At 43.3% G+C, this 144,179-nt stretch overlaps 1 protein-coding gene and 1 pseudogene across 5 annotated transcripts; one reads left to right on the top strand and one right to left on the bottom strand.

The window, feature by feature from the left end:
- Positions 1–44,459: 44,459 nt before the first annotated feature.
- LOC149307152 (neuronal acetylcholine receptor subunit alpha-7) lies at positions 44,460–114,127 on the bottom strand. Of its 5 annotated transcripts, XM_089537530.1 has the most exons (10): positions 113,660–114,126; positions 107,111–107,250; positions 72,628–72,672; positions 67,275–67,384; positions 57,427–57,506; positions 56,155–56,322; positions 53,120–53,314; positions 49,770–49,856; positions 49,342–49,451; positions 44,460–45,202 (listed from the first exon to the last, which is right to left on the bottom strand). In XM_089537530.1, exons 1-10 carry the CDS (start codon positions 113,712–113,714, stop codon positions 44,684–44,686), a joined length of 1,509 nt encoding a protein of 502 aa, XP_089393656.1. In that variant the 5' UTR covers positions 113,715–114,126; the 3' UTR covers positions 44,460–44,683. The 5 variants fall into 5 exon arrangements, with proteins under 5 accessions (XP_089393656.1, XP_089393660.1, XP_089393661.1 ...); XM_089537534.1 differs by lacking the exon at positions 56,155–56,322 and having other exon boundaries at positions 113,660–114,127; XM_089537535.1 differs by lacking the exons at positions 107,111–107,250; positions 113,660–114,126 and adding an exon at positions 93,462–93,550.
- Positions 114,128–128,373: 14,246 nt separating this feature from the next.
- LOC149307153 (galactosylgalactosylxylosylprotein 3-beta-glucuronosyltransferase 3-like) lies at positions 128,374–129,566 on the top strand (annotated as a pseudogene).
- The last annotated feature ends 14,613 nt before the right edge of the window (positions 129,567–144,179 follow it).

Raw genomic sequence — 144,179 nt, forward strand, 5'->3', positions numbered from 1 at the left:
CTATTCTAATTAGTATGAAATGACATCCAAGGTTGATAATGTTAGTAGTTCGGTGTTTTTGGTTATTAGCAGAGACAGCAAAATATGCCTGAAATACATCCCTTCCAGCTCCCTCTTCTCTAAAGCCATTAGGAGGTCTAGCTCCGTCTGAAGGAGCTGCAGAATATTAAAGGTTTTTTGCTTTAGACTGGAAAGAAAGCAAGATGCAGAGAGAGGGGGAGAATTATCTCCTTTCTGATCACTCTCTTTGCTTTCAGAAGCAGTGAAGCAACCACATTTAGGGAATGCACAACTAGCAGAAGATTAGGCTTATTATCTGCTGCTCACAAACAACATCATTTTTTTTTGGTAAAAAACGGGCTGCCAAGAAGTCGGATTAGATCCTTGCTTCCTTGGCTGATAGTGAATAATCTTCTTAGCAATATCTTGCAAAGGGTTGTTTCTTTTTTTAAACAATGCATGCTCCATGAAGACTTTATGACCTCTTTCTGCAGAAATCGACCAAGCTGAGCCTTCTGCACTGTCCTGGGCATGTAAATGCTGTGATTTCATATCTGGGGAACAGGATTTATCCACTGAACCTTCCTCTGTGACCTTACAAAAGAGAAGAGCTGAGAAAAGGGATCAAACACTGAACACATGCCTGGATGAGCTCAGCAGCTTCCAGCCTAGAGATGCAAATCTTCATTTGTTTCACTCTTGCATGCAGAAACAAATACTTTCAAAAGTTTTCTCTTGTTTGGTTGAAAGTAGGAGTTCTTCTGCACTTTCCGTGATTTTGTGGAGGGGGACATGGGTGACTTTTTTTGTCTGATGCCCTCCATTCTGAGCAAAATCTTGGTTTTGTGTAAAACGAAAAAAGGACCATTGTGCACAGAAAATGGTTGTTTTGTGAAAATCTTGTCGTCCCCCCCCCCAAAAAAAACCCAATAATCCATCAGTTTTTAATGCAAAAGCTGGCCATTTTCTCAAAGGTTGAGATCCTCCTGCAAAAAGACAGAGTATTACTTTTACCCTCATGGAACTATCCAAGGATTGTGTGATGCCACCTCATTATTGAAACGAAATATCGCACAACTGAATGTGCAGCCAAACATGCATATGCAATGCAAAGCACATGTGTATGCACAATGCACTGTACATGATGTGCATCTGCATGTACAATGCACTGGTGCCCTACAAATAACTCCTTTCCCACAACTTTAAGCTGAATATGGACATCCTACATGAAACTAAAATGTCCAACTGCATCCATAGGGGAACTTGCATATGCATTAAGCCAATAACAGGTACAGGTGCCTATCTACCTGTTTCTAGTTCAGCAGAGAATTCCTTCTTCTGATTTTCCTTTTCTTCATGATCAGAGCAACGTATGAAACAAGGTCACAGTGTCCAATAGATAATGTTGGCTAGCCACTTCTGAAAGGATAAACAAAGAGCAAATGCATCACCAAACCACAGGACAAAGGAGAATCCAAATTTGCACATAACATGCATGTGCTAATGTACAGCGCAAGGTGCTATTTGAGAAATAATGACCTCAATTTTCCATAATTGCTGTAATTTTAATGGAAAAGCAATGCACCTTGCTAGAGCAGGAGAAGCTGCAATCCTTCTGCTGTCTGTGGGCTAAGTGTCAATGAGCTGCTCCAAGACCTCTGTTCTGCCCTCTCTTCTTAAGTTTCTCCTTAAACTGGACTTTATTCCAACAATCTTACAAACATATTCCATCATGAAGGAAGTTTTCAAAAAGAGGACTTTTCTCCAGGGTGACTTCAAACTGACCTCTGTCTTCTGCAAAGAAGGGTAGGGAACCATCATGTGGTGATAAGACTGAACATCTTTTTAAGCCTAGAGACAGGACTGAATTTGGAATTGTGGAGGTTTGACTATTAACCTCCCCAATTTGAGAGGAGGGGGATCCACATCTACAATACAGTCAGCCTTCCTTATCCACAGATTTTTACATCCACAGATTCAAGCATCCATGGCTTGAAAATATTTTTTTAAAAAAGCATAAATTCCAAATAGCAAACCTTGATTTTCCATGTTATGTAAGAGACACCATTTTGTTATGGCATTGGTTCGAATGGGACTTGAGTATCCACAGATTTTGTTATTCATGGGGGAGGGAGGTCCTGGAACCAAACCCCAGTGGATAACAAGGGCCATTGTACAAACTGAACCCAGGATATATACCTAAGGATTCCTGTTCCTAAACTGCCTGCGAATTTTCCCCATTTGGCATGCTTGTTCCCAGGCTTGTCTTGTGTCAGCAGTGGAGAAGAAAATGTACCAAGTTTTCTCTTGAGATCTCATGGGAAGGACTGCTTCTCATCCTACAGATGGTAGAGCATGTGCCGGTAACCCCAAGGCACCCCCTTTCCACAACAGAGGTTGCAATGGGGGTCTTCTTGGTACAGGAGATGGTGGATGGAGATAAGAGGTGCAAGTAGCGATCCAGTCTTCCAGATGTTGCTGCGGAGTTTCCTTAGACACTTTTGGACCCACGCTAAGGCCCCTTTGAGCCTGGATTAGACCAGGGAACACAGGATCACAGGAACACACTGATCTTTCTGATCCCGGTCTAAGGATATTGGCCTGCATCATTTGAACAGGACGACCCGAAGTTGGGGGAAACACAGGCCTATTGGCCCATGCATATAGCCCCATAGAAGCTCCAAGGGCACTGAGAATGTTGCAATAGCATTATCTTCATGAAAATAATAAGAGAAATGAGATGGTTTCAGATGCTTTTAGGATTCCATTCCCCAGACCTTCTGGCACCACCGTTGCCCCATTCTGAACACTTGACACCTTGTAGAGAGAAATCTTCTAGAGAAGATGGTAGATGCTGCTACAACCAACTCCTTCCTTCTTCACCCCTTGGACCCAGCTACTAACTGGAGGGAAGGACTGATAAGATGGTTTTGTTTTGTTGTGTTTCATGGTGAGGACTGTGGAGATGAGATGCCCTGTTCCCTATGACATGACTGGAGTCGAACATGCCTTCCCAATTCTTTGTTGTGCTCCGAATACCTATTTCCTAAGACCTTTTTTAATGGAAAGGGAAAGGAGTGAGGATTCAAAGGAAAGGAAGGCAGGGCAAAGCAAAGAAGGGAAACAAAGCATGTGTCCATACCTACAGAGTGACAGCCTGTTATTATGGCCACAATTTAATAAGGATCCCTGCCAGCAAGCCGAGGTCTTGCTTCAATCTTACATGTTCCTTTGGCTCTGTTGAACTCTCTAGCCTTCTTCTCTGTAGCAGCGTGAAGGTCAGATGAAGTGTCACAAAAGAGAGGGAGCGATGCTACTTCAGTGAGCGCTCAAAGGCTCAAACATATTCACACTGAAGTTGTTTCCGTCTCTGAGGGTTTTATTGTTCACAATAATGTGCAGCAGCAGCTTTGGGGGCACTGTAGCTGAATAACCAGCTAGGCTGAGGGTCCTCATATGAATACCATTCAAGGGAAAGGAGGATTGTATTTCCTATCTAATCAGTGTATAACAATCTACTGAACCCAGCTGGAATTCTGGGCATCAAGCACTGAATACTCCCCACATGTGGCTCATTATTCGCCACCTGCATAGGGGAAATAATCCTCTCTGAGCATCAGAGAGCGGCAGCAGAGCTGTGGGTAAGCACATGATGGAGAGCAAAATGCATTGAAGCCATTGAAACCCAAAACACAAGAGCAGGAGGTGTCGGCTTAGGCCAAAAATAATGATCAAACCAAAAAGCCATCACTGAATGGAAGGTAAGGGATCTTCCAGAAATGGAGCAGAAAACAGTAGGACGATATCTCACTCACAAATATTTAAGTCCAACAGGTGAGATAAGCAATATTTACCAGAGGGTTCCTTTGGAACAGAGCTGGAAATCGTATGTCCCTCCAGTTGGACTGCAACTTCCATCATTCCTAGCCAGCATGTTTGTTGTTATTGTGTGCCTGCAAGTCCTTCCTGACTTATGGTGACTCTGTCATGGCTTTTTCTTGACAAGATTTGTTCAGAGGAGGTTTGTCATTGCCTTCCCCTGAGGCTGAGAATGTGTGACTCACCCAAGATCACCCAGTGGGTTTCATGGCCTAGCGAGGAATCGAACCCTGGTCTCCAGAGTTATAGTCCAACACTCAAACCATTATGCCATGCTGGCTCTCCCCTAGCTAGCATAGCCAATGGTAAAAAGTTATGGAAGTTGCTCTCCAACAACATATGGAAGGCTACCCTATTTCCACCTCTGTTTTGTAAGCACAGGCCATACTCTAGCCTATTATATTGTTTCATTTATACAATAGCATTCATGGAGATAGAGCCACATAGTCCTGCAAGTGGCATCCATGTACATAAGGGTTGCTCACATACCATCTGGCTCTTATTGAATGAGGTACTGTGGGAAAGAAGGGAAGAAGGAGACAGATCAGATGATGAAAATGCAGGTGGTCTGGGCTCCATGGGGAAAGAAAAGGAGGATGCATGCCCTCTGTGAGCACACACTCATTTCTTTCTCTCTTTGAGCCAAAGCCAACTGCTGCTTCCTTGTCTTGCCCCCTCTCCCTACATTTCTGGGAGGCAAAAGAGGATACAGAACTGGGAAGAGTATTACGTAGAGCAGAGACACGCTTCAAACTTTCTGTCTCATCACTGGCTCTTCTCCAAGTGAAGTCCATCTGGCTCCATGCAGATGTGGGAATGCAGTGGTTCTCCAGCTGTTGCTGGAATGCAGCTCCCCAGCCTGGCTAGCTCTGAGATCGCCAAGAATCAGCAATCGCCATTTCTACATCATACCAATCCCCTCACATTTTACGGCAAGCAAAGTACTTACACAACTCCTGAAAGTATGCTGCAGTGGAACAAGCTCATTGTATCGATGGTAGGGCTTTAAAACCCTGCATGGCTTGGGTCCAGGTTACCTCCGACCCATACACTCAGGTCCTCCAGGGTCAGCAAAGATTAGGTTGGCAACTGTCATCCAAAGGCTTTGTCTTCAGCCACTCCAAGATTGTAGAACAACCTGCTAGAAGAGATTTGGCAGCTGAATGCACTGTTGTTGTTTGCTGCCCTTGAGCCCACCTCGACTCATGGCAACCCTGTGGATGAGACATCTGCAAGCCCCCCTATCCTCCACTGTTCTACTTAGCTTTTGTAGGTGACTTCCCTGACGGAGTCCATCCATCTGGCATGTGGTCTTCCTCTCTTTCTATTGCAGTGGTTCTCAACCTTTGGTCCTCTGGATACCTTGCATTTGATCTTCCAGAATCCCTTCCCATTAACTGTGTTTGCTTGGGCTTCTAGGAACTGAAGTCCGAAGCATCAGTAAGACCAAAGGTCCCGCTTTCCCAGCATTATTGTCTTTTCCAAGGATTCATCCCTTTTCATCATATGGCCAAAGTATGACAGCCTCAGTTTAATCATCTTGGCCTCCACGGAGATGCTGTCCGAATTTAAATCAGCATTAAAGACCCGTCTCTTCCAGCAGTCCTATCCAGCGGACTCTTACATTTTAAATTTTAAAAATGGATTTTAATAATATTCATGTGTCTTGTTTGTTCTCATAAACTGAGGTTTGTTTTTAACTGATGTTGTACATTTGTTGGTCTGTTGTTATTCCCTACCATGGAAAGAGGCAGGTAAGAATTATTATCATTGTTGTTGTTTCATTTCAGCATCCTCAACAACTGAGAAAGGGGGTTACACAGGATGCCTTTGTAAGTTCAGCTCAATTCATCTTTATTATGGTCATAGACCAGCACATGTCTTTGTAAGTCACTAATAGTATGCCAGCTAGCAACCCAGCTTTTTTCAGAACAAACCTACTTCCACCCAAAGTGAGGGAAAAGCCACAGAATAGCATGTCGACACAAAATGGTCCTGGAAATTGCTTCCCCAGCGCTTGCTAAAATGGGAAAGAGAAACCCACATGCCATGACGGCGATGGCCAGAATGGTGCTGTGGCACACAGCTGACAGACTGAATCATATACCTGTTCCTGAATCAACTTTAAGCAGTGTGAACCCGGAGGCATTAGCACACCTCTGCGCACGCTTGGAAGGAAAGTCATATAGGGAATGGCGACCTTCATGGAACAAACCCAATCCATCACTCCATAACTACTGAATGAATAATAATGCTTTCCAGTCACAGACCACTCTTTCTTACTCAAAGTTACATTCCAGATATGTTTTCTTGGTTACTTCCCCAACAACCCTAATAATCAAGTCTTTATGATTTACCCCATTTAGAGTTTTGACTCAGGTTCAAACAAAAGACATATAAAGGCAGGGATGGGGAAGGAAGGAAGCAATCCAGTGGTTCTTGGACTGCTATTCCCATCTTCTCCCATCTTGGTCTCTTCTCATTACGAATTACAGTCAGCCGTCCATATCCATGGGTTTTTTTATCCATGTATTCAAACATCCACAACTTGATATTTTTTAAAAGATATAAATTCCAAAAAGCAAACCTTGATTTGGCCATTTTATACAAGGGTCACCATTTCACTGTATTTGTATTTAATGGGACTTGAGCATCCACAGATTTTGGTGTCCATGGAGAAGTGCTGGAACCAAATGCCAGTGAATACCAAGGGCCCACTGTCCTTAATTGCTTCTCAGTATGATTTACTTACATTATTGTTTACAGATGTGTAAGATGTAGATGATGATGATGATGATGATGATGATGATGATGATGATGATGATGATTTGCCATATATATTTGCTGTGCCCTGGAGGGAGAGAAGTCTCACTGTTGGCTGGCAGTATATTATCATCATCATCATCATCATCATCATCATCATCATCATCATCATCACTTTATTTCTTACCTGCCTGTCCTTGCAGATTGATGTGGGGAACAGCAATAAAAAACACATCACACAACAACAGTTAAAAGGAGCATATAGAACCAATACATATTAAAATCCACCCATGAATACTTTAAAAACCATACTTTTTAAAATAATCTGGATAGGCCTGCTGGGAAAGACTTGTCTTTACTGCTGACTTAACCTCAGATAGCATCTTGAGCTCACAAGTCTTTTCCGGCAGATCATTCCTTAAAAACAGATAACGCTTTTGGGGAACTCCATCTTGCTTAGAAACAGTGATAATGCAGGACAAACTGTTGCCTGTCCACCATTACAGAAAGATTTGTGATATGTTCTACACTCCCCACCCTTTCCCATCCTGTAGTGAGATGAATATTAATAGAAAAGGTAAGGAAGCAGATTTTGCATAAGTGTGAGGAGAAATGTCCTAGTGGTTAGCAAGTGTTCAATAACAGAATAGACAGAAGGTTAGTTCTCCTTCACTGGAGCTTTTTAAGGAGAAGCTGGACCACCATCTGTCAGGGATGCTGCAGATGAAGATGATGGTGCTGAACGGGGAAAACAAGTAGATGACCTTCCGAAAAAAGTCCCTTCCAACTCAAAGATATTCCTCCAGCTCAAAAGCCTGTGCATGAGGTAGGTTCTTTTTGCAGAGGCATGGACAACAAGTCAGTTTATGAGGACATAAATACCTGGAAGGAGGCAAGCCTCTCTTTCTTTCTTTCTTTCTTTCTTTCTTTCTTTCTTTCTTTCTTTGGGGCTGGACAGACCGCCCTGAAAAGGCAGGCTGGAGCCACCTGTTTTCATTCCCGAGGGACGCCACAGCAGCCAAACTGCGCAGCGTCCCTCCGCACCAAAAAGAACCTGGAAAAAACGGGTTCTTTTAAGTCCGTGTGGCGGACATCACAAGTGTGCCATTGGCACACTGTGGTGCATCAGTGACTTAAGCAACATGCAGCGACGTCTATATGCTGCATGTCACTTACGTCATGATGGTGCCCCCCGTGTGGATGGGAGGCCGCCATCATGGCGCCGCTGTTATGTGCTAGGGTTCAGGAGCATGCGGTTGGTGCATGCTCCTGAACCCTAGAATCAGCGCCGGCACGCCGCTTCCCACCTGTTTGTCTCACGCCTATCCTTCCTTCCTTCCTTCCTTGGATTTGTCAGCTGCTTCTTTACCATGTGATGACATTGGACCATCAGCCTGGTGAATGTGAAGTCAAAGCCTTTCATGGCTGGCATCCATAGTTTTTTGTGGGTTTTTTGGGCTATGTGGCCAGGTTCTAAAAGAATTTATTCTTGATGTTTCGCTGGTGAAACATCAGGAATAAACTCTTCTAGAACATGGGCACATAGCCCGAAGAACCCACAAAAAGCCTGGTGAATGTTAAGCACTTCTCCAAGCAAAAGAATGACTCTCATTTTCAGCCATAGGAACCTTTTTCTCCAGACAATTTTCTGGTGGATTGATTATCCCACAGTACAAGCTACTTAGTCTTTGAATACCTTGGGAGTCGTAGACCAACCTGCCCATTACAGATGACATCAGAATAAATAGAGGCAGCACCGTATAATTTTTACTGACTGCCATTATTCTTTCATCACTTCCTAAATACCGGCATTAGTGCTTTGGTCCCTGCGTGAGAATTGCATTCAGCATAATGGTTGCGATTGCCAGTGCCCTGTTGCCTTTAGGCACTTAGGCGGCATAGATATGCAATAAATAAATAAATAAACAGATATAGAAAGAAAAGAAATCACAGAACGTGCTTTGCAAGTGCAGCGCTGCGCTGAGTAAAATGAGTCATAACTCGATTAGCAGAAACTAGGGATGTACACTCAATTCATAATAAACGAGGGGGAAAAATTGGACCAAACGGGGCCCATTTGTTCAATTTTCATTTGTTATGAAACAAATGTCAGGCATAATGAATTCTGTACCAAGGGGTTTCATTTTAGCAATCAATGTGGTTTAACCACGCAATCGTCAGCAGAAAAAAGATATTAGCAGTATCTCTGTGGTGGCATGAACTTTGTCTTAAGTAATGGGGGAAGGAGAGCCAGCATGTTGTAATGCTTGAGCATTGGATTATGGCTTTGGAGACCAGAGTTCAAATCTTGGCATGGTCATGGAAACCCAGTGAGTGACCTTTGGCAAGTTGCACTTTCTCAGATGCAGAGGAAAGCAAAGACAAAACTCCTTCTGAACAAATCTGGCAAAGAAAACCCTGTGATAGGTTCACCTTGTGGTTGCCATAAGCTCATTGATACTCATTTTCTCCACAGAAGGCAGAAAACTGGACATTATTCATCCTCACTTATTGTTTCCAGACAGCTGGAGAGGCTGCAAGATTGCTGGGTTTTGCGCACAAACCTGTAGTCTTGCACACTCAAGAAATCCAACATGGTTATATGGAAACAACTGGATTTTTATATTATTATTGTTGTTGCAACATGGGAGAGGTTGTGCAACTCCCACACAATTTTAATGCAACGGACCCATGCACATTTTTGCAGGGAACCATTTCCCCAAACAATTCAGGACGCGCCAAGGCTGGGTGAAAACTGCACACATGTTTTGCTGTTGTGTTCTTTTTCTCCCCTGGCTTTCCTAAATGAGGAGAACCCCATTTTCCGTGCAGAAAAGAGTCAGCAATGGCTGTTCTCCAAGTTATTCCAAAGGGATAAAGACAGATGAATTAGAAAGAGCTAGGGCTTTCAAATATTCCTTTGAAACCCTAAACAGCTCTCTCAAGACTTTGTGAAAAACAGGATCTGAAGGGACTGATTCATTAACTGAAGTCGCATCTCTTCACCAATATCTGGTCAGTGGTGAAGTTTGCCTTTGGCAATCGGTTCCAAGCAAACAGCTGCCTTCAAGGTCCTTTTTTTTTTGGTTTCTGACATCCAGCTCTCCTTGCAAGTAACCTCCATCTAACTAGCTAGTATTACTCTAGCTAAGGATTTTGTCATAGATTTAATATAGAAAAGATTATAGAGCTCATCTGACATGATGCTGGGCTACACGGCTGTCTTTGCCAAAAAATGTACATCATGCATGCTTCAAAACCAATTTGATCTCATTTATTAGTGCCATATGGCAGAACTGAAAAAATAATTGCCTCTGGCATTTCCTTACATATGAGTGGCCCTGTCAATAATCTCTCTTATTCACGGGTAACTTGTTCCCAAATTGCTGATCATATAGGTCATTGAGCATGAACAATCTGCTCCGAATTAGTACATGAAGACTGTGAGCACTAGGGAGACCGTCATGAAATGTTTGGTGTTGATATGCAGGAGCAGCATGATGTAGTGGTTTGAACGTTCAACTAGGACTCTGAAAACCAAGGTTTGAATCCCACTTGGGCATGTAAACCCACTGGGTCACTTTGGGCAAGTCGCACACTCTCAGCCTCAGAGGGTGGCAATGGCAAACCCTCTCTGAAGGAACTTGCCAAGAAAACCCCATGATAGGTTCTCTTTGGGGTCACCATAAGTCAGAAAAAATGACTTGAAGGCACACAACAATAACCAATGCAGGTGCAGAGCCAGTGTTGTGTAGTGGTCTGAGCATTGGACTAGGGCTATAGAAGACCAGGGTTCAAATCTATGCTCAGCCAGGGACTGGATGACCTTAGACTACTCACATTACCTCAGCCTTTGAGGAAGGCAAATTGTCTGGGCAAATCTACCCATGAAAACCCTGTGATAGGAGTGCCTTGGGGTCATCATGGATCAGAAATAACTTGAAGACACTAGCAACCACAACAGCAATAAAGCAAAATGCATAATACCATGCAATAAAACGACAATAAAGCAAAATACTATAATAAAGCTCCCATTTATTAGAGCAGGAATAAGCAACTGGTGTTTCCGTTTTTGTAGGTCTTTCAACCCTAACCCTATCCCTAACCCTAAACCCAAGCCACATGCTCTCAGCCTCAGGAAGGCAATGGCAAACCTCCTCTGAACAAACCTTACTGAGAAAACCCATGCCAGGGTCGCCACAAGTTAGAAACAATTTGAAGGCACACAGCAACAACAAAGCAGCTATGTAGCAACACACTGCAGAAAGCCCAGATACCTCCTTTTTCGTCTGCATCCAGTGTGTGTCCTATGAATGCATCAATTCTTCTGCAGAAGCAGTTGGAATTTTTCGTCTGGTGTGGAACATCTCTATTGAGGTCAAGGTTGTGGGATGCAGAGTTGTGCATGTGGTCTCATTATGTATGGGCATTGTATAGACAGATATTCAGTGTGTGTTGTGCAGGTGGATGCTCATTGTTCATGCAAATGGGGTTGCACATGAGCATGGACATTGGATTGTGCAGCATCACAATTCTCTCTCAAGGTAATGGGGTGCCACCACTCTCGGTTCGTTTTGAAACAGGTGAGTTTCACAACATTCAAAACAGCGGTCATGGAGACCAGGGTCGAATGTCTGAAATCTCCATAAATGGGGCTACACACCGATTGTGCCATGCAACACTTGTGATGTTGAGCAGCTGAGTGCACCCCTGAATGTCCATGTCCATTCAAATGTGCATGAATGTGCATGTGAATGCATCTGCATGCACAACTCTGTTCCTGAAAGTACTGAACTGAATGCAGACATTCCTCACTGGACACACACACAAAATATGCTTCACACACACACACATATATAATTGATATCTATGCTTCGCAAACTTGCAGCTGTAGCTTTCCTCTACAAAGAAATCAATGACTAGAATATTAGAAAAGAAAGCTAACCATGATAGATTTGGTCATAATGAACTCTCTGCATGTTTCAGGGACTATAGGCTACAAACTCCTGCAAGAAAACGCCTCCCTTGTTACAGAACTGTCTCGGTGTGTTGTGATAGATTTATTTTCCACATGCCATAAAGCCAGGCATTGTGATCAGTTAGAGAAGTACACAAGATGAGCTCATTGCCTGGAATTGGTCACTGGATATAAAATGACATGCTTGGGCGCTATCCTTATGCCTTGCAAATATGCCGTCCTTGCTTTCAGTGAAATGGAGCAATTATGGAAGAAGAAGAAAATGAGAGATTATAGCTCCACTTATTTTCATGCAAGTTGTGTTCGAGAAATCCCTTTGCAAGGCCACTGCAGTTTAAACTATGGAGAAACAATTCATAAACTGGCAAGAATGCTTCCCCCCACCTGCTCTTCTCTTTCTCTCTCTCATATTTAAACCATTCTACTGTCATGAATTACCCACATTTGCCTTTTATCACTACTTTCATTGTGCATCTCTTTAAAAAGCCAATTTTCGACGCGAGGAAAAGAAAACAGTTTTTTTTAAATTGCCAAGAAAGAAAAAAAAAAGGAACTTGCGCACAGAGAGAGAAAGAGAGAGACAATTACAGCAAGTAAAGGGCAGAGATAAATTCAGCATTATGAGCTCTTTAAATTTTCTGTGGCCATGTATTAAAATGTTGTGTGTCTGCAGGATTCTGGAAGCAGCATGGGCCATTGCTCCAAGCAAATATAGAAAAGTGGATGTAAAAGACCAGAGTGAAGGAGAAGAGCCATAACTGAGGGGCACACACCGTATGGAGCCAGCATGGTGTACTGGTTTGAGCATTGGACTATGACCCTGGAGACCAGGGTTCAAATCCTGGCTTGGCCATGTAAACCCACTGGGTAACCTTGGGCAAGTCAAATCTCTCAGCGTCAGAGGATGGCAATGGCAAACTCCCTCTGGAAAAAAAAAATACTTGCCAAGGAAGCCCCATGATATGTGGCCATGTTCTAGAAGATTTTCTTCCTGATGTTTCACCAGCAACTGTGGCTGGCATCTGTGGATGCCAGCCACAGATGCTGGCGAAAAGTCAGGAATAAAATCTTCTAGAACATGGCCACATAGCCCAAACAACCCACAAACAACTATGGATGTCGGCCATGAAAGCCTTCGACTTCACAAGCCCCATGATAGGTTGGCCTTAGGGTCACCATAAGTCTAAAACCACTTGAAGGCACACAGCAACAGGAACAGGAACAACAACACAGTACGGGGTACATTCTTTTGTGGATTTTGATGTTGTACTTTGCTGCGTGGCCAACACATCTACCCCTGAATATGTGTCCTAGAGTAGACCAACTGAGAACACTTTTCTAGGCATCTGTAGGTCTTCCAGCATGGTTCTATGGTCACCTTCCAGCAGAGTAGCACCAAGGGACCTATAGATGCCTTGAGAAATGTTCTCTCGGGTAAGAAATATAATGTCCGTGTAAATCAACCTCTTCCTTGACCCTTGCTGAAAACTGGATCCATGTCAGGCTCTCAGACAGGGCTACTGCAATTGTTGAAAATGAAAACATGCCTTCCAACTGGGACAGCACCGGATGACTCCAGGTCCATTGAACCAGAACAGTAGAAGCCATTGTTAACTCCATGATATGTCTCATCTCATTGCTCCTAATCTGGTCACAGTCACAACCAGACAGGAGTCCCGCTTTCCTCTCCAGCTTGCCCCTGACCCTCCTGTTTCTCAGAGGTGTGAGCTTGAGAGATATCTCAGTCCAATTTTGCCTTGGCAATAACTACTGTAAAGAGAGAAATAAGGTACTCTCTTGCCCCAGGCACTTTATTCAAGCAAAACTGGAGCAATTCCCAAATCCCTGGTTGCAGCTGTCTTCTTGATGTACAGGTTTTTATATTTTGCACTTCAATGGAGTAGCCGTGTGGCAGTTTGGGGACTGGAGGGATGCTGCTCAGTACATGTCTTTATTCCTCAAATGATGGGGAGGAATACCACAGCCTATCTTTCTTAAGCCGAAATGCTTTTAAGGGGTAAAAAGTTGAATATTCAGCTTGTGATCACAGATCTCAGATCTATTAAAGGTGTCACATTCTTCAAGGTGTGGAGTCCATAGCCCCATGCTAATTTTATCTTGTGTTTGAAAAGATCTGCTTGGCAATGTCCTCTCCAAAGATGGCAGAGGGGTTTTCAAAGCATGTTTATCGAAACACATATCATTTTGTTCCTGCACAGGCCTTTTCCCTACTACAAAAACCAGGGAGGCAACAGCTTCTGCTACTGAGCTATTAAATCCTCACCCCATTGCCCCTACAAAAAAATTATATGTGTATGCGTCTCGGGAAATGACAGCATCATAAAGTAATAAAATCAATAAATGAGACAATACACAATGTGCTGTCACAGTGCACAATGTACAACTGTGATTCACAGTGTACCATGTGCAATTGCAATTCACAATATATGATGCTCAACTGCAATGCACATTGCTTGACTGCAACATGCAATGCACAGTCGCAATGTCCAAAGCCAAGGCACAGAAGAACAAGCTATCTGCACAACTCCACTTTTGCCACAATGGCAAGATCCATCCTTTGCACAATGGTGACTTACTGGCCTCGCGTTCATCATGCCACTGTCTGCCATAGACTGCTGGTTGGGCAGAAGAGGTCATTCCAGCTAATGACTGGAAAGATCTTGGGATGGGATGGATGTTGTTGTCATGGGTACCACACCATTCCCAGTAAGGATGTTGTGTTTGCAGTTGACACAATGCAACAATCTGAGCTTGGAAAAGCAACCTATTTGGAATGCAGATCCAGAACACAGCAGGGCCAGAGGAGACTGGGAGTGGCAGTGCAAAAAGTCACCTTTCCAAGCTCTGCTTAGCAATGCCCAGGGGGATTCACACATTTCTGCCTAATCTAGAATCAAAGCACGACAGCTTGGAGGTCACGAAGGCAGCGGGGAACTTTCTTTTATAGATCCTCTTTGGGGATTTTTCTGTCTCCTGAAGTGTATGAGCTAATTTATCCACAGTCACTTGTCTTTTTCTTCTTCCCGTTCTCCTTCCACATCATCATTTCTTTGGCACATGAAATCCTTCCTGCAGATAGGAAACAGCTGGATTATTAAAAGGGAGATCAATATAAATTTTCTCTAGCGTGACACGGTGCCATTTGTGGACGTGTGATTTGTTTCTTTATTTCGCGGGTTTTATCTACTGCTGACGGTACACAGCGAGCGTTGTTTTGTTTGCGTCTTAGTAATTGTGGTCGGCGCTAATGGAACTATCCATATTCTTCACAGCATCCTTTTTTTAAAAAAAGAAAATAACCCTTATAGAATAATTTGAAAGCAAATTAATTGACGAAGTGTCCTGCTGCAGCATGTGCTGCTATTGCTACCAGCTTTGCTGGCTTTGAAAGAATATTCCACCGATTCACAGTGATGGTGAAAGCTGTCAAGGTTTTTTAATGCCAGCAAATGGAAACTCCATGTTGGAACAACATCAGTATATCACCTCTTGCTGTTGTGTGCCTTCAAGTCCTTTCTGACTTATGATACTCCTAAGGAGAACCTATCAAGAGTTGTTCAGAGGAGATTCCTCTGAGGCTGACAGTGTGTGACTTGTCCAAGGTGGGTTTCATGACCAAACCAGGAATCAAACCATGGTTTATTATTATTATTATTATTATTATTATTATTATTTGTAGTCCAACACTCAAACCACTACACCATGCTGGCTAGGGATGAGAAAGTATGTATGCTTCACTTTTTGTTGTATTTGGATTTTTAAAATACTGTGGGTCCATTGTTCATCTTGATTTTCTTGTTCTTATTTGTCTTCAGGTCAACCAGAAATTATGGTGATCCTATGAATGAGAGACTTTCCAGATTCGAGGCCATTACTTGTCTGCTTGTAATTTCCAAACTCATGGCTGCCTTGAATCAATCTCCCTGCAATATGGTCTTCTTCTTTTTTTCCTGCTGCTTTCCACTTTACCAAGTATTATAGCCTTTTCCAGTGAAATCGCATAATCTCATGATCTGTTCGAAGTACAAGCCTGAGTTTAGTCATCTTGACTTCTAGTGAGAGTTCAGACTTGGTTGACTTGAGGATCCATTTACTTGTCTTTTTACAAGTCCATGCTATCTATTGACATTGAACTTATCTCCAGCACTACATTTTGAACAAATTGATTTTCTTCCTCTCTGTTTTCTTCACTGTCTAGCTGTCTCTGCCAAACACAGAAATCAGAAATACTATGGCCTGGATGATTCTGACTTTGGTATTTGATGACACATTTTTACACTTGAGGATCACATCTAGCTTCTTCATGGCTTTCTTTCCAAGTCTTAGTCTTCATCTGGTTTTCTGAGTACAGTCTGCATTTTGGTGAATGAATGAACTAAGTATAGGAGATCTTTCTGATTTTAGGATTTGATGATACATCTTTACATTTGAGGATATTATCTAGTTCCTTCATGTCTGCCTTTCCAAGTCTTGGTCTTCATCTGATTTCTTGGCTACCGTCTCTATTTTGGTGAATGAATGAACTAGGTATAGGGAATCTTTAGCTATTTTAATGCCTATGTTACCCACTTTAAGACTGTGTAAATCATCTGTAGGGCCTCAAGGCACTAGATCCCATCCAATCTTATTTGTGTGGTACCTTCCTATCCAGCTTCAGGGCGCAATCCAGCTCCATGTCAAACTCAGGTAGGACTGATATCTTAATCCAACCCAAATATGTGACATCCCACATTGGACTAAAATATCCAACCCCTTCCGTATTTATACACAAATACGGAAACCAATTGGATTCTGGCCAAGGTTAAGCTGGCATCCCTTTCTTGTTTCGAGTTTATAGGTTATTCGGTTTTCAGACCACACTCTGATAAGTGAACAGACTTTTAAAAAGAGGCTTTCGAGATGTTTGAAACTGTGAAATTATGAGCCACGGGGGAACATCTCTAATAAAGCAAAATTAATAAGCACTCCATAAAGCAGTGGCTAGGATGCCTCCGCTCCCAAGTCAGACCCTCGAGGGCATCCAGAAACGATCAAATTACGCCAGTCTCAGGGTTGTTTATTACTAGGATGGTTTAAATATGCAGTATCTGTTTTAGCTGGTAAAATAGCGGGATTTGTGTTCTGGTTTGTGTTTTTTAATTCTCTTTGCCAATTTTATAGGAGTATGCAAGCAGAATTTTAACTAACTACCTGGAGTAATTTGTGGGAAGGAAAGTTTTGTCATTTTTGTCCTCTCCGGTTCTTTGGATGCTTACTTAGTCTGTTGGTTGTCCTTTTCTCCCCTCTGTACAGAATAACTTCAAATTAAAATGTCACAGAATTAATTCCTTAACAAGATATAAAGGCAGTAAGGAACCAATTTGCATCTGGCATCAAACAGAACAGTGGACTACTGAGCTGGATATGAAATGCAAAATATAGGGAAAATAATGTCCCCACAAGTAGAAGGTGTATAATTATGGGTAAAAGGAGACAACTTTAGCTATGAGTCTCATAAGGGAAGATTTCACAATGCCTTATAGAGGCATTGAGGTCTCAAGCCATTTAGGGCTTTCAGTAACTTCACAATCACTTTGAACTTCCCTTGATCTAGACACTATACTTCTATAGATGCAGCCTAAAATCACACTGGCCTTGTTAGCTGCTACATTGCACTGTTGACTCAAGACCACAAACTGAACATGAGTCAACAGTGCGATGCAGCAGCTAACAAGGCCAATGCGATTTTAGGCTGCATCAATAGAAGTATAGTGTCTAGATCAAAGGAAGTAATAGTGCCATTATATTCTGCTCTGGTTAGGCCCCACCTGGAATATTGTGTCCAGTTCTGGGCATCACAATTCAAAAAGGATGTGGAAAAACTGGAGCATGTCCAAATGCAGACGACCAAAATGGTGAAGGGCCTGGAAACTGTATATATGATACAGTTTCCTTTAAACAGAGGCTGGATGGCCATCTGTCAATTGAGAGTTCCTGCATGGCAGAATGGGGTTGGACTAGATGGCCCTTGTGGTCTCTTCCAACTCTATGATTCTATGAATTCAGACAAGAAATGTATTGATAGCCAGTGCAGTTCTTCTGAGACTGGCATGATGTGCTGTTTTTATAGTACTCCAGTCAGCAGCTGAACTGCTTCATTTTGCACTAGCTACAGCTTCTGAGTCTTCACATAGACTCAGCAGCCTCACATAGAGCACATTACAGTAGTCTAACCAGTAGTGTCCCAGTGAATGGATTCCTGTGGCTAGATCATCTCTGTCCAGGAAAGGCCATAGTTGAAGCTGGCACTAGTATTCCATGCCACAGAGTCTATTTGGGTCTCCAGTGACAAGGATGGATCTGGGAGAACTCCAAAACTGTGCACCCGTTCCTTCTATGATAGTTCAACTCTGTCCAAGAGAAGCTGTTTATCCAATTCCTGGGCCTGAAAATGACAGGTTCAGTGGACCTAGTGTTGGGTCAGATGGCCATTTTGGCTGTTTAGGATTGCTCTCAGATGTTTTGAGGAACTGAGCGAAGTAGTATAATACTGAAGATGCCAGCCACAGATTCTGGCAAAACGTCAGGAATACACTCTTCTAGAACATGGCCACAAAGTACGAAAAACCCACAAAAAATCTATAGTATAATACAGCTGGCCCTCCATATCTATGGATTCTTTCTCCACAGATTCAACCATCCACAGATTTAAAATATTATATATACAGTGGGCCCTTCCCATATGTGGGGGATCCGTTCTGGGACACCCCCGCGTAAGGGAAAATCCGTGTATGCTTGTGCCCTATATGAAACAATGGGGTGAGTGCATGCGGCGGTGGCGGCATGGTGGGTGTGCCACGGGCTCATGCACCATGGTTTATATTGTCACGCGCATGGGCGCACTGTGTGTGTGTGTGTGCGTGTGTGTGCATATATATAATATATATATATATATGCCAAAAAGCAAACCTTGATTTTGCCATTTTATATTGTTGTTGTTAACTGCCTTCAAGTTGACTTGACCCCGATTCATGGTGACCCTGTGAATGAGATATCTCCAAGACCCCTGCCCTCCACTGTTCTGCTTAGATCCTGCAAATCCATGCCTGTGTGACCTCTCTAATTGAGTCCACCCATCCATCCATCTGGTTCATGGTCTTCCTCTCTTTCTACTACCTTCTACCTTTCCTTGCATTATTGCCTTTTCTAGTGAGTCACGACTTCACAAGATGTGACCAAAGTACGACAGCCTCAGTGCAATCATCTTGGATTCCAAGGATATTTCAGACTTGATCTGTTCAAGGACCCATTAGTTTGTCCTTTTGGCTGTCTATGGGATCCTCAGCACTCTTCTCCAGCACTGCATAAGGGACACCATTTTACTATTTGTCATTACATTTAATAGGACTTAAGCATCCGCAGATTGTGATAGAGACAGAGTGTTCTGGAACCAAACCCCAGCGGATCCCAAGGGCCCACTGTACAGAATAGCAAACTCCTCTGAAGTTTGCCATTTCTTTCTCTGAAGACACCAGCCACAGATGCTGGTGAAACATTAGGAATAAACTCTTCTAGAACATGGCCGCATAGCCCGAAAAACCCACAAAAAGCTATGGATGCCGGCTATGAAAGCATTCGATTTCACATTTGCCATTTGTTCTCTTCCAAAGTTATTAGGGACTGTTGTTTTGTTTTATTGTATTGACACTCTAGTATTCACAACTGCATTCTACTGAGTGGAATGAGAACAGTAAGTGCATTTCTATGAGTGTCAACTCAGAATCAAGTCCCATTGCGCTCAGAGCGTTTTACTCCCTTGCAAGCGCACTCGGCTATTTCACAGCCGCCTTCTCTCATTGTATTCAGAGCGACCGCTCTACCTTGAGAGGTATATTGATGACTTTACAAAGTGTAAGAACAGTGACGGTGGTCAGAGTTCATCTCTATTTGTTAGGTTGAGTTATTGTCAGTCTCCAGTAAAGGAAAGTAACTCATTCATTTGGAGCTTCGCAGCCTGCGCATGCTTTGCCATTCACCCCATGGATTATATACTTTCCCCCCATTTTACACAATAAATGTTCCCACAGTGAACAATCAAAGGAGCCTGCGATACTATAAATAAAATCTTGTCTTTTGAAGTATTTATTGCAGATGACAAGCTAAGTAGCTGATTTAAATTCACACAAAAAAAACCCTAGTAACTAGTTTTATGATTTCTGCTCTCTCTCTCCCCGGTTCCCTTGTTTATATCTCCACGGACTGCAAAATTATTATTTCATCCGATGAAAGGAACCCTTGCTATTTAATTTTGTCATATGCAGACTTGTTTGTATCCAATATTCCTCTTCTTCCGGGGGAGTGTGGTATCTAGTACCTCCTGTAAAGTTATTTTCCTAACTGGAGTAAATAGGTTAATGGCTGAGATCATACTCCAGGGTTGCATAATGCCTGTGACAGTGTGCATTGGTTGTGGTATAACATACTTGTGCTGAATAACAACATGGCACATGGTAATGTGATCCCTGTAAACACATCTGAATGGGAATCAAAATCCCAGTGCTGCAGGGAATAGATCCATTTAATAGTCTTGGTTTTGTGCATCTCTAATCTTTGAATTCAATCTGGACTAATCTCTTGGCCAAGTTCCTTCTTGGTTTCGGACTCAGTTCAGGACTACTTGCCTCATTTGACCTGGGACTGTCTGGATTATGCTTCTGCTTTTATGGACAGTGGTATCACTTTGGGACTGGCTTGGATTTTCCAGTTCAGCTTCTGCAGATTACACGTGCATGCGCCTGTAAATTAAATTTTCCAATATCCTCCTATAGAAGCAGCTGTTGTGGAAGGGTCAGATTCAGTCCAAGATGGTGGAAGTGAGATTGAGCATGTAGTGCTGTTCTGCATGAATGTGTGTGCACATTATGCATTGAGACACACACACACACATAGATGCACATTGTTCACTGTTGCTGTTGTTATGTGCTTCAAGTCATCTCTGACTTATGGCAACCCTAAGGTGACCCTATCACAAGGTTTTCTGGGGCTGAGAGTGTGTGACTCATCCAAAGTCACCCAGTGGGTTTCCATAGCTGAGCTGGGATTTGAACCCTGGTCTCTAGAGTCATAGTCCATTGCTCAAACCATGACACCACACTGGCTCTCACAGCATTCATACAGTGTCTTAATTCACTAATAAGGTGACATTGCACAACTATCACATCACTAGATGTGGAAAATATATTCAAAAATATCCAAAACGTAGCCGAAAATCATGTTCATGTGCTGGGAAACACTGGTAGGAAGAATTCTGGACTAACAAGAATCGTCACACTGTGCACAATTCACATTAAAAAAGATCTCGAGTAGGGAGGGGGATTCTAATATAATTTGTTGTTTCATTCGAGAATGAAATTTAGGAAGAATAATATCCCTGCACTTAAGTCTATGACTGTAAAGTTGCTCCATTTTCTAGTAGTTGGATCCCAGCCCTTCGCTGCTCATTTCGTTTTCCGTTTCTCTCCTCTTCACTGTGCAAACCGTACCTACGTCTTAATTTTCTATCATACCTTTCCCCTTGGAGTACCCAAATTCTCCATAAACCTTAATTAAAGAGCCATAACATTTCATCAGCGATAACCCAAGGTTATTCCTACCCAAAATAATAAAATAAAGCCCTTGGGGCTGAGTGCTGAGTCAATGGAGAATGACCCCTTTATCTGCAAGGAGGTCACTGATATGGAGACTCAAGACTAATCATGAAGGTTGCATTTCCATATTCAAAGGTTTTCCATTAGTATATCTGCTGCCCAAAACCACTTACCAGTTATAACTCTAATTGGAACCGGTAAGGATTTTGGCTCAGAGTGAGATAGAAAAACCCACTTTGACTATCTCTATCCCTTAGAGAAATTTCAGAGTCCCAACCTTACCTACTAAAGCAACATTTTTGCCTTTTTGTGCTTGCAGAAGCTGTAGGGGGAAACATATTTTTGAGCTAAGCGAACCCAACGGTATTTAAACTATGCTTTCCTCCGCCAAGTTGGGCCTTTTCGGAAGTTTCCCCTTCCCGAAACGATGGCTTGGCACAAACTGTCTGGCTTTTATTCTTGCTGTGAAAAGGCTATGGGGCAGAAGCAAGGCTTTGTGCGTGAACAATGGGCTCCGATTGCACAAATGGACGCTGGCTGAGCTGTAATAAGGATTTCTCAGTCCGAAAAATGGAACAGACTTTCTCCAAAGGTGATGGACTTTTTCTTGTTAGCGATATTAAAGCAGAGGTAGGATGGACATTTTTCAGGGACATTTAGTAGTGGATTTCTCACAACAGTACAAAGGTTGATTTATTCATTTCCCCCTACTATCCCTTGTATCTACACCCCTTGCCCAAATTCATCTAAATACCATGAACCATGACATTGATGGCCTGTTTCCAGCTGAAACAGGGCTTTGGCACAATTCACATCTCACTTGCATTTCCTTCTCTTTCATGTGTCCTCTGCAACATTTTTCCCCCATTTACAAAATGCAATTCTTCAGCTCTCATTGTTGTAGGTTATTAAATGCAAGCAATATTGAATTATCTTCGACAAGATAAATAACACTATTATCCCTGGTATTTCCCCTTCCTAAATGTGCTTAGAGAACCTTTTAAACAAACACACGCAGAGACGCCAGTAATTTAAAGGAAAATAAACTCTACTCGACATTGATAAATAGAGAATAAGCAAAGAGGTGGGAAGAGGCAATGTCCTGGCTGGGTTTGCTAAGGATTTTCTCTTTTCAGTCTACCATAACCTTCTACCATTTGTTCCTTTGGTTGATCTGAAGCCTACACTATAAGTATTTCTGTAGCACCCGGGTTAATAAATATCACATCTCCGTTGCTTTTGAGACCCATAAAAAAGGTGTGAACTTCTGTCCACCAGCCATATTTATCTGTGCAGTGGGCCCTCCACATTCGCTGCGGTTATAGATGCAAGACTCCTGTGAAAATGGGAAAAATGCAAATAAAAAACCTAATTTGCGGGGGATCCATTCCGGACCCTCCCACAAATCCAGAAAAATTCTGATATTCCAGTCACCATTGATTTCAATGGCGGTGTGCTCCTGTGTACGCTGCTGCGCACACTCCTCAAGCGCACACACCATTTTGTCCCTCCTTGCCGGCCATCCACGAATGGACAAGACCGCAGATTCCAAGTCTGCGAATCGGGAGGGACTGTATTTTCACCTTTCTAGGAATTTTTAGTTCCTGCAGAACAACTCTATGGCCAACATCCACCATAGAGTTGTGGGGCTGGAGGACTTACAAATGCCTAGAGAAGTGTTCCATCTAGGAAGCCCTAGGTCCTCTAATGCAACCTCTGGTGAACGGTGGCCATAGAGTCACATTGAAGTACCTAGAGATTCCTAGGGAGAAGATATTAGTCAAATCCACGAATAATCAAATCCGCAAAGTCAAAGCCACAAATGTGGAGGGCCAACTATACTCTGAAGTTTCATTTCGACTCATCTATGAAATCTCCTGTTGCTCTTATGACACCGCATGGTCCTTTCACTACTTCAATTTCTCTCCATTGTGTTTTTTGGGAAATGTTTTGACATGTCTCTCTCTCCCTCCCTCTTTTCTATAATGCCTGACATACTGCAATAGCTTTGTGCCCAATGATTTTCCCAGCGCTACTGCCAATGTTGGAAGCTCTGGGGAAATGACATTTTCCTCTCACCAACCTAATCCTTCCCATGGGACTAGCAGTGCATAGTGGCTAAAAGGAACTAGGAAATGTGCACCTTAAGTCCAGTCAATCTGGCAGACCGTGGTTCTGAATGCATACACTGAGGCTGCTGCCACACTGCAGAATTAGTGCAGCTTGACACCACTTTAACTGCTGTGGCTCCATCCTATGGAATCCTGGGGACTGTAGTTTGTTGTGATGCCAGTGGTCTTTGGCAGAGAAGGCTAAATGTCTCACAAAATGACAAATTCCAAATCCGTCACATTGAGCCATGGTAGTTAAAGCAATATCAAATAGTAGTAATTCTGCAGGATCTTACCCAGGATCACACAGTATATATATACCCACTCTCTTCCAGGTCACCTCTTAAGCTTCTCTACTCCAAGCTAAACATACCCAGCTCCCTAAGTCTCTCCTCTTAAGGCATAGTTTCCAGACCCTTCGTCATTATGGTTGCCCTCCTCCAGCTTGTCAATATCCTTTTTGAATTGTGGTGCCTACCTTTCTGCTTCCCTCTCTAGTTATGTAACAGCAGCCCTGTGCTAAATGCAGACGTTCTTGTCTCCTTGTCCTGTTCTTCTCTTTCCAGTGCTAAGACAGAACATGGTTGTTTACAAAAGCCTTTTGGCACCTAAATGGTTTTACACAAATCCACATGCATGCATGGTTTTAGATCGACAATTTCAGTCTGTTTTCTTTCAGCTGGGTTAAATGGCTTATTGTAGCCACCAGCGTTTCACAGATGAATACTGGGACCCTGGTGGCCAAGCAACATTAGAGTGTGGTCAAGATGGCAAATGTCTTCATGAGAAAGGGCACACAAGCTAGGAAATCCTGCAGTGGCTTGCTTTTGCCTGAGCCTACTGGGAAGGGCAAGGTTTTGCCTGCTCCTCCTCTCTCCCTCAAAGAATTAATTGAATACAAAATAGTTTTTGTGGGGTTTTTTGGGCTATTTGCACTTTCAACTCTGCAGAATTGATGCACTTTAACTGCAATGACTCAGTGCTATGAAATTCTGAGATCTGCAATTTTGTGAGCTATTTAGCCTTCTCTGTCATTGAGTTCTGGTGCCACAACAAACTACAAGTCCCAGGATTCCATAGGATGGAGTCATGACAGTTGAAGCGGTATCAAACTGCATTAATTTTTCAATGTGGCAGCAGCCCTAGTTTCAGCAATTGAAGTAAACTAAGGACAAAGGGATAATGTGGGAGGAAGAGAAACTGGGACATTTTAAAAGCAGCTGAAAAAATAGGATGACGGAGGAGTAATCAGGATTTTCCTGCCAAATTGGAACAGTAGGAGGGGGCGGTTTAATATGTTTTTCAGACCATTTTTATTCCTTATCTTGCTTTAGATTAGTCAAGTATATTGTGTCATATATCCACCCTGCGATCTTTTTGGATAGATCCTTAGAACGAGGGTGGGAAGTAAATATTTAAACAAATAAATAAAGTTGAGCTTCTTCTTTGTCAAAAGCATATCCTAAAATAGATTTAAGCAAAACATTTTGGGAAGGTTTATGACATTAAAAAGGCAAAACCATGCGCTGCGAGAGAGGACAATACTTTGGGGGCTGCGATTTAAGGGAGAGCGGTACCAAGCGTCCCCAGAGAGGTTGGACGTGATATGTCACATCATTTAATGGCATATAAATCGGGCCTGTGGAAGAATTATGCGTAATACGGCATGGCTTTCAGCAATGCTGGTAACAAGTCAATTTCATATTGAATCCATTACTCCACTTTAACGTTTCTTCCCTACACTTAAAGTAGTCTGCTGTGCTGCACTGAGATTACTATGTCTATATTTAAGCTTCCTTGAATTTCTTGAAGCCAATAGAAGCTGGTGCCTCTATTGTGGATGGGGTGGCGAATCTGCTCCAGGTTTTAATTCTGATTTTAAATAACTGATCCAAGAAAACTGTCCCCCTAATAGATAGTACAGTCGCCCCTCCTAACTCTTGAATATGCATTCTTGAATATGGCCAGAGGGGCAATCTTCGCTATTTACAATGGTGTGTGCACCCAGACCACACGCACAGGGGCGCACCACATTCAAGCCTATGGGCGAGCCTCCATTTTCATGTGGAGGGTCTGGAACGGATCCCCCGCAAAAACGGAGGGCCAACTGTACCTGGAAAATCCACAAAACAAGGGCACTCAACACTGTATGTATTCAGGCTAAATCCAAGTGTGGATCCATTGTTCCAAAAGCAGCAAAAACAGCAACCATAGCAGTGGAAGGCCTACTAATCATGCTGGCATAGGATGATGGGATATGCAGTCCAAAATAATATTTCCAAATTCTGAAGGGGATCAGTGGTGAAAACCAACATGAGGACCCCTGGCAAATGGAAACCCACCTTAGCTAGTTTTGATGATTTTCCTAAGAGAAAAAAAATATGGCAACTGTGGCTAACAGAAAGGTAAGAATGGACTGGTGGTTGTTACTGAATTCCAACATTGTTCCTGATTGTGGTCATGTTCAGTTTTAAAAATGCTGTCTTCTGCATGGAAAATGCTATTTTTCATATTTATTAAATCCCTGATTAAAGCATTTTCTGCACAGAAAACAACATTTTCTCCATGGGAACTCATATCTCTGCATTAACATATTATTTTCTACACACACACACACACACACACACAAATGCCGTTTCTATGCAAAACAACCCTGGATGAATTTTTCACAGCATAAATCCTAAACTATGAGGATTCTCCTCAATCCAGGATTCCTCTCATCAGGGTTTCTCGATGCTCAAAAATCATGTTTTTTCAACCATTTTAAACATATATTTTCAAATATTATTTCCATCTGTACAGGATTATCATAAGCCCCCTGTGTTTTAAGAGAGTTAAGCATGTGCTGGAAATCTGCATCATCATAAAATGTCTTACAATTGTGTGAAGTTGAATTGCACCATTGCACAATGTTTGTATTCTCAGACAGGAAGCAGGCACATAGCAGTGTGACCATTATATATTGTCCCCATACACAATGTGTCCTGGTGCAAAATATGTTCTGTTGTACAACATTCTTGTTGCACAATGTATCCCAATGTACAACAGATCGTGTTGTGCAATGTGTCTTGTGCAACGTGTCCTGACGCAAGCCCCTATTGCACACCATGATATTTTGTTGCCCTATTGTGCATCACTGCAATTTGCCAACATGGTTGTGTATTGTGTAGTTCCATCGTTGTTAAGTTATGCATCATAGCCTCTGAGGCAGGATCTTGACCCACAGTGGATTTTTTTTAATGTAATAAAAATCATCTGGATTGTGTCCTATTATTCAAATGTGCTGCTCATGTATTATTTCTGATACATTGTTGTACTGACAGCTTCTCTCTCCAAAAGAGCGTGAACAATGTCTTCTGATCTTCTTAAATAGCAATTAATGAGACCAGTTCTTAGCCTGATATATGACAACAGCAATTAGGAGAAAGCAAAAAGAGGCAATATATTCATTGACTGCAAGGCTAGTTGGGCCACAGGGACATGAAATAATTGCCGGTGCTTCGGAGAAAAGAGTTGCATTATGCATCAGATGCTAGATAGGGAATAGCCATTACTTGAAACCGTATGAAATAACTGGACTTGATGTGCAATAACTGGACTGGAAATAGACTAAGATATTGTGGATAAAAAGCCCCTGTCTTGACTTTGATCCCCAAATATATAGAGCCATGTGTGTGTTTTGTGTGCCTTCAAGTCATTTACGACTTACGGCAAACCTAAGGCAACCCCATCATGGGGTTTTCTTGGCCAGATTTGTTCAGCACAGGTTTGCCATGGCCTTCCTCTGAGGCTGAGAGAGTGTGACTCGCGCAAGGTCTCCCAGTGGGTTTCCATGGCCGAACTGCGAATCAAACCCTGGTCTCCACACACAAAAACACAACATTTTAAAAAATACTTTGTTTTTGAGCTAATAAAATATGGGTGTCCCAGGCATCTCCAATTATGTCTGCAGGGATTCTCTCTATAATGTTAAACTTTTATGAATGCTAGGATTGAAATAAAGAGAATTGAAATAAAGGTTGGGGAAAGAAATTATTCTCTCCTTGTCGGTGAAGAGAAGCACTTGGGTAGACCATGCGCTTTGCATGCAGAATGTCCCACATCGAGTCACCAGCTTTTCCATAGAAACCAGTCCTACCTCAAGCCCAAGAAGTCCAACTGCGAAGTGACTCTCTACATCTGAAAGAACTTCCTAATATGTCATTGGAATCTCTTGTCATTTCCATCTATTATCATGGGTCCTATCCTCTGGTGCCACGTAAAACAATTTTGTTCGACCGTCTGCTTGTCAACCCTTCATATTTTTACACTTCTCGGTCATCTCTTCTCCAGGATAAACATTTATGGACTTCAATAAAAATGATCCTTAAGAACACCTGAGCCCTATATTTATTAGAACTGGCGAGAAGTATCTGTCTCCGCCAATTTGGCGTCATCAATATGCAGCTCAGGTCATTGATGGAGGGGACAGGAAGATTTTCTGATTCCCTCTACCTTTAAAGCTAAGCTTCTTTATTATAGTTGGAAATTGTGTTCATTAGATTGTTGAATCTCTTTAACTAGGAGGGAAGGCTTGTAAACCCACATGGCATTTCAGTCTGAAACAGACATCCTAAAGTGTCCAATGTCCGCTTCAGAAGCAAAAATGTTTGCATTTCCCTTTCTATGTGTTTTAAGAATTACATCAGATGCCTCAGTAGACTTATCTTGGAAAATTTTATTTACAATAAAGACTAGGTTGGCTGCGGTTACCCAGAGGGCCTTTTTGTCTCCCGCTTTCAAATTATGGATCGGCCTGTTGGAAGAGATCCAAAACATCACCAATCTTGACAGTTTTAAAAAGGCTACAGGCCAAAAAAAAAAAAAAAAGCTGCTTTGGGTCACCTTGGAGGTATGCTGTTTAAATAATGCATGCGTCCTAAGAGTCTGGAAGCCACACCAAAGCCATGATCCAGTCCTAAGGACTGGAGCACAGCTTTGGTGCAGCTTCTGGCCTCTTAAGATGCATGTGTCTTTTAAACAGCATACCTCTAAAGTGACCTGAACCAGCTTTATCTTGGCAATCTGTATGGGACCGAGACGGATCTTTTCCGAGAGTAACTCACTCGGTCACCCGCTGATACGGAACATGGGGAATTATTATGTGTTGTTTTAGGAGGGAGGGAATAATGGGATGTATTTTTTTTAGTATAATTTTATATTGTATTTTATCAGTGTTGTAAGCCTGTTGCAGAGGCAGGATAAAATAAATTATTATTATTATTATTATTATTATTATTATTATTATTATTATTGGTGCATCTGGGCAGACTGGATGTTGATGAACATTCCTTGACATCAGGTCAGCTATGCTTATCAGTAACCTTGCAACCTCAGCAGTTGCCAGTGAAGTGGCACAGGGCAGCGAACCACTGCCACATTTCAAAGCATCCAGGCCTTGGCTTAGCATTGAGAAGGCCCTCATCCATGGTCCAGTTCAGGTGGACAAGGTTCAGAAGACTTATACCATGTTATATAACCCCACTGTATATAATCCATGGATTTTGGTATCCACAGGGGATCCTGGAACCAAACCTCAGTGGTTACCAAAGGCCCACTGTATAGGAGAAAGCAAAAAAATGACAGTTTTGCCCATGTAGTGCATGTGATACAGACGTTTTCTTGGTTTAGACAAAACATTGTGTGTAAAATTACCTTCAGGGTATGCGTATAAGGTGTATACAAAACATAAATGAATATAAAGTTTAAATAATTTTACCATTTTATATAAGGGACACAATTTTACAACCCCATTGTATATCATGGGACTTGGGCATCTATGGATTTTGGTATCTACAGGAGATCCTGGAATCAAACCCTAGTAGGCCCGCTTCCTTCCTTCCTTCCTTCCTTCCTTCCTTCCTTCCTTCCTTCCTTTTTGTCACCTTATCATATATCCTTGTTGACTCATGTTTAGCTTGTAGTCTATTGAGATCTTAAATTAAGCAGGAGGTTTTTTTTATCTGGTGATTCATCTGCAGTGGCACATTCATTCCTACATGTCACTAAATGTGCAAGGAACATGAATGTGTGTGTTTTAATTGGCACGATTCTTGAAAACACAAAAATGACTCCGGTTAAAAGACTCCGGGGAACTTCCCTGTATCCCTATTTATCTATGAATCACGGCGTCTTTGAATTACTTCTGTCCATTGATGATTATAATGATAGTAAATTCTTTATCGCATTTCAACAGCTCTTTCACTCTTAGTACTGATGGAGAAACAGTGGAAAGGTTCATCAGCAAAATATCTGTCTCTATTTTCCAGTCCGCGCACGTGAATATTTTCTATTAAATTTGTGAATCAATTCATTGTGTGGGAAATAGATCCTCCGGGAAGAGAAGAAGTGAGCCTTTTATCACAAGAAATGATCTCCATGTGTACTTAAATCTTGATGTCTCTTTATGGAGAAATGCATTGCCAATACTATAATGGTTACCTTCGTTCCTGATGCAGGTGGCATTTTACTGCTTGGTCACATTTCATTTATAATGCCCACCTTCCCAGTTTCATCCAGCTTGTGTCTTTTCATCCTAGAAGGCAGTGTTGTGTAGTGCTTAGAGGGTTCAACTAGGACTTGGGAGATCTAGGTTGCAATGGCCATTCAGCCATCAAACTTACTGGACGTCCAGGGGCTCGGGATGCAAAGTCTCACTTATTTGGTTATTGCATGCAAGATTGTGTACTTTTAAGACTTTCTCCCTGCGCAACATGATAACATGTGCATTTTTTAAAATATACGCCAATAGTCTGTGCCAGCAACTACAATGCAGATGCATCCATGATTCTATGAAAAGGAAAAAGAATGTGATATGAATGAGGAAACGGCCTATAATGATTTCCACAAAAGAGTTTCAAGGTCTGTTCCATTGGAACTGAAACGGTCTCTTTCAGCTTGGAAAATGGGAAATGGGTAATGCAGATATTAATATGGACTGTGTTACGACTTCAGCGGTTCCTCCGCGATGAGAAGGTTACCCATCCGAAAGAGCAGATGGCTCAGTGCCGGTTTCCGATCGCCCCAGGGAAATGTTCCCCAACTGTTTATACAGAGAGAGGGGGAAATATCTAAAGTAAAGTTAATGAAACATGAAGAATTGACAGGAGTAATTAAAACCAGGGGAATATGAATGTGACCCCTGAAGGGCACAGTACACGAGCCGGTCCTCATATCCTTGTCAAAATACTTATGATGAGTGACAGACAGACCCAGCGGAAGGAAAGCAGCTAGGGAAGAGATTGGCATGTGCCGTTACCATCTAAATGATGAGACCAGTCTGGATAATCTTCTTAACCACCTTAAAAACATAGCAATGAACTTTTTATAAAACTCCAGAACCCAACTATCTCCTTCAGCTTTCCAAAAATAAATAAATGTGGACAGAGTTAATAATTTCTTTTCCAGACCTCCCCCCCCAAAAAACGAGTAGAAGATCAAAGAGATGCATGATACAGATATGATTGATATTAAGTAGATATGGAAAATATAGGTTATATGGTGTATATAAGTTGTGAAGTTGAAGGCTTTCATGGCCGGAATCCATAGTTTTTGGTGGGTTTTTCGGACTACGTGGCCATGTTCTGGAAGAGTTTATTCCTGATGTTTCGCCGGCGTCTGTGGCTGGCATCTTCAGAGAATGCTGACATGGAAGAGAGTTGGGTATATATGTATATACCCTTGCCAGCATTCTCTGAAGATGCCAGCCACAGATGCTGGTGAAAAGTCAGGAATAAACTCTTCCAGAGCATGGCCACATAGTCCAAAAAACCCACCAAAACCTATGTATGTATGTTTGTTCATAGAGGAAAGGGAGGTGGGAGGTATGGGGTATATATACATAGGAATTAGGAATTTCTGTTTATATGCATTATGTAAAGGGGTGTATGTGTAATTATATTTGTATGTAGGTAGATAGAGTGGTAGTTGGTTATGTTTATGTAGGCGTGTGCATTTGTGGGTATATGTAGGTATATGTGAGTATGTATCTAAGTAGTATGTATGTTTGATATGTGTATTTTAAATTTAAAAAACATTTTAATAAATTCTCTTCCCAAAAAGGGGGTCGGAAGCAGAAGCAGAAGCGGAAACGTACATGGCTCATCCATGGTCCCACCATTAGTCCCTCACTGTGGTGGATAGCGCTTTCCATGGTTTTGGGGACTCTTCTCCAAATTTCCAGCCAAATTTTAACTAACTGAAGGTGCTGAAGTGTGCCACCAGAATTGCTTTAGGACCTTGGATTTGTTGTTGTGTGTCTTCAAGTTACTTCTGACTTAAGGCGACTCTATCGTGGGGGTTTTGGGGGCTGAGAGTATGTGGCTCACCCAACGTCATTCAATGGGTTTCTATGGCTGAGTGAGATATCAAACCCTGGTCTCCAGGGTTGATGTCCAATGCTCAAACCACTACACCACACTGGCCCTTGGATAGCTCCTGTAAAATCCAGTCTAAAATCCAGATGGTGATGATGGTGGTGGTGGTGGTGGTGGTGATGATGATGATGATGATGATGATTTTATTCATTTCCATTTCATCTTTTTCTCTGAAATGAGACTCAAGGAGGCTGACAATTAGTGAAAAGCAATACAGATTAAAACTACACAAAGGTTTCAATAAAAGAATGCATATATAAACAATTTAAAGAACAATGAAACAGTAGTAGAGTCTCTCTTTTTTGTGGGGGGTTTTCGGGCGATGTGGCCATGTTCTAGAAGAGTTTATTCCTGACATTATTCTGCAGCTGGCATCTTCGGAGAACCCAAGGCCCAAAACACACTGCAGAAATACTCCAGTTTGAGGCCGCTTTAACTGCCTTGGCTCAGTGCTAGGGAATCCTGGGAATTGTAGCTTAATATAGTAGTGTGGTCCCAATGTTATTTGTATGAAAATACTTGGTGGACAAATTCTAAAGGGTTCATCTGCTGTCCAAATGTTAGCCATTGGTATCAGCACTATGGAGAGGTGCTTTATATTTTTACCCCAAACTTCACAGTACAGGTTTCCATCACCATCTAAACTGTCATCCATTAAATAAAAGGAAAGAAATGATCTTTGCCAATTAGTTGTACTGTGCATAGTAACAAATCCTAAGAGAGTCGTTCACGACCTTGTCTTGGTCTGCATGCATATATATATATATATATATATATATATGCACGTTTTCTTGAAGCTGCTTGTCAAACCTCTACTTTTGCTTTTTCTCGAGAAAAAGTAATTGAAGGCAAAATGACATTGCGCTCACCTCTTAGCACTGAGTTTTTTTTAAAAGAAAATACTAGAGACTCTTGCCTGATTCTGAGAAGTCTTTAAAGTTAAAAACAATCTGAATTATATTCTTTTTCCTGGAATGAAAGTGGGAGTTAGCAACTGGGAAATAAAAGGCAAGGGTAACTGAAGTGCTTGTGCGAGAGAAAATGGTAAGAGCAGCTCTCGAGTCTGTCGTATTTTGAGTAGGAAGAGGTTTTGAACGGAAAAAGTGGAAGAGAGGGTTTTTTCCCCTCAAGTCCATATTATTCATAAGCAAAATCAGGGTGCAGTGAGGATCAAATTCATAGGAAAAAACTCCACTTGGACTTAAAATGTGTGTAGACTGCACAGTTATTACAGTTCGATACCACTTTAGCCTCCACGAGTCCATTCTGCAAACCCCCAACATGCGCAGCTTGGCGAAGAATGTAGATTTCTCTCTTCCGTTGTTGTAGTTTTCACCTAGCAGTGGCGTCCTGCACAAAACTACAAATCCCAAAGACACTGGGACCATGACAGGTAAAGCAGTATCACGCTGATATCACTGTCTGGTATAGATGTCTGTTGTGCCTCAAAGAGTCAAGTGTCATTGAGGAAACCCATATATATTATTTCTGTATTATGTATTATTAATTATTAATTGTGTATTTTATTTTTCACTGTAACCTGCCTTGATCCATAGGGAGAGGCATGACATAAACATTATTATTATTATTATCATCATTATTATTATTATATCAATACAGGTGCAGTAGTGTAGTGGTTCGACTATGAGTCTGGAGACCAAGGTTCGAATCCCAGCTTGGCCATGTAAATCCACTGGGTGACCTTGGGCGAGTCACACTCTCTCAGCCTCAGAGGAAGGCAATGGCAAACCACCTCTGAAGAAACGTACCAGGAAAACCCAACGATAGCTTCCAACTGGGGTCACCATAAGTTGGGAACAACTTGAAGGCACACAACAACAACAACAGCAAGAGCAGCAACAAGGCAAAGTGCAGCACTGGCGGCCCACTTTTATGGCCTCTGAAGACCTTCACTAATCCACCAAAGCTCCCAAAATTGCCCACCAAAATTGAAAAATATTGCCATTTTATTTTCAAGTAGTGGAAATGCAGGAGATGATGGGCACCTTCCCCATCTAGGCGGCTCTTCCCAGGTGTGCTGAAATGGTGCCTTCTGGTTTTTGATGGCGTTTATCCTAATCGCGTTATTGTTTTAATCGCCACATACCTGCGCAGTCTTTCCAAACAGCGTCAGTCATTTTTGGAGATTTGATTCCATCACGCCTCTCCTTTTGTCTATGGCAACTTTATGTTCCGGCGGTAGTTTTCTAAGGAATCAAATTAGGACAGATTCAGACCCAAATCCTTTCCAAGCCTTCCCTATATATCCTTCCCCTCCCTGCTGCTCGGCTTTTTCATTGCTGGAGATAAAGCCGTGTTAAGGAGAAATGTGTTTCTCTGGCAGACACAATGAGGTTACCGATAAAAGCTTTGGGAAGATCATGAGCTTTAAAAGAACGGATCTGCCTTCAAAGGGGAAAACAAAAATCACAGACGGATGTGACTGTATTATCCAGTTCTCAGCTGCTATTTGGGTGGTGTGCGCTTGTATTTCTTAAAGGTAATTATTTTGAAGGGGATGGCGCTGAGACGCCGTATATTGACTTTGAGAAAGATTACACAGCTCCAATGAGCTCGATAGTTGAATCTCCCCATGTCCCTCTGCCCCAGAAGTTGTTTTTGTTTTGTATTTGTATTTCTCCTGAGAAAAAAGAAGAAATGTGTATATGCCTAGCCTACCCAAGTAACCTTTCCAAGTTGCATTCGTATTACAGTATTCCAATATTTCTATAAAATGTTATTTTTATGAAGAATGAATATGATGGCCCTGATCCTATCCTGGAAACATGGATTGCAAATTTACACTCAGGGACTTGCAAGATGATGGTGGCACAGGGCCGCCTCCTTTGCAGATTCCAGTGTTGCACAACTGAATGCGCAAGCAAAGGCACATGGACAGCTGCATGTGCAACACACATGGATGTCTTAGGCCTAGAAACAGTAAACGTCGGAAGAGACGGGATATAGTAGAGGGAAAGAGTACAGGTGAGTCAAGCCAGACCAGTTCATATGTAGGGAATCCCCAAATGTGGGGAGTTTGCTCAAGGTGAAGCTCCAGAGCAAGGTGTCATACATCATAATAGAATTCAAAGGTATAGCTGTGTTAGTCCGCAGAATCAGTGGTTACAGAGATCTTGTAGCACCTTTGATATTAACTGAAAGAGAGCATTTGGTAGCATACGCTTTCATAGACTTAAGTCTACTTCCTCAGATGCAGTTAGTGACCAAATGCATCTGAAGAAGTAAGGTTACGTCTATGAAAGTTCATACCACCAACTTCTTTCTTTCAGTTAGTCTCAAAGGTGTTACAAACCTAACATCAGTGACTCTGCCAAGATGGCTGAGCCTTCTGAGACCTGAAGTCCAAAACACTGGAGGACCGAAGTTTGGGAATCACTGCCTTACATGGAGATGGCCTTCCTCCAAGGAAGCCATCTCCATGTATTATTTATTTATTTATTTAAGTAATGGCCGTGATTCTCAAACTTCTTTGTATGGGGAGAATATGGCCCTCAGCTGCTGCCAGAAGGGCTGGCAGCCCTGTTGTAATAGAAGAAAATCCCACAGGACCATCTCAGTACAGATTTGGAGGAGAAAATAGAACACAAATCCCACAAATACTCTCCTGTGTTGCAAGTAAACTATTCAAAACTCATGAGGCCAACTGTGCTGATTTACATCTGGCAAGCTGGAGTGGTTTCAGCATTGGATTAGGACTCTGGAGATTAGGGTTCAAGTCTCTGCTCAGCCATGGAGACTCACTGGGTGACTTTGGGCAAGTCACACACTCTCAGCCCCAGAAAACCCCATTAGGGGTATTAGGGTCTCCATAAATTGGAAACACAACAACACCTTAAATTCACTCAGCCAAAGGCCATTCGGGTGCTGCTGACAATAGATCCAACTCTTCCTGCGGACCTTGTGTGATTCCTTCAGCTTCTGCTCTATCTGTTTAAGGTCTGTCTATCACCCTTGGTTTGAATTTGGAGTAATTTCTTTGGCAAACTCTTCTTGTCAATTTGGGACTCCTCCCAAGAGGATGAGAAACGGCAACTGGCTCTAGGTCTCCTACAGCTTTTCCAGACTGCAGAAACAAAGCAGTTTGACACCACTTTAACTGTCGTGGCTCCATCCGGTGGAATCCTGGGATTTCTAGTTTGGGGAGGTATCCAGCCTGGTCTATCAGCTCACCAAACTACAAATCCCAGGATTCAGCAAGAGTCAGTTGAAGTGGTGTCAAATGGCTATATTTCTGCAGTGCGGCTATACCCTTCATTTTCAAGTCAGAGGCCAGTACTTACTGCTTCTGTTCCATCTCTAACCCTCACATAAATTTAACCATGAGAGATCTCTATAAAGGCCCAAATACTACAGATTGCAAGTACAGGGAACAGAAAACCCCACCAATCTCGCCCCACCTGCACACCAAATCGGGGGGGAAACACATCCAAAATAAATAGTGAGTTTCTGTTGCTACGTAAACTCTTTAACCCTCAGACACATTTATTGCAGGCATGTGCGTTAAATGAGCTTTAACTGTTCTTTTTACTAGGCAGTTTCTAAAAAATCTGCATTTGCTATTTCCTGTTTTATGATTCACAGATGCCGGTAGTCCTTGCTCAAGTGATCCATCATGACTGCGCACCCTGTGAGAAGGCAACTAATAAAAGAACCTCGGTACGCAACCTTTGTGGTGGAATTTGGATGAATTGGTAGGATTTTATTGGGAGCCAAAATGGCATGGCGGTTAAAAGTGATGCATTAGATGCAATAAGAACTGGGTTCAGATCACCCACTTCAGTATGAAACTCAATAAGAGATCTTGAGCCAATTGCCACCTGGAATCCTCCTATTTCCAAACTTGGGAACTTGCACATCTATATGCCATGCCCAGATCAGGTTATTTGAAGGACCACATTCTCAGTTATGAACTTGCCTATTCTTTGATATCTGCAGGGAAGGCACTACTCTATGCCTCACCGTCCTCACAGATACCTCTGTTGGGAACATGGGAGATGTAGTGCCTTCTCAGTGGCTGCCTCCAAGCTCTGCAAATCCTTTTCCAGGGACATTAGAGAGCCATCCTCCTTCCTTTCCTCTTGCAAACTAGTAACGACATTTCTGTTTGGACAAGCATTTGAAGACTGAATTTATAAGGCCCATCTCATCCAAAAATGAGAAATAGTGTGGCATAGTGGTTTCAGTGTTGGACTATGACTCTGGAGATCAGGGTTCAATTCCCGGCTTGACCACAAAACCTACTCTGTGACCTTTTTGGGCATGTCACATACTCTCAGCCTCAGAGGAAAACAACAGCGAACCTCTTCTGGACCAATCTTGCCAAGAAAACTCTATGATAGCTTCACCTTGGGGTCTCCATAAGTCGGAAACAACTTGAAGGTAAACAACAACAACAACAACAACAACAACTGTATTCCTATGATAAACCCTATGATAGGGTCACCATAAGCCAGAAACAACTTGAAGGCACCCAACGAACAATAACAGCAACACCTCCACAATGTACTGAATCTTGCTCATTGACATACGGGGGGGGGGGGGGGAGAATGTTTAATGGTGTATATTTTGATTTGTCTTTAATTTTTTTAATCATTTAATTTCTTTTTAACTTTTGCATTTTGTCAATGTTTAACTATGTGTAGAGTTTTCCTTAATTTGTTGTAAGCCACTTTGCATCCCAAATGGGGAAAATTGGGATATTAAATTAAAAGCAAAGAAATAAAACCACCATCATCACCGCCGCGCATAATGGCAGCACATGCCCAACTCTAGTCCTACAACCTTGAATGGAGTACAGATATTTCACAACAGATTGAAAAGGCCAGACTACTCCCAAAGAGGAATTTACACACACATAAGACACAAACAGGGTTCTAGGTCTTTGCCATAGGCTGCTGCCACACTGCAGAATGAATTCAGTCTGACACCACTTTATCTGTCATGGCTCCATCCTATCAAATGCTAGGATTTGTAGTTTGTGGTGGTCCTAGAGCTCATTGCAAAACTACAAATCACAAAATTCCATAGCATTGAGCCAGTGACGTCAAACTGCATTAATCCTGCAATATAGATGCAGCCTAAGACTTTGCTCTGGCAAGAACTCTCTGCAGATTCAATACACTTTGAAGAGTCCTAAAGCTGTCAGCAGCATCCTGGTTGAATGGCAGGCACAAAGCCTTTGTCCTCCTTGATATATTTAATCTAATAGGGTCTTCTTTTTCTCCGTCTTCTTTTTTTCTTTCCAAGGAGATTTTCTTTTCCAACGAGATCTGTAAATAATGGCTCCTCGTAGCTGGCTGTCATTTCCATCTTCACAAATTTCCATGCCTTTGCTAACTCAGCAGGGGTGCGTGCCACAATTGGTTGGGAAATAACCAGCCGCCTGCATCCCCCTCACACTTCCCCCCCCCGAATGCGATAACTGAAATGTGTTAGCACGTCGCTTCATTTGGATTACCCTTCGGATGAAATATGGAGATGGTTTCAGTTATTTTATTTTATTTTAAATGCAGCCTTTGCTCTTCGGTCTCTTCTTCCATTCCTTGCAGAAATTTTATCGCTTTCTGTTTGACATAGCACCAAACAGAGTTGCAGGAATGTCTGGTTTCTTTTTAAAGATGGAAGGAGAGAGGGATCACGGCCTTCTTTTCTTCATTAGGTAGGATGAAGCAGCCACTTCAGATGTATTATAAGAAACCATTGAGTTGGACAAGAGCCTACGTTAGGTTTCCCTGCTGTAAATCTCTAGGTAGAGTGATGTATTAATTGTGTTATGCAAACTTTACATTGAAGGTAACTGCAGCTGAAGCCAAGACATTGAATTGCAACTGAACACATAACCAGATGCTCAGGCACATCTAACTGCCTGTGCATCCTGTGCAATGCACATTTGCATGCACCATAGCAATGCGTGCACCTCTCCACTTCCATAAACTTTAAATGAAGCACCTTCTCTGACTCCTGATGTCTTCTCAGGCATGTTTGGTGGCAACAAGGGAGAAGGTCTTCTTGGTGGCTGCTCCTAGACTTTCGAACTCTCTCCCTAGGCCTTGTCCTTGCTCTCCTACTCCACCAAGTGAAAACTTTCCTATTCCAACCATGAATTTAAATGTACCACTTGGTTCACTGGGAAATATGGAAAGAGCCAGCACATTGTCAAATATGCAACTAGTTGAACAATTTCAGTACTCAGCAGAAAGATGGTGTGGTGCAACCACCACTTAACTACATAGTTAAAGAGTAATTGAGGCAAGCAACATGTTTACAGCAAAATGCACCTTTTGTGACTGCTGCTGCTAAAAGAACGGAGAGGGATCATTGTCACATTTCCATGCAGAAGATATACATATAGTGGGCCCTGAGATATCCATTCCATGACCTGCCATGGATACCAAAATCCATGGATGCTCAAGTCCCATTATATACAATGGGGGTAGTACCGTGGGTCCTTGGTATCTGCTGGGATTTGGGATTTCCAAGTCTTCCTTTCCCCCATGGATACCAAAATCCATGGGTGCTGGAGTCTCATTAAATATAGTGGTATTATAAAATAGTGCCCTTAGTGTAAAAATAGTAAAATCGAGGTTTGTGTTTTGAAATTTATATTTGTCGTTGTTAATGTGCATGGCTGAACCTATGGATGCAGAATCTATGGATACAGGGGACTGACTATACACACACACACACACACACACACACACATATATATTGCAGCAGTTGACAATTTTCTGAGTGAAGTGTCTCAGCATGTAGAAACTTCTTGTCTTATCAAGGATGAGAAACTGTTTTAATTTACTTGACATTTCTGGCCTTTCTACAGTCTATCTTGGAGCTCTGGGCTTTTCAAGAGAGGTATCAGCATTAAACCCAGCATTAAAATGAGGTCCTTGTTCACACAAGCCATGCACTATTGCATTCACTTATTCCACTTGAGTTTTGGTCAGAATGGAAGAAGAACAAATTTGACGTGTCCTTCCTTTAAAGAGAAAGGATAGGTTTTTAAATGGTTTTCATGGCATGTTCATTCCCTCTTCCCTTCCGGAAGATAGTGAAATCGATCTTGCTATGGTCTGCAGAAAGGGGCTATAGATTATCTGTAGACTTGTGACAGTTCTTGGCGTCCATCATTTTGCAAATCAATTATGCAGTTTGTGATTCTGCAATAAAGGAAACTGATGGCCCATAAACGAAGCTGACAGTGGGATGGGAGGGAGACAGGGCAAATATTCAAACCACTCAAAAAGATGGGGGGGGGGGGTTGGAATAGTAAAAGCTTGGGAGCTGGGGAAGTCTACCGGCAGAGACTGGCCTCTAGAGAGCTGGAATCCTGTTGGTGTCTTACAAACTTATGGACCCCTACAGAATTGGTTGGATGATGATGATGATGATGATGATGATGATGATGATGATGATGATGATGATGACGATGATGATTAAGGTTGCTTTAGTATTAGTATTAGTACTGTGTGCTGCAATAGGGCTACCAGTCTCTTCTAACTCTGGATGGGGATCAACATCTCGGCACTATCTTCTCCTTCTTCACCTGAGGAGGCCTCCTCCAGGTAAGACATGATGCCATTCACCATTTTGGGGAAATTCTGGGATGGCTGCCAGTAGTCTCATGGTGTCAAGACCTCTGGAAGAAAGATTTGATCTGAACTCTGTTTATGCTCCCAACTAGAGTAGGCTCATGGGATCACCTATGTGTTGATCATTATCCAACAATATTATTCAATATTTCTACCTTAGGGTCCATCTGTTGTTGTTTGTTGTTGTTAACTGCCCTCGAGTTGATCTTGACCATGCTGACCCTGCAGAAGAGACATCTCCAAGACCTCCTGTACTCCATTGCTCTACCCAGCATCTACACTGTAAAAATAATGCAGTTTGACATCTTTTCAAGTGCTGTACCTCCATCCTATCAAATCTGGTGATTTGTACTTTTACAAGGTATGTAGTCTTCTCTGCCAAAGAGTGTTGTTGACTCACCAAGTCCCAAATCCCAGGACTCTGGAGGATGGGGCCGTGGCAGTTAACATGGTGTAAAACTGCATTATTTTTGCATTTTTGTAGATGCACCCTTAGTTGGGATGACCTGTAGTTTCATCACCTTTGGTTTATGAGAGGCCCCAGAAGTATCTTCCATAGCATTGACCTTAGACTCCTCATAAGGGGGAGCCAATGTTGCCTAGTCCCTCCATAGCTGAATTCTATGAGATGTAGCTTCATCTTTTAAAGAATGAGCTCAGAGGTTGGGGTCTGCCAAGAAGAAGAATAAAACAGGGCTTTTCTAGAGGTCTAGTCCATCGTTACCAGTCAGAGTACTTATAGCTGGCCTTTCTCAGCCTGCTGCTCTTCAGATCAGCCCACCACCACCACCATGGCCAATAGATATAGTAATGAGATTTGTAGTTCCAAACCAAAGTGTGGGAAGATGGCTTTCCTGGACAACAAGTCCCAGAATTGCCTAGCCAATATGGCTGGGTAAAGGATTCTGTGAGGTATAGTCCAAAGTTTTTAAGTTCTGTTGAGAAAATATCTTGAGGACATCAGTTTGGGGCTGACTTATAGAACGTGTTCTTTTGGCCAAAGCAGCTGCCAATTGACACTGCACTGGCATGCAAGCCAAGTAATTTCCCATTAGTAGTGCTGAAGGTTTGTTCTGCTGACCAGCAGATTCACACCTAACAGTCCTCAAATGGAAAGAGCTCCCAAGTCGACACGTTGCCAGGTGGCTTGGCAGTAAAGAGATGGCAGGTTACCCGTAGCTCCTAATTATGTGTGGCACAGCTGGGAGAATATTAGGATGGCATCTTCTCTATCCCAAATTCCTCCTGCAAAGGATGGCCAAGGTCAAGAACAGCACAAACATTCATCACTCTTCATCTCCAAAGTGACTCAGAATTTGGCAGTGCTTTGCAACCATGAGCCCTTGGCAACACAGATACAGAAATCTGCACTGTCCTCTTCAGAGCATCTGGCTGTTGCAAGTGCAATGGTATGAATATAAAGAAAAGGCTTATTTAATTGGATGTTAAATCTCTCCTCCTATGTTTTGTCAACACAACACTCCTGCAAGGTAGATCAGATTAAGATAAAATGTCTCCTCTAACGTCACAGAGAGAGACAGAGGGAGTGGTGACTTCTGATCCAGCTGGGTAGTAAACCCTGAGCTTTTTCTCCAAAAGTTGAATGCACCTAGCTTGGTAATGAAGCAAAATGGACTGCATCCATTTCCCATATCAAATGATCTGGGAATCAGGGCAATGTACTCAGTAGAGTCAATTGAAATGCAATGAAATATTACTGGAATGTCCATTGCCCAAACAACTGTACATGACAAATCCCCGTAGAGTTATTTCTTTCCTTCTGTGCTTTTACTTAAGTTCTTGGGGTGTCAAACAGTCTTGGACGTGCTTGTTCCTTTCCGTTTGATGAAGAGGAATTCAAAGACCCAGCTGAAGGTCTAAAGCAAAGCTTATTTACAGCAAAACATCCAAGCAAAAGTCAACCTCCTTTCACCAGCTAGGATGCACAGCACATACCCTTAGAAACACAATATGACATTTGCTGGATAAAGTTGGTGGCCCATCTAACCCTGCATTCTGTTCTCCGAATCCCCCATGCTCCCCAAACAATCAACATCAAAAGCATCCTGCCTCTGGACCAGAAAGTAATATATAGCTGTGATATCTCCTTCTGCATCCATCTTCATAGATGGATGGAGAAATCTCTAGAAACAGGTGATTTGCACTCTGGTCTTCCTTCATTTAACAGGTAGGATAAACCATCTGTGTGTGGCACAGTCAGAAGATGGATGTTACTAAGGATCAGATATTTGGAGGGAGGAAGAAACAGGGTTTTTACTTACTCTCTTCACAGCTTGGTGAAGTTACTGGTTGTCTAACAGCAGCTTAGCATGTGAAATGACCACATTCTGCAGTTTGGCTGTATCTTGTTGTTATTATTGTTTTGCTCCTGGCCTATGTCCACTCTTGTTTTCATGTTCTAATATCATCTCTAGCATCCTATTAGCATAATTGTTCTTGCTGTGTACCTTCAAGTTGTTTCCAACTTAGGGTAGCCCTAAGGTGAACCTATCACAGGATTTTCTTGGGCTGAGAGTGTGTGACTCATCCAAGGTCAGCCAAGGGGTTTCTGTAGCAGGGAATCAAACACTGATCTCCAGAGTCCTAGTCCTACACTCAAACCATTACACCATGCTGGCTCTCATTAGTGTCATACATGTGTGAAAATGTGGCTTACTCATATATATGCCTCTTTTTGGATGAAGTTCAAGGCAATATCCCCCCATCCTTTGTTTGTTTTCAATTGCCTTCAAGTCAACCCCAACTCGAGGCAACCCTGTGGTTGAGACAGCTTCAAGGCTCCCTATCCTCCACTGCTCTGCTTAGGTCCTATAAAGCCATCATTGTGGCCTCCCTGATTGAGTCCATTCTTCTGCCATGTGGTCTTCCTCTCTTTCTGCTTCCCTCTACCTTTCCTAACATTATTGTCTTTTCTAGTACATTGTGTCTTCTCATAATGTGTCCAAAGTACAACAGCCTCAGTTTGATCATCTCAGTTTCCAAGGGGATTTCAGGCTTGATCTGTTCAAAGACCCATTTGTTTTGGCCATCCACGGTACCCTTATCTCAAATGAGTTGATGCTCTTCCTATCTGCTTTTGTCCTCTGTACCCCATGTCAAACCTTCTCTGTACCACTTGCCAAACCTTCTCCTTCTCAGCTGCCAACCCCAGGAGACACTGTTGCTCCTGGTATGAAGGTGAAAGAATGAGGAGGCAATCCACAGGAGGAAGATGTAGCCAGCCTCTGCTTCAAAGGGAAGAGAAACAAGGATGTATTTTATCTGGGAACACACCCTCATTTCTTTTTCGCACAGAGCTGAGTCCAGCTGCATCTTCTTCCTTTGAATTATGTCCCATCTCTCCTTCCCTTCTCACCAGATGGACCAGAAATGGCAGCACTCCTAGGACCTAGCAATTGCCCAAGTGCAGGAGGACACCAAACTATATGGTCAGAGTGTTATGTTCTGACCACTTGACACATGATGTCAATCATTGGGCCCGGGACAGACAGTCCTGAAGTGGCATGCTGCCGGCGATACCAAGTTAGGGATCGTGCACTAACTGCATGATCCCTAACCCTAGCACGGCACAGCAGCATCATGGCAGCGTCCTGTCCACATGGGTGCCACCATCTTGATGTAAGGCACATGCAGCGTATACAAGTCGCTGTGCATCGCTTACATCACTGGCACACCAATAGCGCACTCGATTTTTCAAGATACTTTTTACAGTGGAGGGACAATGGTTTGGCTGCTGCGCTGTCCCTCCGGAGGGAAACAGGCGACGTCCAGTGCGGCCTTTTTCAGAGATATGAATTGGGCCATTGGCTAGGTTTACCTTAAAGTCCTAAAACAAATATGGCTGCATGTGTTCTCCCCCAGGGCTTTTAGTGGTTCCCAAGCATCCCAAAAGCTCAGATCAAAAACTTGGTGAGATGAAATTAATCCTTGATATGAAACAAAAAGAGTAAATTCACTGAGAACTGGAATTCTGGAAAGTGAATGAATAATGCAAAGAAGATGCAGATAGACTTAACTTAAATAATTTATTCCAAACACCAAATGTGGTCATCTCAAGGGGCAAGGATGCAGAATACATATGGCCCAGGCAGTTGTCCAGGCTATTAATTGTGATACTGTCCTTTTCTTAGACTCTCCCCTCCCCAACATGGTTTGCATCCCCACATCCTGTATAAGCAAAGTGCACCGAATAGACTATTGCTACGTAATATTATTTTTATTTTTTATTTTTTTGGATATAGCTCGCTGACATTTTTGCAGCTCAAGCAAAATCTTTCGAAACAGCCTCAACAAAATTGGGCGCCGACATTAAAATGCCAATCGTACAAATGATGGTGAAAACCGAAAAGGCCATCAAGCAGAGACGGTCCACAACGGAAGCGGCAAACTTCCACTCGTTGCAAATGGCTTCCGCCTCGTCTTGGTCTCTGAACCGATTGGCAATGTAACGGACTTCCTCCAAGATCTTTGCAAGGTCCGGGTCAGTTTCCGAAGGGTGTCCGCTGTGAAGGAGGTTGTCATCATCTGTGGGGGAACAAGTCATTCTTCCACAGATCACACCTGAATCGGTGGTTGGAGTACAATGCACACCTTCCAGGCCTCTGAATCCAATATAGAGCATATTTCCATTACTGGACTGTTGCCCGCTCACTGTGTTAATATCAACACTGGACATGCTACATCGGCGTTGCTTGTGTTGGCATGCAGGCCGTACTTTGTCCTCACCAGGTCTTTTCATCCGCAAGAACCAGGCACACCAGTTGAGAAGAATGATTCTGGTCTGGGAAACATGAGAGAACAGGTTATTTTACATTTCATAGGATTTCCTCTTTGAACATCATTCTCTCTTGAATGTCATTTGTCTTTTAAGCTCACTTTGGGAAGACAAGACCATTTGTCCAATTGCCTGGGAATGGGAAGAATATTCTCCATTATTTGTTTGCAGGTTGAAAGACTGTCAGGAAACCACACTGAGAAGAGTAATATGTCAGTGAGACATTTGCACAGTTTTCTACCTGTCTATGAATATGTCTTGATGTGTTGCAGAAGAACTGTCATGCAGAGAAAAACATGAATTTGCCTCCCACACGCAATATTTGTCTATGTCGAAAATAGGTTTCCTATGAAGAAAACAATCACTGCAACCCAACACTCCCCTAGTCCTGTGTAAAAATCCACATAAAGAGATATGCTACACCGGCATTACACAACCCCCATGCAGAACAGCAACATTGTGCAACATGTTCCAATGAGTGAGAGCCATTGTGCAATGCACCACCACAGTGTAAAATGCACAGTCTAGATGCATCTACACTGTATACTGGCTCTATAGTGTCATGGGCCCCTTTTATACAACTCTGGGATATGTAGCTTTGTGAGGCGCCAACACTCTTTGGCAGAGAAGGCTGAAGACCTGAGGCTTTTGAAATTAATTTTTCAACCTCTAATGAAGTTAAAGATGTTTAAGTACAGACGTTCTACCCACTGTCCATCCATCGATTGCTTTATTTCTATCCCTCCTTTTTGCAATTCCCCAAGAGGATTCCACCCATATTTATGCCTTGGCATCATGAACTGTTTTCCTCCTTTTCGAGATACAATTATTTTAAAACCACATTTGGAGTGGGTTATTTACATTTTGGCCATTCCAAACACTTTCAGTCTGGCTTTCCCTAATGAGAACTTTTCAAAAGTCTCTCAAATGCAGGAGATGTCTGACAGTCACAGAAGAACACTGACGGTAATTTGCAACAACAAAAAAACCCTCATGGGACTTACTTAATGCCAAAATCTTACAGAAACTCCAAATCCAATTTTGGAATATCCTCTGTTTATCCTCTGCAAGAATTCTGTGCTAGAAGCAATCTTATAATGAATGAAATCAGTGATTTCTCTCCAATGGAACGCTCAAGACCGGTTGCCAATGCCTCACTCTGATCTTAAGCACAAGTCCTGATAACATTTAGTAAAAGTTTGCAAAGATTCCTTTTTGTAGACAACAATTTCAACAACCCTCAACAACCAGAAGTCTTCTGACCCCCATGCTGATTTCATGGCTTTCCATCCAGAACAGGGAGGAAAACCTTCACAGAAACTTATTGTGTCGCAGTGGAAGTGGATGGTTTATGATAAAAACTACTGCAGCTTATTGTTGTTCTTGTGGTTGCCTAAGAGGGACGCCGCCGCAGACAAATAGAGAAGCACATATTGGAGGAAAGGCCACAAGTTTATTAGCATAACAAAAAGGTATATCAAATACATGAGGTAGGGTTGGCTCCAATGCATGAGGTCTGGATCTGCCATCCATCAGCCCAGTGCTGAGTGGATGAACCCCCAGTGCTTAGTTACGGCCAAGCTTCGGGATGGCAAGGGATATTCTTTTACGCTCCTGTTCCAACGATCGCCCAAGCAATTGATCACATCTCCGCAGATGTGTATCGCCCATAACTATCCCTTGCCAACGGGGGATGCTGTGTTGATGATGCTCCCGCAATGGCAACACCGCCTTGCTTGCAGCACCCCCGTGTCCAGATGGACTCCCGATCCAGTGCTATGCAGCCCTGGAAACCACGCCCAGCAGATCCAAGACCTATGCAACCGCCCCACAAAGTTGTGACAAAAGCCCAACCCATATAGGGAGGGTGGGTGGGTGAGCTCCTGTAACAATGGCGCCCGCCTTGGCGCCTCGTGGGCCTTTTATAGGCCCACCAGCCAATGGGAGGCCTGGAAGGGCAGCAAAGCCCGCCTCCCGGCTTTCCAGCCAATCCTGGGCGGTGCCATTTGATGACGCCGCCCAATCAGCGGGCACTTCCTCCCGTGATGTCTACTGGGACCTGTAGTCCCAGCAACGCGGGCGGAAGTCCCACCTGCAGGCGCTCCCTGGAGCCAATCGCTCCATGGCTGCTGGGAGCCGCTCACCGGGTGAGACGCGTTCCCGCCGCAGGGACGTCCCCCGGCGGCAACCGGGCCGGCCCGCCAAGGCGGGCAGCCTCATTTGTCTGTCTTCAAGTTACTTCCAACTTGCGACAACCCTAAGGCAAACCTATCATGGAGTTTTCTTGAGAAGTTTCTTCAGAGAGGGTTTTGCCATTGCCATCCTCTGAGGCTGAGAGGGTGTCACTTGCCCCAGCTCACCCAATAGGTCTACATGGCTGAGCTAGGATTCGAACCCTGATCTCCAGCTTCATAGTCCAACCTTCGAACCACTATGCCATATTGCAGCTGGTACCAAACATTAAAGGAACTATCCAAAGTGCAAAATCTATTTCAGGCAAAAGGGTTCCACACCTTTTGTTTCTTTAATGTCTGGACTGAAACCCGAAATGGAGTCACCGCCCCATTGATAATGGAGCCAGCTGGGTGATAAAAAATGTCAGACCGCTCTGCCCAAATTCAGCTGTGGCAGAATCAAAATGATGCCTACACTTGCAGAAAGAATCATAGAGAAAGTCTTCAGAGGGGGGAAAAGTCACTGTGAAGAAATCAAATACGAACAGACAAGAGAAACATTCACTGCAATTCACCTACATTCCTTTTTGGTATTATTATTATTATTATTATTTCAGAACTTGATCTTGAGCTTTATGCCACCCTCCATGGACATTGAATAATCCCTCCCTGCAGCTGTCCTGATGGCAGTCTTAGTAGTGCTAATGCCTCTCTGCCATGCCATCAGAGCAGCGCCAATGCTGGCTTTTTGATGGTCTCTGCCTTTAACCCTGGATGAAAGAGGGCAGCTGCAGGGGGAATCTGCATGATTTTGTCAGCCTTTGAGGTGTACGCATGTTGCGCGTTAGAGGCCCGCTACACGAAAGGGGAACTACATTCCTTTAAGCTTCTGATCTTAGAATGAGACATCAAGCAAAATTAAAGCACAATCATCATGGTTCTTCTTGAAGACTGCACTGTGCACAGAAAGACACAGGACTGGCCTGAAACCCTTCCATCAATTTTGCATTCCTGTCTCTGGTTGCGGTTGTGTGCCTTCAAGTCATTTCTGACTTATGGCAACCCTAAGGCAAACGTGTCTCTGGATTTTCTTGGCAGAATCTGTTCAAAGGGGGTTTGCCCTCGGCTTCATCTGAGGCGGCGATATGAATCAGTATTGCAGAAATAAAGTAATTTGATACCACTTTAATTGCCATGACTTTATCCTACAGAATCCTAGGATCTGGAGTTTGGCACCAGACCTCTCTGAAAGACCAAGCTGACTATCTCACCAAACCCATCCAGTGAAGGAAGATATATGTCTGACCCTCTTTGTATCACAGAACCTGTGGTCCTGTCTTGCCCCAAATGTTTTTGGACTTTCTTTGCTGTAGTAGACCCTTGGGAGGCTGGGTGGGTGTAGGACTGGTTGTTGTTCACCTTCTGCTTTGCCAGTTTGGTTGCTTAAGAGATCCAGTACTATCACTCGGCAGTGATACTGCAGGCCCTGCCCTGAATTCTGTTTGTGAAAATACATGGAAATTCATGCAGGGAGGAATATGCTCCTGCTATATAGGAGGCAGGAATTCGTGGTCTGATTCATCAGGATGGGTTTTTATGTTTGTATTGGTAATGAGGATGTTCGTATTTTTAAAGTCTCTTTGGAATGCAATTTATAATTGATTTGCTCTCTGCCTCTAGGGCCTTCATGGATGAAAAGGCAGAGTAAAACATTTTAGTAAATAAAATATACATTACCACAGCTGGGTCTGTGTGACAGTGTGTCATATAGAGGGCTTACAGTCAGTTAATTTGTACATGACAGAATCGTACGTGCTCGAAATGACAATCCCTTTGCCCAGATGAGTTTCCTTCTCTGCCTTGTTGCATTCATATCTGGGGGTAGCGGAGGGAACACAGAGAACTCTCCTGTGGCAGACGTCTGATCTTTAAGTTTGGAACAGAGAAAATGGGCTTCAAATTGGCTCTTACCCATTTGGGCATTTTCCCTCCGTCTGGATCATGGTGATGATATTGTAGGACGATGACGGTCACAACCACGGAGAGGCCGACAATAATCATAGTGCTGGCAAAATACTGTGCTGCAAAAGGTGAAGGGAGGACATTAGATGTGTGTGTGTGTGTGTGTGCGTGTGTCTATGCATGTGTGTGCACACACACATATAATTTCTACATTTCCACAAATCGAACCACAAATTGAACCCACATGCAGTATTGCAGCTGAACCAATAGTTCCACCCCATAAAGCTAATCTCTTGTTCTTTTCAAATTGGGTCTCAAATGATCTAGCCTGCGTCACACTACCTTAAGGCAGGTGCTCCCTGTTCTGTCCTATTAGGGCTAGGCTGCACACCTGAAAATAAACTCGCCTTCGAAAATGAAATATTGCAAGGACTCACCGATCAACGGCACCGAATCGGACGTCGCCGGCATAATTTCCGCTACCAGGAGCATAAAAACAGTGAGGGACAATAGAACGGTTATCCCTGAAAGACAAATTATGGGGTATGGTATCAGGGCTAAAGGGGCAAGCTCAGCGCTGAGTAAAAAGAGAGTGAAAATGTCATATAAAAAAAGCAGCATGTGTATAGTACTCTGCTCCCTTTGCATGGTGTAGACTGGGATGAACAGCTCTGTGCCACTGTGGTTTGCATCTGCCCCTTCCAAGAGAAATCGCAAGGACAAAAGCATAAAGATATCAAGAATATTTGTCATTTTTCTCAGCTTCCTTGAAAACAGGAGAGCAATAGGGATCGCAACCTATTCTGGAACAATGCTCTTGGAACCAGCATTGCTTCTGGAAGTCAGGTGGCTGCTGCACCCAGGAGTAACTTTGCTCCACTGTGGTTTGTGCACCAGCTGCACGCTTCCCTTTGGAGGACAGAACCAGTCACAGTGGTTTATGCTTTTGTCGCCTCCCAGTTAGACTACTCTAATATGCTCTGTATGGGGCTGCCCTTGAAAAGTGTTCAGAAGCTACAGCTTGTGCAAAATGCAGCAGTTTGAGGGGTGGAACATTTTAGCCCTAAGAAAGGCCTTTTTAAAAACCTGAAGTAAATGGGAGGTTGATTTCTGGGTTAGAAAACAAGGATTTCCTTGTGCCTAAATGGCCCAGTGGGTCAAAAGGGCCCAGGAGCAAAATTAATATAGCAACAAATATAGTAACATTCCGTTTAGGGCAGCAATTTCCAAACTTTGGTTCTCGGGGTGTCTTGGACTTTAATTCCCAGAAGCCATAGTCAGCTTGGTCAACAGTCAGGAATTCTGGGAGCTGAAGTCCAAAACATCTGGAGGACCAATGTTTGGGAGCCACAGCTTTAGGGCATTACTATTTTGGAGGACTGGGGCCCCAAGGATCACAGAAATGGCCTTGGAGTCTGCATCTACCCCATTGGCATTGTTTTTCCCCATCCTTCTTTGAAGCCAGTGATTCCCAAACTTTGGTTGCCCAGATGTTTTGGACTGCAGCTCCCAGAACTTCTGACAGTTGGCCAAGCTGGCTAGGGCTCCTGGGAGTTGAAGTCCAAAACATCTGGAGGACCAAAGTTTGGAACCACTCTTTTAAGCCATAATTGCACCCTGTAAAGAGCCAGCATGTTGTAGTGGTTTGAGCATTGGACTAGGACACTGGGAGACCTTGGGCAAGTCACACTCTCTCAGCCTCAAAGGATGGCCATGGCAAACCCCCCTCTGATGAAACCTGCCAATAAAATCCCATGATAGGCGAATGCCTTAGGGTCTCCATAAGTTAGAAATGACTTGGATACACAACAACAACAACAACAACAACAACGTTGGTTCTGGGGTATGATTCTTCATTTGGAGGTTTTAAAAAATTATTTGGAGAGGTCCAGGAAGAGCCCATTTATATAAAGGGGCAACATTAACACATGTGTGAAGCCACCTCAAAGTGGATAAGTGTGGGGTTGTTGTTTTCTTCCTCTCCTTTCCTGGCATCTCATAATGAAAAATAAAATAAAAGGTTTAAGAGCCACCTCCTCCAAGGTCCCATCCGTGCGGATTAAAAGATCAGGAATAAAAGAAAAAATCCTTGTCTTTCTCCTTTGCCATATGGTGTTGGAAAGGGCCCAGCCATTTTTAATATCTCATTTTGTGCAGGGCTGGAAACGGTGACCTCTGGCATGCCGTTTTTGCATCGCTCATCGCTTATGTGGAGAACCGTGCCAAACGGAAGAGCCAAAAAGGACTGTCTTTTGCAGCTGAGACCTTTTCAGATTATTGTCCCCATCCCCACCCCACTCATCCACACTTAAAGAAAGGTACATTTATACAATGGGAATCAACATAGAAAGAAGAGGATATTTCCATCATTAAATAATTGAATTTGGAAGACACCGGACAATTGCAGTTTCCATATTGCTGGGAAGGCGGCTCTGTATCTTTGCTAGATTTCACTCTGAACTTTGTAGGACATTTCTAAACTGCTGTATTTATTTAAGGAAAGGATCTTGTAGCACTTTTGAAACTGAGGGAAATGTAGGCTGCATCAACACCATGGGTCAATGCAATGGAATTCTGGGATCGGTAGTGTTGTGTGATATTTAGACTTCATTGTCAGAGAGCTCTGGTGCCACAACAAACTACACATCCCAGAATTTCATAGGATGGAGCCATGACAGTTAAAGCGGTGTTAAGCTGCATTAATTCTGCACCCATCAATTCCATCTCCAAAATCCCAAAGTAGGCAGGCTGCCTCATGGACATGGAAGCCAACAGATGCCACTGTCTTTTGAAATTTTGAAGAGTGGCAATATAAGAGGGGAGATTTTCTGAAGTATAAATTTGCCCTCCCCTCCCAGCTGATTTGGATTCAAGAATGGAAGGATTAGTGAATTTACGCAGCAACATGCCAGCCTTGATGCCAACATTCATCAGGACTGGTACCTTGTTAAATAAGTTCACTAATTTACTTATTAGCCATTTTAATAACATGCCAATCCTGATGCCAATATCCAAACTGAGCAATCTGCCACCGAAACAATGTGCACCTTATGATTTATAGCTATTTCATAAAATCTACCCAGTGACAGCATACAAAAATGTATAGAAAACCATAGGGATACAATGGTACAGGCTGAGTCTCCCTTATCTAAAATGCTTGGGACTAGAAGTGTTATATCCTGTCTACAGCAGGATATAACTGTAACTAATAAATCAATAAATAATATTACTTTAACTTATTTGTTTCAGGTACAACTCACCTTTGCAGCAAGAAGCCCAAGGAAAAGGACACAAGCCTTATCCCACTTCATGCTCAGAGCAACCTTATGAGGTAGGCTAAGAGGAAAGAGAGTTGACACCTGGCTGAAAGTGATCCCATTAACTTTGTTTAGAGTAAGGAGAATTTGAACCAAGATCTCTCCATATAGTCCAATGCTCCAACCACGACACCTGACACCTTGGCCTGAATTTTATTAGTTAGTCTCTACTATGGGAGGCACACTGAACCAACCATTGTCTGGTGAGTCAATACCTAGGTAGATCCCATTCAATGGGTCTATTCCAGTAGTCCATCCCATTGTGTCAGATAAGGTGGTTCATTCTGTCTCATGGAAAAGATGGACGAGTAAAGCCAGAAAGAGGCTATTTTTACTCACCACCTGATTTACCCATGTCCAAGTATTCTGTGATTTCCTGAGAAGTTCAACCTGTGCCTTTTCTCTACTATGCCAATGAAATGAAATATCATGCAAGGTAGTTTTGCTTAGAAGCAGATGCCAATGTTTACCAAGTGAGATCTTCTCTCCTGAGTCTGCCGGAAGAAGAAAAACAAGAAGGGCGAGAGCTGAGATCAGAACGCATGGAATAAGAAGGTTGAGACCATAATACAGAGTCCTCCGCCGCATTGTTACGGTGAAGGTCACATCTGGATAAGGCTCTTTGCAACAGTCATAGAAGGTTTCCGTCCTTTTCCCAGGAACGCCTGTGCAGGAAGGACACATTAACAAGGTAACCCATATGCACCTCAAACTTTTCTGATTTTTAAAGAAAGCTACCAGCAAATCTTTATGGCACTTCCTCCAGTCGATCTGCCTTGGTCCAGGCCTCGGAGGTGGAGAAGAACTGCTGGACCTGATCCCATTCCCCACCACCACTCCCCTCTCCTCTTGTGTCGTGTCTTCTTAGATTGTAAGCCTGAGGGCAGGGAACCGTCTAACTAAAAGGTTGTATTACAGCGCTGTGTAAATTTACAGCGCTTTATAAATAAAGGTTAATAATAATAATAATATCAGTTGGACTCTAACTTTGTGGCCACCAGGTGGGGCCATTTGCTTTATCAATAGGATAGGCAGAGGCTGGGAAAGTTACTTTCTTGGTTTTCATTTGCCCATAGTTACCCAACTAGCATAGTCAGTTTGGCCAGGTTCTAGATGTTGTAGCCAACAAAAGTAACTTTTTCAAACTCTGGTAACAAAGAAGCTTCTTTCCAGTTTTGATGATCATGTTGATGATGACAACAACAATGATGACGAGTTCTACTCTGGGGGAGAAACACGATATAAATCAAGGGATGGATGGATGGACAGATGGACGGATGGATGGATCTGTCTCCCCTAGACTGATAGTACTATATCAGAAAAGGATCTAAGGGTCTTTGTAGAGCATGAATCTAGACATGAATCCATTGTGTGATGCTAAAATAAATCCCAACGAAATTCTAAGTTGCATCAACAGCAGTATAGTATCCAAATCAAGGGAAGTAACAGTATGACTATTTTGATTGAGACAGACTTCCCATGCAGTTCTCCCACACTGTAGGAATAAAGCAGTTTGACGCCACTATAACTAGCATGGCTCCATTCTGTGGAATTCTTTGATTTGTATATTGGTGAGATATTCAGCCTGGTCTGTCAATTAGGTCTGGTGCTCCACCAAAACTACATTTTACTGATGCCACAGATACCACAGGGACATAGCCAGGATTTTGGGAAGGGGGGGGGGGTCCAGAATAAGTGCCACCATTATAATGGGGCTTGGGTGCAGCGGCGCATTAGCATGCACCATTCATTTTATCTAACGGAAGGGGGGTCCAGACCCCAAGAACCCCCCCCCCTTGGCTACGTCCCTGGATGCCAGCAGGTTACGTCCTACTATGAGGCAGAATGAGGTGGCTATCTCAGGTGACCAATATGAGGCGGTAGAAGCTAAGGATTTAAAATAGCTGTAAGTGAAAATTGAATCGTGCATGCAGCGCCATTCTGCATGCACCCTTGGCCTGAGTTAGATCCCAGTTAGCACTGATTTCAGGATAACCCCTAAACTGCTCAAATGTAGGAAAGGCACAGTCTCCTCTTTGCGCCCTATGCCCAAGAGAAAGAGAAAGGGAGCGTAAAGGAAATGCAGTTTCTTTTGGAAAACCCCAGCAGTATAAAAGCATAGAACATGTAAAACTCCTTAAAAGGTCTGGGGGTTGGTGAGATTTGCAACTGTATCTGAGGGATTTAGACATACAAGTGGGCCTTTCGTCTCTAAATCACCTAAGGGATTAGCCAAATCTCAGCTAATGCTCCTTTTAAAAAAAAAAACCACAACATTGCTCACATTATCAACCTTTAATTCTCATAAGGATGAATATGAATCCAGACCTTTGCATGATACAAGGGTTCCCAAAAAGGCTTAGCGCAATTTAACCAGTTTGATCCACGCTGTCCGTTTTCTTGGTGTTTGTCTCGCCCAACTTTCTCTGGCCTACTTCCTTCCCATAAGGGTCCAGAGAGTTGAGCATCATGGAAATGTTGAGAATTTGACAAAGATGGACCAAATTCATGGTAGACTGCATCTCTCTGGGGATCAGGAATGATTTCTAAGGGCTTCCAGAGCAAGAAATGGGAACCCAACGGCCTATGTATGGGTCAGAGTTTGTATAAGTTACGTTTTGTGGACAACAAATCAGACAAAAATGTCCAACTGCTCGCTTCCTTAGGGGAACTTATGCAAGCATAAGACACTGGCAGGATTCAAGCCGCAGTGTTATGGGTCCTAGCTGGGTTTGTTTATCACTAGGTTAGACTGGTATTACTAGCCACAGTACTTTCTAAAGTAGGTGGACTTCAGTTAAGAACATAAGAATCTTGGTGGAACCAACCACATGCCTATTCTAGCCCAGCATTATTTTTGGCACAGTACCCAACCAGTTCCTTATGGGAAACCGACTGGCTGGGCATGGTTGCAGCTGCAACCTCTCTTGCATTCCCTAAAAATGTATACCCAGAGGTTTTCAGCTTCTGTTGCTGAAGGGAGTACATAGTCCCATCCTCCATTTAAAAAATGTCCAATTTCCTTTTAAAGGAAAGGGGAATTCTGCCACCATTGTGTTTGGTGATGCGGTTCACTGGCACAATGCTGCCATCCAAGACAAGGGATTTGGAGCACAGCTGGTGCATTAATCCACATGGGGAGTGTTGCGCCATCAACACTGATGTGGTTATATACCACAGTGGTTCCCAGCCTTTAGTCCTCCAGATGATTTGGACTTCAGCTCCCATAATCCCTGACTGTTAGCTGGGACTTCTGGGAGATGAAGTCCAAAATACATTGGAGGATCAACAGTTAGGAACCAATGTTTTATAGCAGAATAGCCATGATTTGGTACAACAGCTAATGGCCATGGATGGGGATACACATTGACATGAAAAGTATTCTGTTGCAGTTTGCAATATCTGCCCCTTCAGATGCACATCTTTATCCATTCCATGTCTGAAAGTCGATCTCTCCTGCTGAACTGAAGCAACCATGTATAAGAAGAAAATCCGCCAAGCTTACCCACTAAATCCCACTCGCCATTCGAAATGTAGCCGGAGATTTCAGCTTCTTGCATTTGTAAATCCAGGGACCATCCACCGTAAGTCCAGGAGCCAAACTTCAATTTACACTTCTGGACATCAAAAGGAAACCAGCGCACATCTATGGAGCAAGAACTCTTGAATATTCCTAGGTGGGAGTTCAGGATGAAATATAGATGAGTAGCTACTTCTCAGCAATTCACTTTTATATATACATACGTATATATTATTCCTTAGAGGGAAACACTTCAACACTCTGACATTTAAAACAACTGATCTGTTTTGGAGGGTTTCTAACATGCTGAATGCAGAATCAGGTTATCAGCATTGCTGTTATTGTGTAGAGTATCGTTTGAAGATTTGTTGTTGTCACTTTTCACTCGACTTCTACGACTCTTTTTTATTTCATCAGGCACCGAGGTTTACAGCTTTTCCTGCAGGAGAATTATTTCATCTATCCCTAATGCTTATCCAGAGATATTTCCAAAAGCTAATCCCGCAGTTAATATCTCAGATCACTTGAGTCTGCAGGTATGGGACTGTCACATTGCATGATGATTTGCAGTTCGAGCTGATTCATGCTTTGAGGGAATTTAGCACATTGAAATGATCTTGCAAAAGGAAATGCCAGCCACACTCCATAAACCTCAGGCTCAGAACACGGATTCTGACAACTCATAATACTTGCCTTCGATACAAAAGCCAAGCATTATAGCCCTGCATTTTTCAATTTTTTAATCCAAGCCATGGAAGAACACCACATTTCCTTCATCTTATTTGTTGTTGAGTTAGGGCTGACTGACACTGCGGCAACAAAAATGGGGACGGAGGACAATATTTCTCCCTTGCTCCTTTCTTCATGCCTCTGGGCTGGAATCCTCTTGCTGACCTACACTTGCGTAACTAAGTGTTGCATAAGCATAAGTCCTATCTCTGCCCAAGGAGATATCCACTATCTATTTCTGCAATACCTTTCCCTCCAGCTGGTCAGTGATAGTAAGATGGCACCAAGATGCCACATCACTCCAATCCAAAAAGTCAGTATTTAGAGGGCACCAGAAGAGATCCTTTGTGCCATTGATAGTCTTGCTGAGGTTGCCCTTCCCAAGCAGAAGTAAGCCATGGCCAGAACCCTATTATAATGACTTCATCGGTGACGTTTTTATAACAAAGCTCCATCCATTTTAAAGAGGATTTCAGGCACAGTATCCCAGGGAATACAATTTCCCCAGAGGCCCTGACAAATTCTTACCTGGGGGAAGATACTGACAGTATCCAGAAGAGTTGACCAAAACATTGGTATGAAATGTGGCATCAAAGCGCTCGTCTGCACTAAAACAAGAACAAGGGAAAGCACAATTATCCAATCAGTTTTCAAACTTGGTTTGCTTTACAATAATTAAGGAAAATGCTTCCCCTTTGGGTCCCAAGCTGTGGTTACCATAACTGGTGTGCCATCATCTAGCAACATCTGGAGACCCGAATTTGGAAGTACCTTATATAAAATACATTGACTGCAATCCTATGGGTGACATATTTGTGTGTATCATGGAGTTACATATGTCTTGAAGGCACACCACAGCAGACATAGGAACAAAGCCATTGTCTTCTACTTACTGGACATGGGGTCCATATTTCAGCTTCCACCTTACGAACTGGGCCCCAGGCACTCTGTGCATATATGTGTATGTGTGTGGGTGTGCATTCACATTATGGATGATGGGGGGAAGAAAGAACCATTGGTTCTCACATAACGTGTGTGCATGTGCACATGGATTATGGATGGCAAAAAGAGAAAGAACAATGAGTTCACACACAATGCGCATGCATGCACACACAGAGAGAGGAGAACTGGGGCTCAGATCTTAAGCTGTGGGCTTAAATATGGTCTCCATGTCCATATGAATAAGGGATTTAGAGCAAAGCTTCATCTAGTGACCTTAGGGCACAGGAGGTAGAGGCTGGCTTCTTGTTAAAAAAATATATGAATAAACACAATTCTCCACTTCTTTGTTGCTTTCCATTTTATTTTGCCTTTCTGCTGAATTCACAGTTAAAGTAGCAGGGCCCTTTCAAGGGCTTCCTTTAAAAGCCTCTTGAAAGTTGGTTGTTCCGTTTCTTCCTTCCCAAAGCAACATAACACAAATGGTACGGAACCATTCTGCAGACGCGTGCCCAGGCAATCCCACAGAAAGGAAACCAGGATGGATTTATGAACAGTTTGCAAACAAAGCTAAGCACAAAATCCAAAAAGGAATAAAGTTCCCAGCTGTCGCTCTCTGATTTCTCAAGTTGCCAGCAGAAGGCTTCCAATATTGCATTTAATAAATTTGTCAATCTCGGAGCATGGCTTGCATTCGAAATCAGCAGCCAGGGAGAGTTAAACACTACAGCTGTCAAATGCTACAGCTGTGCCTGCAACCTTGAGGTGTATGTGGCCACAGAGGACTGGGAACAGAAAATGCTATTCGCTGGCTCTTGTCCCCTTGCCTTGCTTACATTTACAGGATGAGACAGGCTACACTTTACAATGGTAGCTTGGTAGGCAGTGATGGCTGGTGCTCACTGATGCTCTTTGGGAGGGAAGTTTGGGGTCACCAGAGGCAAAACCAACAACACAATGGCAGAGATCCTTCATCACAGGCTGCAATGCCAAACTTTATGATGACAGAGCAACACTGCTGACACACTACACAGTCATGTTAGAATCATAGAGTTGGAAGAGACCCCAAGGGCCATCCAATCCAACCCCATTCTACCATGCAGGAAAACACAATCAAATCCCTCCTGACACAGTGACTGTGTCCAGCCTCTGTTTAAAACCTCCAAAGAAGGAGACACCACCACATTCGGAGGCAGGATATTCCCTCATTGAACAAATCTTACTCTCAGGTTCTTCCTAATGTTGAGATGGAACCTCTTTTCCTGTAGCTTGAATCCATCGCTGTGCCCTAGTCTCTGGAGCATCAGAAAACAAGCTTGCTCCATCCTCAAGATGACATCCCTTCACATATTTAAACATGACTATCATGTCACCACTTCACCTTGTCTTCCCTAGGCTAACCATACCCAGCTCCATAACCCCCTCCTCATAGTGCATGCTTTCCAGACCTAGAGAACTTCAGCACTGTGCAACAAGAATCCAGCAAAGATGTCCTAATGCACATGATGCTCTGTTGCGCAACATGGTCTTCTACTAAACAACAGGTCACTACAAAAGATGGCAATATTTTTCCAACCAGGTGTCGGGCATCCATGACTTTCCAGTGCCTCCATTCTGGATTACTAGTGCCCCATGATCTGTTATGAACGTCTCCCTCCCCGGCGTCATTTTGCAAGAGTAGCCAATCCCACAAAGTGCTATCACTGCATATCGCAACCATTGCACAACAGTCGTGCTGCTTATCCTGTTTGTGCATGTGTCCCAATAGCGCAGCTGTCACAACACTCCCCTGCTGGCAACGTGAACATTGAGCAACAACACAGTTCTAAACTGCACAAACATAACTTGGTTTGCATTGTCATAAATTACCAAGAGAATGCCAACTAAAGATTGCTATTGCCCTTCCTCTTTTGAAAGTCTAATTACACCTTGGCTGGAATCCTGTTTTTGACGTAACATGCGTATAACTCAGAGTTATGTGTGAGGGTATGTCTTCTTTTGAATGGGATGCAAAAAGCCATTCGCTCGCTCTTAATCCAATACCTAATCGAAAATCTCCCTCCCAAGGTAGCTATTAAGTCCCAGTGGGAGCACTTCTGAAGCCATTATTATGTCTGGACAAAAATGTTATCTTCTGTGCAGCAATTGCTGTTTCCTGCACAGAGAATATGGCATTTGGGAGCAAAACAACCACATGCAAATTTTTCATAGAATAAAAGATTCTTGTCAGTCCAGGATTCTTTGCATCAGAGTTTCCCAACACTCAAGGAACACATTTTTGGGCAATTTTTTTTATCAAAAAGTCTTTCTTTTCTTATTCTGGTGTCTGTTCCATTAGTAGGAGTGAATTCAGGCTTGGGTCATTTCATCAGGCTTTCTTCAATAAGAGTACTTACTGATAAACTGATAAAGAAGCTGATCAAATGGCAAATGAAAAAAGTTGGCAATGGCTGAGAAGAAGCGAAGGGAACGTGCCAAGATGTCTTTTTAGAATGAAGCATATGTTTAGTTACAAGCCACCACTGCGCTTTCCCAGTCCGCCCTCAGAGTGTATTTAGTGAGGCTGAACTAAGCAAAAATCTTTTCTGCTATAAAGTATAGCCCTTCCTACATATCACCCAAGTTGAAAGGAAATTCTAAGTTCAAAAGCAGAATATGACCCTGACCATTTCTGTGGAGGAAAACAACTGAGTAGGGTTATTTCCCTCAAGTCTTGCCTGATACCTAAGGAAAGGTCCATAGTTCAGTGTGTGAGCAGAGGCTTTACAAATGGAAGGTCCTAGGTTTGATCTGCAGAATCTCCAGGTAAGAAGATTCTCCAGCATTTGCAAGTACAAAATCATTCCTCCACATGTGTGGGAACAATGATAGTAAAGATGATAACAATTACAATGGTCATAATGGCCTTACGTGTGCACAACATTGAATTGCCCAGTTTTACAATGTCAGTATTCTTCTAAGGGGTTCTGTCATGACACAACATATCCATGTGTCCATTTTGCAATGGTACACAGTGGAGTGACTGATGCACCACAACCTGGTGTCATGTACATCCATCAATGCTCTCTGGTGTACATCAGGACACCAACTAGGAACCACCAGAGCACAACAGAAGCACCTGATGGACATCAGAAGTGCCAAATGTACAACTTGCATCCAAAGTATCTAATGCTCATTGGAGCACTCTTGCCTTGATATGCCTCTTTGCAATTCACTAACAGGGTTTTGTTGCCCTTCTGCAACCAAGGTAAAGGTAAAGGTAGTCACTTGACATGAATGTCTAGTCGTAAGTGACTGTAGTGGAGTTACTAAGCCAAAGAGCCAGCATTGTCTCAGGATGTCTCTGGTGGTCATGTGGCCGGCATGACCGCACTGAATGCTGTTACCTTCCCACTGAAGTGGTACCTACTTATCTACTTGCAATTGCACATTTTGGAGCTGCTAGGTTCGCAGAAGCTGGGACTAGTGATGGGAGCTCACTCCATCATACGGCATCCAGGCCTTGAACTGCCAACCTTCTGATCATCAGAACTTACAAAACATATGGGCTCATCTACACTGGCCAGAATGCTCCAGGCTGGCCCCAGAGTATTCTGGGCCCCAAATTCCACCTGAATTTACCTCTTATCTTGTTCTCTTCTCCTACTGATGATAGGAGGCTACCTTCCCGTGCAGCCCCTGTTTGCTGCCTGGCATCGCAAATGAGGTCAAAATGAGGCACCCGGCCATGCTACTGATGCTAGGCACTTGGTTCTGACCTCACAGCACCTTGTGCCCACAGAGGTGGCACCAAACAATGAACAGAGACCACAAGTGAAAAAGACAGCCACCTCTCACCACTGAAACCTGCCAGCGCCCCCAAAACCAGCTGCAAAAGGTGAGTTTGTAAAATGCAATTGAGGGGGACGAAGCCCCAAACCAGAAAGCAAAGGTGTAAGTATCTCAGCTGCTCATGTGGATTTTGGAGTATTTCAGATTTCAGAATTCCAGTTAAGGGATACCCAACCTGCTTCAGCACCATCCCCACCTGTCTCCTAAAACCGGGACTCAAGGCAGTTTGCAATTTTTATAACGAAAAATACAAAGTGAACATTAACATGGAATCAAACTATACACAAGCTGTTCATTAAAACAATTCAAACCTACACTTTAAAAGGATAAAATGCCATTAAAAAGATAAAAGGCTATTAAAAACAGATCGCTTTAAAACCATAAAGCACCCTTTTGCCCATTCTTTCAAACCTTTCTGTTTTAAAAAGCCTGTCAGAATAAAAAGTATACTGACAGATATGGTCTGTCAGGTATCCTGGATCTGAGCTTTTACGGTCATAGCCAGCACTTTGAATTGTACCTGGAAACAAGCTGACAGCTGGCGGAGCTATTGTAACAGAGGAGTAATATACTCTGTGTAATCTTTGCTAAGATTAAGTAGAATGCACCTGTTCTGAGCATATGCTGACCTTCCTTGGACTTAGAAATTTGTAGAAACCCTTTGTTTGTATTTTTATCCTTCCAAGATTCATAAACGCAGAGGCCAAGCTTTCAGCTTGCGTGCTGAAGCCCTACACTAGGATCTGTCTCCTTGACAAGCAAATCCAGCTGGCACAACAATGGACTTTTTCATCCCAAATCATTGAACATGAAACGCAGCATGGAGACAGAGAGATGCTCTCTCAATATAGACAGCAAGCAAAGTGGGTTTGTCAGGGCTGAGAGAGGGAGCGCACAGGTGGTCGAGAGGATGAGGAAAGCAGCAACAATAAGCGGAGCGTCTCAGTTTCGCACAATGAAAACAGCATTAGGCATCACCACCAGCTGTAACATGAAACATCAAGAGGACCTGTGTGAGGAAGGAACAGCACAGCAGCTGAAGACACTGGCTACTTCAAGTAGGAATGAAACTACTACCAACATAAAGAGATGAAGGCAGACAATCTGGTTTCTTTGGACAGAGCAGGGATGTGTTTAATCAACAGACATATGGCAAAGAGAATTGAAGCCTCTCACAGGCACCAAGGCAACAGAGTGCTGCATTGCCTCTATGGCAGGAGAAGGCGTCTGACCTATTCAGGGAGTTGACCAAAGAAGCAGAAATGGAAAAGACAGATGCCATGTTTGTTTATCCTTCCAGCATGGATGGTGTATGTTGAGAATGGCAGAAGCCACAGGAGTTTGAAAGACTATAGTTCTTGCTCCAGGCTTGGCACAGTCCCTCCTGCGGAGCATCCAACTAACTCTGCCTCCGGTCTTGGAAACACGTTGCAGAGAAGATGTGGAGCATCTGCTCTTAAGCCGATTAAGCCCAAGTGGTGCAGAGAAGTTGAAATGGTCGGGTGGAACGGAGAATGAGGACAGGCAGAACTTTTCAATCTGTGATCCTGTTTTTACGCAGATGTAACTTCCTTGAAGGCTGCACTTCTTCTAGCTGAAGGGTGGCGGCACCCAGGACACGTCTCTGCAAATGGATCCCTCACTTGCACAAGGGTTAGTGAACAGTGGTGCTTTTGCTAAGCATGGGTACATAAGAAACCTATTAAGGATGGCCTGAATGGCATCAGAAGCCCCAACTAAAGTAGACCTGTTGAAGGTTGAATCCATATTTATGTCAATCTCATTGATTCAATGGGTCTACTCTAGTTGAGAGTACAGTAGGCCTTTGGGTTCTGCGGGGGTTTTATTCCATGACCCCCCCATAGATCTAATAATAATAATAATAATAATAATAATAATAATAATAATAATAAATACCCTGCCTTTTCCCAAGGGAATCAAGGTGGGTTTCAGAATGAAAATCCATGGGTCCTCAAGTCCCAATATATATAATTGACTAAACAGTGTCCTTATATAAAATGGCAAAATTAAGGATTGCTTCTTGGATTTTTAAAAAATGTTTTCAAGCCACGGATGCTTGAATCCATGGACACAGAACTTGTGGATATGGAAGGTTGCCTGTATCAACAGGATTCAGTGAAGCTCTTGTTGCATTATCACAAAAGCAGGAGGGAATATATTTATGTGCCACAAAAACTGAACAGCATTTCATTCCACTTTCAAGGGTTTTCACAGATTCGGGAAGGAATCTTTCCACTCAATCTTGGAAACTTAGGGCAGCCTTGGTTTTTTTGACTGAATCAGTCCATCTGTAATGAAACCCTTCTCTTCCCCTACTACCTTCTATTTTTCCTAGTGTTATTGTTATTTTTTCAGTGAATCATGCCATCTCATGATATGTCCAAAACACTGTACAGTGGTCTATCTGAGCACCAAATGCAAAAGTCTGCATGTATCTTCCCAGCTGAAGTCTGCTTCATGAACCTGGATTCAGATTTCCATGCAGTGTTTTTACGAACTGTGTTTTTACTTCTTACATACCACCCACTTCGTTCAATGAGTCCTACTTCTCAGTTAGTAGGCAGAAGACTGCAGTCCTAACCTGATCTCTCATTCCCAGAAAGTAAGGATGAATGAGAATTGTGAAGCAGCCTCCAACCAGCACCCGTGGCATTTGCTCTTTTACCAGAAGTGACATGTAAAATAACAGGCACTTTTGATCTTCAGCCATTCAAAGCCAGTTGGAAGGGGAAAAAATATTATAATAATCTTCAGTAAGGAATGAAGACTCCGTAGGAATCAAGAGCTGTGCTGCTATGGAAATTGAATTGCTAATGAGAAGCAAGAATCCATTTAAGCCTGTAGAGGCTACCAAAGGGGAAAAACAGGAGGAGAACCAAGCTCAAAGTGCATGTTGTTCTATATTTTTCACTCCAGCCCAGATGAGACCAAAGTTTTATTTTAAAAAAAAAAAAACACATCACAAAGCCAAAATGCCTGCCCAGAATGTATAATCCTTGCGAGAGGCTCTTCTCCATGCTCCAATATTATCAGAGGAACCCTTGGTGAGAAGAAGAGGCACGTCCTTTTTGGTGACCGTTCCCAAGCTTTGGACAAGTCTGTCACAGGAGACCTGACTTTCTCCCTCTCTTCTCATCCATTTACAATCGTGCAAAGATTTTTGATTTACACAAAACTTTTGCAACCCAAGCCCATTTGCTCCTGAACTTGGTAAAACCCACAACAGGTGTATTTCAGGTTAAATCTGTCATAACATGTGAACAAGAATGCACATGTTGCACGGGGAAAAGATGAAAAGCATGTGCATTTTCAGGGTTTAAAAAAAATACAGTCACAGATTGATGTGAAAACAGGGTGGAATGGATCTGAGTGAACACATGCCAAACTCTAAAGGCATCTACAATGCAGCATGACACTGTTTTAACTGCCATGGATCCATCCTACGGGAAACTGGGATTTGTAGTTTAGTGGGGCACCAGCATTCTTTGGCAGATAAGGCCTGTAGAACTACAAATCGCAGGATTCCATAGGATGATGCTGCCGTACTTAAAGTGGTGTCAAACCACATCATTTCTACAGTGTCGTTGGTCACAAAGATTCAGTCAGGAAGGATCTGTTTTGATGCAGAAGGTCTCAGGTTCAATCCTCATTTCAATTCAGATCACTCAGCTGGGCAATCTGCATTTCTGATCGTTTCTGAATCTTCACTGCAGAGCGAAAACAGGGTTGTGAGAAAACACACAAGTCAAGTATTTCTATAGTTTTTTGTGGGTTTTTCGGGCTATGTGGCCATGTTCTAGAAGGGTTTATTCCTGACGTTTCGCCAGCACCTGTGGATGGCATCGTCAAAGAATGCATTCTCTGCAGATGCCAGCCACAGATGCTGGCGAAACATCAGGAATAAACTGTTCTAGAACATGGCCACATAGCCTGAAAAACCCACAAAAAACTATGGATGCTGGCCATGAAAGCCTTTGAATTCTCACGTATCTTTTGCACTCTTGAAAACCAGAGTCCCCCTCTTTAGCAGCTAGCAATGGAGAGAAAGGAATGTGAAATGTTTGAGAGGTTGCATGCCTTCAGCTTGGCAGGTTGCAAGTCATGTGCTGCCCACCTTGCTTGCTTGCATTGTACATGTAACTACAACCCATCCTTTGAATTAGGCAGGAGTTGGTCAACATGTTCATTTGAGAATTTCGCCTTACATTTTGCAAACAACCGAGTGTCAATGGGGAGAAGGCTAGGGCAGGAGAACAAGCAAGTGAAAAACAAAATGACAAGTGACCTGGGAATATTTAAACATGCTGTCTGGCTTAATCCTTCTCTCTCAGACACAGTCAGCAGGCAACAGCTTCCATCCAGCACATAAATATCAGTCCCTGCAAATGGGTGCAGTTGGCCAGCCAGCTTGGCAAGATAAATGGACACGGACAGCTGTGAACACTGAACATCATTTCCAAAGGGCAGCGTGCCAGCAAAACAGCAGGAGGTGAGCAGACAACTTTGGAGAAGGGATGGCAGGAGCTCTTGAGCGTCTTAAAAACAAGAATGGCAGACTGTAGAATTATACAATCTTAGAGTTGAAAGGGAACATGAGAGTCATCTAGTTCGGTCCCCCAACTATTCAAGTAAAGCATTCCTGATCAAGGCCCATCCATCTTCTGTTTAAAGATCTCCAAAAAAGGACAGCCTTTGGGACTCTCCAAGGCACTCTGTTCCACTCTTGAACAACTACTACAGGCAAGAAGTCTTTCTTAATATTTACTCTGTCTGTGTATATGTATGTCTGCACCTTCAAGTTGCCCATCGATTTAGAGCAACCCCATGAATTTCATAGGTTTTTCTTAGGCAAGGAATAATTAGAGGTGATTCTTCCCATTCCTTCCTCTGAAATATCACCTAACAGCACCTTTTATTCCTTGGTGGTCTCCCGTTCAAGTACTAACCAGGGCTGACCCTGCTTAGGTTCTAACATCACACAAAAACTTTTTTTTTTTCTGGGCAGAAAATAGATTTTTTTGCTCAGAAACCCATGCCATTTTCTACATCGAATAATCCCTCTGCCACAGGGATTTTGCATGTTTGAATATGGGGAGAATACACTAGAGAAACAATACACATATTTATTTCGGTCAGTGACCAGTAAAAAGGGAGCAGAACAGGACAGATAAAATGCAATGCAATACATTAAAATTAAATGTGGAGTTAAGGACAGGATTAATATAAAATATTTGTGTTAACAATAATTTTTAAAAGCAATGTAAAATGATAATACCTTTAATATAAAGACAGCATCCTATGCCAACAAGCCATTGCTCCCACACAAAAACCACCTTAATCTCAGGATACTACCAAATAGTTATGGTAGTTTTCTGTTTGCTGTAGGAGAAAATGAATATTTCTCTATTTTAGCCCAGAAAAATATTCATTTTCTCCTACAGCAAACAGAAAACTACCACCATTATTTGTCACCATGTGCAAAAGCAGTACAGTTGAGGATTTATTTCATCCCTATCTATCTATCTATCTATCTATCTATCTATCTATCTATCTGTCTGCCATATATTTACATAAAGTGAGCCTACCTGTTATATAGAAGAATATCTGGCTTCCATATCTGTCCATCCGGAAAACGGACATTTTTCACCCCAGGATAGTCCGACATATTCCACTGTAAGTAGTAGTCTGTCCAATACTTGAAGATTAAAAAGAAAAGCAAATAAAAATAGGATCACCCGGATTTCATTTCAGCAATAGCTTGCTCTCCCAGCAGCATGTCCCAGTTTCCCCAAATGGAAGTATTACCTCGGTCTCTCAAAAAGCAACATTTCCCTTATAAACATAAACCCTTTACAGATGGTGGGCATTTAGCTACCTTAAGAAGTGGGGAGGGAAACAAATTGAAAAGCATTAAAATTGCATTTTTAGGTCACCCAGTTGCACACAACGGCCCGGAAAAGAAATTTCGGTGCGCCTGTGACTTATAGTTCATGCTGCCTCGAGCATAAAATTGGACGATTGCATTTTTTCCTTTATAAAGTCTACGCATTTCTCCCAATTACATTTCTCTTTAGAGCCATAACTTGGATAGTTCCTTTTAGCCGAAAATGATTAGACTGTAATAACCGATTAGAAGCACATTAGGTTGGGTGGCTAAAGGTCTCTCTGTTGATAAGAAACGTGAGCAAATTCTGCTTTCTGAAGGAACAAGGCCAGTCCAAGACTGGAAAAAGCGTCTAGTAATAGGAGGGGGAATATCATTCTGTTCACATAAACCCCTCATTAAAAATGAATTTTTCCAAGTGTTTGAAAGCCAGCAGGTGAGGAGTTCACATGTCCATGCAAACCACTTGAATAGTGAGTTTGCAGTGCATTTCTTCACTAAACGCATAGGCTGAGATCCTACCCTGAGGAAACGGAGCATAATTTTATGCTCACAAAGTTACATGACAGCTGCGCCACACTGCCTTGTTAGTGGATTGCAACACTCAGCAACCCAATGCACATCTGCATGCACAATGCCCATCTGCGTGCACAACCATGTGCAATCTGCAACCATGTGTAATGCACAACCATGCACACACAGGCATTTCATTTTCACAATCAATGTGGCTATTCTGCATCTGACATAAACATCCAATTGCTTCCATGGGGAACTCACACATACATAAGACACCAACAGGATATAACTGACTTATCGAAGAAATAATGTCGAAATAATTCAGTTTGAAACCACTTTAACTGCTATGGCTTCATCTTACAGTATCCTTAGATTTGTACTTTTGTGACACACCAACCCTCTTTTGCAGAGGAAGCTAAAGACCTTGTAAAGCTACAAATCCCAGGGCTCCATAGGATTGAGCTTCAAGTGGTGTCAAACTGCATTATTTCTACAGCATAGATGCATCCTCAGTCAAGCATCAATGAAGACTTGGCTCTAGACTTGGATTCCGAAGCTAGAGAGGTTCCCAAGAGCACCAAAGAACTGAATAGAAAAAGAGTGTCAAGAAGGTAGATTTGGAAAAGAGCTCTGGTATTTCACTGGGTGATTTGCGGCGGATTGACAAGGCTTTCTGGTTAGAGTCCCAATGAGCCAGTGTTGGAAACATCCTCATGGAAACAGATCTATATGCCTATCAAACGTATGAATATTCAAGGTGAGGTGGTTTTCTTCTCACAACAGGAGATGTGAAGAAGCTGCAACCCCTATGGAGGCAGCAAGCCTGATGAAATTTCTTTCCATCGCTGGGTATTCTGTGATGAAAAGCAGAGAGGGGAAGATTTCATGCTCACAAGATCTACTTTCTTTTGCTTAATAAGAGCCTGATGCAAAAGACACATGGGGGGTGGGGGCAGAATGCCTACCTTGGTTGTGCAAAGGTTTGGGCTTTCTCAGAGGTTAGGTGAGATCCCATGTGCAGCCAATACATGCACAAAGAGACCCTTCTTTCTTCCTGTTGACTTGGTGCATGGGAAAGTAATCCACCATTGCAAAGAGGGCAACTCAAGACTTTGGCACTCTTTGGGCAAACAGCTGGACAACTCTGGTGTCCAACATATGGTAATTCAACCCATTACTGATTGAGATCCTACACCAGGGTTGTGCAGCATAGATTTCATTTGTAGTTACACACTGAGGGTGCTATGCAACCCTCTTGTGGAATGGCGATGTTACACCAAATGTGCAACTGAACGTCTGGCCAAACTTTTATGGGCATCCACCTGTGCATGTATAATAGCATCGCATCCACAACTCGACGTGAATGCAGGCATTCCACATCAAACAAAAATGTCCAACCATTTCTATAAGGGAGCATAAGATTCAAGCATGCATAAGATTCAAGCAAGACTCTGACCATTATTTCTTTTAAAGCACAGATAATGCCATGTGTACTTTGGCCTTACAATGCTGTCAGGGCTTGTTGTTGTTGTTGTTGTTGTTGCATCCATGCTCACTGCAGCGTTGCAAACTGGCCTCCTTAAGGGAGTGAGACAAAGAACATGAGGCAAGCTGGCAATCCCATATTGATCTGAACTCCCCAGCCGGCCTCCTCGACAGGGTCAAGTGGAGAACACCTCGTGTGAGTTTTCCTTCATTTTTCCATCAATGCGCCAATCATTTGTTCTACCTTTGGAGAGTCACACTCTTCCAGGAAAATGATTGTTTCACTCGTCTCCATGTGCAGAAGCCTCATTATGGGCCACATTGACCTTTTGTGCAGCTCCTGCCTGACCATTAGCTATGCCTTTGCAACTCAGCATGCTGTTTACCACACTGTCAAGCCAGCCAGTGATCAAAGTCAGGCTCCTGCGTATCCTACGGCTCTACAGATGTCGCTTGCTGGAGGTAGACTTGTGTCAGAAGACCCAACGGTTATTCCTTTTCATTCCCAATGTTCTTCGCACCGATCACCACCGCCATTAATTAAACTGAGTCGGTTCTTTGCGCACTGCTATCACTGGTTGACAGTGGCAGCTGGCAGCTCCCAGGTCTGTGGGGCCATGAATCCGCTCCAGGGTTTAGTGCAAACTTTTTTTATTTTATTTTCCAAGACAAAACAAAAATACATGAACACACAACATACAAACAACTGAATACACAACATGCAAAAGCAAACAAACAGATACACACAATAAGACAATTTAAATCTTGCATGTCTAAAAAGACGCCAGTTCATTAGTTCATCTTCTTTTCTGTATATCTTCCTTTAAATTAAAGTTTGTATAATGTTTACCCTTCTTGTATCCACAGTTTTACTATAAATTTATAATATAACATGAATCATACCATAAATTGATGAAACATTAACTTCTCAATCTTAGTCTAATTCCCCAATTTATTCTTTAAGCTCTATCAACAGGTCGTTCACCCATTTCTTCTTTATATCTTTAAGTACTTTTTCCCATCCATCCATTTTAGTTTTCTTAAATTCCCTGTTTAACTTTTTTGACAGAATATCTATTTCTAACATGTCTATCAATTTAATAACCCATTCATCAATTTGTATATCTTTTTCACTTTTCAGTATCTGGCAGGTACCAATCTAGCTGAAGTTAACATATAAAAAAATTGAGACTCAAAAGGACAAGCCATATGGATTTGCCACCTCTTTGTGTATCATACTGTGTAGCATGGCTACGTTTTATGGCCCAGTTGGTTAGAAGGTTTTTGCTCTTTTCCATTTCCATCTGGGAGTCTCAAGGATCATCCCACAAGGAGACAAAGTATAAAGGGGGCTGTTTGTTTTCAGTCAGAAGCCAAAATTTTACCTAGACTTCTCAGAATTACTACCATTCTGAGTCCACCTTCTCTGCGGTTTTCCCTCTGATCTGGACTTCTGGTTTCTGCATTGAATGGTCCCCATCTTTTTAATATCTATCCCATTTAACCATTTAATTCATTACTTTTTGTGTGAGAGAGAGAGTGTGGTGAGTGCTTGTGTGTGTGTTGATGCCCCGTTTATAAATAACCTACCATTCATTTGGAAACTGCCTCTGGAGCTTTGTGGGTTTGGGCCTGTTTTACAAAAGCAAAGGATCTTAGCCAGACGTTACCCTGGCATTCTCATTGAACTAAATCAATTTCACCATTGAATGCAAGTTGCGGGTGCCTCCCCAGCACCCCCTGAAATTTCGGTAACAGAGCCTCACCCCTCTCATCTCTGAAGATAAAGGGATGCAAAAATATATCACTGAAAAAAATATCAGTCTTTCTGTACAGTCCCAACTGCAGATGGCCATGCCCCGCTCTTGCCAATTTCTGCCCAAAGACAGATGTTTGGGGAGCAGTGGTGTCACCCCTTTAGTGTGTCACCCAGTGTGGTCCATTTGCAACAAATGTGGCAACATGAACCCTTGGCTTGGCCAAGACTGGTGGTGTTGATGCTCTCGACTTCTCTTTAGAAAAGAATGGAAACCCATTTGAGAACAGGAGCGCTCCATGCATCCACTGAAGTGTCTGTAACTGAATGGATGGTTCAGCCTGTTTGCCAGGTTTTGAAGCTCAAGGGAGCTTAAAACATGACTTGGCAGATCAACAGAGAGAATGCTAAATCACTCGGAGTGGGGAAGACAAATATGCATACGTGTAGATCTTTCACTTGGAGAGCTCTGGATCAGGTCCAGCGTGGGAGATAAATAATCTTGAACAGCCCCATCCTTAATGGGTCCATTTTGTAGGTATTTCTTTTTTTAAAAGAACCAAGCATAGTCTCCTCAACACGCTATGATTTCTGGTCCGTCGGGGCTTGAATAATTGGTTTTAGAAACTTTGGCAGCTGTTGCCAACATCGACACCGATGACAAACTGAATTAGCATCCCTTTTCTCTGTGGGCTTTGATTTTTCCAGAGGAGATAGGCACTGAATGCTATTGACATGCTGAGATTGGTGCCCTCCGATCCAAAGAATGGCAACTGATCAGACGCCGAACAATAACCACTGCACAATAAATCTTTGCTCTGAAAATGGAAGCCATCTGGATTAAGATGCTCAGTGGTGACTGTATGACTGGGGATAAAAAAAGGGCAGACTGTGAGCTGCATGTAGCCCTTTGGACCCCAAAGTGTGTCCCTTGAAGCCCCCAGACATGAAAGGTTTTTTTAATGCATGCCAATTTTCAATACTTCTTTAAAAATCTGAAAACTGGCCAAATTCACCCAAAACCAAATATAAAGGTGGCAGTTTATGTCCTCCAGCTCCACCACAGCCCTCCACACACACATCCCCCCAAAAGTCTGAAAATCAGCCAAAATGACACCTAGAAACGTGTTATTCATGTGTCATTTCCAGCACTCCAAAGCATCCTAATGGAGCCCATGGGGAAGGGGAAAGTCCTGATTCTTCATAAGGACTGTTTATAATAATGTTCTTCTCTATTGAAAAAAAAACATGAACATAATCGCCTTTGCAAAGCATGCCTTGGAGCTCTAAAACTCACCATGTGAAGCCAAATGTTGGTGGTTAAGACTTGGTTCTTTTCATCCTGCCAAAGGAAAGGAGAGAAACAAATCAAGGCTGGCCCTTTTCTCCCCCGCTAAGTAGTTATAATGGCTATAATGAAGAGGCAGTATAATAGCAACCTCCTTGCTCTGGGTTCTTTAAAATAACTTCACACTCATAATCAAAGGATTTCCAGTAAACGCGTTATAGATTCTCTGTAATAACTTTTAATGGCCAGTTTTGGATATACGGCACTGGGCAACCTCAGTGACCGGTCCAACCATTTGGATGCCCAGAGTTGTGCAAGAGACTCTTTATTTCCTCTAGAGGAGATCTGGGGAATTTATTCTTTTCCTAGGACAATGAGAAAAAAATCAGGCAAGGACTGCAACTGATGCTGAAGGGAGCTGAAGCCAATGGAGGTCCATTTGGGAGTTGGCCGAGTCCAAAGTGGTTGGAGTTTGCAGGATTTGACAGCAAATCTTGTGGCTCTGGTGTCACAGGCTTCATCTACATTGTAGAAATAATGCAGTTTGACACCACTTTATGTGCTGTCGCTCCATCCTATGGAATCCTGGGATTTGTAGGATTTGTGGGACTGACAAAGGTCACTAGCCTTCTCTGCCCACAGGGATGTAGCCAGGATTTTAGGAAGGGGGGGGGGGGTGTCTAGACTAAGTGACAGCTCCAAAGGAGAAAGCTGCAAGCATGCACCCTATTGTTTGCATTATAATGGGATTTGGGCGCAGCGGCGCAGCAGCATGCACCATTCATTTTTCTAATGCAAGGGAGGGTCCGGTCCCCAAGAACCCCCCCCCCCTTGGCTACGTCCCTGCTGTCCAACCAAACTGCAAATCCCAGGATTCTGTAGCATTGAGCCATGACAGTTCCAGTTGTGTCAAGCTGCATTATTTTTCCAGGGTAGATGCACCCATAGAGAAGTGAATCCACTCTGGGTTTTGACATCAACTGTAAAGGCTCGATCCAAGGTCCTTAACTCTATCCTCAACAATGGCTCAGCACTTTGGACACCTCCTTTAAAGCCGAGAATGGTTTTACTAAACTGCAAACATGGAAACAACCAATGGTACTCTAATTTTGCCAACCCATCTGTCTTATCCCTCTATGCTGCCCCAACCTGCCATTTTTATTTCTTTATCACTGCATATAAAACATGACCATAATCAACAAGTTCTTCATTCCTTTTCTAGATCAGGTAGTAAGTGAACCCTTAGGTCAGGGCTGTGGACTCGGTGTCATTCCTAGTACTCTTGGACTGCAACTTCAACCATCCCTGACCATTGGTCATGATGGCTGGGGTTGATGGGATTCCATATTTGGAGGGTCACAGATTATCCACTTCCCTCATCCTTAGACTGAGACCATCTTCTCTCTCTCCAAATATTAGATCCGTGCCTATTAAATCCACACAACTCAGGAGAAACTAGGAATATCTGCAGATGTTCAATAGACACAAAAGTATAGAAGAATTATGTTTAGTGCTCATGCATCTTCATTCTGTCACACCCGATGGTTATAAGCACTAAGAGATAAAATTTTGCTTTGATACATTGTTATGGAACGATAGATCAGTCTAGTTCTGGTTGCTGGTCACTGGTCACCATTCCATCTTGTATTTATAATAGTCATACATTTTCTTCATGGAGATCTCAATATATATTTGAGTAACCATTTTAAAATGGATTTGCTTTCAAACTGTGATTTCTAAAATGCATTTCATATTTATTAACATCAAGTAACCTCAAGAATCAGTGTGATGCAGTGGTTTGAGCATTGGATTATGACTCTAGAGACCAGGGTTCGAATCCTTGCATGGCTATGGAAACCCACTGGGTGAATTTGGGCATTTGCCACTTTCTCAGCCACAGAGGATAGCCATGGCAAACCCCCTCTGAAAAACCATGCCAAGAAAACTCTGTGATAAGTTCGCCTTAGGGTCTCCATAAGTTGGAAATGACTTCAAGGTACACAGCAACAACAAATTGTGGTGGACCAAGCATGAAGTAGTGGTTTGAGCATTGAACTACAACTCTGGAGAGCAGGGTTCGATTCCCTGATTAGCCATGGAAAGCCATTGGGGGACCTTGAGTAAATCACATATTCTCAGTCCCAGAAAGAAACCCTGGTAGATTCGTCATAGGGTTGCCATACGTCAGAAACGACTTGAAGCCACACAACAACAACAACAAACTGTGGAGGAGTATTTGAGAAATGCAGAACCCAGAGGAAACTATGTTTCACTAATGGCTGGATGGTGTGGACTATACAAGTTTATGTTGGAATCCACAGATATCAAAATCCTTGAAATATTCCTGCATGGTGGGGGAGGGATATGTTGATGTCAAGCCATGAATTTGCAAGGAGGGCAGAATTTCCCATGAAATCCTCGCAATCTTTGGTCAATCCTGACCATGCTACCTACTAGTCAGGTCCAGTCTCCAGTCTCAAGAGCCTTACGGTCACCATAAATGGGAACCAGCATGAAGGCACACAAAAAACACAACAGTTAGCTGGATGCAGTGCCTATGCTCCTGTCTGAGTTGGGATTGTGTCCACCGAAGTTCATAGGCTCCATAGCCAAAGTCGATCCATCACCAGTAAACGCAGCAGCCTTTCAGCCAAATAGTTATTTAAGAAGCTTGGTAGGAATGGACTTGCTTCCTCCGCCCGGCTATCACCGTGGAGGCATTCATTAGTCATTATCAGTGTTGTTTCCTTGGAGGCTTTGTTAATAATGGCTTCATAAAGGTGTTGCTTGTTACTGCAGCGATTCAGCGCAATGCCTCATCAATGTTAATGGCAAGGCTATTACTTGCAAGCCATACAAACATTTGTGTAGTGCATCAGTCGAGTGACAGCCCATTTTTTTTAAAAGCAAGTAATGAAAGTCCTGCTTTGGGGGTGGTCATTAATCCATTATTAAGCTTTGAACATATCCACCTGCCTCCTGGAATGAACACTGAGATAGGAAAACCGCAGGCCAGAAGACAGAAAAGATGTACCAAAAGACTAATGCATCTAAATCCTTCATTGCAAGTGCATATGTGGGCTGAACCTGAGAGGGAGCATAAATGTGGGCTCACAGAGTTTCGTGACGTTTGAGCGTTGCTGCCTTGTTCATGAATTGCAACGTTGCACAACCAAGGTTGCAGAAATAATGCAGGTGGACACAGCTTTAACTGCCATGGCTCCATGACAAGGAATCCTGGGATCTGTAGCTTGGCACCACAGCTCTATGACAGAGAAGGCTCAATATCTCACAAAACTGCAGATCCTATAATTCCACAGCACTGAGCCATGGTAGTTAAAGTGATGTCAACCTTCATTATTTCGGCAGAGCAGATGGAGCTCAAAGGTGCAACCAAACACACATGGGCATCTACATGCACATTGTCCAATACTCTAACTGAATGCAGATATGTTACATCTGTCAAAAATGTCCAAACCACTTCCCAAGGGGAGCTGATCTCTTTGTAAAACACAGGAGCCTGGTCTTGAGTTCCTAATGAAGTAGAAATCATAAACTCATAGAAATCGGCCAGATTTCTACATTATATAAATAATGCAGTTTGATGCCACTTTAACTGCCATGGCTCCATCCTGCAAAATCCTGGGATTTGTTGTTTTGTGAAGCATCAGCACTCTTTGGCCAAGAAGGCGGAAGACCTTGTAAAAAAACAAACAAACCCAGGATTCCATAGGATGGAGGTAGAGCACTCAAAGTGGTGTCAGACTGCATTATTTCTGCAGTGTAGATGCACCCTGACATAAACAAATGCATAAAGTCCCTAATAAGGCAACTTGTTGGGGCTGGGGTTTACAATTATTCCAAATTGCTCCAGAGATATCAGCCATAAGAGGGAGATACAGATTGCGTGACTTGAGTACTACCTGGCCAGATACTCCTGGCTCAGGATTTGAGAGAGACAGAGAGAAAGAAAGAAAGAAAGAAAGAAAGAAAGAAAGAAAGAAATCCTTCTGAATCTGCACTAGCTCTTAACACGCTCTCTCCACAAATGTCAAGAACTGCACCAAAGGGGAAGAAAGGAAAAGAAAAAGCATGTACTTCCCCTTGTTCCTGAATTGCTAATTTGTACACTTTGGCAGAACCCACAACAGAGCGAGAGTGACAAGGAAGCAAGTTTAGGAAAATGCCCCTTTTCCCCCTGCTTGTATAAATCAGTATTTTTTAAAAAAGAAAAAGAAAAAGAAAATCAGAGGGCATGAAAGAGCATTTTTGTGGAAATAATTGTTCCCCCCTGGATTAAAGTGTCAAAGATGCTCATCCCGAAAACACATCTCCTGGGCAATTTTCACTCGGCCATAAAAACAATGCAGCCTGCTGACAACAATCAGGCTTCTGCCTGAGAGGGAATGCTTCTGCAGGCTTTTTCTCAGACTAGTTTGGTCCATTTCTCATCAAGGCAAAAGAAAGATTGGCATCCCTCTGCCTCCAGAACCTTTGCTCCTCACTGCTGCGTTTCGGAGAGCTTCATTTGGAAACAAAAGGACGGACTCAAAGTTCTTTGGCAGGTTTCCCCTGCCAGACAATGAATATGATGGGTATTTTTCTTTTCATTCCAAAATACCAGTCCTTCATATTTCCAGCAAATAAGATGACTCACGACTTTATAAATAAAATGAAATACAAAAAATCATGAATATTTGAGTGCTTGGTAAAGGAAGGGGGCTGACAGCGGCACACAAGGTCTGAATAGGGAGAAAGGCTCGTAAAACCGTCTTCTGTTGCAAAAAAAAAGGATGTTCAGTCTATGGGGGCCATCCTTCCAGTGATGAGCCTCTACATATTGATAATAACAATAACAATAATAATAATAATCATTTATTTATATTTTCCCGCCTCTCCCAAATGGACTGAGGCAGGATTTAAGAAGTTCCTCAAGCAGTCACAAAGTTTGTCTGATGGAATCTAACAGAACTTTTGTCCTACTGATACATCTTTGAGAATATAAGGTTCCTTCTAAAGCCTGATGACGCAATGGAAGAAGATTTTTTGGAGGCACCCTCCTCGTAGATCATGATCTATTGTTATAGCTATAATGGCTGGGACTCTGTTAGCTGCGATGCAATGGGTTAGAATTACAACCTTGTAAACTAGAATGCAAAGATATAGATGCGTTAGTCTGTAAAATCAGTATGTAGGGAGATCTTGTAGCACCGTTGAGACTAACTGAAAAAAAGAAGTTGGGAGCATGAGCTTTCATAGACTTAAGGCTGCTTCCTCAAATGCATTTGAGAATACTTCTTCCAAATCATAGAATCATAGAGTTGGAAGAGATCACAAGGGCCATCCACTCCAAATTCATCTGAGGAGGTCAACTTAAGTCTATGAAGGCTCATGCTGCTAACTTCTTTCTTTCAGTTAGTCTCAAAGGTGCTACAAGATCTCTCTACATCAGCGGTTCTCAATCTGTGGATATCGACCCCTTTGGGGGTCGAATTATCCTTTCACAGGGGTTGCCTAAGACCACTGGAAAACACATATTTCCGATGGTCTTAGGAACCGAGACACTGCAATTTTATGGCTGGGGGTCACTGCAACATGAGGAACTGTATTAATGGGTTGCGGCATTAGGAAGGTTGGGAACCACTGCTCTACAACTGTTCCCTATTCATCTTTCGCTGGACAGCAACACTGCGAGGAGCAGAAGTACATACCTTTACAAGATCTTGTCACAACTTGTTGCAACACCATCACTCCCTGGCAGGATGGGACTAGTCACATCAACCCATAGCACCTGGCTCACCATTGCTCAGTGCAGCTGCCTGGCTTTTAAGGTGGGTTTCTGGGGTTGGATCAGGAGACACAGGGGCTGTACAGACAGACAGACAGATGCTAAGGGATGGCACAATGTCTCCCCTTTCCTAGCTGGATCGGGCCTTTCCAGGGCACAAAAAGGAGCCACAAAAAGTGGCTCCTTTTTGCACCCTGGAAAGAGCATGACAGCTGCATTGCAGTGGCTATACGGTGCTCTTTTGGCATTGTATTGTTTAGACACAGCGGCAGAGGAGTGCCGCAATGCCGCTTGCCATGTGGAGCAGCACACGGCATCACGACACCCTGGGGGCAGAGTCGGGGCATGCATCATGTGGATGTGATGCCCCGACTTCGCCCCCAGGCTGGCCTTAATGGTTGCTATGCCTCTAGCACAGAATTTCAGCCGATATGAACAGCATGCTCTTAAGAATATAAGACCTGTGTTGGATCAAGCCAGAAGGCTACCTAGTTCAGCATTTCATTTCCACAATGGTCAATTATATGCCTGACTGTGAAGCTCAGAACCAGGACATGTAAATGACAGAAGCCTCTTACAGTTGTTTCCCCAGCAACTGGTACTGAGTGATATACTATCTTTGGTACTGAAGTAATATATCTCCATCATGAATTGTAACGTATAGGATTCATGGAGGATGTAACATCCTCCATGAATCCATGCAATGCCCTTTTAAAAGGCATCCCCATTAGTGGCCACCATCAGGACATCTTATGCGGGCAAATTCCATAGTCGAACAGCTAATTGTATGAAAAAAAAGCTGTCCTTTTTTTCCATCCCAAATCTCCCACTATTCAGCTTCATTGAATAAACTCATTGGGGTTTTAGCATTATAATAAATTGCATATTCTCCATCTGCTGAGGTGAGTGTTACATAGAGACAGCTAGGCATGAGGATAGCCTGTAGTATTGGGATGTCATTCTATTAAAAAATTGTAATGAATTACACAAGAAAAGGAAACTAGCAATCCGAAGAACAGAAACACCTGATGGACAAAGAATGGCAATGAACCGGAGGGAGTTTATGACCATTTTCTGAATTAAGGTTCTGAAACCTATTGCTTATTCCCAGTTAGAATGGAGTTGGAATGGAAAGGATTTTAGCTAGTGTTGGTTTCTCAAGTGAAAAATGGGTTTCCCAACTGTTAGAAAACCCCATTGGAAAGAATTCAGAGATGGCCATGCTAGTCTGTAATGTCAGTATGCAAAGAGATCTTGCATTGCATGCTGGAGAAATCAAGACTGGGATACTTTTACAATCCATTAAACGTACAGAAGCTGTCTACAGTTTTTACTCAGACCACATAAACCTATGCCAACCTTTTGGATTTTCTTCACAGGATTTATTTAGAAGAGGAGGCTGGCCAATAGCTGAGAGAGTGTGATTCTCCCACTATTACCCAGAAGGTTTCCATCATTGAGACTGAACAATCCCTGGCCACTCATTTATATCTGCAGTTGTGAATAAACAGCCATTAATAATAATTATTAGCGCAATGAGAATCAGAGATGGGGGAAATGGAAGGGCATTTCTATTGTACCAGCTCCCGGTTTCAGAAAAATATTGAGATTCTACCCAAATGGCCTTTGGTGCAAACATCCTCCTAGTCCCAAACACCACTGTCAGGATGGTTGTTCTGTGTTAGGTTAGCATGCTATTGAGGATGCATAATTCAGATTTCCCTGCAGGCACACAGAGTAACCTGGGAGGGAGAAGGTAAGGCTAAAACCCAAGGATAAAAATGGTTGTGCAGAAAGAAGGACTCATTATTCAGACAAAAACAAAACCGAACTGACAAACTCAAGAGGAAATGGAACATTGTGTGTCATCTCCCAGTCTTCCTGGAAGGCAGAATTTCAAAGGCGCGTTCTGCACAATCGGAAAAAAAAGTATACATATCTTTTCTCATGTTGAAATAAAATATGGGGGGAAAGATGGCCAGACCAGCAAAGTCCCTTATCTACTAGTTTTCACAGACAGGGAATGCTCCCTTATTGCTTTTACAACATTTACAACAATTAAAGCAGTTACAAGACGCTTTTTGGTTCCAAGGTTGACGCAGCAATTTGTAAAATGGTAATAAAACTGCCTAAGAAACAACTAAAAAGGAGAGGCGTTTCACACTATTTTGGTAGAGTTGGCTGCCGGCTCCCATGTCAGTGGGGTGGTGAATCCATTCCATTTCTTTGCATGAACCTGAAAGAAGCTGTCCCAAATGCTGGATCTATTTGAGGTATAGCGCTATGGATAGCTCATTTAAAGTGCAAATGGAACCCTAGAGTAGGTTTGCTGTCTCCATGGCATGGCAGCCACCAGCCTCTACTGGATTTTGACCCATTGTTTAAATATCAGCAGAAGATGTCAACATCTTGAGATTAGGAAATTCAAAGACAGGGTGTCAACACACAGAAGTCGCTGTGGCATCTGCCATCCATGAAAGAAGGAGCACAGTCTCCAAAGAAAATCTCCATGGAGGAGCAGGATTGTTGTCCTTCATAAATAGTTATCACTTGCCACCTAATCTTGACCCAAGCATGGGTTGAGATGACCATCATGGCACGGTCATGATGCCAAAGTATTGCCACTCTCTGATCCTCAAAGCAAAGGCTGGTTACGAATACAATAATACAGGGCTGAACACACATACTATCATCACATTTCTCATGATCCCTCTCGTGATGTAACAGAAAGCTGAGTGCCAACAGTTCAGTAGCCAAAGGAACAAGCATAGGATTCAATAGCAAACAGTCCAAGGTCCGCAGCCGTAAATCCAAACAAAGTCCACAAGGCACAAGATAACAGAGCCAAGCAGCGGTCCGGGGTCCAAAATTACAAAGCCAGAACTCACAGTAGAAGCAGGCTAAGAGATAGACCAAGTATATTTCCAGCAACCAAAAGGGAGAAAGGCCCGTGACTTATAAATCCCACTAAGGGCTTTATACCCCGTACATACATCTGGAGAAACAACGTAGGAGAACTGCTCACCCCAATTGGTTCAAAACCATTTATGGCCTTAAAAGTGGCTTTGAAATGGTAATCCAAATGCTCCAAGATGCAAAACAACTCCCAGGGTGAACCTTGCCATCTCTATACAGACGAAAGACCCATATAATTAAATGGGACCTACTTCTGGGGCTGTTGCCACGCAGCAGCATTAACGAAGTTTGACACTGCTTTAACTGTAATGGTGCAATGCTATGGAATTCTGGGAATTGTAGCTTATGGTGGCACCAGAGCTCTCTGACAGGGAAGGCTAAATATCTCACAAAACTATTCATCCCAGAGTTCCATAGCCTGGAGTCATAGCAGTTAAAGTGGTATCAAACTGCATTATTTCTGCAGTGTAGATGCAGCCCAGGTAACTGTGCATAACACAGCCTTGAGCACATGCAATATCCCATGTACATTCTTAAATAGCACTGTCTAAGAGGATGATGTGGCAGGCTTTCCTTAAATCCACTGAAAAACCTTTATGCTTCCAACTTTTGCACAGTCCAAATTCAAAGGAACTAGAAAGTGAAGCTGCACCATTTGGGTTGGGCAACTGTGAAATGTCTCCATAAAGGCAGCCCAAAATTCCACAAAACAAGAAAACCAAGAAACCCAAAAGTGGGTAGAAATTCTCTTCTGGTTTTGAAAAATGTACTGTATATTAATAGATAGATAGATAGATAGATAGATAGATAGATAGATAGATAGATAGTAAGCAGTGCACGGGACTCCTGTAAATGATTTCAAAGGTGAACAATCACTCCTGAAAGCTTCCTGTAAAAGCACTTCATTCTTCTTTTATTAGGAAAAGGAAAGGCTAAGGGAGTCCAACGAAGTTGGTGGCCACTAAAACAGCTTTCAGGGCCCATCTGCAACCCTGGAACTCTTTGCTCACCTCTGTTCTAAAAAGAGTCAGGGCAGCATCAGAAACATTCCCATTAATCTCTCAGGGAGGAAGAGATGTCTCAAATTCTTGTTTGTTTCTTTGCCCACAGGTGGAAAGCTATCCACTTTATATAATGCAAGCCGTAAATCACAGAAGAATTATAGGTGCAAGGGAGTACCAGCGAGAAATTATTGTTCAAGCCATTTAGCTGACTGGAGCACCTTTTAATTGACTCTCCTTTATTTTTATTTTCTGCTCTTCTCCGGGAGGAAAGCTAACCCCTTCTCCTCCATCCGTCATTGACCAAGTAATGACCCTCCGACTGCACAGGTTAAATGGATGCCCGTTTAATTGCAGGAACAGGTGAAGACCATATAATTAATGAAGGGATGGTCCTGGTGGCCAGGCTGCCATGGGAGGTTATATATTTCTAGATAACAGAACAGAATGCCAATTGCTCCCCGTCCCAACCGTATGGACCATAAAATACACTTTGGAGAGAAATTAGCAGCTGCACATTAAACAGTGAGTTCCTTCGCTGCACAAAAACAGCAAACACAGCTTCTTCACCCTTCCATGTTGCAAAAGAGCACTTAGTACTTTACATTTCTAAACCACTTCATAGCACTCTCTAAGTGGTTTACAATCTGTAAGACAATTGCCCCCAACAAGCTGATACTCATTTTACCGACCTACAAAAGGATGGAAAGCTGAGTCAACCCAGAGCCCTGTAGGATCGAACTCACAACATTATGACTGCAGGACTGGCATTTAACCATTGTGCCACCAAGCCAAAAGTAAAAATACAGTTCCAGACAACTCCCCCATGAGTTTCAAATCTTGCACATATTCAAGCCCCATGGGCTTGAATGGGGTATGCTCCCTATTGCGGTTAATGGTGGTCACTCCTCCGCAGATTTTCAAGTCTGCGGATTTCAAGTCCACAGACTTAAGTTTCATGACTGTAGTTTCATGCAGTGGTTTCCAGGTTAGTGGCATGAGAAATCCATTCCAGGTCATCAGCATAACTGATGTGGGATGAGCGTTATTGTGAAAAGTTTCCCCTTCATAATATCACTAGCCACCTAATCTTGACCCAAGTGTGGGTTGAGATGACCATCATGGCATAGTCATGATGCCAAAAAATTGCCACTCTCTGCTCCTCAAAGCCAAGGTTGGTTATAAATGCAATAATACAGGGCTGAAAACACATCCTATCATAACATTTCTCATTCCCAGAGGAATATCTCATAATGAGAGCAGCCTGAGACATTTCTCCTGAGAACTAAGATAAGGGCAAGATGCCGGTGCCGTGATGGCTCCATCTCTCCCCCTGAAGACAGCTATTGTTATTTACTCTGGCATTATCCTGCTTAAAACCAGGAGGTTAAGCAGTTTGTTATCGCTTATCTGATTTTTCCGCTGCACTTTCGGCTTAATTATTCTCTGCATCTTAAAAATATGCAAGGTTAAACTGTCGGTTCCTAGTGAAGAGATATCAGGCTTGTGTTGGGATGATGTCTAGCCAAGTGCCACATACCTAACAATAAAGTCAAAAACTGTCCCGATTGGGAAGGTGCAGTCCTAGTTAATCCTCTTTCATCCCACTTTTTCAGCTGCTTCTAAAATGTCCCAGTTTCACTCTCCTCAACCTAATCTCTCCCTTCATCCTCAGGGTACTTCAATTGCAACAAACTGAGTTCAAAAACACAGATGCATTTTGCATTCGGTGAACTCAGCAGGAGGAAGAGAGAGGAGGGTAGGAATCTGGTCTTCCCTTGTAGGCTCAGACAAAAGCAAACTGCTTCAGCCTCCTCTAGCTCTGGTCTTCTTCCTCGCTGATCACTTTTGCCATCTTGACCATACTCAGATTTTGCTTGGCCACCTGTGTCCTGGCTTTCACCTGTGAAACGTTGGAGGGTATGCAGTCCCTAGAGTTCCAGAACTCAGCCTGTCAAACGCTGTGGTGCAGTTTAGTTTTTGTTGACTATGCTGGTTGTATGCTGTAATAAATTCATTCATTCAATGTTTTTGTTGACAACGCATCACACTAGGAAAGTCCAAACTCACAGCCGGGTCTCAGCAAAGCTCATTTCCCACCTCCGCTTCCACTTGGTCTTTTCTTCTCCCCAAAGCAAAGATCAATAATTTGCTTGAGCAGCAACTGATCTGCTCTAATTAGCCCCATGCAGTAACTGTCATGGTGCCAAGGCAAAGAAGGAGAGATCGGTGCAGAACAGCTGCCGGTATAACTGTTGAACAATTCCAACTGATTTCCCACATCCTCTTTCTATCCCCACCAATGGTTTTGGCCTCCGATGGAAGGCAGCCCTCCATCCTCCCCTCCCTCCCTCCCTCCCTCCGAATGGCAAACAAACACAAGAGGATTCATGGCTTTGTCTTTGCAGGACTGCTTGAATTAATCTGTAAAGCTCATTTCTTGGCTTCCAATAATTGACAGGTTTTGTTCTGGATTGGTCAAGTTTTTTATTACGAAGCTTAGATGTACAGAAAGTTATCAGGATTTACAAGACATATGCAAACAAGGCTCTCTCCTAGCAGTGAAGTGTGGGAGGTGTGTGTATCTTTACTGAGAGTCCTTGTTCAGGGAGTTCTGCTGGTGAAATGGAATGGCTTTCCTGAACTCAGAGGACTTTGCAAAAGTAGCTGAATGTCAAAGCTACTCAACAAAATAGGGTTTGGGTAAGAACTTTTTCAAATGACTGGGAATGTATTCTCTACACTCTTTGAGAAATTTTAGTGTTTTGGAATTCTACATATGGGCTGTCCTATATGTTCCATGCAACTAATGTGATGCCTGTCTTGCAACATTTGGGTGCCAATCTTAAAGTCCTTGTAGTTGGAGTTGTGTGCATTCAAGTCATTTCTGACTCATGGTGACCCTAAGGCACATATATCATGGGGTTTTCTTGGCAAGATTTGTTCAGAGGGGGTTTGCTATTGCCTTCCTCTGAGGTTGAGAGAGTCTGGTTTGTGCAAGGTTATTCAATGGGTTTCCATGGTTGAGCAGGAATGGGAACCCCTGTCGCCTGGTTCCTAGTCCAAGACGCAAGACTATACCATGCTGTGCCTCCTTAAAGATATGTAAAACAGGTGGAAATGCATAACAGAAATACCACTATATAAGTATTTTACTCTTTTGTTCCTTCCTATATGCATAACTGAAAATTCCACTATCTTTTTGCATGATGAAAAGGGCCTGCTCCTTAGCCCTATCTGGCAACTACAACTTCTGTCACCTCCATCTCCCCTTCTTTTTCTGAACTCAACCTTTGTTGGGGTTTCTTCACCCACTTGGCCAAAATCAATAACTCATAGGGGTTACACTAGCAAAATCCAATCTAGACTATTAAAACCATGATCACTGCACACAAACATGCCAGAAACTCTCTAATCGTCTGCAGTTGGATAGACTCCATCAAGGAAACTACAATGGCTGCCTTGACTTTGCAAAAAGCAGGGTGACTTGGAAGTCTCTCATTTGACATTGACTGGGTGGCAATGAGCAACAACATGTTTTCTGCCTCACCATTTGCCCTCACATGGGAAAATGCACATAAGCAAGCAAAGATCCTTCTTGTGAGCCAGGTTTTTTGGGGGTTTTCTTCAGACAGTGGTTTTGCACATTTTCAAGGCTGCTTGCTTTGCATTCGTGCAAAGGCACAAAATTTAAAACTGCAACAACTGCAGACTTGTTGCACAGACTATTAAAAAGCAGTTGAACTCAGTGGGTTGCTTGCCTCTTTTTGATCAATCTGCATGTCAGTGTGTGTGTGTGTGTGTGTGTGTGTGTGTGTATGTGTATGTGTGTGTGTGTATATATTTCTGTGTGTGCAAGCTCAGCTAGTCTTGTTAAGAATCCAAAGATATAGCCATGTTAGTACATAGAGAGATCTTGTATCACCTTTGAGACTCACTGAAAGAAATGCAAATGCATCTGAGGAAGTAGACTGAAGTCTAGGAAAGCTCATGCTGCCAATTTCTTTCTTTCACTTAGTCTCAAAGGTGCTACAAGATCTCTCTACGTACTGCCAAAAATGCAATAAAACACAGTATAAAGGCAAGGCAAGAAGATGAGAACCTACTAAGCAGGTCAGCATGGCTCCCCATCATATCTGCATATTTGAAGCCTGCATTTGAATATGAAAAGCTGTGCTAGATTGTCTCAGGAATATGGTTGAATTTTTGCCTAGTGCACTGTGAGGTCCTATTCAGAAAATTTCAGAGAAACTTCACACAAGCAATGTCTGCAAGCCCTTGCGGTTATTGAACGTTGAAACAAATCTTGCATGTCCTCTCATAGCTTGCACCAGTCAATTAAATAAAAACAGGGAGCTGCTCTGCTACATCCTAATTAGATCGCTCTCTCTTTTTTCTAAACCCATGCAAGACAAATCATCTTTCTTATTAGCGAATAAAAATAGGAAGGCCATGTCTCCAGGAGCCCTCTTTACACTTCTCGCCGGTAAAACTGAAAGCGACAATGCAAAGCACCATTTATTTTTTGCAGTTTGAAGCCAGGGCATTTAAACTAATTATAACATAACATGGACATTCATAGCGTGTACTTTTGTTTTGTTTTTCCAGCTGGACATTTTGCAAGAGAGGGACATAGAAATAAACTCACCTTGAATGTGGAATTCTGTTAAGTTTTGATCTCATTGGGTTTCTCGAAATTCAGTGCGCGGGATATAAATTAAATAAATCAAAGGGATAGTTATTTGTGGGTTTTTCAGGCTATGTGGCCATGTTCTAGAAGAGTGTATTCCTGACGTTTCACCAGTATCTGTGGCTGGTATCTTGAAATGTCAGGAATAAACTCTTCTAGAACATGGCCACATGGCCCAAAACCCCCACAAAAACCTATGGATGCCGGCCATGAAAGCCTTTGACTTCACAAATCAAAGGAAGCTACCTTCTAAGATCCATCTACATGAGCAAAAGATGTGTATTTAGGATGGAATCCCATTAGTGTTTGATGTTAGTATAAAAGTTGCTCAAGGAGTTGGCTATTCCTTAGTAGTTACAGATGTGTTATCTGTCCCTAGTGTAGACAGTCATTTCACAAGTACACACTTAGCCCCAATCTCACTCTTTTGACCTGGTGTTTGGGAAGCAATGTGACAGCAGTGCAACAGGCTGTGATCAAGGTTGCACACTCAAGTGCACAGCTGTGACTTCCAGTGAATGTGCTGGCACATCTTTATATGGAGATAGATATGCATGTGTGTGTGTTGTGTGCCTTCAAGTCATTTTCGACATACGGCGACCCTAAGACAAACCTATCATGGGTTTTTCCTTGCAAGATTTATTCAGAGGAGGTTTGCCATTGCCTTCCCCTGAGGCTGAGAGAGTGTGACTTGCCCAAGGGCACCTAGTGAGCTGAGAATTGAAGCCTGATCTCCTGAGTATGCTCAAACCACTATGCCATGCTGGAGTAATATAGAATTCAGACACATAGATGTGTTAGTCGGGATATCAGTATTAGGGGATCTTGGATGAACTGAGTCTCCCTTATCCAGAATTCCAAAATCTAAAATATTTCAAAATTCAAAATTGTCAACCCTGGTTAGCACTTGGATGGGAAAGCATCAACAAATACCATGTGATGTAGGCTATATTTCAGAGGAAGGAGCGGACAAAACCACTTCTGAGTAGTCCTTGCCTATGGAATCTATGGGGTCGCCCTGAGTCAAAAGGCAACTTGAAGGCGCATATCTAACACCGGCTACAAATATTTCCAAGCAACAAAATCTGGGAGGTAGGGGACTCTGATGGTTCTTGTGCCTGCTCTCCATTCATCATCCCTCCTACAACCGGTTTGAGCTACGTTTAACTGGTGCCTTTTAGGAGCACACTTATCTCATCAAACTGAATATGTAGTTTGTTTCTTGGACAGAATGATGGAAAATTCCCGAGGCTTCGGAGCGGAGGAATGCTTGAGTGCTGTTCAACGTAGAGAGAACAAACCTATAAAAATATGGTGAAGCCGTTCTCGAGATATGTTCAGAGCATTAAGGGAAGTTGATTGATCAAGGGGCCAGAAGGAAGGTCCTCTAAAACTGGAGTGCGGAAATGGCTGAAGTCCATTTCGCTCTTCCACACATTTGCTCCATCCCCTTAAATTCCATTTGAACACTGACATCCACATTGTAATGCATTTTTGAAAGGAAGTGTGGGGAAACTCTTATGGGTCTGAGGGCCATTTTTCAGATCTTGGGGTCCTGTCAGGGCTGCTAATCGCCCTTCCTAAAAATGCCATAAAATAAACACCAAACAAGGGTCCTAAAGGGATCCACACACTTCCATGCCACCAACCTCTGAAGATGCCAGCCACAGATGCAGGCGAAATGTCAGGAATAAATTCTTCCAGAACATTGCCACATACCCCGAAAAACCCACAGAAAACTATGGATGCCAGACGTGAAAGACTTTAACTTGACATTAAACACCAAGATGTGACCAGAAGATTATTAAAACATATAATGGCTTCAATCCGATATGGCTCAGTGTTGCATAGTATATCAGCAAGTGGGCTGAGACTAGGCTGAGCCATATACAGACTGTGTCTTCCTTATCCAAAATTGAGAAATCCAAAATTGCCACATGGCTGAGATAGACACCTGTGCTTTTTGATGGATCAGTGTGTACGCAAACTTTGTTTCACGTACAAAATTACTGAAAATATTGTGTATAATGGCTATGTGTATAAGGAGAATGTGTAACATAATTGAATTTTATGTTTAGTATTGGATCCCATCTCCAAGATATCTCATTTTGTAAATGCAAGCATTCCATAATCTGAAAAACTCCAAAATTGAAAACACCTCTGGTCCCAACCATTTTGGAAAAAAGCTTTACTTGATGTTACAGTCAAGATGGAAAGGATATTATAAATATTTCAACCACAGCTGAAAAGAAAACGCTTAGCTGTGTGTCTGGAGATCCTGATAAAGGGAAGCCTGGGCAGATGAGGATCTCTGCAGTTTAGGACTTGTTCTGCTGGAAAAATGCGCATGAAGGTTGTTTTGTTTTGTACATAAAAAGAAATGGCATTTTCTGCAGGGAAATGTTATTTTTGATGTTTTCTGTGCAATAATAATAATAATAATAATAATAATGCAGAAAACCACTTTTCCACACTGAGAATTGTGTTTTCTGCACAAAAACCCCTTATGTGAATTTTGTTTGTTTGTTTATCTCAAATCCAAAACTATGAATGCTCTTTTTTCCCTCCCTACTTTCTGAGAGAGGGAAGACATGTTATTAAACAAATAAAACAGATTCCAACTGCCACTGCTGTGGACTCTGAGGGAGAGAAGAGCCTCCCTCCATTCCAACTGCCATCTTCTAGCGTGGAAAGAGAGAGGGGATTAGGGATTGGAAAGGGGCTAATTTTGGATTTTGAATTGTATTCTGTATATATTTTTATTCCTGTAACCCACTCGGGTTCCTTGTGATTGGGCAGGCTATAAATAAATAATTTATTATTTCTCACAAAACCACAGTTCGTAGAAATCCCTAGCGTTGAGGCAAGGGCGGTTAATGTAATCTCAAACTGGTTTATTTCTGCAGTGTGTTTTGGATCAACGACTACCATAATATGCTCGACTACAAATCGAGAAATTTATGATCCCAAAACTGCCGCTAAAATTTGGGGGAGACTTCCAGAAGGGTCAATAGCTCCAACAGGCCTCAGGAAGAAGAAAAGCCCTCCCTCTATCCACCACTTTGAGGGAGAGGAAGGCAGGCCTCGCCTGGAAGAAGGAAAGCCCTCCCTCTGTCCACCATTTTGAGGGGGAGGAAGGCAGGCCTCGCCTGGAAGAAGAAAAGCCCTCCCTCTGTCCACCACTTTGAGGGAGAGGAAGGCAGGCCTCGCCTGGAAGAAGGAAAGCCCTCCCTCTGTCCACCGTTTTGAGGGGGAGGAAGGCAGGCCTCGCCTGGAAGAAGGAAAGCCCTCCCTCTGTCCACCATTTTGAGGGGGAGGAAGGCAGGCCTCGCCTGGAAGAAGGAAAGCCCTCCCTCTGTCCACCGTTTTGAGGGGGAGGAAGGCAGGCCTCGCCTGGAAGAAGGAAAGCCCTCCCTCTGTCCACCGTTTTGAGGGGGAGGAAGGCAGGCCTCGCCTGGAAGAAGGAAAGCCCTCCCTCTGTCCACCGTTTTGAGGGGGAGGAAGGCAGGCCTCGCCTGGAAGAAGGAAAGCCCTCCCTCTGTCCACCGTTTTGAGGGGGAGGAAGGCAGGCCTCGCCTGGAAGAAGGAAAGCCCTCCCTCTGTCCACCGTTTTGAGGGGGAGGAAGGCAGGCCTCGCCTGGAAGAAGGAAAGCCCTCCCTCTGTCCACCGTTTTGAGGGGGAGGAAGGCAGGCCTCGCCTGGAAGAAGGAAAGCCCTCCCTCTGTCCACCGTTTTGAGGGGGAGGAAGGCAGGCCTCGCCTGGAAGAAGGAAAGCCCTCCCTCTGTCCACCGTTTTGAGGGGGAGGAAGGCAGGCCTCGCCTGGAAGAAGGAAAGCCCTCCCTCTGTCCACCGTTTTGAGGGGGAGGAAGGCAGGCCTCGCCTGGAAGAAGGAAAGCCCTCCCTCTGTCCACCGTTTTGAGGGGGAGGAAGGCAGGCCTCGCCTGGAAGAAGGAAAGCCCTCCCTCTGTCCACCGTTTTGAGGGGGAGGAAGGCAGGCCTCGCCTGGAAGAAGGAAAGCCCTCCCTCTGTCCACCGTTTTGAGGGGGAGGAAGGCAGGCCTCGCCTGGAAGAAGGAAAGCCCTCCCTCTGTCCACCGTTTTGAGGGGGAGGAAGGCAGGCCTCGCCTGGAAGAAGGAAAGCCCTCCCTCTGTCCACCGTTTTGAGGGGGAGGAAGGCAGGCCTCGCCTGGAAGAAGGAAAGCCCTCCCTCTGTCCACCGTTTTGAGGGGGAGGAAGGCAGGCCTCGCCTGGAAGAAGGAAAGCCCTCCCTCTGTCCACCGTTTTGAGGGGGAGGAAGGCAGGCCTCGCCTGGAAGAAGGAAAGCCCTCCCTCTGTCCACCGTTTTGAGGGGGAGGAAGGCAGGCCTCGCCTGGAAGAAGGAAAGCCCTCCCTCTGTCCACCGTTTTGAGGGGGAGGAAGGCAGGCCTCGCCTGGAAGAAGGAAAGCCCTCCCTCTGTCCACCATTTTGAGGGGGAGGAAGGCAGGCCTCGCCTGGAAGAAGAAAAGCCCTCCCTCTGTCCACCATTTTGAGGGGGAGGAAGGCAGGCCTCGCCTGGAAGAAGAAAAGCCCTCCCTCTGTCCACCATTTTGAGGGGGAGGAAGGCAGGCCTCGCCTGGAAGAAGGAAAGCCCTCCCTCTGTCCACCAACATATTATTTGTATAAGTATACAAATGTAAGTATACAAGTGTAAGTATTATTTGGTTCCTTTGGAAAAACCTCTCCATTTAAATCCACTTGTTTCTCTTTCTGCTCCATTTTGCAAGACTTGGCTTTCTATGGAAGAATCTCTCCATTTATATCCACTTGCTTCTCTTTTGCAAGACCTGGCTTCCCATGGAAAAACCTCTCCATTTTAATCCACTTGCTTCCTTTCTCAATTCGATGTTAAAACCTCTCCTCCATTACCTGGGAATCGGTTGGGAGAGGTCCAGAGAAGAAGGGATGGAAGTGGTATTTCCCCCTTTCCATCCTTCCTTATAGCCCCCAAATTTTACCCTCGACTTATCCATGGGTCATATCAAAACCCACAATTTTGACCCTGAAACCTTCTCTTGACTTATATAAGAATTCATCTTGTACACAAGTATATATGGTATTTCCTAGCATCAACTGAAGGTCACTGGGAACGATTTCTCTCCCAGCAAGGACTGGAGCTCAACACACACTCCATTCGTGAAAATAATATGTCAATATTTCCAGCTACGCACTTAGCAACCCACTGTGCTTTTCTACTTCTTTGCGTTGGAATACGTTTAGTTCAGCCCACACGCTTACATAAAATTAAGAATGACACCAGCAAAGGAGGCTTGAACCATGCAGACCTGAGGTGTGTAAAAATTACAAGCGGGACTGTAATTCTCTTGCATTAGCTGCTTAATGGTGACCGCAACTATTCTCTGACATGCAGATTTGCTGATTCTGTTGTTCTAGCGGAAAGATCTAGTGTTTAATAGGGGAGCTTTATGTTCTCACTCGGGTAGTCTATGGCAATCCATCACGCACCATCTATCTTCTAGAACTCTAGTCATTTTCGCAAGATGCCATCCAAAGTCCTTAATCAGGACTGACATTTCACTAAATGCTCATTTAACATGTGCGCACACACACACACACACACACACACTGTATGTGTGTGTGTGTATGTATTAATGCTCTACCTCTAGAATGCACTGAGCCTCTAAACCTACTTAGGAAATACAAAGAGCAACTGCAGAGTTTGTGTGTGTGCTGCAAATTACACTTTTACTATTATGAAGCAAAGAAAAACAATTTGGCAACTGGGAGAACAGCCTTGTGAAAACAGCCTTTTGTCTTGCATCTGTCAAAACAAAAAGGCGTCCCTTTGCAACGACTCCATGTTTCACACGAGAAATTAGTCTGATGGACTGAATAAAGCAATGTGTCTCCAGCAGCACCAACTATGTTTAACATCCTCCCATCAAAAGCAATCTTATTCTGCTGACTTTACTGTCGGCAGACTCTAGAGGCAAGGAAAGCAACCAGGGCCAGCTTGCTTGAGGAAAATGCGAAAATCCCGGAAGGAAAGAGATAACCAGGGGGTAGAGTTGGTCAGTTTTGCTTTCTTCCCTATTGAAATCTTTTCTGAATCTCATGGTCTTACCATTCTTTAGATTCAGAAAGGTGCAAACATTTGGGACGTGGCTTATGCAAAGGGATCTTGTAGTAGCACCTTTCAGACTATCTGACCAAAAGAAGATGAAGCATAAGCTTTTGGAGGCTTGGTCTCCCTCAGTGATTCCCAAATTTTGGTCCTCCTAGTGTTTTGGAGGAAACCCCAGACAGCTTGCTCAGTAGTCCCAGTCAATTTGGCTTTGTGTTCCCCTAAAGCCCAGTCAACTTGGCCAAAAGTCAGGATTAATGGGAGCTATATTTATTTATTTATTTATTTATTTATTTACTTACTTACTTACTTACTTACTTACTTACTTACTTATACCCTCCTCTTCAGCCCTAAAGGCTCTCAGAGCGGCTTACAATAATTATTTTAATTAGACGGTTCCCTGTCCTCAGGCTTACAATCTAAAAAGACACAACACAAAAGGAATGGTGGTGAGGAAGGGAATCAGATCTAGCAGTTCTTTGCTCCCTCTGAGTTCTGGACCAAGGCACATGGACTGCAGGAAGGGCTCTTCTTAATAGAGGCCGGGCCCAATGGCACTGTGTCTGTCCTTTGACTGCCTCCAAGGTCAGAAAATGACAGTTGGCAAGGAGGGAGGGCCATGTTCTAGTCTGATGGCATTGGGCCTGTCCTTTCACTCACTCCCAGGTCAGAAAATGACAGTTGACAAGGAGGGAGGGCCATCTTCTTCTGGTCCAATGGCATTTGCCCTGTCCTTTCACTCCTTCCCAGGTCAGACGATGACAGTTGGCAAGGAGGGAGGACTACCTTCTTCTGGTCCAATGGCATCTGCCCTGTCATTTAACTCCCTCCCAGGTCAGAAGATGACACTTGGCAAGGAGGGAGACCCATCTTCTTCTGGTCCAATGGCATTTGCCCTGTTCTTTCACTCACTCCCAGGTCAGAAAATGACAGTTGGCAAGGAGGGAGGACCATCTTCTTCTGGTCCAATGGCATTTGCCCTGTCCTTTCACTCCTTCCCAGGTCAGAAGTTGACATTTGGCAAGGAGGGAGGGCCATCTTCTTCTGGTCCAATGGCATTTGCCCTGTCTTTTCACTCCCTCCCAGGTCAGAAGTTGACAGTTGGCAAGGAGGGAGGACCATCTTCTTCTGGTCCAATGGTTTTTGTCCTGTTCTTTGACTGCCTCCCAGGTCAGACGTTAACAGTTGGCAAGGAGGGAGGGCCCTCTTTTTCTGGTTCAGTTGCATTTTCCCTGTCCTTTCTCTCCCTCCCAGGTCAGAAGTTGACAGTTGGCAAGGAGGGGGGGGGGCATCTTATTCTGGTCCAATGGCATTTTCCATGTCCTTTATCTCCCTCCCAGGTCAGAAGATGACAGTTGGCAAGGAGGGAGGGTCATTATCTTCTTCTAGTCCAATGGCATTTGCCCTGTCCTTTCACTCCCTCCCAGGTCAGAGGTTGACAGTTGGCAAGGAGGGGGGGCCATCTTCTGGTCCAATGGCATTTTCCCTGTCCTTTAACTCCCTCCCAGGTCAGAAGATGACAGTTGGCAAAGAGGGAGGGCCATCTTCTGGTCCAATGGCATTTGCCCTGTCCTTTGACTCCCTCCCAGGTCAGAAGATGACAGTTGGCAAGGAGGGAGGGCCATCTTCTTCTGGTCCAATGGCATTTGCCCTCGCCTTTGACTGCCTCCCAGGTCAGAAGTTGACAGTTGGCAAGGAGGGAGGGCCATCTTATTCTGGTCCGATGACATTCGGCCTCGTCAGTCACTCCCTCTCAGGTCAGAAGTTGACAGTTGGCAAGGACGGAGGGCAATCTGTTTCTGCTCCAATGGCATTTGCCCTGTGCTTTCACTCCCTCCCAGGTCAGAAAATGACAGTTGGAAAGGAGAGAGGGCCATCTTCTTCTGGTCCGATTGCATTTTCCCTGTCCTTTCTCTCCCTCCCAGGTCAGAAGATGACACTTGGCAAGGAGGGAGGGCCATCCTCTTCTGTTCCGATGGCGTTGGGCCTGTCCTTTCACTCCCAGGTCAGAAGATGACAGTTGGCAAGGAGGGAGGGCCATCTTGTTTTGGTCCGATGACATTGGGCCTCTCCTTTCACTCCCTCCCAGGTCAGAAGTTGACAGTTGGCAAGGAGGGAGCGCCATCTTCTTCTGTTCCAATGGCATTTTCCCTGCCCTTTCACTCCCTCCCAGGTCAGAAGATGACAGTTGGCAAGGAGGGAGGGCCATCTTCTTCTGGTCCAATGGCATTTGCCCTGTCATTTGACTGCCTCCCAGGTCAGAAGATGACTGTTGGCAAGGAGGGAGGGCCATCTTCTTCTGGTCCAATGCCATTTGCCCTGTCCTTTCTCTCCCTCCCAGGTCAGAAGATGACAGTTGGCAAGGAGAGAGGGCCATTTTCTTCTTGTCGAATGGCATTTGCCCTGTCCTTTGACTGCCTCCCAGGTCAGAAGATGACAGTTGGCAAGGAGGGTGGGCCGTCTTCTTCTGGTCCAATGGTTTTTGCCCTGTCCTTTGACTGCCTCCCAGGTCAGAAGTTGACAGTTGGCCAGGAGGGAGGGCCATCTTATTCTGGTCCTATGACATTGGGCCTCGTCATTCACTCCCTCCCAGGTCAGAAGTTGACAGTTGGCAAGGAGGGAGGGCCATCTTCTTATGGTCCAATGGCGTTTGCCCTGTCCTTTAACTCCCTCCCAGGTCAGCAGATGACAGTTGGCAAGCAGGGAGGGCCATCTTCTTATGGTCCAATGGTATTTGCCCTGTCCTTTCTCTCCCTCCCAGGTCAGAAGATGACAGTTGGCAAGGAGGGAGGGCCAACTTCTTCTGGTCCGATGGTGTTGGGCCTGTCCTTCAACTCCTTCCCAGGTCATAAAATGACAGTTGGCAAGGACGGAGGGCCATCTTCTTCTGGTCCAATGGCATTTGCCCTGTCCTTTCTCTCCCTCCCAGGTCAGAAGATGACAGTTGGCAAGGAGGGAGGGCCAACTTCTTCTGGTCCGATGGTGTTGGGCCTGTCCTTTCACGCCTTCCCAGGTCAGAAAATGACAGTTGGCAAGGACGGAGGGCCATCTTCTTCTGGTCCAATGGCATTTGCCCTGTCCTTTAACTCCCTCCCAGGTCAGAAGTTGACAGTTGGCAAGGAGGGAGGGCCATCTTCTGGTCCAATGGCATTTGCCCTGTCCTTTGACTCCCTACCAGGTCAGAAGATGGCAGTTGGCAAGGAGGGAGGGCCATCCTCTTCTGGTCCGATGGCGTTGGGCCTGTCCTTTCACTCCCAGGTCAGAAGATGACAGTTGGAAAGTAGGGAGGGCCATCTTCTTCTGGTCCAAAGGCATTTGCCCTGTGCTTTCACTCCCTACCAGGTCAGAAAATGACAGTTGGCATGGAGGGAGGGCATTCTTCTTCTGGTCAATGGCATTTGCCCTGTCCTTTCTCTCCCTCCTAGGTCAGAAGTTGACATTTGGCAAGGAGGGAGGGCATTCTTCTTCTGGTCCGATGGCGTTGGGCCTGTCCTTTTTTTCTTATAGTCCAAAACATCAGGTGACCAAATTTTGTGGCTCACTAGTCTACTTCTTCAGGTGTGTAGTGTTGCCCAGGAAGGACCTTTATATCCAGACAATATGAATAGCCATAGGAATGCAAAACTTTGGGGTAGAGGGATGAGGGGATAAGCTCAATTTTAAGGATGGTCACTGAGGGACAAATGCAGGAGGAAAGATATTGCCTAAGGTCAGGGTGGGTAGATGATGGTATGAATGGTGGAGGAAGTTTTGGCTTGGAACAGGATAGGAGATAATAATAATAATAATAATAATAATAATAATAACAACAACAATATAAAGATACAACAAACTGGCTAAGAGCAGGCTCAAGAGGCTGAGATATTAACCAGTATTATTTTATGTGTAACGTGCCAGGAAACCATTGACTTTGTTGATGGATTGGTGTTTGTTTCAATATTGTAATGTTGTTTCTTACAGATGTTGCAGGCCTCCACTTTCCAGAAATCTGTCTACACTGGTTAGGGGCTAATGGGATCTGCAGTCCAAAAATGTCTGGAGGACTCCATGATTTCCCCTGCTTGTTTGAAGACTACTCTGTGCCAGACAATGGTAATTTCATATTATACCTCTTGGCCATTTTGGACATAGAAATAACAAATGGGATTTAATTTTCATTTGTACGCTCACACACACACACACAAATCTATGACCTATAAAACTGATTACAACAATTCCATGTATCAAGATCCCATCCCATTAACTTCCTTAGTATCAGCCAACACATCATCTGTTTTATGCAAAATATTGATCCCCCAAGTACATTATAGCTTCCACATCCATATAAAAATAATAATTGAAATATCTGCAAAAGCTCGCTTCATCTGCTGTATCAAATCTGTTGCTAGTGAATATTTCATATTCCCCAGCTAGCACTATGTAATTCTTGGTTTGCTGTAGTTGGGTTTTTTAAAAATAATAATAATACAAAATGCCATAACACAAGAAAGCCAATTGAGATCAAAGTGTTGTTTTCTGAATGTCTTATCTTAAGCCCTTTTGTCTATATCAAATTGTTAGAACTAGACTAAATCCACTGAATCCATAATACTTTGCGTCAACATTTCTGCAATTCATTCAATGAGTCTAGTCTAGTTTAGCGAAATAAGCAAGGATGGGTAACAGTTAAGGGGGCAGAGGCCAATATTCCTTCCAAGACCTCCATGGACTGCATCCCACAAATACACACACAGAGCAAGCCAAATATCTCCATTTTCCTCTGCAGCCCTGCTCAAAACAGCAACAGTAAGTGACATCACATCACAGAGGAACTACAGAAGAAAACAGAGGTGTTTGAAGGCTGTATGAGATTCTGGGGTGTTTATGGAGGTGGAATGGGGTTAGCCTCAAAGGTGCTACTTCATCCCTTTGCAGACTGATTTTCAAGACTCACATGGCTAGGTCTTTGAATTCGACTCTCATTCATAGGGTCACTGAGAGTCAAAGTCCACTTGATGGCAGTTAACAACAATAAATAGAAACGTGTGAAGTTGAAGGCTTTCACGCCCAGCATCCATAGTATTATGTGGGTTTTTGGGGCTATGAGGCCATGTTCTAGAAAAGTTTATTCCTGATGTTTCACCAGCATCTGGCTGGAATCTTCAAACAATGGAAGAAAGTGGGATATATATACTGTTGGTTGGGAAGAAGCAATTTTTATGTTAATCTGTGTATTGTTCTGTTTGAATGGCAAGGCCTCAGGATATCTATTTAATTAATGATCCATTTTTTGTTGGGAATCCTCCTGACTGTGGATGGTTTTCCTTTACATTTACTGGGTCTTGATTTTGGTGTTTTTCAGGACTGGAAGCCAACCTTTGCTTACTTTTCCTGTTGAAGTTGTCCAGGTGTTTATGGATTTCAATGGCATAATCCTGGGCACAAAAATACTGTTAAAATCACTGAAATTCAGGACCATACCAACAACTATCAGGTCAGGATGCACAGGGAAGCCATTGAAATCCATAAATCCAAAAACAATAAATAGAATAATATACAGGGGTCTCTTCACATTCTCTGGGGTTAGGGGTGAAGGATTCCCATGAATGTAAGGGGAAATGCAAATAAAAAACACTGTTCTTGTCTCCAGGTCCTTCAATGGAACTCTGTGGTCAACATCTGCCAGAAGATAATCATAGAATCATGCTGGAGGACCTACAAATGCCTAGAGAAGTTTTTCCCCCTCTAGGAATGTCTAGGTTCTCCAGCACAACTCTATGGTCAACTTCCAGCAGAATTGCACTGGAGGACTTAGAGATTCCTAGAGAAAACCTATTAATCCAAACCTCAAATGATCAAATCCACAAAAGTCAAAGCTGCAAATGTGCATTCAAACTACATATACAGACAGGTTTCTGGCTAATATCTATTATGGCCTATAAGGTCTTCTTCAAAGTATGGAAAATATTGATGCCAACTAGTTCTGAGAGCAAAGGTTTGCTTTGAATACATTCTCCTGTTTATATCATTTGCATCTATTCGTGGAGTGTATTTACAATCCCTCTTGTTTTGGCTTTTTTGGCACCTCTGGTGCTCTCTCTATTGTGTTATTCCCTAGAGAAGGGGACAACAAACAGGCACATTGGGCAGATACAAAGTCAGTTGCACAACGTTGCTCTTTAGAAGAAGTTGCTGTAATAGAACCCCCATGCAAACATGTGAGTGTCGACTTGCATCACACAAACACAATGCAGGGTCCTGGCGAAAGTTGCTGTGCAAACAAAACTTTTGCAAAACCATCCTGAAGTGCCAAAGGGGGGTGAAAAAAGAAGTTTTCAGAAATGCAGCCAAACTCTTTTAATCTCACCCATCAGGAAGAAAACTCAAATCTTCTCTTCTCACATTTGGAAACAAAGGAAAGGTTTGCCTCCCCGGTTAGAAACACGGGTGTGGGTTTCTTCCAAAGATAAGTAAGTCTTCAGCTCCGTGGATATTAAGAAGGACTTCTTTCACTCTGAGCAACAAAGAAAGCAAATCCTAAACAGAAGAGGGGGGGAAACCCGCATGGGTGTGTGCGGATATTTCCCCTCCAATCTACCTGCAAAATGCAAACAATTAAATGAACAATGCCAGTCTGATGAGCTTCTCCTAAGACTACTACAGGCGAGACAGGCTGCTGAGTTTCGATAAGCGGCTTATGTATCTTCTGGGTGCCAGTTCAAATGTGCCTGCTAATTTAGTGTCATTTTGATTCACTTTCCCAGATTCATTTATCGCCACTTCTTTTGAAGAGGTTTGATTTTTTTAATAATAATAATTTAAAAAAAAAAACAACTCTGAGCTGTTCTCATTTACAAGAATGGATCGTATAGCTGTGCCCAATTTGCTGTGTCTCTGCCTTCGTAGACAAACCAATCTCAGCTGATGTTTGGAAGATAACAGTTAGGAACTGAGACGGAGGCCACCAGAGAATGCCCAAGATCTCCAGGTTGGACTAAAGAAAACTGGAGAACCTGGAACCCTGGAAAAGTAATGCAAGTCAGAACGGACAGTTATGGGTCAGATCTCAGCCTTCACGATCTTGCTAGACAGCAACACCCAGCATTTCTGCCCACTGGTGGCTCAGCCTACTGGGAGCTGAAATCCAATGACATCTGAAAGACCATATAGTTCCTATGGGTGCATGTCATCTGTCAACTTATGCATGTCTGTTGAATTATGGAAGCCCCACAAATTTCATAGGCTTTTCTTAGGTAAGGAACACTCAGAGGTGGTTCTGCCAGTTTCCTCCTCTGAAATGATGCCTGCAGCACCTGGTATTCATTGGCGGTCTCCCATCTAAGTAGCAACCAGGGCTGACCCTCCTTAGCTTCCAAGAACAGGTGGTATCTGCTGCTTCGTATGTGTGTGTCTGTGTGCCTTCAAGTAACCTGTCGACTTATGGCAACTCCATTAATTTCATAGGGTTTTCTTAGGCAAGAAAGACTCAGAATTTGAGGTGTCTTTAGAATACTTAAGCAGATCCTCATGCTTTATATTTAAGGGAAAGAAAAGTGCTGAATAAGTGAGTTCTCCAATGATCTGAATCCTATTTCCCTACTAAGTACAGTCACACCTCTGTTTTCACAAGGCAGCCGTTCCGGAACTCCTCACGAAAATGGAAAATTGCTGATACTGGAATCCCTATTGACTCCAATGGCGGCCCACTCCTGCGCACACTGCCGTGCATGCACCTTGGGCACATTCTCCATTGTGCCACCTTCTGTTTGCACCTCACGTATTTCTAAGGGATGCAGACTCCAAGTCCGTGAAAATGGAAGGGTGACTGTACAGTCGGCCCTCCCTATTTGTGTCTTTGACTTTGCAGATTTGATTATTTTTGGATTTAATACGTTCTGTCTAGGAATCACTAGGTCCTCCAGTATGACTCTGTCACCAATATTGGCCAAAAGCTTCACTGGAGGACCTAGAGATTCCTAGAGAGAATGTTTCCATAGGCATTTCTAGGCCCTCCAGCACAATTCTATGGTCAACATCCTGTGGATGTTGGACATAGAATTGCACTGGAGGACCTAGAGGTTCCTAGAGAGGTGTTCTCTTATTTTTTAAAAAAAAAGTTTGGAGCTGTTGTTTTTTTAATTGGTTTTTCCACTTTCAAAGGGGTCCTGTGTCCCTAACCCCATAAATTATGGAAGGTTCATTGTATTTAGGCCCTACCCTTGGTCTGAATGGAACAAGGATGTGGCTCAGGATAAGGCAGCTTCTAGTCAGGAAGAAACTATTCTAGAACATGGCCACATAGCCCAAAAAACTCACAAAAAAACCATGGATGCCAGCCATGAAAGCCTTCAACTTCAGATTGCATGCATGTTTTAAAAACTGCACCACACAATGTTTAAGGAAACCCTCACCCTGGTTAGTTTCTAAAAGCCTGATAGCACAAAAAATAAAAATGAAAACTGGTCGAGGGAAGAAGAGTCAGGTCAGGGCCATCCTAGCCTCCCTCCGGAAAGAGTTTAAGGCATGAAACCCATGTGGTGACCCTGACTGGGATCCCATTGGTGTCTTGCACATGCATGAATTTCACTCCAGATGCAGTTGAACAGTTTTGTCTGATGCGTGCTTTCAGTTCAAGGTTGTAGGAGTTGGATGTGTGGTGCCCTTGTGGCAGTATAAGTGTAGATGTGCATGTGCATTAGGTTGCAGATTGAGGCATGCATTCAATTGGCCATTGCTGTCATTGGTACAATCAATGCAGAGCTCCACATGCAAAAGTTTACTCGGTGCAACCCCAGTGTAGGAACTTGTAGCAAACAAATCATGACTAAGGGCCCAAACAGACAGGCCAAAATAAAGCTGCTTCGGGTCACTTTGGAGGTATGATGTTTAAATGACACACACATCTTAAGAGCCAGAAGCTGCACCAAAGCTGTACTCCAGTCCTTAGAACTGGAGCATGGCTTTGGTGCGCCTTTTGGCCTCTTAGGACACATGCATCATTTAAACAGCATACCTCCAAAGTGACCTGAAGCAGCTTTATTTTGGCCTGTCTGTTTGGGCCCTTGTTGCCCGTCTCTTGCCCTTTCTATTAAATGTTCATTTGTATACCAAAAAGACATGTTTGCAAAAATTCGGTTAGGGCCATGCAAAGAAGCAAAGCCTCCAAAGCAGTTTCCTGAAGCGTCTGAGAAAACAATTTCAGTGCTTAAAGAACAATTACAAAGCTGTAAATCACTGGAGGTAGCAGCCACAGTTCCCAAAATTGCTGAAAATACAGAGTAATAAATCGTTTTTCAGGGGAGCTCTACTGGAAGAGACATCTGAGAGGGGAGCCCAGGAGGGCGTTTGGACAGAAAGGACAAGAAAAGTAGAGCACAACTTGGAAAAGTTACTTTTGCAGCACAACGCTTAGCCATCGATGGTCGCTGCCCAGTTGCCACGCTGGCCAAGGGATTCACGGAGTTATAGTCCAAAAGGTAAGTCACCGGCCGTGCTAGATGGGGGATTCTTGGCATTGTAGTCCTAAAGATAAACCATTCACCATGTTGAGATTTTCTGGGAGTTGTCTAAAATGTCAGTCTCTGGCTGAGGGAGCTGGGGGAGTTGTAGTCCAAAAGATAAGCCAGAGGTCATACTAGATGGGGATTCTGGGAGTTGTAGTCCAACACATAAGCCAGTCATCATGGTGAGAGTTTCTGAGAGTTGTAGTCTAAAAAGTCAGCCTACATGTATTATATTATATATGAGCACTTCTACTAGGATCCTCTACACTAAGCTATGGGGAAAAAAACAAACCCCAACTAGGGAAGAATGGTTAAGAAAATTACACAAAGCCAGAGAAATTGATATTCTTATGGGTTTGATGAAAGAAAGTACTAAGGAAAGGATAGAAAAAGATTGCTATTCGGTTAAGATATGTGTGTGTGTGTGTGTGTGTGTGTATAATGTTAAATGATTATTAAATATCAATTTGAAGATTAATTTCCAAAAATGTCTGACAAATTCTGTTAAAGTAGGAAGCTAAGTAAATTTAACAACAAAGAAGATAAGGGTACTATCTGGGAAGTATAAGGGATATTTTGGTTTACAGTGACATCCAAACTTTGCTACGCGTGGATGGAGTCGTATATTTTTGTATTGTTTCTATGTAGATTCACGTATATATGCTGACCTGCAAAGCTTCACATTTATTTTAATGTCGTATTGTATGACTGTGTGCAATATATATATAGTCAGCCTACAGTCATAATGGCTGGGGAAGTTGGGGAGTTGTAGTGCAAAAGGTAATGCAGTCGCCATGGTGGCTGGAGGATTCTGGGTGTTGTAGTCAACCTAGGTACGCCAGAGATTATGCCAGCTGGGGGATTTGTGGAGTTGTAGTCCAAAAGTAAGCCAGCACCCATACTGGATGGGGGGTTTTGGGAGCCGTAATGCAAAAGGTAAGGGCAGAGGCCATGCTGGTGAAAGGGTTCTGGGAGTTATTATCTAAAAAGGAACTTTTCCAAGCTTTGAGGGTGAGAGGCATATAGCTTTGGAGGAACAGATTTAGGCGTTGACTCGTTCTAATCCCCTTTATCCCTGCTCTGACTTTACTGTAAATGGGTTCCTACTGTTCCACACAAGAACATCTTTTCTGTTGTTAACTCTGAGTAATTGTCAGTAAACTACACACATAAAGGATCTGAACACCTACCCTGGGTCCCAGCCCACCTACACAATGCTGTTAGCACAGTAAGATTGTGATGACTTTGCTGAGAAATTGGGAACTAAAAGCGATGAAAGAGTGATGGGGAAACTTTAAGACCAACTGATGAATCTTAGCATGACTTTTCATGGGATTACCAATACATTCCCTCAGATGCAGTGACAGAGGGCAATATTCAAGCTTCAGATATAAATGCGCCGTTCCATAGTTGTGGGCAGCAAAAAGGATAAACGTATACCATAAATCAGAGAAAGCGATTCCCCCATTGTTTAATGTATGAAATTCTCATCGTGGAAAATATCCAGCCAGGATCATGGGGACTGGAAAGTGAAGGTATAACTGCCTTCTTTAAGGTGATAAACCACAAATAAAAGAGAAAGGGGACCTCAAAACAATACAAGAACAAGTTAGAAGGTCTATGCCTTCTAACAAGTTAGAAGGTCCTTCTTCAGATGTTAATGGCTTCCACACCAGAAGGCTGGTGAATCTCCTTTGGATTTAAGCCTGAACTCTAAAGAAGGTAGCCAAGGAGCTGAAGCTATTTAAGGGGTAGAGTTCAGCATCTTGGAGAGCTCCCTTTAAGAATGGATTTGGAAACTTGTGGACGTGAAAGCCTCCAACTCAGTGGTTCCCCAACTTTGGTCCTCTAGATGTTTTGGACTTCAGCTCCCAGAAGTCCTGACTATTGACCAAGCTGGTTGGAGCTTCTGGGAGTTGAAGTCCAAAATATCTGGAGGACCAAAGAATCACTGCACCAGCTGAACAACCAACAATTTTGCACACAAACACACACACAAAGAGCCACATCTTTTTGTTGGGCAAAATAGCTATTTTCTGTGCCAGATTTTGATTGTTCATAATTGCTGTTTTCTGCACAAGACGTATTTTGCAAGATTTTTGTTGTGGCAGACTGCTATTTCCGGCATAGAAAAGACTAACACTAGACCAACACTCAACACACTATGCCATGCCAGCTCTCTGCTGTTATCATCTTGTGCCTTCAAGTCAACTCCAACTTATGGCAATGCTCTTCGGAGATGGTTTGCCATTGCTTTGTTCTGAGGCTGAGAGAGTGTGATGTCCCCAAGGCCACCCAGTAGGTTTCCATAGCCCAGAATGGATTCAAATCCATCATCCCAGTCCATCACTCGAAGGACCATGTCACACTACTTCGTCCTTTTTAAAGGCAGTGATTAAAACAGAGAGGATTTCTGGAGTCTGGCTGGCAAAGCACACATGAGAATGCTAAACTGAAAAGTACCAGCTGCATGCCCATGCTTCTTTCTGCCATGTAACCATTTGATGGGTATCCTTTTCAATGCCCAGCTCATCAACTAAGCCCAGTTACATATTAATCAGCTCATCAGGCAGTGATGGAATGCCACCAGGTGAACGCAAAAGGCGGCAGACAGAGGACAAATGGTGCCATCCTTTCTCTGCCAGCCAACATGGTTTCTGGAGCCAGCAATAGAGAGAGGAGAGGCCCTCCTTCTGCCAACCACCATGCAAGCACAGCTGGCTGGCAGAGGAAAATATTTAGTGAATCTGTCCTTCCTCCTCCAACCTTTGCATTAGGAAGGGAATTTTAATTTTAAATAACTTGCTAAAGGAACGTACTTCTGCGGCTGCTGCCACATTACAGAATTAATGCAATTTGACACTGATTCAACTGTCATGGCTCCATCCTATGGAATCCTGAGGATTTGTAGTTTGTTGTGGCACCAGAGCTCTCCGAGAGAGAAGGCTAAATAGCTCACAAAATTACAAATCCCAGAAACCCATAGCAATGAGCCATGGCAGTTAAAGCAAATGTCAAACTGTATTCTTTCTACAGTTTAGATGCATATTTTGTTTCCAACCTTCCCTTTCTCTATGACCTGGATGGAAGTGAAGGTGACAAGTTACCTCCTTTGCTTGCTAGTAAAAACCTCTTGCAAACTAGGAAACAGACAGGGCTTTTTACAAAGTTATATAACTTTGGTATTCCCAGGAACACTAACTTTAGGGCTTGAGAAAGTTCTGTGCTCAATCCAACATGCTCCTTTTCACTACTTATTGTGACACTATAAATGTTACCTTTCTGGCATGCAGCCATTCTGGGCTAGAATCTAGTTGAAGAGTTACACTGGGGTTACTGCTGGCTATGCTAACTGCTGCAGTATTGAGACATGTGATAATGGAGCTTCTCCCATTACCTGGGCAGCACAAATAGTCTTCTTTTCAAGTAACAAAAGGTTAAACAATGCGATAAGATTAAGTTATATTTTAATGGGATTCGGTGTCACAGAGGTGATGAGAGAGCAATTGCCCAGTGCAATGGTCAGTTGGGCAGAAGCACCTTTGAGATCCTTCTCAGCACAGTTTATAAAAAGTCTCAAGTGACCACAGTCTAAGAAAGTAGGGCAGTAGTAATGCTTTGGGTACCGAGATGTCTTTCTCATCATAGGAGCAACTCCAGACTCCTAGATACCCTCCATGAACATCAAAGACTACAAATCCCATTTGCATCGTGAGTTGCTAGGAAGTATTTAGCCAGCTTGCATCAGGGCTTATGGTTATTTTGGCAATCTCAGCTGAATTGATCTGTTCTTGAACTTGTACCGTGCCTGAAGGAGAGTGCCTTCAGGTCAAAGAGATCCATTTGCTACTGTAGATGTCTTACATAGAATAAAAGACTTCCTTTAAAAGTACTTCTCTCACATACTCCTTTCATGTGCTTTTAGCTCGGTTTTATCTCCACACCAGGCTTGGAGGGGAAGGAAAGTCCTTGCGGTTTCAAAGACAGAAAGTGCAAATGAGACCCCAAAATAACTTCCTATTGGGAAAGGAGAGGTCAAGTCAAATATGGTGGCAGCTGAGTTTGTTTAAATGGTCTCAAAGGGTCCCTTTTAGCCCAAGCAGAAGGCCTTTCAGAAGTTGGTATCCAAGATCTCCTTATACAGTTTTCCCATTCACCCATAGCACAACAAAACACATATACACCTCTTCCCCCCAATGACTTGAATGGCTATCAGAATGATCCAGCTTTTCAGAATGGCTCAGAAGCTACCAGTCACATCATTGCTGTCCCTGATGTCCCCTACTGTCACATCCATCTATGTAAATAGATCTTAAATGAGACATTGGCCCCAGAATCCTATAATGCCTGGAAGATCCTGGACGTTGTCATCCATAAAGGATCTTCCAACCGACACTGATGGCTACCCCAGATCTCATTCATATATAAGACATGATCAAGATGTTTTTTTTCCAGAAAGATACACCCAGAACTATACAAATAGAAAGACTTACCACATCCATGATTTGTCTGAGGCTGAGGCTGAATGAGACGGTAAGAGGCTGGGAATCATTGGCCACAGGTCTTTCCAACGGGTTGTAATTCTTCAGGAGTTCCTTGTAGAGTTTCCTCTGATACTCTCCTTGCAGGGAAACTGTGAGAAATAGAGGGATGGGGATAAAACTTTAACACACTCTTCTCTTGCTCAGCTTCATTCCACCTAGTTATGTAAAAAGTCAAGAGCAGTGGGTTCCATGTCACTAAAGTAGGAATGGTAAATCTCAGTTTTTCTGCATCCTGAAGGATGTCCAGAACAATGAAACGGTTTTTTGTCCCACAAACTCAAGACACTCAGGAGTTTTCCCTCCGCTATAGTGACAAGAAACCTTGCAGCTTTTCCATGAAAACTGGGCACCTTGCCCCAAAAGCCATACAGTTTTCTGGAAGCTACACAGCTTCGCCTGACAACTGTCCAGCCTTCCCTGAAAACTGTGCCATTTTCAGTATAGAAAGAGACTTGGAAACTTTCAAGCTGGCAAAAGCTGCAGCCACACTGCACTGTTTGTAGAAGGGTATAGCGTGCAATTTAATTTTGCATTTTGTCCACTTTTCCCAAATATATAGCAAAAAACAATTCAAGTCTCTGGGGTTGTTGTTTTTTTCTCAAAAAGCAGCGCAGTTTTCGGTACATAGTAAAAAGACTTCAAGTGTAGGTTTTCACTGCAACGCTGCAAAGTCTCTTGAACATTTATGTAATTTATACTGAGCCAGGGATAACCACAAAAAGTTTTCACAATCTGCAGGTACTTTCAACATGCTATTTTTTTTCCCTCACAAAACTTTCTCAAGGGACTGGGAACTCCAAACCTGACCCCAGTCAGGAAGTTGATGAATTTCCATTCCATCCCTATGCTGGAATAGTAAATCCGCTTTGGATTTTATGACAGACTTTAAAGAAGCTGAGCCTTTTGGAAAGACCAGGTTTGTCAAAGTACTTCCAAATATCCCTTGCCTAAGAGAACTGTATGAAATTCATGGGGTTGCCATAAGTCAACAGCAAATTTAAAGGCACATACACACACACACACAATGGATAACAGCAACAAATGGCTCTAAAGCCTATTGTTAGTCCTGATACAGTAGTAGCGCCATTGGATCAGTGTGATTTACCTACGTGTCAGCTCAGCCTTCCACAATTGATTCAGTGCTTCTGCTCCAGTTGGGACTAACAAAGAGGATTCTGGCCATGTCTTTTAATCATCCTAATGACCAATGGGAATGAATGCCTTGCTAGAAGTAACTTGCCAAGCTCTGAGCGGAATGACTCAGACACCTTTCCTGAAACAGCTGTTCTGCTGAATAATGTCACTGAGATCTGATGTCTCTCTGGGGCTAAGAGAGTAAGCTGGGAGCTGGAAAGTCCGGGGTCTAAGCATCACCTCTGCTCCGACACGTAATCACCATTTATTTAAAATATTTTTACATCACTCTTCGGGGAGAAGGCCTCGACAAAGTGGCATTGGAAACAAAAGCATAGTCAGAGCCTAGACATGGCAGCTGCCTTGAAGAATCCTGTGCAAAGCTGCTTTCAGCTCATAAGCCAACCATTGCTACAACTCCAGGCAGCTTTAAAGAAAGGCTGTTTTCTGAATGAACTGAAAGCATCAGGCACATGTCAACAGCACCAGGCCCACCACAAGAGAGGCCATGTTACTGTGCTAGGGATGGAACAGAAACCCAATAAATTTCCCGTTTGGGGTCAGATTTGGAGTTCCCAATCCCTCAAGAATCTTATGTGCAGCATGTCGAAAGTTCCTGCAAAGTGTGCACTATTTTTGTTCTGCCATATTGCTGTTTTCTATGTCTTAAAAATATACCAATCTTGCACAAAATACATGGTTGCCTTGGAGTCGCCTTTGGGGGGCAAATCCCACAATGTAATGTTGTGCTATTTCTTTTCTGTGCCAAAAACTGTGCCGTTTCCAGGGACGGCTTCACAGTTCTCAGGAGAAGCTTAGTGTGTTTTCTGAACACATGACACCGTTTTCTGGGCAAACAGTGCAGCCTTTGTGGAAAAGCTGTGCGACTTTCCATCATTGCATGGAAATAAATTCCCGAGTGTCTCAAAACTATGGGATGAAAAAAATCCCTGTTTCATTGTTCTCATCATCCATCAGGACTCAGAAAATGAAGATGAAAATGAAGAAGATATGAAGAAGTATGACAATTGTTGTCCTTGTTGCTGTTGAATTTGGGTACCATATTTTTTTCCAATGCAAAATAGACACAGATGTTATGGTTAATGGCTTATGAATAAGAGGTCTGCCAGAGATCCAGGCATCCACAACACAGATCAGGTCTTGGAAACTCAGGGCTGTGGCTTCCTTGGTTATGCACTTGCAATGTGGTCTTCCTCCGCCCGGCCCCCTTTACTGCCTTCAACTTTTGTTGTTGTTGCATGCTTTCAAATAATTTCTGACGTATTGGTGACCCTAAGGCTATTGTGGGTTTTTCTTGGCAAGATTTGTTTGTTAGGGGAAGTTTGCACAGACTTATTTAGGGCTAGTTCCTTTTCATGGCCATTCTAAGCTGGCATTTTCTTTGGAAAGGCAATGAGTGCTTTTTATTCAGAGTTGCACTAAGGATGAGTGTCTGGTGAGCAGTGACTTTAAAGAGATGAAAGAAATACCTTTCTTTCTTTCCCAGTGATTTCTTATTCCTGCAGCCAAGAATACATTACAATCTGTTTTGGAGGGGGGAAAACCTCCTCGCTCGTGAAGTCCAGGAGAGACAGCCAGGAGAACATAAAGTATGCATTCAGCCAGAGATAATTTGGGAATTACCTGCAAAGAAGGGGCCTGGATGAGAGTGGGATGGGAGGTCAGCTGGAGTCAAAATGACCTGTCAAAACCCATTAAGCTTAGAAACTCATCTCGCTAATATATCACCAACAAGTCTTCCATAAATCCATCCAAGATGCTCTGGACAATGTGTACATTTATGCAGAGGAAAGGAAATGGAGCCAGTTTTTGCAAGCGCTTGCCACATTTTTTGTTCTACTGGCTCAAGACCACTAGTCCATTTAGATCAGAGCTTAGAAAAGTTGCTTTTTTTTAAAGGTCCAATCCACACCACAGAAATAATCCAGTATGACACTGCTTTAACTGCCCTGGCTCAATGCAAGGAAATTCTGGGAACTGGAAACAACTTGAAGCCATACAATAACAACAACAACACAACAAATTGTGGTGGAGCATTTAGGAAATGCAGAAACCAGGAACAGAAACTAAGTTCCAGCTGTTGGTTGGAGGGTATGGATCATGCAAGCTGATGTTGGAATCCACTAATATCAAAAGCTTTGAAATATTCCTTCCTGATGGAGGCAAAAAAGAGAAGTATGGATGTTGATGTCAGCCTCAGGATTTGCAAGGAAAGGCAGGATTTCCCATGAAATCCTGGTCATCTTGGTCATTCCTAATAGGGTTACCTTAGGCACACAACAAGTATGTCTGTGTGTTTTATTGGGAGATTGGTTGTTTATGGTGTTAAGTACTATTGAGACATATTGAAATGGTAAATCTCCACTCCTGGAGATTTCCAAAAGAAGAATTCACTCTATTTTGCCAATAAAAAGATGATCCATGGGGGTAAGGGGCCACAAAATAATCTTAGAGCCACAAGTGGCTCCTGGATAGCTCTTGGCTCATTCCAGCTCTGCCTATGCTCCCCACTGTCTTTAGTGTATTCCTGATGCTGTGTAAGCCATTCCACATCCTTCCTGACTTTAAAAGCCAGGCAGAGAAAAGCCAAAGTCATGGAAGAGTCTTCAGAAACATGCAACACTTTTCTCTATGCCTACGTTATTCTGCCATCTCCTCATTTCCATCTTTCAGCATTTCAATTCATTGCTTTCATTGTTACTCTGCTTTGGTTCACTAGCCTTGGACGTCAGACCCAGAGGGAGAACGTATGGCCTTTCCATAAATATGCACACAAGTCAAACAATAATAGCAACACTAAGAATATTAACAATAACAATAGACTACACAACCAACCGCTTCTCTTCTCTCTCCTCCTGAAAACCCCAAGAAACAAGAAATTGGGGTCAGAAGGCAGGTATGGTTTATTTATTGTATTTATGCCTCACTCTTCAGAAACAAATGCTGTCAGTGGGAAAAGCGAATCTGCTCCAGTTGTACTCCCAAAGTTAAAGCAGTTGTCCACGGTGCCGAAACTTGGTTTCCGTATATGTTCAGCATTTTGGAGAGCACCTATACCATGTATTAGTAAAACGTGGAGTGGATTCACTGTCCCACTGACATGGAAGTCACCAGCTGCTTCGCCGGACTGGCACTCTGCACATGCTAGAGGCATTCTCCCCTTTGTCCCTTCGGCAGTTTGGTCATGCAGAGCAAAGCAAGAGGACGAGACAGATGTTTCAAGAAGGGAAGAGATACCTGTGAAACGTACAAGGTTGGCTCCAAGAGCCATGTGGGACTATGCTAGAGCGAGCGGCAAAGTGTAGCTCTGGTTTCTGGATGTGAATGAATGCACTCCAGGTTAGAATATCAGATGAAGAGGAGGAGAAAGAAGAGGAAGAGGAAGAGGGTCATCACTAAATTAGTATCTGTGCTCCAGAAAGGAATCTGTTATTAAGCATTTTAAAAAAGAATATGAAAGATGTCCCTTTCCCCTAAAACGTCTATCTCCCCACCAGCAGCTCCTCCTTGTTGATTGATTGATGATTGATTGATTGATTGATTGACTGGATTTCTATCCCACCTTTGTCCCCAAATAGAATCCTATTTTTTCTCCCATGCCAGTGGTCTCTGTGACCCCACTCTCTCTTTTTTATTAATATATCTTTTCAGTCCAAGCCCTCCATGACAGCTTCGACTCCTTGCCCAGCTCCTTGAAAGTTCTGACTGCAACCCGGAGCAGACTCCCTAATCCACCCATGTGGAAACCATTATCCTCATCTTCCTACCCAAGGAAACTCTTCCTCCCATTCCCCATTGTAGTTCCAGGAGACAGCCAGGATGCAACTATAGGAGTCCCACCCCAGGAGGAAATAATAATAATAATAAATATTTATTTCATAAAAGAGTAAAATCCTAGAGTTGGAAGAGACCCCAGGGGACACCATCCAAGCTCTCCCTGGGACAGATGGCCATCCAGCCTCTGTTTGCAAACCTCCAAAGAAGGACTCATCAAAGCCTAGAGTTGGAAGGTACCCCCAAAGACAATTCAATCTAAGCCTCTTCTGCCATGCAGGAAGACACAGTCAAAGCACACCCAACAAATGGCCATCCAGCCTCTGTTTGCAAACCTCCAAAGAAGAGGATGCCCTGTGTCCAGAGGAGGGTGACCAAGATGGTGAAGAGTATGGAAACCAACAAGCCCTATGAGGAACACCTTAAGGAGCTGGGGATATTTAGCCTGGATAAAAGAAGGTTAAGAGGTGATATGATATCCTTGCTTAAATATTTGAAGGGATGTCACATTAAGGGTGAAGCAAGCTTATTTTCTGCTGCTCCAGAGACTACGAGCAATGCATGCAAGCTACAGGAAAAGAGATTCCAGCTCAACATTAGAAAGAACTTCCTGACAGTAAGAGCTGTTCAGTAGTAGAATATGCTACTTCAGAGTGTGGTGGAGTCATAGAATCATTGAATCCTAGAGTTGGAAGAAACCTCAAGGGCCATCCAGTCCAACCCCCTGCCATGCAGGAACTCTAAATCAAAGCATCCCAGACATCCAGCCTCTGTTTAAAGACCTCCAAGAAGGAGACTCCACTATATTCCAAGGGAGTGTGTTCCACTGTGGAACAGCCCTTCCTGTCAGGAAGCTCCTCCTAATGTCCAGGTGGAACCTCTTTTTGTGTAGCTTCCATCCACTGCTCTGTTGTGTTCTATTCTCTGGAGCAGCAGAAAACAAGCTTGCTCCCTCCTCAACATGACATCCCTTCAAATATTTAAAGAGGGCTATCATATCCTATCATAGTAATGCATTTAGTGTACATGTTTATATTTGCTTTTTTAAGGTTAGACTTGTTGTTTTGAAACTAATAATAAAAGGAAGTCCCTCCTAACGCTGAGGTGGAATCTTTTTTCCTGTAGCTTGAATCCATTGCTCAATTGTGTCCTATTCTCTGGAGCATCAGAAAACAAGCTTACTCCCTTCTCAATGGGACCTCCCTTCAAATATTGAAACAGGGCTATCATATCACCTCTGAACCTTCTCTTCTCCAGGTTAAGCATCTCCAGCTCCCTAATAGTCTCCGTCTTTGGAGGTTTTTAAGAAGAGGCTGGATGGCCATGTGACCCAGGCTTTGATAGGGAGTTCCTGCATGGCAAGGCTGGATGGTCTGCTTGGGGACTCTTCCAAGACTAGGATCTTTTGGTTCTAAGGACCCTTCGAAGACACCCTGCTGCCTTCCACTGTCGAAAAGACCAACACACCAGAGCAAGACACATCAGAAACTTCAGAGTCAGAGCATGAGAAGAAAGAGCCCCCAGGAAGGAGGAGGAGGAGGAAAAAGGCAAGCACTTTGCAACACTCACCGCGGACTAGTCCTCCGGCCAGGATCAGCACCATGGAGAGCACCGACAGCCCCATTCCAGAGCCAGCCTATGATGGCTTTCCCTTGCCTTTCAGCCCAAAGTTGGGCTCCAGTCCTGAATGCCAAGAGATGCAGGATGCAAAGGGATGCAGGATGCAAAGGGATGCTGGAGCCAGGAGGAAGGACCCGGGAGGGATCCTTTTGCAGCCAGGAAAGAGAAGCTACTACCTTCCCTTCCTCTCTCTCTCCGTCTCCCTGCTGGAGATCTGGTAACTGGGTTGGCTCTCAATGCAAAAAGCCCCCGCAAGCCTGCTTGCCTTGCTTGCCTTGCCTGCCTCTTCCCACGTGATGGCTTCCCTTCCTCTCGAGGAGACCCACTGCCTCCTGCACACCAGCAGCAGCAGGAGGAGGAAAAATGCAGCTTTTCCCCCCAGCCGGGATGGATTTTATAGGGGGAAGAGCCCAGGAGGACATTGCTCTCCTCCTCCACCTCCTCCCCTCCTTCTTTGCATGCCTGCCTACCTCGCCTCCCAGCCTTCTCCTGCTGCCAGCAAGGCAGGCTGCCATCCAACAGGGATGGATCCCCTGAGAGGAAAGACAAAGAAAGCTCTCTTGCACTTTCTTGCAAGAGCAAGCACACTCCTGGGACTCAAAGGATGGAGTTTGGGGGGCTGGTGTTTGGGGCTGGGGTGAAAAATGGGTTAGATCCCCTCTAAGACAAAGAATTCCAAGTTATAGCCATGTTAGTCTGTAGGAGCAGTATGTACTGAGATTTTGCAGCACCTTTGAGACTAAATGAAAGGAAGGAGTTGGCAGCAGGAGCTTTCCTAGGCTTAAGGCTACTTCCATGGATGCATTTGGATCATGAGCTTTCCCTAGGCTTAAGTCTGCTTCCTCAGATGCATTTGAGAAGGTAGTAGGAAGTAGACTGACCTTCCCACATCTCTTGCAAAGATTCACTCTCTCACACACACATACACACACCATCTTAAGTCTCTAGCCATCCAGGCTTCCAGCATCATGCCATTTTCCCAATTTGCCTAATGCATTTGACCCTCCATATCCATGCATTTTTCAGCCATGGAGTCAACTATCCAGGGATTGGAAATGTTCCAAAAAGATATGCAGTCCAAAAAAGCAAAGCTTGATTTCACCCCATGAGTCTTGAGCATCCACAGATTTTTATATCCATAGGGGGTCCTGGAACCAAACCCCATCAGATACCATGGGTCCACTGTATTATATCTGACAAAGAGATTTGCAGAAGTCAAAACCTGACCCATTTGAGTCAGTCCATAAAGAGACTACCCTAGGATAGATTTGGCCAACATTGGATAGATATTGGCAAGGGTTTACTTTTGAGTGTTAGATCAGATTTGGGGGATAAAGTTGTACACCGCTTTGATCTAATTTGGAAAAGCGGTAAATAAATAAACATTATTATTATTATTATTATTATTATTATTATTATTATTATTAAAGGCTTGCATGGAAATCTGCAGTAAATAGATTTGAATGGATTGTGTAACATTGTGATGTGTTTAGTATGAAACTTTTTTTTTGTAATCTTAGTCTAAACTTTTTGCTTTGTATGTTATAGAGCCAAGTGTGAGTGTAAATGTTTTAAAAGGTTTTCATTGTTTCTTGTAATTTGATGGCTATAACCTGTATAGGGTTGTCATGAATAAACTTTGTACGGTACTTTTGAATGTTGGGCTATGGCTCTGGAGACCAGGGTTCGATTCCCTGCTTAGCCATGAAAAGCTATGGGTGGCATTGGGCAAGTTGCACTCTCTCAGCCTCAGAGAAGAACAAGGGCGAACTCCCCATGAACAAATCTTGCCATGATTTGCAATGATAAGGTTCGCCGTAAGTTGGAAATGACTTGAAGGCACACACCGCCACCACCAATGCTTATATAGACAGTCTCTATGCATGCCTTCCTCAACTTGTCATGCTTCGTGGAGAACAAATCCCATCATCCTCAGCCTGTGTCAGTGTGTGTGTGTGTGTGTGTGTGTGTACACACTTGTCCCTCCATATTCGCTAGGGTTAGGGGCACAAGACCCCCATGAATATGGGAAAACCGCAAATGACAAAACTGCCATGTTTTTAGAATCATAGAATAGAATCATAGAATCATAGAGTTGGAAGAGACAGCAAGGGGCATCCAGTCCAACCCCATTCTGCCATGCAGGAAATCTAAATCAAGGCATCCCTGACAGATGGCCATCCAGTCTCTGTTTGAAGACCTCTAAGGAAGGAGACTCCAGCTCTCTATGAATATCTAGGTCCTCCAGTGCAACTCTGTGGCCAACGTCCGAGAGACACTGACCATAGAGTTGCACTGGAGGAGCTACAAAGGCCTAGTAGAGTATTCTCTCTAGGAATCTCTAAGTCTTTTGGTGCAACTTTTAAAGTTGACCACAGAGTTTCACTGGAGGACCTAGATATTCCTAGAGAGAACATATTAATCAAATCCATGAAAAATCAAATCCGCAAATATCAAATCTGCAAATATAGAGGGATGAGTGTGTGTGTGTGTGTGTGTGTGTGTGTGTGCGCACATACATACACACTTTCCTAAAAGTTGATCCTCTGGAGCATTCTGTGAATTGATTGACTGACTGATGGATTGATAGACTGTTTAGATATTCTGCCCTTTTTCCTAATGCTAGACCCAAGACATGTTACAACATGAATTAAAACAGAATATATATATATATGTGTGTGTGTATGTGTGTGTGTGTGTATATATATATATATATATATATATATGGATTAATCTACATTTAGAGCAAGATGTCTTTTTTCTCAAAACATGGTCTTCTTATAGTCTTTTTGCAGCACATAAACCTGTGCATGTTTACTTGCGGCCTTATTATGCTTTGAACCATTTTTATTATTGAAAATATAACTGGATTTGTAATGCAGTTTTGCTTTGCTTTTTTGGGGAAAAACCCCTCCTTTCCCCCCCCGTCCTTCCTCTTCTGGTCTTTGGGCATATTAATCATTCATGTCTCTTCCTTCGACTGTATTGCTGTGTGGTGTTGCTATTTTGGTTGCAATTGTAAAACAAGGGGAGATGGAAATTTAAAAACAAAATGCTGAAAAGCAAGTCACAGTGTGCCGAGCTCCAAGGCAGAGGATTCGCGTTGGGGGGTGACCGCGTAGCCCACGGTGTTTCTGAGCATGTAGCAAGCGCATTCCCCTCTCATTAAGTACATATTTGATGCTCAGCAGATGCACATAGCAGGGAGTTCCCTCATATTTCTTAAGCTTTGCACACCTCAGTATTCCTTAATATCACATGTTAGCCATGAATCCAACCTGCTGCAAGAGGAATACATTTTCTACAGTTATGAGTAGGACATTTCATTCTCTTCCTATCCCAAAATTTCAGGGATAATTATTAATAATCATTAATAATTATAATAATTATTAATTATAATCAGGGATTATTAATACAGGATTTTATCCCATTCTGGAGGTATCATAGAACCATAGAGTTGGAAAAGTCCAGCTGTCCAGTTTCTTTTATAGACATCTAGAGAAAGAGACTCTAGCACTTCTCTAGGCAATTGGTTCCATTACTGAATTACTCTTATGGTATATTAATCCTTTCTAATGTTCAGCCAAAAGCGATCCTTCTGCAACTTAAAACCATTAGACATGGTGCTACCTTCTGAGAGGAAGCTTGCACCCTCTTCTTCATGGCAGGCCTTGAGATATATAAAGAGTCCATTCGTTTCACCCTTGGTCTTCTTTTCACAAGGTTGAACATGCCCAGCTAACAAGAATGGTCAAGGATCAAGGACAATGCTGACATCTCCAGGTGTTGCTGGACTGCATTTCCCATGATCCCTTGTCATTGGCTTTGTGAGCTGGAGATGATGGAAGTAGCACCCCCAAAACATTTAGAGGCCCATGGTTGCCCACCACTGTTTTAAGGCAGGGGTTCCCAAACTTTGGTCCTCCAGATATTTTGGATGTCAGCTCCTAAAAGTCTTGACCGTTGGCCAAGTTGGCTGGACCTTCTGGGAGCTGAAGTCCAAAACACCTGGAAATCACTGTTTTAAGTCATGAAAAGGTGTAGGAAATGAGGTGGCAAAAGGTACTTCTCCACCTTCTTCTCTGCCAGCCTTGTCTACATTAGGAGGACATCAAGAGAGACCAAGCCTGGTTAGAATGATAAATAAGAGAGAGACTTTTTGGTAGTAGCCTCATAGTAGAGATGAAATCTTCCTTCGGTTCCCAAATTTCTAGCATTGCAGTAACTTAAAATTTAACCATTTAGAAATTCAGTTTAGGAATCCAAGGGGGGCGGAAATTAAATTTCCCAAGCAAATCAAATAGAAGCGTTCTAGATGTGAATCATTTTCAGTATCTCACTCTCTCCAATGCTTGATGTCAATTGATCAATCATTTTATTGTGGTTAATGACCATATTAAAATGCAATGCTAGATATTTGGAAATTAAAGGGAAATTTCATTTGGGGGGCAAAATTAATATTTGTGGGAGCAATGCCCTTATTTTGTCTCCTTATAGCTACACTCCTACATATATCTGTAAAGCACTTCCAGTGAAAGATCACCAGGCTTTTTCCTAGCAGACCTTCAAGGTTTCTTCATAGGCCTCTTTAGCTGCATCCGCACTGCAGAAAAGATGCAGTTTGACACTGCTTTAACTGTCATGGCTCCATCCTGTGGAATCCTAGGATTTGTAGTTTGTCATGGCACCAGAGCTCTCCAACAGCAAAGGCTGTTCAAGCAGTGTCAGACTGCATTATTTCTGCAACTGCAAATGTAGCCTTTGTTTTTTTGGTTGCTTTCCCTAGAGTTGCCTTTTGGGTTGATGTTTTTAGCAGCAGTTCCAAATTTGTGGACCACAGACAGAACTGAGTGGTAAAAGATTTACTCAGCCCTCCGAATTTAATACATGGATTGATTTATTTAGAGGAGCTGCAAGTTGTTCAGCCCAGTTTAGGTCTTCGGTTTGCCTTCAGCCTCTGAAATGCATATAAGAAGGACAGCAACCCTGGCTTCTAGTTAAGCTTTTGACTCAAAATTAAGCTTCCATTCCTATTGAAAGAGTTTGGCATCTTTTTTTTTTGTTCTCCATTCTGATTTCCATTCACACCGATGCGCTAATGCAGAGCTTCAGATCCATGGCAAAATTAAAGCCATTGTAGTCAGTTTTGAATTCCCTGCTTTTCCCATTGGAGATGGGACTTCATAAAAGCTCCAGCCCTTCACATTTATGTGAAATGCTTTCGATGCTGGAAAGCAACCAAGTCAGCAGATTTTTATATGCAGGCAGATTCTTCCCCTGCTTTTGAAATATAGCCGAAAGTTGATAAAGTTTCCTCCCTGCTCCATGAATAATGCCGCTATTGTACTTACTCCTTTGTTCTACTCATTACATTCCAATCCTGCCTTTCCTCCAGTGAGATCAGGTTGGCCTCTATAACTTTCCTCCTTTTTATTTTATAGGAACAACAACCCTTTGAGGTAGAGCAGGCTGCGAGAGAAAGGTTGTCCCAAGGTGGATGCGTGAGTTGCTTTTATTATTTTTATTATTTTATTATTATATTTCATTGCATTGCATTTATATATCCTGTCTTTTTCCCAACATGAGACCCAAAGAAGGTGAATCTACACTGTAGAAATAATGCAGATCGACACCACTTTAAGTGCTGTTGCTCTATCCTGTGGAATCCTGGGATTTGTAGTTTTACAACATCCTTAACCTGCTCTGCCAAAGAGAGCTGGTATCTTACAAAACTACAGATCCCAAAATTCTGTAGAATGGCACAGTTAAAGTGGTGTCAAACAGCATCACGGTCCAACTAAAGCTTATTTTGTGCACATTTGGAAAGGGTGCCACTTTTTTCTACGGGCCCTTACCCACTTTTTGTACCTTTCTCCATGTTGTCTACATGCGCCTCTGGGAAGAGAGGTGGGGAGATGCATCCAGCACCTTCCATCCATGTGGGGCTTTCAAAGCAGAAATTGCAACCGCTGCTTGGATGGGCTGAGAAGTGAAGACGAAGCAAGGCCATTGAAATATCAGGATGAAATGAGATTCCTCCTACTTCCCTAATCTAAGCAAGCAGGGATCTCTGCCTCTACACATGTTGCAGTGACAGCTGTGGCTTTCATTTCCATGGGATGGTAAATCCACTCTGGGTTTTACTATGAATGTGAAAGGAGTTGCACAACCTTATTTCCCTTTCTCTTTAAAAAATATTGGATATCTCCTTTGATGTTCAAACTAAAACACAGAGTGGGTTCATTGGCCCACTGACATGGAAGCGACCAACCACCACTGGAGGAATAAGGGCTCAAACAGACAGGCCAAAATAAAGCTGTTTTCGGTCACTTTGGAGGTATGCTGTTTCAATGATGCATGTGTCCTAAGAGGCTGGTAGCCACGCCAAAGCCATGCCCTGATCCTAAGGACTGGAGCGCAGCTTTGACGCAGCTTCTGGCCTCTTAAGATGCATGTGTCATTGAAACAGCATACCTCCAAAGTGACCCGAAGCAGCTTTATTTGGGCCTGTCTGTTCAGGCCCTGAGTTCAGGCCCTGAGTTCAGTACCTTTCATGTATGAGAATCATAATCATAGTGCTGGAAGGGACCTCATGGGCCATCAAAGCCAACCTCCTGGTAAATGCAAGATCTCCAGCCAAAGCAATCCCAGCAGATAGCTATCCAGCCACATTTGGAAAGGGTCCAGAGAAGAAGACACCCACCACTTTGGGTGGTGGTTCCAATGCTGAGCCACTCTTACTATCCATTGCTTCCATTGCTGAGCCACTCTTACTATCAAAACATTCCTCCAAATGTTCAGTTGAGATCTCCAGGAAAAGCGATCCCACCTAAACATTAAGAAGAACCTCCAGATGATAAGAGCTGTTTGACAGTGAAAGATGCTCATTCTCAAAGAGTGGTGGAGTCTCCTTCTTTGGAGGTTTTTGAACAGAGGCTGGATGGCCATCTTTGATTGTGTATTCCTACATTGCACAATGGAGTTGGATTGGATGGTCTATGGGGTCTCTTCCAACTCGAGGATCCTATGGTAGATTCTATGGAAATATCTAGTAGTACTTCCAACCACTTGACCTGGTCACTTATGCCTCTCCTGAATCTACTTCCACTTACCATATACTATACATATACTACAAGTCGACCTCATGTATAGGTCGAGGGCAGGTTTTTGGGGCCAAAATTATGGATTTTGATATGACCCGTGGATAAGTCGAGGGTAAGACTTAAGGGCATGTAATAAAGGTTGCAAAGGAAAATGGTGCCAAAGAACTTAGAAAATTCTGGCAGTCAAAGTTCTTTGTGCTCATCCTAAAGGCTGGATGGATGAGAGAGTAGAACGGATCCATGCTTCTCTTTGGTGCTCCCAGGATGATTTACACGTGAGTATATACAGTAATTTCCTCGGATTACTCCAACTTCTAACATTATAACAAAGGGATAAAATCCTTTCTTTCTCCAGTTTCTCCCTCCCATGCGTAATTTGATAGACCTCTCTCATTTGATAGGCCTCTCACCTCTTTATCCTTCGCTCCACATTTTTCAACCATAGACTTGTTTGCATCCGCTGCCAGATCCTCAGGACATTGCAGTCTAACTCACTACATTTTCTCCTTTGCCTGTTCTTTATGTAAAACTGTAGGACATGCCTGGAGTCCTGCTGTTATCAAAGGGGAGCATCGCTAGTCCAAGCGTTTTTCTGAAGATGTGAAACATCTTCGTCTTAACATTAATATTCAATAATGCGAAGGGACAGCTTCATTTGTCCATGAAATGTAGTCGGTTCTCAGGGTGGTTTGATAGGTAGTTACTCCAGGCACGCAAAAATGCTTTCTCTCTCTCTCTCTCTCACACACACACACACACACAAACACACACATACACAAATTCACACAAAGCACAGAGGTGACTTAAAACTACTATCAAGTGCAGATTTGGGAGCAAGCGACTCGGTTTCAGCAAAGGGTTTTATGAATCTTTCGTTTATACAGATTAGCATCCATGGGATATTTTACAGCCCAGTGAACCAAAGCAATACACTATAGCCACCTCTCCAGAAAAACAATTAGCCTGTCATCTTTAAATCCCTTTTCTAATTAAATATTCTTTATTAATTTTAAAATCAAATCAAAATTGTACGTTCTTCTCTTATACATCCTATATCAGATATTTTTATATCGTACTATTTCATTTCCCACCCAAATTATATAGTATACCTTCTTTTGTTACCTTAGTCACCCTTACTTTGAGATTATATTTACATTTACTGTTCTCATAAGTATTGCATTGTTTGGTCAATACTTCTTGTAATCCTTTGCTCTTTTGAACTGAAGAAGTGTATAAAAATAGGAAAATCAGTGATGTAAAAAAATCTTGGACAGATTGGGTATTTTGCAAATGTATTAGCCCCTTCTTGAGATGTCCCCAATGGAAAGAATGCATTGGTGGTGGTGGTGAACATGAATTTAACCTCGTAAATGCACGCGTTGTACCATGCTCACTATCTACAGGCAAGGATTGGCTGCTTTGCTGTGATGTTGTGGATGGGCCATCATTCTTCTCTATGGCTGCTATTGGCTTTGCTGCTCTGGTGTCACAAAGAGAGTTGGACAGCTCATAGTTTGCAATGATTTTAAGCTAAAAGCAATGACATCTCTTGGGTCTGGAGGGATAAAGGAGACCAGGGTGGCTCAGGAGCTGAGCTCAACAGGGCAAATGAAATTGCTGCAATGTGATTGTAATTCTGAACCAAGATACTATCTGTGTGCTTGAGTCCCTGTACTGGGAGCAAGAAAGGGTGATGATGGTGATGATGATGATGATGATGATGATGATGATGATGATGATGATGCTGGCAGATCCTACTGCAAGGAGGTAGAATGTAACTCACAGGGTTATATGGGAGGGGTGCAACCATGACTCCTTGGTGCCTCAAGGTGTCATACAATCAAGTGTGCAAACCTTTGTGCAATGCACATCTGCAGGCACAAAATGCAGGACACAATGTGAGTGTGCATTGTGCATCTGAGTACACAGCACACATTGGGAAGGGAGGCCACATAGCAGCTCATTTTTTATTTTATTTTATTTGCAACCTTGGATGTAAGGCAATGGGGAAAAATGCCAAGAAAAAAAAACCTCCAACCTTTTCCATGGAGGAACATGGACTGTGTCTGCACTGGAGAATTAGGGCAGTTTGGCACCACTTTAACTGCCATGGCTCAGTACTATGGACATCTGGGATTGTGAGATATTTAGCCTTCCCTGCCAGAGAGCACTGGTGCCATAGCAAACTACAAATTCCAAGATCCCATGGCAGGTAAAGCAGTGTCAATCTCCGTTATTTCTGGGTTCTAGATACAGCCTTGGACATGCAAAAGATGCCTCCAGGACTCTGGCCAAACTATTTAAGGGTTGCATTTTCTGAAGATGCCAGCCACAGATGCTGGCAAAACATCAGGAATAAACTCTTCTAGAACATGGCCACAGAGCCCGAAAAACCCATAAAAATCTTCCAGATGTTATTGGACTGCAACTGCCAGCATTCCCAACTGGCTCAGTCAATAGCGGGAGGATTATGGGAACAGAAGCTCAATAACAGCAGGAGGGTTTACCTTAGTTTTAAAGGTGAAAACTACACAAGCAAGACTTCTTTTTGATGTTACATCCATGAAGCAAGGGAGATTCTTGGGTAAGGCAATCCGTTCATTAGAAAGAAGCCACAGCTTTGGATGTCTTCTGACCTTTGCAGTATTTTCCATCAGCGCCCCACTTTGACTCATCTTTAAAATCCATTGTAATACTTGTGACATTTATAAAGCGTTGCAGATTTCGGTCGGGGGCTGATGGTGGCTGTTCTTATTTCCCTCGTGTTTGTTTCTCCCGTTATTGCACAAATATAGGTTATCCATTTCCATTCCAAATCCCTAACTTTCGGTTCTTCAGCATATTAGTGCTTTTATACATTTGCATTTGCAGGAAATACAAAGCAAGTGAAAAAGGATATATATATATATATATATATATATTTCTGGATGGCAGGAAGCAAAGCATTCTGTATTCAATAATGCAGGAAATTAAGCCTGTCGATTTATCAATGGTCATACTTAATTCTGGATTAGAAAGAAACACAATGTACCTTTTAAAAATGCATGCATTTTGGATATGGTTCCCCAGGCAACTTCAGTTTTTCAAAAATAAATGGGGACGCTATCGAAGGATGTATAATTACAGGGCCTAGGATTTACTAATATCATTAGGAAGTCTATCTTCTTTGTGGATTGCTGTAGTTGTGTCCCTTCCAAGGGGAGAGATTAAGAAAGTGCAGAAGAGATATCACTGTTAGTCATTTCCTTTCAAAGTCTGAATTCTCCCTAGAAGCCAAAACGACTAAATGAGGCCATTGTACTTTAGACATACCATGAGAAGACATGACCTATTGTGAAAGGCAACAATCCTCCATAAAATAGAATCATAGAGTTGGAAGAGATCCCAAGAACTATCCAGTCCAGATCCCTGCCATGTAGGAAGACATCATCAAAGCTGCACCCCCAAATATATTTGGAAAGAGCCTCCATTGGGAGATCAAGCCCCTTCCCAATAATAATAATAATAATAATAATAATAATAATAATAATAATGTATCCCACCTCTCCAAGCAGATCGAGGCAGCTAACAATAATAAAACACCCTCAAAACACAATGAAACAGTTATCATCATTATCTAGTAGACTTTCAAGGGCACTTTGAAGGCCTCTTTGGCTGCATCTGACTGCAGAAATGATGTAGTTTGACATCACATCACTACCATGGTTCAATGATATGGAATTCTGAGATCCGTAATTTGTTGTGGCACCAGAGCTCTCTGACAGAGAAGGCTAAATGTCTCATAAAACTACAGATCCCAGAACTCCATATCATGGGGCCATGACAGCATGGTGTCAAACTGCATGATTTCAGCAGTGGAGATTCAGCCTGAGGCCTTTCCCATCGTTCGCTTGTTAACTACGATCATGTTTCGCCCCCAGGAATTAAATCTGGAGGCGTTTAGGCATGCAAGGCATGTGCCCTGCCATGGAGGGCCTGGCTGTCCTTCATCTTTTCAGTGCTGCTAATGAGCATCGCCATCGTGGGATTCACCTTTCCCAGGAAAGCATGCCATTCTGCTTGCATCAGGAACAGAGCTTACTCATCTGTGAAATCATCTCATCCATCACCATCTGCCATTTGCCTAGTCTAAATAAAGCATCCTCCCGGTAGATGCTCACTTAGACAACCTGTTGCACCTGTGAGCTTTCCATGAACCTCTTCAGTTCAAGATCTGACTCTCGTTCCCAAGTCAGTGGGAGCAATGCATCCATGCCACCCACAGAGCCATGGCTGGGCATTCTGGGAATTGTAGTCCAAAAAAGGAGAACTTCCCCCAGTTCAGGTGTTGTGTGTCTGTTGTGTGCCTTCAAGTAGATTCCAACTTACAGTGACCCTAACGCAAACCTATCATGGGGGTTTCTTGGCAAGATTTGCTTGGAGGAAGATTGACATTGCCGGCCCCTGAGGCTGAGAGAGTGTGACTTGCCTAAGGACAAATAGTGGGTTTCATGGCTGAGTGGGGAATTGAACCCTGGCCTCCAAAGTCATAGTCGAACACTCAAATCATTACACCACATTGGTGTAACTTTAACTCTGGTGTTCAACCACCCAAAGAAGAGATTGAGCTCTCTCCCTTCCACCTGGTATACTAAAGGGGAAAGATGCAATGGCTGCTTTTGTTCTGGTCAGTTACCCTGAAAGCATTTCGCCTAACAATGCCATTAGGAAGCCAGGAAAAGCAAGAGAGCCTTGGCCCTAAATTGGCGCCACTAGATCACAGACGAGAGAATTCAGGCTCATTAATGTGCTGTAATGGAGAACTCATTTCAGGACAATGAAGGTGATGGGCAGCAGACCAAGAGCTGAAAACCCAGGTCTCCATCAAAGAGCTAGAAATGGAGAAGGCAGAGCATCATTTAGAAGAGAAGCACCGCATCCTCCAGAAGGCAGCTTAATCCTTCCCATTACGATGACTGCAGCACTGTCTCCAAGGCTCAGGTTTACTTGCCCCCCAAGCCAGCCTTGTCCCATCTGCCTTCTTAGATTCGTACAATCAAAATTTGGAAGGGATCCTAAGGCCACCTAGTCCAATTCCCCCTGTCCTTTGGGAAGAAAGCTAGGAAATAAATGCAACAAATCAATAAATAATAAGTGCCACCCGCCAGCCAACTGCAAATCGTGCCTGAAACAATTGGCCCTTATGGGCAGTTACGGCGTGTAATAGATATTATGCTTGACTGCAGCTTTCTAAATAGTTTTCATGCTTTGGTAGTGTGTACCTGGGCTTATCAAACCAGGCTTTTTAATAATTATTATTATTTTCCTGTTAAATGCAAGTGGACCCATTGGAGTGCACTAGATTTATATCCTCATCCTTTCGGAAACTACTCCGCGTCAACTCTGTGCCGCCTTCCCCAAATTTTGCAAAAGATCCTCATCTTCCTTCCATGGCAGTCATGGTTGAAACACACCGTCGGCCTGAGCAGCATCCCTTCTATAAACTGAGTGATTTCTCTTTTATTTGAATTGTTTTGCTGGAAAGCATTGGCCTCGAAGTGATGGATAATTACCATTGACAATATATAATAAGGAAGCTGAAGCGCTGCCAGTGAAGAAAAAACCCTTGCTGAGATCTAAAGCGGGTACAAGGAAATAGCCTGAAATGGAGGTTCCTGGAGACTCAAGGGACAATGGTGTTTTTTTGGCCCACACAACTCTTTTCTAGGCAAGTCCAAGAAGGTTAAAATGCCCCACAACCACAAGAAGTTCTGCATCCCTGCCTTCCAGTGTGCTGATATAAGCTCTCTCCACATTTCTCTCTCTTACTCCACTGCTTGCCAGTATAGGGTTGCCAGTTGATGATTGTCCCTGAGGTTTCCCCTAGTTCTGGTGGAGAAAACCTAAAATGCTATGCATTAAATACTAACCACAGTTCTTCACAGCTTGTCATTCAGACATGAATATATGGAGAGAGATCAGTATGCAAAGGGATCTTGTCGCGGCTTTGACAGTAACGGAAATAAAAGCTGGTAGCATAAGCTTTCATAGACAGGTCTCAGATGCATGAAGTGGATAGTCTAAGGACAGACCTATATAAGCAGACTTAGGCCCTGTACAGACTGGCACTATATGCCAGCCTGTGAGCGTGCACCAATATGGCAGGGCGTGATTTTGGTGCATGCCGGTCTACACAGCACGCGCCATTATGACAGCCTTCTCACCAAATGACACAGTGCCAAAAGGACGTCATCACACCATGCAGCGGCAGACGTGGCGCCCTTTAGAAGGCACAAAAAGAAGCTGCTTGTGGCAGCTTCTATTTGCTCCCTCCAAAGGGTAGAACGGGGGCACAGCGTGCAGTTACCGCAGCTCTGATCCAGGGCAAAAAGGGGCAGCGTCCCGCTGTCCATCTCTACAGTCCCAATGTGAGAGCAATAGAAATGCAAAACGTGTGGTTCTAGAGATGAAGTGGCAAGTTCAATTTTAACTGTGGCTACTGATGAACAAAGGCAGGAGGAAGGATGCTGCCTAAAGCCAAGGTAAGTACAGAGCAACCTTTGTTTACGCGGGGGATCCGTTCCGGACTCCCCCGCATAAAACAAATAATGTGCATGCTCCAGCCCCATTTAAATGAATGGGGCTTGTGCATGTGGTGGCATGGCAGTGCGTATGCACCATAGGTGCGCACTCCATTCATCCCTATGGGATGCACCGCCCCTTCCTCCCCATACAGCTTTCAGCATATGCTGAAAGCCACGTAAAGCGCACCTGCATATGATGCGGGTGCACTGTAGTTGCCCATGTGAACAGTGGTGGGAGTATTGGAATATAGTATGGGAACCAGAAAGGAGATGTGATGAACTGGCAAAGAGAGCCTATATGCCTTGTCTCCCAACAATCATCGTTAAAAGTGAACTTGTCATCTCCACAACCCCAAGTTTTCCATTTCTATTGTTATTCTCACACACAGCCTGCCTATATAGATCTGTCCCTGGACCATCCACTTCATACTCCCGAAAACATAGACTCAAGTGTACAAAAGCTCATGCTACCAGCTTCTATCTTTCTGTCTCAAAGGTGCTGCAAGATCCCTTTGCATCCTGATTTTCCATGACTGTGTCTCTGAATTCTACCATGAGAGAGAAAGAACATCCTCCCAGGGACGTAGCTAGGATTTTAGGAAGGGGTGGTGGTCCAGTGCCACCATTATAATGGGGGTTGGGTGCGGTGGCGCAGCAGCACACACCATTCATTTTTCTAACGGAAGGGGGGTTCCGGATCCCAAGGAAACCCCCCCCCCTTGGCTACGTCTCTGATCCTCCTGTTCCAAAATGAAGACAGACGTCTTAGCTAAAGGGTCTGCTCACAGACCAAGGAGCAGTGAAGGGATGATTCTTTCTCACTTACTTAAGGAGATGGGGAAAATGACCTTTCTTCTAGCCTGCCTGCTTCTGTTAGAAACTGGATGAAGGGGGAAAGAGTCCGAGGGGAGACCCCGGGAAGGAAGGGCGGACGGCAGGGTGACGTTGAGCGGCGAGAAGGACCCCTCTGTCCCTCCTTCCGGCTGGTGGTGCTGCCATGAAGGTGAAGTTGAAAAATGTTTTTGTCATCTACTTCTTGGTGTCTCTGACCAATCTGATGTATGCGCTGTTGCAGCTGGCACCTGGTGTCAAGGTGCAAGGATAGATACATGGGCACAACTATGGCTTGCTTTTTTTATCCCCAGAAATGGGAGGAAAGACAGTTTTTGTCTTATTTTCTGTTCCTTGAATTTGGTGTTTAATGATCTCGTCTCGTCTTTATCGATGTTTGGACATTATGGAATATTGAATGTCTTAATGGTGGAATCTTCAATAACAGGACAGCCCTGTGACTGCACCCAGCACCTTAAGTCCGCCAGCGATCTTATCCATGCCAAGGAGAAGAAGCTTGCCCAACTGCTGAATGAACTGAAGCAGCTGCAATGGCAAGGAAAAGCACCAGAGCCAGCAGAGCAAGCATTGCCTGTTATCTTTGCTATCACGCCCACATAAGCTAGGCTGGTACAGAACACTGAGCTTGTGCGTCTTTCACAGATGTTCATGCACATAAAGAACTTGCACTGGATTGTAGTTGAGGATTGGCCAGTGAAAACCCAGCTGGTCTCAGAGCTGCTGACCCAGAGCAACCTGCCTTTCACTCACCTCCATGTGGAGACACCCAAGGAACACAAGTGGAAGGAGAGCGACCCTAACTGGCTGAAACAGAGGAACTTCGCACTGCAGTGGCTGCGGGAGAACCATTCGTTCCACCAAATTGGTCTCAGTATGGCCTGGTGGGTGGCCTCCACTTTGAGTGTCTGCTTGTGGAGTATGACAGGGTTGTGGGCTTCTACACAGCTTGGAAACCAAACCGACCTTTCCCGGTGGACATGGCTGGCTTTGCTGTGGCCCTTCAGCTGCTCCTGGCTAACCAGGAGGCTCATTTTGACTTGCTGGCTGAGCATGGTTATTTGGAGAGCAGCCTGCTGCAGTCACTGGTGTCTATTGAGGAGCTGGAGCCCAAAGCTGACCATTGCACCAAGGTGCTTGTCTGGCACACCTGGACCAAGAAGCCCAAGAAGAAACAAGAACTCTTGCAGAAGTAGTGCCTTGGCTCTGATCCAAGTATCGAAGTGTGAATTGGCCCTCCTTCCAGCAATTGCGAAGCAGGCAGCATCTCTGTAGGGCATAAGAAGAGTGGGATAGACTGGCCTAAATGGAATGGCCATAGGCACTAGAGGTTTCCTCATCCTTTTGTCCACAGACATGGTGCACTGGAACTTCTATTTATTTATTAAGGATTAAGGTTGAGCTCCTTCCTGGTCCCATGTGGGAGACATGCTCTTCTTCCAATAAGAAGGGGATTTTTTTCATAAGTACTACTATCCCCTTGCTGGGGACATGCCTCCATGTCATTGCCACCACACACCCTGGTAACCTTTTAAATATTTCTTCCTTTAATGCTGCTTCCTTCAACTGGAGAAAGAGTTCAGGATGGATGTCGGTGTCATGGCTGGACATATGCCCGACTGCTGTCCCTTAAGATACTGTACAGTGCTTCAGGGACGAGGAGGGAAAAATGTAAGGGCCCATCCCTGAAATCCACCACTCCATAGATGCCTTAGCTAAGGAAGCCATAACACAGTGCTGTGACCATGTGTGTATTTGGCTGTAGTTGGTCGGCTGAGCTCAACATTTGGGGAAACAGTTGAGGGCAATGAAAAATAAGTTATAGGAGCTGCCCCACACCTCTTTGCTTCCTTCCAAAACATATTTTCCGCCATCATTTGGCTAAGTGGAAGGCTTGATCCTGGGGAGGAGCTGGTTTCTGTCCTCATGTACTGTAAGGGTGTTTTGTGTTGCCTGTTCCCCAGCTGCATGCCTCTGTGGCTGTTCTAGCAACATGCATGCTAACCAGTCAATAAAGTTATCTACTCCTGCTTCAAAAAAAAGAAACTGGATGAAGAGCAGAGGGTGAGTCCTGGTGCTACAATAACTGGGAGAGAAGGAAGAGGGTAAATAAATATATAGTCAAACCCCCTCAAGGGAATCTTTGCATGTTGCAGCAGTAAATCAAATAAGATCTGCAGGTTGTGGCTAGGTCTACTAATTTTGCACAAAGTGCTTTCCTCTTCCTGGAAGTGAATCCACCAAAAATGGAGCATTTCCACCTTTGTGTCCTGCCTGTGTACAATCCAGAAAAACTGGAAGCTCATGGCCAGCCTGAGATCTGGCCACCTTATACCATCATGAATATAAATGCATCTGAAGAAGTAGAATGAAGTCTAGGAAAGCTCATGCTGCCAATTTTTTTCCTTCGGTTAATCTCAGTGCTACAAGATCTCTCTATGTAGTGATCCTACAGACTAACACAGCTATATCTTTGAATTCTACCATTTTCAGTACACTTCCTTTAATGAATAAATGATTAAAAGGTCCTCGCAGATCTTCTATTTTCTGCTTTTTCAACAGCGGTGTCAAACATCAAGCCGTGAGTCTTGTTCCTTGATCCCAAATACAGGTACTACTAGGAGAAAAATCCAATCTTGTCCAGTGGCATTTCCTTCAAAGGGAGTAAGGCATCTCCGGCAATGCAGAGCCCCCAGACCAAAGAAAAAAGGTGTCCTTGACATGACTGTAATCTTTCAGATAATTTGCTCCAAAACGCTGCGGCTGGAATTGAATCATATATTACTTCTGTACTTGTGCGCGTATGAGGCACATAGTCACAATTTGGGGAAAGAAAAACCCATGAATCAAGAGGAAGATAGAGTTCAGCTCAGGGATACCAGGGGTTTTTTTGTCATCTGCATCCTCTAATGGAAAAGATTATGTGGCAGCCGTGAGAGATGCATCTAATAATTTCATTTGTGTCCAGACACAACCAAAACTACAAGATCGTCTAAGAACAGTGTGGGAAGCGAAGAAAGGATTGACGGTATAATACTGCCCCCTTGGGATGAGATTTTGGAATTCACCAGATGCTTTGCTCCTATTTTATATTTGCATGGTTCCTCTCAACTAAATATCCATAGCCAATATTTAAACCACAGAATGAAGACTGACAGCAAGAAAGCAGAGGTTTATGGGTGCCTTTTAATTATATTTCCATTGCAACCACAGAGGGATGAGAATTGCATTCCAGTTTTGTTGTAACATGAATTCACTGAAACATTCAGAATTTCTATCCCATAAATATAACAAGAAGAACATGGTGTTGTTGTTTTTCTTTTAAATTGCCAAAGAAGTACGTAGAGAGATCTTGCAGCACCTTTGAGACTAACTGAAATAAAGGAGTTTTCGAAGAAGGATATTGGCAAGCTGGAACATGTCCATAGAAGAACAACCAAGCTGACCAAAGGTCTGGAAAGTAAGGCCTAAGAGGAACAACTGGGGAGCTGGAAATGTTAAGCAAGGAAAAGAGAAGACTGAGAACTGACATGAGGTGTCACCTTTAAGTCCCCTGTCAAATTATGTGCCTTTAGGTCACGTGTCAAGTTATGGTGGCTTCATGAATGTCACAGGGTTTTCTCAGGCAAGGAATACTCAGAGGACGTTTTGCCAATTCCATCCTCTGAAATATGGCCTACAGCACCTGGTATTCATTGGTGGTCTCCCATCCAAGTACTAACCAGGGATGACTCTGCTTAGATTCCAAAATCAGACATGATTTGGTGTCTTTAAAGTATTATTCCCTGGTGGTGTGAGAGTCATCGTTAAATTCCTGAAGAGAGGTCATGTATAATATGGCGTGAACATGTTTTCTACTGGCCCCGCAACTAGAACAAGAAGCAATGGATTCAAATTACAAGAGAAGAGATTCCACCTAAGCATTAGGAAGAACGTCTTGCCAGTAAAAGCTCTTCAGCTGCCTTGGAAGGCAATAGACCCCTTCACCATTGAAAGTCTTTAAACAGAGGTTGGATGACCATCTCTCGGCATTGCTTTAGTTATGTATTCCTGCATGGCAGGGAGTTAGACTACCCTTGGACTCCTTCTCACCTCTATGATTTTGTGAACTCAGGGAGAAACTGAAGGTGGACATTCCACTCCAAGGCTTCATAAAAGCCTGGGTTTGAATGCTTGGATATTCAAATTCATGTTTGTGGTAGCAGAACATATGTATGCATTAAAGCAAAACCAACTAACTCCCATATGTGGGAGACTCCACCACCTTCTGAGGAACTCTGTACCCCTGCTGACCAGCTTCCATCTTTCTTCCAAAGGTCTAGCCGAAACAAGCTTTCTTGTCAATTGAACCTGTTGCTTAAGATCTTCTCCTCCATTGCAACACAGAACAAAACATCTCCTCATCTTTACAATGTTCCATTCAGATTTTTGCGTCGGGTATTTTTTGCATCGGTATCAGGTTTCCTCTTAACGGCCTGTTCTCCAGGCTAAACATAGCCATCTCCTTCCATGTTTCATCAAAGGACTTGGTGCCATTCTCCCTGATGACAGATGTGATTGATTGATTGATTGATTGATTGATTGATTGATTGATTGATTGGCAGTGTTCCTGGAGATTGTTTTTGACAAGCTCTTCAAGCTCAGGACTGGACACCAAAGTGGTCAAGAAAGAAATCCCAGTCCTTCTGCAGTGGTAGATCAGACTACTCAGAGGCAATTCATAAGCCCCCATCCATAGACTGCTGATCTAATCAGGAAAAGACACCATTACGGAGGAAATATAATTACAGATATCTGGCAATAACTCAGTGGAAAAGCACAGCTCCCGAGACACCTCCAAATGCATGACTTATCTGTTGCTTCCAGACTAATTAAAAATATCACCTCAAGAGTTGACACTTGCTTGATGGATGGAGGTTGGCCATCATTTCTGAAAGTACAAGAAAAGCCAGAGGAGCATTTCTGCATCACTACGTTTCACTCCAACTATGGTTATTTTATTAGGTACTGTCTTTGTTTAGGGATCCTTGGCTTTGATCAGTCTATCCCTACCATTTTTGCCCTTGGAAGACCTCTGCTAACTGATGCAAAGGATAACATGGCATCTGTTTACTTTCCATATACATAAGCTACCTTGACTGACTGTTGTATCTTTCTTCAATACTGACCAGAAGACATTGTCTTACATCACACTTGGAAGCAATCTAGCTTAGGAGGTACACAACAGACTGTGACCCACAGTGTTTGCCCTCCAGATCCTCACATAGCTCAACCATCCCAAACTGGCCAAAAATCAACCAAAAATGACACCAGAAGTGATGTGGCATCAATTCTGGTCACGTCAGACATGATAGTGTGGCTCCCAAAGGAATGCACAGATTAAAAAATGGACCCACTGCTGGTTGAAAAGAGCTATCCAAGGGACTGAAATTCTTTGGAGGATAGGTTTCAGATGCCTTGGGTAAGTTTTTTCATATTCGTACTAAAACCCAGAGCATACTCACCATCCCACTGACATAGAAGCAGCCAGCCATAACCAGTCCTGAACTTCTGGATCTTTCTTAAAATCAGGCCTTAGTTACATAAAGGGCCCATACAGACAGGCCAAAATAAAGCTGCTTCAGGTCACTTTGGAGCTAATGCTGTTTAAATGATGCATGCGTCCTAAGAGTCCGGAAGCCATGCTAAAGGAGCGCAGCTTTGGTGCAGCTTCTAGCCTCTTAGGATGCATGCATCATTTAAACAGCATACCTTCAAAGTGACCTGAAGCAGCTTTATTTTGTCCTGCCTGTATGGGCCCTTTAAGAATGAGCCAGTCTTAGAGTCTCCAAAAATGTCAATTGTCTTTTAAACACACAAAATTGGAATGATTTTTACCTTACTCTGGGGGGGGGGGGGTTTTAAAAATAAAGACAGGTTTCCCTTCCTGGTTAAAAGTCAATACTGCTTCAGTGCTACCAGTCTTTGTCCAAGTTCAATAGTCATTAAAACTCTGCAATAACCAAATGTATTAAAGGAAATTAACCTACTGCAGCCAATAGCACTGACAGGGATTTACTTGAGCACTTTAATTTTGATACAAACAACAAAAAACACTCTGCACATGGCTAAGCCATAATTCATGTGTCAATGATGCTTTACAGTATTAGCTGTTAACTATTTGCCATTATTGGGGATCAAAAGAGGATAATCCAGGGCTTTTTGACTCCCAGTTCCAATACTTTTTTGTTTTGGGGATGCTCATTCCGTTCATGCAATTAATCCCAAATGATTTACCCAAACTGAACAATTTTTCAGTCTCACCGATGCGAACGGTAGCATTAAACCCAGGCATAATCTTTTCCTCTTCCAGTTAGTGGGATTTAAAATGGCTTTCCTTGAGTCTGATCCTGCCCATTGTTTTCCATGGTTCAAATGTGACATTGCTGTGTAGGCAACAGTCACAAACCCAGGGCTGCATCCACACTGCAAAAATAACCCAGTTTGACATGTAGCCCTCTGGTTTTAATCCAGAACAGTGTCATTCAGGGTGATTTAAATCTTCCTAAATACTCACAAGAGTCAGAGTGATTTGACCGTTGGACTAGGACACTGGAAGACCAGGGTTCGAATCCTGGCTTGGCCATGGAAACCCACTGGGTGACCTGGGGCAAGGCACATGCTCTCAGCCTCCGGTGACATTATCACCCAGGGAAAATTGGAAGGTTAACCAAAAGTTAATCCGGGGGTCATCCAAGGTATTTCACATAATTTCGCAAAAGATTTTCATATGATGTCGCACACAAAGGAACACAATCCAAATGCCATCGTGGGACATCCCACGAACAGCTGAATTCAGAAAAATAGAGAATTTATAAATCCTTTCCCACTGCGAATTTGCAGTCAATTCGCATTCGCATTAGTATGAAATGCATCTCCATGGGATTACTGTCGGCCATGGGATCCTGTCCTCCCTGTGCATGCGCAAACACATTAATTCAAAATCAAGAAGCCGATGAATACGTACGCATGTGATAGGTTCATTCGCATTCACACTGCTTTCTCTTTCCGATGGGCGCTGTGTTCGTCTGTGCGTGTAATAAGCTACTATGTAATTTCTTGGATTTTCTTCTTCTTTTGGGACAGTGATACATTCCTCCGTGTGAAAAAGCCCAAATCTTGCCTAAAAACCCATGATAGATTCAGTTAAGGGTTGCCATAAGTTAGAAATGACTGGAAGGCACACAACAACAACAACAACATTATACTGTTATATTTTAATGTGTCATCCTTGATTATATATGTCTGGTGTTCTGCCCTGTGGTGAGAAGGGCATTACTGTATAAATAAACACCATTGTTGTCGTTCTTGTTATCTTGTTGTTGTTGTTATTCTTATCATCATCATCATCTCATGGACATGACTCATATTGGGCCACAGCCGTCCGCTCTGAACGCTACACTTTTTAACCTGGGAAGGTTACCAAGATTGTCTTGTTGCTGGTTGTGTTTGTAGCACACCCACACACTTTCTAAGCACCTGCGTCTGACACTGTCTCTGGCACCTCCAGCTCATGGAAAAAAGGAAGCTCCCAGCAGGTTTGCTCTCTGTTGCAAACTGGGAAAATGTAACAGTCAGAGAAGACTACAGCATGGCACCTCGACATGAAATTATGACGAGGCTTGGCATTTTTATTCTGTTTTAATTTTTTTGCCTCCTTTTTTAATAGGCACCTACTTTGCTTCTGGGGACGAACAGCTGTAAAAGAAATTGGAGCTCCCTTGGCAGGGGATGTTGATGAGTCTCATGCATTGGCAGCAGTGAATCACATCCACTGCATCGTGCGTAGATTATGTATGAATAGTCGCAGGGAAAGCTAACAGGGTGGCAAACTCTCCAATACATCAGTGCCTAAGAAATAATGGGGCATAATACACTACCCCAGAAGGGGGCTTTGTTTTCAGAGCTTGAAGATGCGATATTTTGCACCCCGACCAGGCATGGCATACCCACCAATGTTGGACAGATGAAACCCAGAACACATGAGGCCAAGTAACATCACAGTGCAGTCAAGAAGGCAAAAGTGATTTGTGAGGAACAGTGGCCCTGTTTTTCAAAAGCTCATTAAAAAGAATGTTATTGAACACAGGGCTGCATCTGCACTGCAGAATAAATGCAGTTTGACCCTACTTTAAATGCAATAGCTCAGTGCTATGGAATCCTGAATTTGGGATCCTGGGTTTCCATAGCTGAGCAGGGATTCGAACCCTGGTCTCCCAGGCTGCATTCACACTGCAGAAACAATCCAGTTTGACACCACTTTAATTGCAATGACTCAGTGCTATGGAATCCTGGGATCTGGGTTTCCATAGCTGAGCAGGGGTTCGTGCCCTACTCTTCCAGGCTGCATGCTCACTGCAGAAACAATCCAGTTTGACACCACTTTAACTGCCATGGCTCAATGCTATGGAATCCTGAGATTTGAAGTTTGTTGTGACACCAGAGTGCTCTGACAGAGAAGGCTAAGTGTCTTGCATAACTACAAATCCCAGGATCCCATAGCATTGAGCCCTGGCAGTTAAAGTGGTGCCATACTGCATTATTTCTGCAGTGTGGATTCAGCCCAGGAGACTCCAAGGCTCATGTTCCTTGAAGCCAAAACTTCTAGATTTGCCTCCCTGGTCCACACACACATTTGCAAACCTATGTTGCCCGATTAAAGCCATGTTGAGCCATCATGGTGTAGTGGCTTGAGCATTGGACTACAGCTCTAGAGACCAGGGTTTGATTCCCAGTTGGCCATGAAACCCACTGGGTGACCTTGGGCAAGTCACACTCTCTCAGCCTCAGGGAAAAGCAAACCTCTGAACAAATCTTGCCAAGAAAATGGCTTGATAGGGGGTCGCCTTAGGGTCTCCATAAGTCAGAAATGACTTGAAGGCACATAACACACACACACACACACACACACACACTTGCATTTAGTGACTCTTATTTATTCTGATAAGAAAGGTTACTATTTCTAAGGAATCCTTTGGAGTGTCCAATTAAAAGTCCATTGGCCTCCTTCGCCGGTGTCTCAAGAACTCAAGTTCAGGATTTGCATTTGAGACAGTAATGTAAACTGGCAGAAAAGAAGCCACGATAACAGCTCTAATGATGAAGCAGCATCAGATAAGGAAGCCACTCTCAGATGGCCCAGAATATTAACTCGACAAATTAATCAATTAGTTTTTAATATACATTCCCTGCAAGGGAGATATGACTGGCTTCAAGGGCCATTTTATTTTATCACTCCGGAACAGAAGCATGAAGAACCCAAGGATTCTGCCAAAACGGTTTCGTTCCTCGCATTCTTCCAAAGGCAGAAGCGCTGAGTTTATCTGGAGCCCAGCGTTTATATAATGCAACAGCTCTATTGAGTCACCCAACTTCAGCCTAAATAAAGATGTGTTTAAATGCTTCTGAATTGTTTGGCTGCATCACTTTCCATCCCTTGCTTGTTTCTTGCTGATTCATCTCCAAATGGACAGGTTGGATGGACCAAATAATTAAAGAGATATGGGAATTGACAATCCATAGGATGTGCAGCCAGTGACTCTTTGAAAGACATAATCATTCGTGGCCCATTGACGCATTTATTTAACTATTCATGCATCATATTTTTTTTTTATCCTGTGCGAAAAGGCTTTATTTGAAACTAGTACTTTTAGAATAACTTATAATTATAAGCACAAATTCTGTTCTGCTTCATGACACTATGTGACTAAAATGACCATTTTTTTAATAAAACGAATTTGGCTAAAAGTTTTGTTTCTTCTTAGTTACATATTCCAATCTATCTCCAAAGACCTGATACTTGGAGGACGCTTTCTTTTCCCTCTCAGGTCTGCTGGAAGCTGACTCCATTAAGCATTTCCCATTTATTCACTTCTCCGTATCCTCTCTACTTACGCTCCTTCCACCTTCCTTCGCACTCGGGAGCCACCGAGAGCCAAACATGGTCCATTTCTATTGCCCTATCCTGGGTTTGCCCTCTGGGTCATTTGATTCTGTGGCAAAAGGCCTGGATCGAAGGTAGGTGAAGCTGACCCTTGCCAGAGCTTGCAGGAATAAACTCTCTGTTGTAACAATGGATTTGAAAAGAGACTAAAGGGACAAAATAGTATAAAATGTTTTTATCTAAATACTTAAAAAGGGTAACAAAGCAGTATAACAAAATCACATTAAACCCATATATACAAATGATACTAAATAAAGCATAATAACAATAGCATACATAATAGCAAATAGCAAATAATATAAACTACATAACACAAGCATAATACAACAGAAAGAAAGAAAACAGACAGCCAAAATAAAGCTGCTTCGAGTCACAGTGGAGGTATGGTGTTTCAATGATGCATGCGTCCTAAGACTTCAGAAGCCACACCAAAGCCACGCTCAAGTCCTTAGGGCTGGAGCGTGGCTTTGGTGTGACTTCTGGACTCTCAGGATGCATGCATCATTGAAACACCATACCTCCACTGTGACTCGAAGCAGCTTTATTTTGGCTGTCTGTAACAGGCCATAGGCTAAGAATAAAGTGAGCAAAAGGGAGAGAGAAAGCTCACTACAAGGACAGCCTTATTAAGGGTGAAAACTTAATTAGAGCTATACACACACAGGTGAAAGTCATCTACACTCAGGAACTCTACATTAACCCTATAATGGTTACCAACCTTATAATGATTCAAGTGTAGAGCTTGCCACTATTTCAACACCCCTTCTCAAGCTCTATCAACTGAGTTATGACAACAGGCAACATTATTAACAAAATTAGTCATGTTCAAAATTTCACGAAAGAATATAAATTTCTGTGTCATCAATGGCTTAGTTCAGTGATGGCGAACCTATGGCACGCGTGCCAGAGGTGGCACTCAGATACCTCTCTGTAGGCATACATGCTGTCGCCCTATCACAGAGTTTGCCAGAATTTCTTAGTAGAAAGCCAGAGGGGCATGGCACTTTGCAATAAATAAGTGGGGTCTGGGTTGCAGTTTGGGCACTCGGTCTGTAAAAGGTTCACCATCACTGACTTAGTTAATATATCTGCTATCATTTCATCAGTAGGACAATATTCAGTATCAATCATTCCCGTCTGATACAAATCCCTCACTAGTTGACAGTTCAATCCAATAGTTCTGCTTCTGGCTTTAGTACTTTCTCCTTTACATATTGTAATGCAGGCTTGATTGTCTTCAAACATCACAATTGGTACAGGTTTACTAATGCCAAAGTCCTTGAACAAATGAAAAATCCATTCCAGTTCATTGCATGCACTTGCTGCTGATACACATTCGGCTTCTGATGATGATTGGGCCACAATAGTCTGTCTTTTACTAGTCCAATCGATGAGGTTATTGCCATAGAAAAATAAATATCCACTAGTTGATTTATAATCTGTTGACTCTTCTCCCCAACTATCATCCATATATGCAACCAGTCTAGGATTTTCACAAGATAGTAATTTTAATTTTAATTTTCTGTTCTTCTCAAATATCTCGCCAATCTTTTTATGGCACACCAATCATGATGGTTTGGTGAACTTGTTTTTCTACTCAGAATGTTGACAGCTACTGCAATATCAGGTCTTGTAGTTTTACTCAGATAAAGAAGTTTACCTATAGCTTCTTGATATTTACCATGATTTTCAAATGGCTGTCCATCTCTCACTTTCAAGTAAGTTGGTTCCAATGGAGTACTCACAGGTTTACAATTCTTCATACCAACTGACTCTATGAAATCCATGATCTAATGTTTCTTGCTTAAAACAAAACTTCCATCATTAGTTCTTTCAATTTCTATTCCAAAATAATGTCTTATTTCTCCAAGCTGTTTAATTTCTATTTCCATTTTTAGCTTATTAGCTAGCTCTTCAATATCTTTCCTGTGTTGACAACATATCAATAAATCATCTATATAAGAATATATTGGTATTCTCCATTTTTAAGTCTCATATATAAGCAAGGATCAGCCTTTCCTTGTTTAAATCCCTGCTGATATAAAAGATCTGACAAGCCCTGGGAGATGTTGCTAAGTATCTTCAATAGGCAGCTGCCTCTGGGCTCCAGCTGTTCTTTCCTTGAAGGTCCCTCTCCTGGGCCGTCCAATTCTTCCACGGCTGTGCTGTATGTCTGCATGCGAGCTGGCTGACAAGCCCTTACCAGGTCGGGTTAGAGCCCATACAACTAGGGCGGTAGCAGCATCCGCAGCCTTTTTGACGGGTATTCCCCTCGAGGACATTTGTAAGGCTGCTGTCTGGTCCCAACCATTGACATTCATCAGACATTACAGGCTGGACGCCAGGGCCAGACAGGATGCAGCCTTTGGGAGGGCAGTGTTACTTTCTGCCATTCATTAACCTGTGTTAATATCAATAAATAACACATGTGTTCGGTTTACATATTTATTGTTTATTATTTGTGTTACTTGACACTCCCTCCTCCAAGGACTACAGCTCGCTAGTCTAACCCATTTGTGTGATTCGCAGAGACCACGAAGAAGAAGGACAGGTTGCTCACCTGTAACTGTGTTTCTTCGAGTGGTCATCTGCGAATTCACACAAACCCACCCATCCTTCCCCTCAGTGTCTGCTCATTGACAACGCTTGTTGCCGCGCTGTTCGCGGCTCATTCGGAACTGAAGAGGAGCGGACCACTAGGGGCCTTATATACGGGATGGGCGGGGCTACCGCCAAAAAGTTGCAAAGAGACTGCAGAAAGTTACATGACTTTCTGCCCAGAGATTCTAGAAGTTTCCGAGTTTGCTGCACATGCGCAGAAATAACCCATTTGTGTGAATTCGCAGATGACCACTCGAAGAAACACAGTTACAGGTGAGCAACCTGTCCGTCCCTCTCCTGGGCCGTCCAATTCTTCCACGGCTGTGCTGTATGTCTGCATGAACAAACAGTGAGCAGAAGCTATTCACTAGCCATGGAACGTGAAGGGTGAGGGGGAAGGGGGGAGGAATTGTTGTAAACCAGACTATTGCAGTGCACAGCGAAGGAAGGAAGAAAATCAGCCCATCTGGACTGGTGCTGGGAAAGAATTCTACGGATACCTTGATCTCCACTCTTTCTCTGTGATAGGAGGGGGCAAAACTTACAGTGTCCAAGGTCTCATCCCTGGAATCATCATTCGCCTCCTCTTCCTCTTGCCCTTCCTCGGCATCAGTGAATGGCTCACTCCCAGTTGAAGCATCAACAGGACCCTGCAATGCATCTCCATCGTCTACAACCTCTTGGCTGGCTGTCTTATAGCTGGAGCCTAGTTTAACTCTCAAAGAGCGCTACCTTCATTTCAATGTCCTCCGGCCAATGTTGTTCCACGAAACTGTCTTTACTCCGCGCTTTCTTGCATGGAGGGCTGCCACTCTGTTCACAGACCTAGAAAAAAGGAAGAAGGGAAGGAAAAAAGGAAACAAAGAGAATCCTTTTTATTCCTTCTTTCTGCTAAAAGATGCCAAGGAACATCTTTTAAATCAAAGAACAAGCAATGGAGCAGCAATAACATTGCCCCATCTCAAAGAGCTTGCTGGCCCGTATTGGAGATTGGCAAGGAGTCCTTTCTGTCTGGCTGAAATGTACATGCTCAAGAAGTCAGCCTGCCCCTTTCACCTTTCTCGCTATGAGGTTGCACCCTGGAATCCATCCAAGATGTCACCCACCGCCTGTTCTTCCAATGGCCACCCTTCCCCCAAAATCTGAGCTCTTCATGCCTTTTACTAAGCTGGGACAGGAGGGACATGATGCTGATGGTATCAATGGGGTTTGCTTTACCTTGGGCTTTCCATCTGCTGTCTGGTCCTCCAGGCGACGAAGACTGACTTTCATGCCATCATTGTGAAGACGTTTGCCGTACTTATTCTTCTTGGCTAATCAGTTCAATCTTTTCACCCTGATCTGAGTGGGAATGAAAGTCCACTTAAGGAGGGAAATATTACCAGCTGGAAGCCTCACTTTTAGGTGAGCACTGGATCCCATCCCATTTGTAGCTGTGGTATCCTTTTCAGCACTCTCTTGGGTTACAAGAGATTTGATCAAGTGCTTCCTGCTTGTTTCAAAGATTACATCTGCTATTAGTTTGGACTAATTTATTTAAGGACCTCAGTAGTTTGGGAACCCCAGTACTTAAAGGAGTGCTTCCCATGCCCCCATCTGCCTGATCACTCAAGTCTTGTGGAAGGCACCTCTTCCATGCCCCACCGATGGGAGCTGTAGATGCTGGGAGGCTGTGAGAGAGGGCCTTTTCTGCTGGGGCACCTTGAGAGGTCCAGTTGGCACCAACACTTTGGATGTCAAATAAAACCATGGCTTTTGGCAAGAGCCTTCCCAGTCCCATTGGATTTAATCCACATATGTGCATGTGTTTGGCTTCAAATTGTTTTAAAGGCCATGGGCTCTTTTGAAGGCACAAGACCTGCTCCAGCACCTCTTGGCTTCTCTATTGGGTTTTTGGCACAACTGACCTCTCCTTTTATTTTTCACATGCTCCTTTTACTCCTTCTTTTTCTTGACCAAATTCAGGATAACAAAAACAAAATATAATCCCACATCTTTGGGGGGGTTATCATCTTGAGAATGCAAGGCATTGAATTTATTGGGGAGAAGAGAGTTCAGTAACATGCTTGGAGTGGATTTAATGCTCCCCCGACTCAGAAACCACCACTCACCAGTACAAACTTGTAAATTAAATGGCATCCCCATTGAACTCAGTGGGAGATAGGACTACAGGGCTAGGCTCTGAGCTTGGCCACAAAGACAATGCAGCCAATTGCCGGGGCCATAAGGATCATGAATTGAAAGTATTGCTCCAGGCTAAACTAGAAACTTTCTTTGAGGTGTGAGGAACCAGCAAAAGGAAATGTTAGATCTTCTGGAAGCAAAGGTCCATTGCGAGGACCAATTGCTATCCTTGCAACAGAATTGGGAGACTAAAAAGTGCCCGGGGGATGTGAGATATAGATATTCTGTGCAGCAGCAGCCCCCCTAGGAAAAACATGCCTCCCAATCCCAAAACACCATGGAAAGTGCATGACATGAGGCTTCTTCTGTACCTTGTCAGTGAGGTGGGTTTTCCTCATGCGCACCACCAAAGCGGCCATAACTTTGTTGTCTTGGACAACAGCCTTGAGGCTGGAGATGGAAAAGGAAACCAGCAGGATGCTTAGTGTCCTGGAATGGAGCACTGAACAGTCCTACCACCTGCAGACTCCACTTTTTCCAAGCCTATTTTATGTGGTGCAGTTAAAAACAAAAGAGGTTGCTAACCAGACAGCAAAACTAGTGTTTGGTTTTCCGCGGCAGGTTTTGCATCATGGCTGCATCAGTGCTCCCATGACTTCCTTGACTTTAAGGGGGAAATCTCGGTGGGGAGGAATAACTAACTGTCTTTGAAAGACAGCCAGATGCAAACATGCTGCCCAAACCTAAAACACCACAGAAAGTCATTTAGGTGGGTTTTCTACATGAGCAACACCAAAGCTGCCATTATGCTTTCTTCCTTGACATGGGCCTCTAGGCTGGAGATGGAAAAGGAAACTGGCAAAATGCTTAGTGTCATGGGCTGGAATATTGAACAGGTCTACCGCCTGCAGCCTGACCATGGAGGCTCTTCTGCCTCTATAAAACTCCTGAGTAAGCAACAACCATTGCAAGAGAGCCACAAATCCCACCCTGGATGCTTGGATATTGCACCTCTGCTTTCCAAACAAACCAGAAGTAAATAAAAGGTTGCTTCTGATTTCTCCTAAAACTCTGGGAGAACTAGAGACACAATGATCAGCTAACCTTCCATGCTCTCCTTTAACATTTCATTCCAAAGGTTAAACAGAAAACCTTACAATAGATATTTCTCACTTCAGTGGTTATCTGTGACTTATTCTTACTTTCAAACACTGCTAAATCTTTTTATTCTTATTCTTAGCTGTTGT

Source organism: Sceloporus occidentalis, unplaced genomic scaffold (assembly GCF_023333645.1).
Source record: "Sceloporus occidentalis isolate IW3139 unplaced genomic scaffold, rSceOcc1.0.p SCAF_9, whole genome shotgun sequence".
In the NCBI taxonomy this organism is placed as follows: Eukaryota; Metazoa; Chordata; class Lepidosauria; order Squamata; family Phrynosomatidae; genus Sceloporus; species Sceloporus occidentalis.

What these genes read in the sequence shown, in the direction of transcription:
- LOC149307152 (XM_089537530.1), bottom strand. Translation starts at nt 113,714, where the DNA reads ATGGGGCTGTCGGTGCTCTCCATGGTGCTGATCCTGGCCGGAGGACTA. An exon ending in TCAGACAAATCATGGATGTG is followed by an intron (nt 72,673 to 107,110) that starts GTAAGTCTTTCT and finishes TTCCTTTGGCAG; the next exon opens with GATGAAAAGAACCAAGTCTT. An exon ending in GAGGGAAAATGCCCAAATGG is followed by an intron (nt 45,203 to 49,341) that starts GTAAGAGCCAAT and finishes CATGTTTCCCAG; the next exon opens with ACCAGAATCATTCTTCTCAA.